The sequence below is a fragment of the Salvelinus sp. IW2-2015 genome, linkage group LG25 (genome assembly GCF_002910315.2).
Source record: "Salvelinus sp. IW2-2015 linkage group LG25, ASM291031v2, whole genome shotgun sequence".
Lineage (NCBI taxonomy): Eukaryota > Metazoa > Chordata > Actinopteri > Salmoniformes > Salmonidae > Salvelinus > Salvelinus sp. IW2-2015.
Window position 1 is genome coordinate 4,645,941 of NC_036865.1, and position 105,169 is coordinate 4,751,109.

Here is a 105,169-nt window from a genome sequence, read left to right on the forward strand (position 1 = left end):
TGTCACTTGTTAAATCCACTTCAATCAGAGTAGATGAAGGGGAGGGGACAGGTTAAAGAAGGATATTTAAGCCTTGAGACATGGATTGTGTATGTGTGTCATTCAGAGGGTGAATGGTCAAGACACAAAATGTAAGTTCCATTGAATGAGGTATGGTAGTAGGTGCCATGCACACCGGTTTGTGTCAAGAACTGCAACGCTGCTGTTTTTTTTACACTCAACAATTTCCTGTATCAAGAATGGTCCACCACCCAAAGTATACTCAGCCAATTTGACACAGCTGTGGGAAGCATTGGAGTCAACATGGGTCAGCATCCCTGTGAAACGCTTTGGACACCTTGTAGAGCCCATGCCCCCGACTGTTCTGATGGCAAAAGGAGGTGGGGGGTTCAAAAAGCTGGCCCTAATTTTCTTTGTATTCCTGAAAGTTACTAGTTGGTGGATCTTATTTGGAACAGTCCTAGAAAAGAACCGTCCACCAATAGGAGCGCCAGGCAAGGTTAATAAAGTGAACCTGGGCCAGAGATAACGGAGAAAGTAGGAGATAGGAATCCCATTAGACAATGAATGAATGACCGTATAATCCACCCAGTAGATTTGACTAATCGCGTTGGTGTCATGCTGCGTCACGCTGTTGCTAAATTAATCTTCGCGCTATCTCTTGAAGTCACTAAACCGGACTATTTTCCTCGAAAGTACGTTATGTCACGATTCCAAAGCTCTACGATATTACAGACAACACAGCAGTTAACTTACATCTCAGAAAATATGTGTAACGTTATACTTGTTGTTCACGAAATTCATGCGAATGTTGGGTTTTTGATTTAGCGCCCAGTTCACTCACTGAATGAGTTTCCTTGCCCCAAAGTAGCCCAAAATGCACCGCGCGGCCCATTGACGATGCATGGGCAACGTACATCGTGACCGTAATACGATTTTAATTGAGTTTCCCATCTCAGTTGAAGTATATCTACATGGGCCAGTTCAAGAACGGTGTGATTATGGTGACCCAAATGGAGATTGTATATGGTGTGTGAAATGGTCACACCCATATTGATCCACACCTCGCCACACCCACCAAACCTGAGAAACCTTATCTCAAAAGCTTTTGAACAACGGTTCGCACCGTTTTTGGAAACGTGTCGTTCAGTACCATAGTTTATATGTCCAGTAAATACAATTCACCACGCAACGTAGCAAACGTTGAATCGAACTGAACAAACCTCCTGTGGAAGTAAATATCGGATGACGACTAAGGTCACGTGTGATTGTTTCTGCAGGAAATTGACAGTGTCGGTCTTCAAAATGGAAATGATTAGCCAGCGACATTTTCACACATTGAAGAAGTTTCTCACCTGATTTACACTATGCCTACTTTTTGAACTACGATATCAAATAACCAAAACAAACGTTAGCTAACTTGCTAGGGCAACGTGCTGTCAGCAACGCTAGCTAGCTAACACAACGTTACGTTAGCTAGCTAGCCAGCCAGCAACATTTCTCTGCTAGCTAGCCGGTTTGGACCACAGTTATATTTACAGGTTTTGACATACACGGTCAAAATGGAGCTGTTTCAAGCCAAAGACCATTACATTCTCCAGAGTGCCGATCATGCTCTATGGTGTAGCCGAATAGATGGGACCATGAATGTCAGACCTGGTAAGCAAAATACGTTTGTCAATTATATATATATATTTTATTTTGATAGCTAACGTACATCATCTAACGTTAGCTATCTCTTGGACAGCAGAGCCATTGTAATTATATAATTTAAGTTACAATGTCAAGCCCATGGCATGAGAATTTCATCTTGGCTTGTTGTCTTTGTTATCCAAGTTAACACTGCTATACACGTTTACAATGACAGCTCTGTAGGAAGCTGTGGATCGGACAGCGCACCGTACTTAAATTCCAGTGTGTTTCATTCCATTTTTTTTATTGTAGTGTAATTGTCTAGCTATCTAGACAATTCTCTTAACTGTCAAGCTATTACATCTTTATTATTGCCCTACTTTAATGAGGAGTGCTGCCCCGTTGACCTGATATTCGGAATAACCAGACACAGTGACGCTGATGTTGTGCAGAGCTAAGACGCTCGAGGGCGACAGTAAAAATGATTTAGCAGCAGGGGTTCCATTCAAATCAAATCTAGCCATGATTCGGAAAGAAGATTATAATGTCAATGTTCCGTATGCTTTGTTTTTTAAAATGTCTTTAAATAGTGAAGTATTGAACAAAACAGCTGTTAGGGTTCATAATTCTTCCCTCCATCCATTCTTCGTTTCACATAAGATTTATTTAACAGATTCCTGTGGCTACATGGTTAACCATTCATTTCCTGAAATACCACTTAAGCTTCAGGTCCAGTGGTTCCTTATTTCCTTATGCTGGATTCCACARAATCAGACTAGTTAGCTGCTCACTGCTACACACTAAACTACCTTGCTGGACTTGATCTGCTCCAGGCTGGCCTGCACCCCAGGGTCTTGTCAAAACACCTCTTCTCTGTGCCGAGTTAAGCCGGGAAAATTCGGAGCAAAGCCTACAGCTGAGCCTGTGAAGCTTGCCTTTCTGTAGTAACAAAAAGGCAGTTGGGAGAGGGAGTAGCCATTGTGTATTGATGTGAATGAGTACCCTGTGGGCTGGCTGAGGTCACATGGGTGTGTAGCCAGCCTGAACAGGTTTGGGTTGCACCGCTCTTCCATTATTTAATTGGAAAAGAGTTTATACTCCTCATTGGACCTGTTGACACGAGCACTGCCAGGAATTTCCACAATACACTTCTGAACATCTATGGTTGAGTTTTGCCCTAATGTACTGTAGCGTGTCTGTATCATGGACAAACAGAGAGAGGTATGTAGGGGCAGCCCATATTTTCCACCGCCCTACCCGGCCTCCAATGCTGAGGCCGGTACACAGAGTTCTTTGGCTCCATGGAACAGGAAGAGTTATTGTCTAAGCTGCCTAGATGTTCTTCACTCTCCACCCTCTTTGTCGCCCATTCATGACTTAACTCGTCAAGGGTGTGTCAAGCAGTTGAAGTTTAGTGTTCTGTTATAAACGGTTTTAATCAGCAGCATCAGTCAGTTTTTTTGTAGGCTAGCTGTGATGTAGTCATGCCTCAGTGCATCATGTTACTACACTATTTTTTTTAAAGAATGGAAACTCACACTAGCTAGGTTTCCATCCGAGGCCTGTGATCCTCTATGACCTGGTTTTCATACCTCTGTTTCGGAGGTAAAGAAATTGTCATGTATTCTGCCAGTGTATTCTCTACATCATTTGTACTATTCTACCCAATTGATAACACGTGTCTTTTTGAGCTCTGAGAAGAATCTCTTGATGCATTAAATACTTCTGAACTTGGCTGCAGTAGTAGCTAGCTACTGAGTGCATACCGGTGATGCTCCATGATTCCTAACAGTACAAACAGAAACCCTCAGTCCAAGCCTAGCATGGAAGGTGCAGGAAATTGTTCACAGCCATGTGTGGAATGTAAATATTATTAGGCCGCAATCCATCAACTATCTTCAAACAGCTTCATTGCTCTTAGTGTGTAGAGCTATTTATTTTAGAAAATGTTTTTACTTTGTGTCCACTCCACAAGTCTTTATTTTCTCTGATTGTCTCTTCTCTTTATTATTTCAGCAACAGACCTGCTGTTAGCTTGGAACCCAACGTGTTTAGGCCTGGTTGAGGGTCTCGTCGGGAAAATACAACTTCATACAGGTAAGTGAAATGGTGTGGGCCTTGTGCTACGAGTACCAACATTTGACACAACTGGATCATTTGAGATGTGATTTGACATGTACGCATGCTTTTAAATGTTACGCTGTGTGGCCCCTTGCGCAATGTGGCCACAACTGTACCTTTATTCTCTGAAACCATGCCTTCTGTTCTTATTAGCTTGTGCTATTTATTTTATAGCTTTCAAACCTCATCAGCGGTCCTCATATATACGACACAAATCACCCCCTAACAAGCCCTAGAATGTAGCCCTAGGCTAGTCCTGGGGCTTGGCTACAGGCAAGTATGAGTAATGTTTGTGCGGTAGATGCTTTTGGGGCGACTCATCATGAGAACACCCAGGATTACTGGATCCTTCTATTGCCTTAATGAGGTTTTGGATTAATTGTAGGAAGAGCCTCAGTCCTCAGAAATGCCAAGTATTTTCTTATGTTGTTTATGCAGTCTTTATTTATGCTCACAAAGGTGTGCTAAATGGTTTGAGGAAAAGGACTGAGACATAACTGTGAAAGATGAGTCGGTAAACAAGTTCTTGAAGATTATCTTAAATAAATGTCAGTTTGACTTGATCATGTTTAAAGCAGTCGGTGTTGGAAGTTCTTTTTTCCCCTCACCTTTATTTAACCAGGTAGGCCAGTTGAGAACAAGTTCTCATTTACAACTGCGACCTGGCCAAGATAATGCATAAAAAGGCAAAGCAAATGTATTCGAAAGCCTACATAATACATAGGTTTTTAGAAGAGAACAGCATGCAAATACTTCTGATTTTAACGAATCGTGCATTTTCATGGGTGAAATTTCAGTTCGCTTAGCCAGCTGCTGCGTTTCACCACCACATGAGACCACAGACTGAGAGACTGTGGGAGAGAGAAAACCAGCCGATGTAGTCACACCTATCGGAATGTGTGGAATTCTGTGCCTGTGATGACATATCCTTTACCCCTTTCTGTTGGCAGATCTTCCTCTGGGTCTCATACTGATCCGTCAGAAAGTGCTGGTTGGCCAGATGCCAGGTGACCACAAAGTCTACAAGATCACCAAGATAGCTGTCATTCCTCTGTCTGAGGAAGAGCCTCTGGATCTGGAGCTGGAGGTGAGAGACTGTGATGAGGCCTGTTTAATCTGGGAGCTTTATGGATTTCTGAGCACTCAAGTAATGTTGGGCCTTTTTAAGCAGTTTACACACGCAGCAGTTACATTACAATAGCACATCAGTGGCTACTTTAGTCTCCTTTTTAAATCTAGGCTACAGTCATGAGATGTAATGAAAACCATCGCCGTCATCTAGGCTAGCTTTAGTTGTTTTACATTTTATGATTGCATTTCAATGTTTCCAGTAAAATATCTCGATTGCCCTGTTTTGATTGATACCTTGAGTTACTACCAATGAATCACTTTTTAAGATGGATATCACAATAGTGTTATTTTGATCTCGGAGGAATCAGGATTTTGCTTAGATGCCAGTCTTACAGGTGAGCCAGGATGATGATGATACATATACGGATACAGATGATGAGGAAGTAAGTGAAACATTTCCAGATAACGGGATGTGTTGGATAATCGTTTCTCTGGTATGTTTTTAGAACATAGCCCTACATACTGTCCATACCACAGAATGGTTATTCCATCCCGTCTAGGATAGGAATTCAGTAGCCCTGTGAAGTTGTGTTGAGAGAGAGTTTTATGAACCACTAGTTTTGGATGTTGTTGACTGTTTGTTTTTTTGGTAGCTTTGAATTGATTTAATTAGCTAGAAAAGTCATTGAGAGACCCAATTAACCCACCATACCTATTAGCTGTCATTCAACCTATTAGACTTGTCCACAAGTATATTCCCGATTGTCTATCATTCCTTCTACATACATTTACATATATTTGGAATACTTTCATCATGCACTCAATTATATGGAAGATTAATATCAGAATGCTTTGGTATGCTCAATTAGCCTAATCTGAACTGAATGAATGGTAATGCCTTCAAATGGGTTAAAAGTGAGTGTATTTCCCAGAGTTCATATTTAAATTCCTGTCACGTATCGTTACAGCGGAAGATGACGCTGGTATCTTAACAATGTACAATTTCATAGAAAGTGGGATAGAAAGTCTGTGTTTTTCTTTCAGCTTTGTAAGAAGCATCACTTTGGGATCGACAAACCAGAGAAGCTTGCACAGTCTCCAGATGAGTCGAAGTTCCTGATGAAAACTCTGAGTCAGATCAAGTCCAATGTTGGGGCTCCCACGAAGAAAAAGGTAAAATAATGTATAGTACTGTGCTCAGATATCCCATGTGTTAACATCTTCCATACCTGTTGTACATTTTGGAATTGGTACATTTGCTGTTTTTACACTAGTCAATTTTTTTGTCAATTGGACAGTATACAATTATTATTATTTTTTTCATTTACATTTTTTCCTTTCCATTTCTATTTTTGTTTTTACAATTTAATACCATCCCTGTCCATGCCCACCACCCAGTATTCCCCTGCCTTTCAGGTCAAGGAAAACAAAGAAAAGGAGCGTCTCGAGAGGCGGCTGCTCGATGAGCTGTACAAGATATTCATGGACTCAGATTCCTTCTACTACAGCATGACCTATGACCTCACCAACACTGTGCAGCGGCAGGGAGACACAGAAAAGTCAAACTTGCCCCTATGGAACCAGGTTAGGGATATTACTATACTTTGAGGACACATTTACTAAAATGCTGCATTAAATTGGGTCGCCAGTTTGAGATGCCTGGTTTAAGTACAGTAGTATTTTACCACATATATTTTCAGTAGTTTAACTGGGCTTCGACAAGTCAAATTAAGTAATTATGCTCGACTGATAATAGTTATTTTCCTCTTCAAGGTGGATGACAGATTCTTCTGGAACAAACACATGGTCCAGGAGCTCATTGATCTGCAGGTCGGATGAATTTCAAGACTGTTTTTGACAGGAATGGATTGACTAGATATTAATTTGTCAATGTTCAGGTATAAGAGTGCTGATGGTCATAGTGCACTAGTTTGGCAGCGTTACTTCTGCAGAACCCTATTTGAACAATAGGGAAATGTTTTGGCAAGGAAACGCTTAGTGGCAGCTATTTTTGGAGTGATTGAAATCTATGTTAAATATATACTGAACTACTGAATTCCCTCTTTATACATCTACATTTGGCATCACTGTAGAGTTTGTAACTTTTTTTGTTTTGCAGGTTCCAGAGGTAGACTTCTGGGTGACACCCATCATCCAGGGCTTTGTGCAGGTGGAGGAGCTGGTGGTGAACTACAACGAGAGCCCAGATGAGGAGAAGAACAGCCCCGACACGCCGCTCCAGGAGCTCACCTGCGTGGACGACATCCACCCGCGCTTCACCGTGGCCCTCATCTCCCGCCGCAGTCGCCACCGTGCAGGTACAGTACAGAGGTCGAAGGTCATGGCCAAATTGCTAGGTTCTAATTGCAACACTTTGATAAGCAAATTTTTACATTTTTCTTAAATAGAACTTTAATAACTTGATGAACAATAAACAATATTTTCTCTTCAACTTACTTCAAATGTCAGAAAACAACATTACATTCTCACATAACTTAGCCAGTTAAGCTCATTGGAGGGGGGAATGAATGATCCTAGTTTTCTCCCCCCCCCCAAAGGGATGCGGTACAAACGCAGAGGGGTGGACACAGACGGCCACGTGGCTAACTTTGTGGAGACCGAGCAGCTGATCCACGTGCACAACCACTCGCTGTCCTTTGTGCAGAGCCGCGGCTCGGTGCCCGTCTTCTGGAGCCAAGCAGGCTACCGCTACAACCCCAGGCCCCGGCTGGAGAAAGGTCAGCGGGATATTTCCAATCCAAAAGAAGGCCTGGGGAATAATGGGTGTGTTCGTTTTAAGCACGCCCTGTCCCCCTGTGTGGGTGGAGTTTTCTTTTTTAGAGCTAATGGAATGGTCTTAAATGTGCTAACTCCGCCCATCCAGGACACTGGGCAAGCTAAAACGAAAGCACGTGACCCCCGTCATTGTATACTTTCCCCATTTTTATAATCATCACTACTTGAGTTTGTGCAATTTCCAGATTACTTTTTTTTTTTAGATTGTCTGTATGACAGGGATTGTTTTCCTTACTTCCTTTCCTTGTTTTCCTGATTTGTCAGGAGAGAAGGAGACCATTCCTTACTTTGCTGCGCACTTTGACGAACAGCTCAACCTTTACAAGAAGCAGGTGAGAAGCATATGCCAGATAACATTGGCATTACTTTCATTCTTTAGAGTCTAAGACGTTGGGGGAGGAGGGGGGTGCTAAACTGACATATGGAATTGTTTTAAGATGGTTATACTTTGTATCGTTTAGCTATTTGATTTTGAGTTTTAGAACCCCTTTAAGTATAAAAAAAAAATCATAAACAAGGTTTTGAAGTGTCAGATATTTACCCTCTTTTTTTGGGTAGGCACAAAATGGCCTTCATACTTCCATTTATTTTGTTTTTTAAACCGTACCGGTTACCTTCAGACGAGTCCCGTGATACTTGTCGGGGTGAGAGTCTCCCCTTTCCATAGAGGGATCATAATAGTTTGTAGGTCAAACCATTCGGACGTTTATATGAGAAGACCAATTTTCGGGATGTCTCATGGTCTGACAAACACCGCTCTCTAGCTCTGCCACCTTTCACCGCAGATGCGGAAGTGCGACACTGGCGGATGCGGTGGATTGAAAAAAACGATATTTAGCTTCAACTAACGGATTTGGATGGGGATTTTTTGTTGTTATGTCACTTAGGTTGGTGCATCAATCGACTCTAGGGGGTTAATATCAATACCAAAGTTAGAGTTTTCATTGAACTTAGACGTATCTAAATCAAGTCTTATCGTTACAGTAAAGTTGATGGAATTTTACAACTGTTTTCCCTTGTTTTGACAGGTCATCATTAACTTAGTGGATCAAAGTGGGCGGGAGAAGATTATTGGCGACGCATATCTCAAACAAGTCCTTCTATACAACAATCCTAACCTGACATATGTCTCTTTTGACTTCCATGAGCACTGGTAAGAAAATTGCTGCACAGAAACAATCTTGACGGCACAGATCATTTAATCGAATAAGTCAATCTAAATGAGGAAAGAATAACTTAAACTACAATTCTTGTTATTTATTATGGTATGCACTTCCCCTGTATATATTTAATTGGTCTTCTTCTGTCTCATCAGTCGAGGTATGAAGTTTGAAAACGTGCAAACGCTGACAGATGCCATCTCCGACATTATTGCAGACATGAGATGGGGGTGGTAAGTGTGTGAGTGTATGTCATCCCAAACCCCAACAGACAATTTTTTAATGCAAGTAAAAATCCTCAACTAATCAGTAATTGATAGCGCATGTGGCTCCATATCCCCATGCAATGCATCAGTGTATGCTCCTCTGTCAGGGTCGACCAGGCAGGAGTCATCTGCCACCAGGAGGGCATTTTCCGGGTGAACTGCATGGACTGTCTGGACAGGACCAATGTAGTCCAGGCTTCCATCGCTCGTGCTGTAATGGAGGCACAGGTGAGAAATCTCCCCACTTTGAACACACGTCGACTTAAAGCTGAGGATGTCATAGCATTGCATTTCCCAGTGCTCTAATACAGATTTGAACTAAAGTCTCTGGGTTAGACACATGGTATACATATCAGATGAAATATTAAGGTGAAAGACCAAATGTAAAAAATAAAAAATAAACTATACTTTTGAGTGGAAGTGCAGTGCTCTGGCAACCTGTCCATGGTGACTGATGGTTAACTGTATGTCTCTGCGTCCCTCAGCTGAAGAAACTGGGTGTGATGCCCCCTGAGCAGCCTCTGCCCCTCAAGTGCTATAGGATCTACCAGGTCATGTGGGCCAACAACGGCGACACCATAAGTAGACAGTACGCCGGCACGGCCGCCCTCAAGGTAACATAATTTGCATGTGTGTTTAAGGTAATATTAGGTTTGCGTCTCATAACAGTATACTGTCTTGGTTCTCCACAGAAGGCCTTCGCTGCCTGGGTAAATGTATCGAGTAATAAAACATATTTGCCCAGTCTTGTTTAACTACCAATTATATGAGGCCTCTGCAATTTGCATGGAGAAATGTACACTACCGTTCAAAAGTTTGGGGTCACATAGAAATGTTCTTGTTTTTGAAATATATATATTTTTAATTGTCTATTAAAATAACATAAAATTGATCAGAAATACAGTGTAGACATTGTTCATGTTGTAAATGACTATTGTAGCTGGAAACAGCAGATTTTTAAATAGGCGTACGGAGGCCCATTATCAGCAACCATCACTCTCTGTGTTCCAAAGACACGTTGTGTTAACTAATCCAAGTTTATCATTTTAAAAGGCTAATTTATCATTAGAAAACCGTTTTGCAATTATGTTAGCACAGCTGAAAACTTGTTCTGATTTAAAGAAGCAATAAAACTGGCCTTTAGACTAGTTGAGTATCTGGAGCATCAGTATTTGTGGGTTCGATTACAGGCTCAAAATGGCCTTTCTTCTGAAACTCGTCAGTCTATTCTTGTTCTGAGAAATGAAGGCGTGAAATTGCCAAGAAACTGAAGATCTCGTACAACGCTGTGTACTACTCCCTTCACAGAACAGCGCAAAACTGTCTCTAACCAGAATAGAAAGAGGAGTGGGAGGCCCTGGTGCACAACTGAGCACGCTGAGCACACTGAGTACACGGCATTGTACGAGCTCTGTACGAGCTTTGTTTACAGACAGATCATTTAACTTATAATTCACTGTATCACAATTCCAGTGGGTCAGAAGTTTAGATACACTAAGTTGATTGTGCCTTTAAACAGCTAGGAAAATTCCAGAAAATTGTCATGGCTTTAGAAGCTTCTGATGGGCTAATTAACATAATTTGGGTCAATTGGAGGTGTACCTGTGGATATATTTCAAGGCCTACCTTCAAACTCAGTGCCTCTTTGCTTGACATCATGGGAACATCAAAAGAAATCAGCCAAGACCTCAGAAAAACTATTGTAGACCTCCACAAGTCTGGTTCATCCTTGGGAGCAATTTCCAAACACCTGAAGGTACCACGTTCATCTGTACAAACAATAGTATGCAAGTATAAACACCGTGGGACCACGCAGCCATCATACCGCTCAGGAAGGAGACGCATTCTGTCTCCTAGAGATGAACGTACTTTGGTGCGAAAAGTGCAAATCAATCCCAGAACAACAGCAAAGGACCTTATGAAGATGCTGGAGGAAACGGGTACAAAAGTATCTATATCCACAGTAAAACGAGTCCTATATCGACATAACCTGGAAGGCCGGTCAGCAAGGAAGAAGCCACTGCTCCAAAACCGCCATAAAAAAGCCAGACTACGGTTTTCAACTGCACATGGGGACAAAGATGGTACTTTTTGGAGAAATGTCCTCTAGTCTGATGAAACAAAAATAGAACTGTTTGGCCATAATGACCATCGTTATGTTTGGAGGAAAAAGGGAGAGGCTTGCAAGCCGAAGAACAACATCCCAACCGTGAAGCACAGGGGTGGCAGCATCATGTTGTGGGGGTGCTTTGCTGCAGGAGGGACTGATGCACTTCACAAAATAGATGGCATCATGAGGGAGGAAAATGATGTGGATATATTGAAGCAACATCTCAAGACATCAGTCAGGAAGTTCAAGCTTGGTCGCAAATGGGTTAACCAAATGGACAATGACCCCAAGCATACTTCCAAAGTTGTGGCAAATGGCTTAAAGACAACAAAGTCAAGGTATTGGAGTGGCCATCACAAAGCCCTGACCTACCCACAAATTTTCTATGGGATTGAGAACTGAAAAAGCGTGTGCGAGCAAGGAGGCCTACAAACCTGACTCAGTTGCACCCGCTCTGTCAGGAGGAATGGGCCAGAATTCACCCAACTTATTGTGGGAAGCTTGTGGAAGGCTACCCGAAACGTTAAAACAATTTGAAGGCAATGCTTCCAAATATTAATTAAGTGTATGTAAACTTCTGACCCACTGGGACTGTGATGAAAGAAATAAAAGCTGAAATGAATCATTCTCTCTACTATTATTCTGACATTTTCACATTCTTAAAATAAAGTGGTGATCCTAACTGACCTAAGACAGGGAATTTTTATTAGGTTTAAATGTCAGGAATTGTGAAACTGAGTTAAAATGTGTTTGGCTAAGGTGAATGTAAACTTCCGACTTCAACTGTAGACCCAGAACTTAATCAAGCATCTGTTCTGTTTGTTTTAGAGACTCATTTCTCTATTTGGAAAAGTGCCCATCACACAATTTGTTTGATTTTAAATGTAACCTTTTATTCTTTGAAGATAATTTGGGCTACGTACTTCATTTTTCTGTTTTAATAAAATACATAATTTGAAGAACAAAAGTAATTGTGTCAATTCATATCTTACAGTAAAATACTTTAATTTCAAGAGAAGACAAGTTAAAGGTATGATGTTCTCTTACTTAGAAAATAGTCCTGATCATATAGGCCTAGACTATATCCCCCCAAAAATAAACAAATTCATACATTTTCTGGAATTGAATTGTAAACACAATATAAACAACATTTTCACCCAAAAAAGTATTTAACCTTTATTTAACTAGGCAGGTCAGTTAAGAACAAATTCTTATTTACAATGACGGCCAAACCCGGACAACGCTGGGCCAATTGTGCGCCGCCCTATGGTACTCCCAATCACGGCCGGATGTGATTCCGCCTGGATTCGACCCAGGGACTGTAGTGACTCCTCTTACACTGAGATGCAGTGCCTTAGACCACTGCGCCACTCGAGAGCCCAATAAAGTGTTCAATAATTTAACTGTGTATTTCGGATGGAATCAAGGCATTAGGATGTACCCAAAGCCACCAAAATATGGCTTGTTCGGCCATAAAAATCATAGCCGGGGGATCCTGGCTGGCTTGTTTTTCTATTTGGCTGGTTGCTCCATATACTTGTGGAAAACACTGCTGATAAAGGCTGTTCTTAAAGGAGTAAACCGTTTTTTTTAAAGGCAGTCGCATGAAAGGCTAGTTGTACTGGTTTAACTTAAAAGCCTAATGCAGTCAATTTGGTTTTACCTGTGTTTTGTATCATATTGTACAACAGCTGATGAAACTAAGACTGTAAAAGTGTGACTTTTCGATCAGTATTATTTTCTTGATAGTTGCTGGTTGAATAAATAAATAACATCTACATGGGACTTTCTAATTAGCCCGTTTGATTGGGCGGAATGTCTCTGCTTGCGTGGGGACATCAACCAGGCAGGGAATTGGTTAATAGACCAATAGTAAAGAGTTCCAAACCTCTCTGCCAATAACTGCTCTTTTTTTTGTTTGGCCTTTCCCACTCAGACCACTCCCAGACAGTCCTAACAATTCTTGCTTGAGAAAATAATGTTTTTGCAACAAAAAAAACATTTTCGCCCATTTATGGAAAACTAGTACAAATATTGATACCTAGAAATGGTTTTATATTGATATAAATATGGCTGCACTGGGCTTTAAGACAATTGTTGTGCAGACTGAAAAGCGGAAAAATTAACTATGTTTACTCGACACAGCCCTAAGCCAGGAAGAGTATAAAAGGGATCAGACGGTGACTCTGTAATATCTTTCTTGTTTTTTAACATACTCTGTCTGTAATCCATTATGAAGGGAGACTTCACCAGAACGGGGGAGAGAAAACTGGCCGGGGTGATGAAAGATGGTGTGAACTCAGCCAACCGTTACTATCTGAACCGCTTCAGGGACGCATACAGACAAGCAGTCATTGGTAAGGAAATACCTGTAATACTTTACTTTAAAGCCTGCGGTTATAATGCGTTGGGATTCGTTCTAAGACATGAATATGTATGAGCCCCTTATGTCTTTTTAGCATCTCATAATGATTCTGACTAAATATCAATAGCCAGTTAAATCAGTAAAAAATATAAAACATGGACAGACATAACATATTATGATCCTTATTATAAGACATTATAGGTTCATATATGATTATAACAAGTTAAAATGCATTATACCGGCAGGCTGTAAGTACAGTAAAGTGTTATCAAAATGGATTCCACCCTCGGTCTCAAAACAATGACTCAGTCCTAATCAGTTTAGTCTCCGAAGTGTGACTCAACCGTCCTCGTTCTTCAACCTCCTCTCTCTCCAGATCTGATGATGGGGCATCCTGTGACGGAGGACCTATACTCCATCTTCAGTAAGGAGAAGGAGCATGAGGAGAAGGAGCAGGAGAGCCAGAGAGTAACCCAGGAGCAGGTCAGCCTCCTGCTGCAGACCTACATGCAGCTGCTGCTGCCCGACGATGAGAAGTTCCATGGGGGCTGGGCCCTTATCGACTGTGACATGAGGTTAGTGGTGGAACCGTCTACAAATCAAAACTCTAACCTTTAACACTGAAATCCTTTCGAAGAGTTTGCTCTCATAGTTTGTTCTCCCAACACTTTGTTAGCTAGCTCAATTCAGTTCAACTTTATTTATCCCCTCAGGGGTAATTAAGACACCCTTCAAAATCAACACCTTGAAAGTGTTTATTCCTCAATAAATTGTTAATGTGGAAAGCAAATGTTTCTCCTCATCAGCCTTATAGATGCAACCAGCAAGGATGTGGATGTTCTCCTGCTGCTATCCAACAGTGCATATTACGTTGCCTAGTAAGTGCCTGGATTTATTACAGAACAGTAGTAAAGAGTCAATTACATGTATTTTAGCTGTTCCTTATATAATTCTGTTTATTTGCTTTTGTTTTTACAGTTATGATGAGGAAGCTGACAAAGTCAATCAGTACCAACGCCTCAACTTGGAGGGTTTGGAAAAGATTGAAATAGGTGAATGTTTCTAGAGGAATATAACTCCACCAAGTGAAAATTCCAAAATGTAGACCGGGACCGAGTCCTTCACAGCTTCATGATTTATTTTAGACTGTAAAGCTACTAAGCACACACTATAGACATGGTTTTCATTATTGTACACAAATTCTGAATGATGCAACTACTTTTTCATTTTTTTCATTTTTTTTTTACTACAAACATCTTAGTTACTCATGAATAAAGCTCACAACATGTCCTATGTGTTCTTTTGTAGGCCCAGAACCCACTCTGTTTGGGAAGCCCAAATTCTGCTGTATGCGTCTACACTATAATAATGGGGAGACAAGTGGTTATTTTCACACACTAAGGGCCCTCACAAGGAATCCTGAGGACGATGGTAAAGGTATGGGAAGATTACTTATTTTGTTAAACTGTCAGCATAAAACTAGTCGACCGTGAATAAAACCTGGTAGATTGGAAGCACACTGCCCGTATATCTCAAAAATAACCTGAAATCCTTGACCTGACAGCCTTTGTGGGAATTATTCATTTTTATTTCAGACACGTTGCAGTGCATAGCAGAGATGCTTCGCCTAACTAAGCAAGCCATGGGACTTGACCTGCAGGTGGTTGAAAAGAAACTGGAGAGGTGAGTTGGAATACATTATCACTCTCTCTAGATCTTCAGAATATTCTTCTCTTGCAGTTCAGTATGTCTATACTATCCTTTTTACGCAGGCTTTCCAAAAATAAATCTCATTGACATGGATGTGCATGATAACAAGCCCTGGCTAAAATACTACGACAGTATATTTTTTATTTAACATTTATTTAAATAAAATTATTTTTTAGGCAGGGCTTCTGTTTATCATGCATGTCAATTAGATTATGATATATATATATTTTTAAACCATTTGTTTCAGGAGGCACAGTAAACCTCACGAGGACATCATGGGCATCCAGGGCAGACACCCAGACCAGGTCCTGGGCAGCTCTGGTCTGGCTCAGGGCAAGAGCTTCCTCCTCAACAAGTTCTCCTCCCTCAACCAGAGGGTGAAGAAGTCCAACGTCAACATGGGCTCCTTCAAGGGGAGGCTGGGCAACACCTTCTCCACCAAGCCGGACGTGAAGGTGAACTTTCTGAAACCCACCATGGGGGTCACCCTCTGGAAGTCTGATAGCAGCTTGGAGAAGTCAGACTCGGCCAACATCGGCCCGGCTCGGAAGGACCTCTGTGACAACCACTCGGAGATGTCATCAGACTCGGACTCCTACAACTCGGACGAACAACTGCGCTCCAGCTCCTTGGAGAATGTGGACTACGTGCTGCCCAGCTGCGGCATCGTGGCGTCGGCTCCACGACTAGGCAGTCGAGGCAGCGTGGAGCTCAACATCCGGGTCACTGGCTGCGACAGTAACAGTAAGCAGGAGGCTCCGGCTCTAGCCAGTCCTGAAGACCAGTCCCCCGGGGTTACCTCGGAGGCTGAGGAGGCCATCCTGATAGACTTTGGAACTCCCATTGACGCCTATTGCCACCAATTCATCCAAGACGCGCAGACCAAACCTGTGGAGGTGTTTGGGGAGCAGGTGGTTTGTAGCCTCCCCACACAGAACCCAGAAGTCCCTCCACATGCTAAAGGCCCCCTGGCCCCAGACAAACACCCAGGTTCAGATCAGCAGGAGGAGGAGCTGCAGCTCCCTCCCAGACCGTCCCAGCTAGATGTTGCCTCCGGCCCCAATCTCCTGACCGTCCAGAAGCCCATCTCTGCAGCTTCCGGCAGCTCCCAGAGGAGCCTGGGCTCTCACATGGAGGGCAGCCTGGGCCCCTCACCCGCCGACAGCAACGGCAGTCGCGTGGTCTCCCCCTTTGCCAAGATCAAGAGCTCCATGGTGCAGGTGGCCAGCCTGACCCAAGCTGGACTCACCCAAGGCATCAACTTTGCTGTGGCAAAGGTGCAGAAGAGCCCAGAGCCAGAAATGGCCACTCTCAACGAGACCCAAGAGAACGAGCTGAAGGCAATGTTTACACAGTGCCAGACCAGGATCATACAGATCTAGCACTTCCCCAAGTTGTAGCCTCTAAGCAGGTTTTTGTACAGTTTCTATGTGACTTCCAGTACAGTAGCATAAGCTGACTCAGCTAAGAACCCCACTCTTCAATTTCCTCTATAGTTGACATGACCATGTTTACAGCCAGTGTTGTGTAGTGTGTATATAATACTCCAGCTCTATATGACAGCGTCCTTAATCCCGTTGCATTTCCTTTCAATAGATTTTCCATATATATTTGCATGTCGGGCTATTGGTAATAACTAAGGCAGGTAATATCCAGTGCATGTTGAGAGACAAGCTCTGAATATATCACTTTGGTGATCCCATATGTGCAGTGCACCAATTGGTATTTGTGATATAGGCCTAGTTTATAGCTCTGTTACCAAAAGAAGTACAAGTTTTTGACCAAATTTCCCAAATTTCAAAGGGCAGCTCAATGTTAGATAGTCCCCTAATAAGAAAACAAACTCCTAGTAGAATCAGTGTTGCCGAGTTTTTCCCTACCTATATTGGAAATGTACCAAGGTAGGACTTAATCAAGGTACAAGAGCTCCGGTAAGAGTATACTGTTTTGATATGTAAATATTGTACTGTATGTACAGTGCCTATCATACATATTTATCCCTCTTGGATTTCTTCACATTTTGTTACACAAGTGGGATTAAAATGGATTTAATTGTATTTTTTTTTTGTCAACGATCTACACAAAATACTTTGTCAAAAGATTTTCATTGAGATTAATGTAAAATATAACACTAATATATCTTGATTCGATAAGTACTCACCCTACAGCTGTGTCTTGGTTAAGTCTCTAAGAGCTTTTCACACCTGGATTGTGCAATATTTGTCAATTTTTTTATTATTTTCAAAAATCTTCAAATTTCGCTATAGTTTTTCAAGCAGATTGAAATCAAACTGTAACTTGGCCACTCAGGAACATTCATTGTCTTCTTGGTAAGCAACTCATGTAGATTTGGCCTTGTGTTGTGATTGTTCTGCTGAAAGGTGAAATTCCTCTCCCAGTGTCTGGTGTAAAGAAGACTGAACCAGGTTTTCCTCTAGGATTTCGCATGTGCTGAGCTCTATCCCGTTTATTTTTATCCTGGAAAAACTCCGTCTTTGCCGATGTCAAGCACACCCATACCATGATGCAGCCACCACCATGCTTGAAAATAAGGAGGCAGTTACAGTGATGTGTTGTTGGATTTGCCCCAAACATAAGGCTTTGCATTTAGGTCAAAAAGTGTATTCCTTTGCTGTGTGTTTTTTTGCAGTATTACTTTAGTGCCTTATTGCTTACAGGATGTATGTTTTGGAATATTTGTATTATTCTTTTCAGTCATTTAGGTCATTATTGTGAAGTCACTACAATGTTATTAATCCACCAGTTTTCTCACATCACAACAATTCTGAAGCTGTTTTAAAATCACCAATGGCCCCATGGTGACATCCCTGAGCAGTTTCCTTCCTGTCCTGCAGCTCAGTTCAGACGGATGACTGTATCTGTTATGTGTCTGGGTGGTTTAATGCATCAGTATTAACTTAACCATGCTTAAAGATATATTCAATGTCTGATTTGTTATTGTTACCCATGTACCAATCACTGACCTTCTTTATGGAGCTTTCAAAAAATCTCCCCGTTCTTTTGTAGTTGAATCTGTGCTTGAAATCCAATACTTGACTGACAGACCTTGTATGTACTGTATGGGGGACAGAGGAAGGGGTAGTCACAAAAAAATCATGACATCCCCTATTATTTCACCCAGTAAGTCCATGTAACTTATTGTGGTTTGTTAAGCGAAATGTTACTCCTGAACTKATTTAGGCTTGGCTAAACAAAGGGGGTGAATACTTATGCAACAGGTATATTTTAGTTATTACATTTGTATTAATTTGTTTAAAAAAAGTTAATTATTTATTTTCACTTTGACATTATGGAGTATTTTGTATAGGTCAGGGATGGGCATCTCTAGTCCTCGGGGGGCCGGAGTGCTGCCACACACTTTTGCCCCATCTCTAGCAAACAAAGCTAATTAAACTAGTTGCATTCCAAACTGAAGATCGTGATTAGTTGATTATTGGAGTCAGGGGTGTTAGCTGGGGGAAAAGTGTGACATCAATCAGGCCCCTGAGGACTGGAGTTTCCCCATCCCTGGTGTACAATCAATGACAAAAAGATCACAATTTAAATATTTTTCAATCCAACTTTGCAACGCAACAAAGTGTGAAGAAATCCAAGGAGGTGAATACTTATATATTTGTTCCCTGTGTAGAACCTTTCTATTGACCAACATATATTGATGGACATAGCACTATAGTAGCAGTCAAAAGTTTGAACACACCTGCTCATTAAAGGGTTTTTCTTTATTTTTTATTATTTTCTACATTGTAGAATAATAGTGAAGATGTCAAAACTATGGAATCATGTAGTAACCAAAAAAGTGTTAAACAAATGAAAATATATTTTAGATTCTTCAAAGTAGCTCTTTGCCTTGATGACAGCTTTGCACACTCTTCACATTCTCCCAACCAGCTTCACATGGAATGCTTTTCCAACAGTCTTGAAGGAGTTCCCACATATGCTGAGTACTTGTTGGCTGCTTTTCCTTCACTCTGTGGTCCAACTCATCCCAAACCATCTCAATTGGGTTGAGGTCAGGTGATTGTGGAGGCCAGGTCATCTGATGCAGCACTCCATCACACTCCTTCTTGATCAAATAGCCCTTAGACATCCTGGAGGTGTGTTGGGTCACTGTCCAGTTGAAAAAAACAAATGATAGTCCCACTAAGCGCAAACCAGATGGGATGCTGTGGTAACCATGCTCGTTAAGTGTGCCTTGAATTCTAAATAAGTCAGTGTCACCAGCAAACCAGGTGACTACCTCATGAAGCTGGTTGAGAGAATGCAAAGAGTGTGCAAAAGCTGTCAAAGGGTGCCTATTTGAAGAATCTCATAAAATGTATAGTATATATATTTTTTTGGTTACTGCATGATTCCATATGTGTTATTTCATAGTTTGTCTTCACTATTATTCTGCAATGTAGAAAATAGTAAAAATAAAGAGAAACCCTTGAATGAGTAGGTGTGTCCAAGCTTTTGACTGGTACTGTATGTCTCTGTACAGTTTGGCTTTTGATCATATTGATGTTAGAGTAAGATGCACTGCTTCTGAACATTTCCTAAGGGTAATGAGCGTTTTTACTTGAGAATACCCAATATTCACTTTCAACTGACGAAATAATGTTGGTTTGATTCTGTAAGCATTAGTGGATAGAGAGGACTTAATAAAAATTGTACATAAATGATTAAACCTAATGTCTGAGGGTGCAGTAGGTTTATGAAACCCAAAGTCTGTCTCATGTTTGACACTGTACAGTAGCATATAGAATAATGCAACGTGGCCCGTCCAAACCTTATAAAAACACACTTTTCAAATGCTTTATGRACTCCTGAATCTAAAGCGTAGGCTTTAACAGGAAATTAAAGTGGGAGATTGTGTAGTGGGTATTTATGGCAAATCCACCTTTTTAGAGTTTAGTTTATTCCATCGTGTTGCATCATTTGTTTGATCTTGGTACTGTATATGAGATCCTTTTCAGGGTAACGCCATCTTTATCTTGGGATATTCCATCACCCGGCTTATATGCTTTTAAATGGTGTTGAATACTCAGGACATGAGCTTCGTGTGTGTGTGTGTGTGTGTTTGTGTGGCTCATGTTTGTGTAATAATCTTGCATTGCCAGTCCCGTGGGAGACTGAAGATTGTGTAACAATAGATGTGCAGAAAAACATCCCAGGCACCTGCTGCTGGTATTTTTGTGTGCCCTCTGTAGAAATAGAACTATAATATCTGTGATGTAAAACTTTTGGAGGGATACAAACTTACATACATTTTGAGTGCAATGGAATGGCATTTGACACAGGTACACCGCATAGGCCAGTTTCCTGGACCTAGATTAAGCCTAATACTGGACAAAAAAAGTGTTTATGAAGATGATCCATTTGACGTGCTTTTTTAGTCCGAGAAGGCCCTACAGCAACATTCCTTCTATGTAACGACTATGCCCTATATCTAATGATTATGTTATGTGTTTAGTGTATGCCATGTGGGGCGGCAGGTAGCCTAGCGGTTAGAGCGTTGGGCCAGTAACCGAAAGGTTGCTGGATCGAATCCCCGAGCTGACAAGGTAAAAAAAAATCTGTCGTTCTGCCCCTGAACAAGGCAGGACGACTGTTCTCCGGTAGGCCATCATTGTAAATAAGAATTTGTTCTTAACTGACTTGTTCTTAACTGACTGAAATAAATAAATGTGACTGTGTTAATAAGGCTTGTGAACCTCATAATATGGGGTGTTGCTGTGAACACATTATGTATGGAAGTAGTACAGAACAGTATCTGGACTCCTGTAACTCCCAGTCAAAGGGGGTGCTCCAGCAGGTCTTTCCTGTTGATCCTTTTCCCTGTGGCTTATGGGCCATATAAGATCATCTGGGAACCAGGCAGTGCAGCGCTACTCTCATTTGGTTCATGGTTAGAGTTAGCGCGACCCATTGGAATGTGTAATGAGAGCTACCCTCCTGTAGGTTTTTAGCTCCAACCCCAGTTGTAATTAACCTGATACAGCTCAACAGCTAATTATTAGTCAGGTGTGCTAGATTAGGGTTGGAGTGAACCTACAGGACGGTTGCTCTCTAGGAACAGGGTCGGAGAGCCCTGTTTTAAACACTGACGACACCCCCTAAAGCATGGTTCCCTAAATGGCGGCCCACGGGTGGTTTTATTTAGCCCCCCCCAAGTTTTCTGAGCCCCAAAAATATTTTTTTGCTTGTTTAATGTTCTGTGTTGGATATTAAAAAAAACACCAGGAAATGAGCTTCAAGTGATTTTAATTTGAGAAATCTGTTCCCAAGTATTTCCAAGAATTATAGAGAGACACGTGATCATAAACAAATGTAAGCAAGGTTTGAAATTATTACATTTTATTCCAATATTATATCTGTTTGGGCTTCTTGCGGTTAATTTGCAGTCTACAAATGATTTGTAATTATGTTCCGGCCCCCCGACCACCCGCTCAAGAAAACAAATCGGCCCAAGGCTGAATATAGTTGTTGATCCCTGRCCTAAAGGAATGAATACTTAGTAAGGACCAGAKCCTAACTCATTTCAACCTCTTTATTAAACTCCCCTGGGTGTGGTAGCTTCTACTAGGAATATCTTCTGTTCTTCCTCAGGCAGGAATATCCCAAGATAAATGGTCACTGTCTCCTTAGAACATTTGTGTTTCTGTACTAATCTGTCATTTCATCTGTTCTTCACAGCATTCAGTGGTGTAGCTTGCTCACCCGCTGTATCCCAGAGCTTGGGATGGTTTGTACATGTTTCTGTGTAACCTAATATAGTGAGACTGTTGTCTGTCCTGGGAATTGTGGGTGCTGACTCCTCAGTCACCAGACCTGCTGATATTGTCTTGCACTGCCAAAGCTTTAATATGATAGCTGCAATGCAATAGGAATATAATACGGCTTTAAGCAGGGCTAAGGGTTGAATTTGTGCTTTTATTGTATTTAGGAATGCATATACTGGACTGGAGCAACTCGGACCTACTGTAAAAATTAAGTTTCTTTAAAGTGTAAACATTCCTTTGAGATGGGGTTTTAGTGTTGGAATTGGGTATTTTTTGGCTAGTCTAGGGGTAAAGTTCAGGAGTTAGGTTAAAGGGTTAGCTAAAATGGTTAGGGTTAGCGGAAGGGTTAACTAACATGCAAAGTAGCAAGTAGTTGCTAATTAGCTACAATGTTAAAGTTGTCTGTGATGAGATTTGAGCTCGCAACTTTTGGGTTGCTAGATGTTGGCGTTATACGCCCACCCATCTACCCACCAACCTCCCTGTTTTTTGCCTTAAGTAACCATCTGTCTTATGTAACCATACCAAATGTAACATATCGTACTAAACTGAGAGTCTTGGATCTACGTACAGAATAGTGCTAAACTTCACTTACCAGTGTTTCCCAACCCTGGTCCTCGAGTACCCCCAACAGTAAAGTTTCGTTGTAGCCCTTGACCAACACCCCTCATTCAACTCATTGAGGGCTTGATGATTAGTTGACATGTTGAATCAGGTGTGCTTGTCCAGGGTTACAATAACAATGTGTACTGTTGGGGGTACTCGAGGACCAGGGTCGGGAAACACWGACTTATACCAGACATGCTCCAGTAAGGATCCTGCCTAGGTTTGCAACCCTAATCCTGCCCATAGAAAATGTAGTTACATTTGTGAGTGATGACGCAACACAATTGCACAGCATCTAAGTACATTTTCCTGCATTGTCCCATGTCTGTGGTTGTACTTCCATCTCTTTAAACTGACTTGTCGTGTTTTCATGTTGTACTCATTTATTGAATATTAAAATATCTTATTTATTCATATTTCTACTGTTGCAAGTCATTTTTCCTGTTTATGAAAAATATACTGTAGCTACACTGTCTTGAATAATTTCAGTAAATTGAAGGTATTAACTATTTTACATGTCCAACTGTTCTGAATCTGTTTCATGAGTTGAAGCGTGAAAATGTTCACCCAACTGTCATATTACAGTACCAGTCAAAAGTTTGGACACACCTACTCATTCAAGGGTTTTTCTTTGACTATTTTCTACATTGTAGTAACCAAAAAAGTGTTACACAAATAAAAAATATATTTGGGATTCTTCAAAGTAGCCACCTTTTTCCTTGATGATCGCTTTGCACACTCTTGGCATTTTCTCAACCAGCTTCACCTGGAATAATTTTCCAACAGTCTTGAAGGAGTTCCCACATATGCTGAGCACTTGTTGGCTGCTTTTCCTTCACTCTCATCCCAAACCATCTCAATTGGGTTGAGGCCAGGTGATTGTAAAGGCCAGGTCATCTGATGCAGCACTCCATCACTCTCCTTGGTCAAATAGCTCTTACACGGCCTGGAGGTGTGTTGGGTCATTGTCCTGTTGAAAAACAAATGATAGTCCCACTAAGCGCAAACCAGATGGGATGCTGTGGTAACCATGCTCGTTAAGTGTGCCTTGAATTCTAAATAAGTCAGTGTCACCAGCAAAGCACCCCCACACCACCTCCTCCATGCTTCAGGGTGGGAACCACACATGCGGAGATCATCCGTTCACCTACACTGCGTCTCACAGACACAGCGGTTAGAACCAAAAGACAGATTTCTAACGGTCTAATGTCTATTGCTTGTATCTCTTGGCCCAAACAAGTCTCTTATTGGTGTCCTTTAGTAGTGGTGGTTTCTTGGCGGCAATTTGACCATGAAGTCCCGATTTACAGTCTCTTCTGAACAGTTGATGTTGAGGTGAGTCCGTTAACATTTATTTGGGCTGCAATTTCTGTAGCTGGTAACTCTAATGAACTTATCCTCTGCATCAGAGGTAACTATGGGTTTTCCTTTCCTGTGGCGGTCCTCATGAGACAGTTTAATCATAGCACTTGGTTTTTGCGACTGCACTTGAAACGTTCAAAGTTCTTAATTTTCCGCATTCCAGGTGACTACCTCATGAAGCTGGTTGAGAGAATGACAAGTGTGCAAAGCTGTTAAGACAAAGGGTGTCTCCTTTGAAGAATCTCAAATATTTCGATTTTTTTGGTTACATAATTCCATGTGTGTTGTGTTGATGTCTTCACTATTATTCTACAATGTAGAAAATAGTTTTAAAAAGAAAAACCCTTAAGTACAGTAGGTGTGTCCAAACTTTTGACTGGTATTGTATATATGCATTTGGGTCCGAATCCAGAGCGTCCCTTAAAATAATTAGCCGAAAATAACAAATGGCAAGCTATCCATATTTTAATGAGTCCAAACAATCATTCACAAACTCATCCCATAAAGCAAGAATTACATTTTGGGGAAGGTCATTCAGCAAATCATGATCATTGTATTGACTCCTGAGAACTTTCAGGCACAAGATGGGGAGAATAAAATATGGTCTCAAAATGCCCTATTTACATATACTTTCAGTACCAGATCCAACATGTTCATCTAAAAACTACAACATTTGGTCTAGAGTAAGGGGAGAAAAGTCAACATTGGCGTAGCATATTCTGCATTAGTTCAAATTTACCTGGATTGAATCCCAAACGTAAACAGTACTTCAATGGAGTTCAAGGCAGTAACATACAAAGCACTGAAAACATCCCACAGTACAATTAGTCGTGGATTTTTTTTTGCCAGGATTTAAAATGTTCTTATCAAGAAATTGCAAATATGACAACTGATAAAAAGCTTAACCTGATCTCCCAACACTGAAGCAAAAAAATCTAAATACAAACCCAGTGCTATGCAAAAAGAACAAAAACTTTTGTACATAAGTTTTATTAAGTTGAACTTTTCAACAACAAAAAAATTGCTTTTCTGGTATCAAAATGAAAAATGTTTGTTCCACATAACATATTTTTTTATTTCCACACCGGATGGGTGTTTGTGATTAAGGCTCGTTACCATTGAGACTCTTCTGTTGTTCGGTCCTGCTCCTGCGAAGCATGTCTATGTGCTTGGCTCTCATCCATCCATCCCGGGAAAGGGTGGTCTGTCCCAAACTTAAGGAGAGCAACCTGGGGACAAACGTWATGCCGACTTAGCTACAGAAAACAATTGCTTAACTTGAGCATGTTATGCTGAATTAAGACGCCAGGACAAGTATGGCTGAATAACTTCCACGTACCTTGCGACAACAAGCATCCTATGCAGGTCCTCTGCGGTGACGCTCTGGGGGTCATCTTTGCGCATGTCAACAAAGTCATCCTCAACTGCCTGTGGAAAACAGTAACAAGGCAAGTGAATAAGATTGAACAAAAATAAGAAACAAATAGGCTCATTTCTGAAGAAAATAGAGGGAGTGGTCAGAGTAACCACAGGTCTTGGAAACCTGATATCTTACCACGACATTAAACAAAACACCTCGACTGAGCTTTAACTATTCAATGTTGCTCTCAGCACAGAAGCTGGGTTCATAACAAAAGGTTAGGAAATCAGAAAAAAAAATCTAAAGTAGCATTCACCTTGGTGACCTCATCAGAGATGCTGTAGTCGAGGGTACGGGCCAGACTCAGGTACACGCGGAACTTGTTAATCTGTGACGTGAACTGTGCCATGTGGATGGTAGTGAGATACTCCTCCATGTTGGGTGGGGTCACCTGGGGCTGTAGGGGCACCTGGCAGTCCGACTGTGGAATGGGAGCAGAGATTCTATGATAAACACATCCGGGGGGGGGGGGGGTTATTTCCTGTAACAGCAGGAGAAAGATTCAGACCATCCAGTCAATGGGAGTGTGGCAAATATGTTGACGAGGTATTTGCAGGAAGTCCCCATGTCGAGGGCTTGATTTCAAACCTCTGGTGCTGGTAAGCACTGGTTCACTTAAACAGAGTTGGTGTGTATATAAAACTTCAGCAGCTCATTTCACATTCACAACACGTACTCATCATCGACAGGAAGATGAACTTGTGACCATCTGCTCCCACAGTTGCTTATGACACATTCACCCTGCCCGTCACTGTGGCATGGCCTGATAAGACGGCCCTATCCTGACGCCTCTGACCAGGATTGTCCCGGTGGCACAGCTGCAGCCATAGCAACTCCATTCGACCAACACACAGAAATAGCACACGGCGCATTCCTTTGGCCGTTTGCAACACAGCGAGGCCAAGTTCTAAAGCCAGACCCACGGCGCTGCTAGGGGGCTGGGGTGACCAATGGGCAGCGAGAGGGGGCAGCATGATGGCGCTGGTTGGAAACAAACCCATGGCATTGGACACGTGTCAGTCTCCTGACATCCTGGTTGAAACCTAACCCCTGCACGCACGCACGCCGACACACACACACACACACACGGGCCCCTCTTACGCCCTCTGGTGTGTGGGTCTTGCCTCCTCAGACCTTTTTTTTGTTGTACTCACCGGCAGCAGCGATCGGCCCTCTGATGTGACGAGCACGTTAATATTGCAGGGGAATTCCATCTGGTGGTAGTTGAAGTCATAATCAACCTTCTGCCAAGAGATCAGGTTCCCCAGGGCAGTGATGTTCCGCACACCTACGGCACACACGGATATCTATGGACATCTCGCCACGGCACATAGCTTATTCAACGGATTACATGACCATTGCACTACCGCAATTGGTAAACCAAATGAATTCATTAATATACCCCACGGACTTCGCACACAAAAGCTAGGAGGCACTCCGATACCTGCTGCGCGCTCGTCTTAAAATGTGTTCCCAGTCGCCATAGTTCTTTCGCGCTGCCCAGGAACAACCTCTTGTCCCTACCACCTATCCCCACTTGTGGAGATCTGAGAGGATACAGCAGGTACAAGCAATGTGGGAAATTCCACCTAGCCTATCAGAGGGCAAGGTGGAGCAATCGCCACATTATGAACACCTATCAAATCCTCTCAGATCTACACAAGTGTCCGAGCTTAAAAGTTGTTTCCGGGCAGGGCCTCAGTTTCTTGCCCTAGTGGCTCAGGGCCAAAGCCCTAGTTGCTGCCCAATGCGGCCCATAGTTCACAGTGCCCCGTCCTCTTACCTGAGCTGTCCAGTTGACCCTGCTCCAGCTGCGTCTCATCAAGGAAGAGGGAGGTGTTCCTGGCCAGCTGCAAGGCTCCACTCACCAGCCGGTTGGCCACGTAGTCCTTCTTAGGCACCAGACGTATGCTGTTCATTGTGTGGAGGCTCATACTGAGACGGTATGACTACCGGGGAGAAGAAAAACAGTAACCAAAGTTACTTTAACGTACATTGATAAACTGTCGGTTCAAGTCTTGTAATGTATGTTGTGTGACACATTCTATTTGTGCAATGTACACTACATGACCAACGTCGCACATCTCATTCCAAAATCACAGGGATTAATATGGAGTTGGTCTCCTCTTTGCTGCTATAACAGCCTCCACTCTTCTGGGGAGGCTTTCCACTAAATGTTGGAACATTGCTGCGGGGACTTGCATCCATTCAGCCACAAGAGCATTAGTGAGGTCGGGCACTGATGTTGAGCGATTAGGCCTGGCTCGCAGTCGACGGTCCAATTCATCCCAAAGGTGTCTGATGGAGTTGAGGTCTGGGCGGTGGTGCAGGCCAGTCAAGGTTTTCCACACCTATCTCAACAAACCACTTCTGTATGGACCTCGCTTTGTACATGGGGGCATTGTCATGCTGAAACAGTAAAGGGCCTTCACCAAACTGTTGCCAGAAAGTTGGAAGCACAGAATCGTCTAGAATGTCATTGTACGCCGTAGCGTTAAGACCTCTCTTCACTGGAACTAATGGGCCTTGCCCGAACAATGAAAAACAGCCCCAGACCATTATTCCTCATCCACCAAACTTTACAGTTGGCAWTATGCATTGGAACAGGTAGCGTTCTCCTGGCATCCTCCAAACCCAGATTCGTCCATCGGACTGCCAGACGGTGAAGCGAGATTTATCACTCCAGAGAACGCGTTTCTACCGCTCCAGAGTCCAATGGCGGCAAGCTTTACACCCCTCCAGCCGATGCATGGCATTGCGCATGGTGATCTTAGGCTTGTGTGCGGCTGCTCGGCCATGGAAACCCATTTCATGAAGCTCCCAATGAACAGTTTATGCCAGTTTTATTGCTTCTTTAAATCAGGACAACAGTTTTCAGCTGTGCTAACATAATGCTGATAATGGGCCTCTGTACACCTATGTAGATATATATATATATATATATATGTTTTTTATGGTATATTTTTATCTGCCGTTTCCAGCTACAATAGGCATTTACAGCATTAACAATGTCTACACTTTATTTCTGATCAATTTGATGTTATTTTAAAATGGACAAAGGACATTTCTACGTGACCCCAATCTTTTGAACGGTAGTGTATGTTTGCAAGCACATTTCTCTATGGGATATGTACACATTCAAACTGTCAAACTCCAAAGCCACTCCCCTCAGATTTGGAACAACCCTCACGCCCATGGATCCCTAATTGTCATCCGAGAGATCTACAAAGTATGCCTTCTTTCAGTATTGCCAGACTCTAATCTAATACTTACCTTACGTGGAAGGATCAATTAATTTATTCATGGCAATGAAGAAACTCTACTGTCATACTTCTGGCTGGAGTTGCATGTCAGTGTTCGATTCAATTTTCAATCTCAAATATTAGTGGCGCTCAATTCAGAATCTCAAACAACAGTCAAACCAGTCGATTTAATATGGGCCACGATAAAGAATATTAACTCACACAAGGCACCAGCTGTTGGATGATCTGATAGAGTCGCTCTGTGTAGGAGTTGAGCGGGCAGCCACTCAGATTCAGGGTGAATTTACCCAAAGGCAGGACATCCCGTCTGGTATACCTGTGATGACAGAGACCCACACAATCACTATCGGGAACCACCTTGGAGCTTGTTACAATAAAGAGTAGCGGTGGTACTTAATATGGCACTACAGATAGAGAAAGAAAATATACATCATATATCTCTTGGCGAGGTTTCCCGGACCCAGATTAAACCTAGTCCTGGATTAAAAATCATTCTCAAATGGAGAACGTCCATGAAATGTTTTAAGCCGGGACTAAGCTCACGCTGGGTTTTGGGGAAAACCATCTCTTTGTGTATGGAGTGCACACGCACACGTTAGAGATGAGGTGCAGTAAGAGGTACTCGGCAGCCAGTCCGTCTCCCAGAAGAACGTGAGTGAGGTAAGCGAGCAGATCTGCCCTCACAGATGCCATCTCAACCAGGAAAGAGGATACAACTGAGAAGGTGACACACACAATTTTAAAACAGACACTCCACATAACAGTTAAGGAACCCTATAATTTGATTTGAGAAAAAAAAGCATACAAAAATCAGGTCCAAACTCAGATTTTTCCGCATAAATCATTCATTGATGTCAGTGGGAGAATTGCACCACCCTCAGTGAATACAAGTAAATGTATATTGTGATGTGTCCTAGTCTTACAGGCGCTTTGGTCCTCTGTGGGAGCAGAGGGCAGAAGAGGGTTGTTGTGTTGCAGGGGGCGGGCGTACAGCATGTGGAGACGGGGCACCAGTGAAGCAGGGGGGTCATGAGCTCTCTGTTCCTCTGGAGTCTCCATACTCTCGGCGGGGTTTAGCAGCAACGACGAGGGGTCTCTGTGTGGATACACAATGCGGTGAGCAATACGGACGCACAAAACGCAACTAGAACGAAACAGACCTCATTTAAAAAACAAACTCAAGCGCCTTACTTTTCGTCGCCCAGCACAGTCAGGACTGGGTTGACGGAGAGAATCCCGTAGATCTCCAGTGTGTCGTTCAGTTTGAAGCTGTCCAACCCCTCGTAGACCTGTCGACAGAGCAGCTGGTGAGTCAGAGTCAATGGGATCTTTGGGATCACTTGACTATTCTGACACACAAATAGGGCTAGTCCCCTGAAACAGCTTGGTTACAGAACTTAGGCAAAATATAATATAAAATCAACCACTGGACAGGCCGGGCCTGAAAATCACCCAGGAAGACTTTGTTTGTTTTACCTTCACTAGACAGGCTGGCCCCCTCTCCCCCGGCAGGGGGAAGTTGAGGTCCAGATGGGAGGAACAGTCTGAGGGGGCAGTTGTCCGGCTGGAGGGGGCTTCGGTCTCCTGCCGCTTGGAGTCCCCGTTGCCATGGGGCTCTGTAAATAGAAGAGAGAACGGTTGGTACAGTGGTTTCTCAATGAAAAAGTTGAGAGTTTATGCCGCGACACTGTGGCAGATAGTGGTAAATTGCGTCATTCCATCATTGCGCCACACTACCACAAGGGGGAGTTAAGAACACCGATTATGCTTCTGGTTTTTCTCCCTCGAAAAACACAGAAAGAAATCTAAGATCACAAACTGGCTTTATTTACCACATTATGGAAATACCGATAGCCCCTCTTGATGAAGGGAGTTTCTGAAACATGGAGTCCTTCTTTGCTGATGTGAAGAAGAAACTGAAGGAGTCCTGCGAGGATACGGACGGAAAAAGGTTGCTCGTATTGTCAAGAGCTGAGCAATTTAATTTGTTTTATTTATTAAAACGTACTTGTTTATTTAGACAATTGAATGTATTTGTTTAAGCTTGGCATATTTAGTAGGCTATTTTGGGGCATAAAGCTATATTTGCCAGCATAAAGCTCAGTGACTCACTCATTTGTGGCTCTGGCTCAAAATAAGACATTCTTTCTGATGGTAATTTTGTTTTTGTTTTATTAGACTAAGTTAATCTGCTCAATTATTTGTGACATTATGGTTACAATGAAGAATGTAAACGAAAGAAATCAAATAAATCCTATGCATAATCAGATGTGTTGGGAGCTGTAATTTTCCTTTATTTTTTTTTTACATTACAAAAACACACAAACGACAACATCACACCCGCTCAGCTCCACATGCTCACACCCCCATCTTCAGCACGACTCTCCACCACATGGCCTCAAACGGCACCATGTCGTTTCTCTCCGTTGCCCACGCACTTTCAACATTTAGATAATAAAGCATTTGGCCTTTCCGTCGTGTTAATGGAATATTGGTTGATTTCCAGTTAAGTATACATTTTTTTCTTCTTCAAGATGATTGACAAGTAAAGTATCCTCCAAACCCATCGGGTAATCTCACTGCATGCACCTTCATATACCACGTCTTGAAGTATGCTGACGGACAGATTAAAAAGTACATTTCCATTGTAATACTTCCGACAGCCAACTTTCTAACTCCGCCCATAACTTTTAGACTTCATAACATTGCAAGGCGGCATGGATTATTTTAACCTAAGGAAAAATGAACCCGGTAATCTAATTTAATTTACTGCCGACCTAAGACCGATGGGTTTAACCTTCTGAATGAATGATTATACTCAAGAAAAAAGCTGACTTTCCGTGTTATGGGATTTTTATGAATAATGATTAAATTATGTATACATTTAACGTAGAACTATAACTACCCTGTCATTGTATGATTTTATGAAATTTATTAGAATCATACATCTATAAATCTGATGTGTGTAGTTTTAGTCAGAATTAGGACAAGGACTTTTTGTTCCTTTTTAGTATGTAAGCAGGGTGCAATTGTGAGACAATGTATGAGGAGGAGAGGAGCTATCGACAGACAAGCTCTACTACTGTGTTCCTTACAGGACATTCTGTCCTCACCCAGGAAGGGGAGAGACCTTGGGCTTGTAGTAGATTGTATAACAGGTGGCAGACAATGTATGACAGGAACACTTGTGAACTATATTGTCATTGTTTCTGAGAGGGACATTTATGACAAAATGTGAGGTATATAGACCAATGTACAGGAAATGATAGGCAGAACGTTCCCGTAAATAAACATTTGACTATTGTAGACTGGGTCTGTGTCTGTTTTTATTTCTATCAGTATCCTACAAATCCTGATATAGCAGACTGAGTCATTTAATTGGTTAAAGAACATGAGAACTTAATTCTCCTAACAATCCGTTACCCAACAAAATAACAAATTGATTTAGCCTAAATGCTTACGTGATTATAATTCCTCTTTTCCTGCATTAATTCATTTGTCTGCATGTCTATTCAACATTTGGCTGAACAGAAACAACACCTCGATATATCTTTTCTTCCACAATGCGGCACATTGACAATTCAAAATCGCTTTGAAAAGAGCCTTCTAATATAGCTAAAGCTACTAAAACAAAACTTTCATCACTCTGATTTCATCAAATCGCTGTGCAGGAAAAGGATGTCATTCAACGTGCCTGGTCGCAGGCTGGCTTCTCTCTAACACCACAAATCTATCTGTAGGTGACGCTTCATCCTTTGGAGCCACATAGTTATCTAGTGAAGAGTAGGCTGTTTGGCAGAGGCAAGTGTGGCCTCTGACGCAACTGCGGAAATCAACGAGATTCATAAGTATTTTTTCACAGAAGCTGGCCTTATTTTATCTGCAGTTTTAAGCTGGGAACTGTCCCACTCCATGGTGAATAGCACCCTCCCCACGAGAACCCATTCATATTTAAATTTAAAAAAAATCTGAATCCACATGTCAAGTGTAATTGTGCCATTGTATTTACCCAAGTTTCCTCTCAACTCTGGGACCACCCACCAGCTGTTTTTTTTTTGCCCGATTCAGGACTCTAGCGCAAGAGGAGAGAGAGACTATTGGACAGAAAAATTCCCACCTCCATTAATTTACAAAGGGTTAGTCTAATAGCTCGGCTAGGTGTGAAAAATCCCCCAATTTGTGCTACAGTTTAGGATACATATTACCGACTGACCTATTTTAAAGTGCAGCCAAACGGCCAAAAAGGGCAAACTTGAAATGAATTCAAGGCTGAAGTCCTCTAAAGTTTTACATTTCTAACACAATATCACAGACCTGATTTTCCCGAACAAAAAAATGCATCAACCCCTAAAAATAATTCAAACAAAATGAGCTGTAGTGAGAGAGAGACTGGGAATGCTAAAGATTATCAGAAATAATGTGTCTTTAACCCTTCTTTATAGTACAACTTATTTTGAACGAAAGCCACAAATGAGTGACTTACTCAGTCCTACGCGGAAAAATAAGTCCACGGTTCTGAAACAACCTTCAATGTGCCATTGAATTGGAGCCTTTCCCTATATGTTACTTTGTGCACAATAGCAAATTGAGGAGAGAGTAAACACCAACCTAATTAGGTCTACAAATCAATAGCCTAACTTAAATGCGCCTGGCTTTATAAATCATCCATATCTACAGGAATAAGACAGATCCTGCTTCCGTTGCCTGTTTGAGTTTAATAGCCTACTGATTCCGTGAGCACCAAGCCTCACGCAACTTCAAAATGTTGGACAAAGCAATTTCTCAAGTCCGGCTGTTTTTAAAATCATTGCTATGCTGTAATAAAGGCAGAAAATAATATGGAAGCAGCTCTCGCTCCTCTACCTCCTTGTTCTTTATCTCCTTATTGTTATTACAATTATGATCATTAATATAATAAGTAATGTCTTCACGCATTTTATAACCACCTGCTGTAGACCTAAGAGCGCATCCTGTTTAGCCTCAATAGCATAACTTGCTATGCGTGACGCATCTCCAGTCATAAGAGTTCCACCTAGTCGACAGATATTTAGAGACCTCATATACTGTCCTAACAGTTAAGAGTTACCAGTAGGTGTTGATTATAAGAAAAAAGGTAGTGAATCAGTGGTTCCTGCGCCACAGACAGACAATTGCTTTGGAGTTGGTGAACATTTTTTATATGATCAACACCATAAATAATCTCGACCTATACGCAACAGTATCTCTTGTGCTTTTGACTAGGATTTTACACGAGGCCTAATTCACACGATATGCCCGAAAATACTAATAACCACTAGGCTAATAAATAATCACATTTTCTTTTCAAATATTTAATTAACTTATGTTACTTCAAGTTATTCATTTAGAGCGCACAGAAAAGCGATTTAGAGTTGAACGGGACTGTCGAGTGTGTTGATATTAACGGTAATATTATCAAAGTTCCTCTTTCAACCGGCATACCGCTGTATGATACAGTGCATTGCCAATCACATCACTCAAAAATATCAGAATTGTGGACCTCCCGAGTGCTGCAGTGGTCTAAGTAACATAAGCTACGTCACTACAGATCCTGGTTCGATCCCAGGCTGTGTCGCAGACGGCAGCGACCGGGAGACCCATTTGGCGGCGCACAATTGACCCAGCCTCATCCGGGTTAGGGGAGAATTGGTTAAATAAGGTTATGAATACCAACATATCAGGCAATAATTAAGAGCATGCAGCTGAGTTCACAGCTGGCGATGCCTCAACTGCAGAACAGGTGTTACGTTACAGCCTTATTTTAAAATGTATTAATCTACACACAATACCACGAGGACAAAGAACAAACATTTTTGTAAATTTATGAAAAATATAAAAACAGAAATTTCACATTTACATAAGTATTCAGACCCTTTACTGAGTACTTTGTTGAAGCATCTTTGGCAGCGATTACAGCCTAAATTCTTCTTAGGTATGACACTACAAGCTTGGCACACCTGGATTTAGGGTGTTTCTCCCATTATTCTCTGCAGATCCTCTCAAGCTCTGTCAGGTTGGATGGGGAGCGTCGCTGCACAGCTATTTTCAGGTCTCGCCAGAAATGTTCGATCGGGTTCAAGTCCAGGCTCTGGCTGGGCCACTCAAGGAAATTCAGACACTTTCCCGAAGCCACTCCTGCGTTGTCTTGGCTGTGTGCTTAGGGTCGTTTTTCTTTTGGGAAGGTGAACCTTCACCCCAGTCTGAGGTCCTGAGCAGGTTTTCATCAAGGATCTCTCTGTACTTTATACCGTTCATCTATGCCTTGATCCTGACTAGTCTTTCAGTCGCTGCTGCTGAGAAACATCCCCACAGCATGATGCTGCCACCACCATGCTTCACCATAGGGATGGTGCCAGGTTTCCTCCAGATGCGACGCTTAGCATTCAGGCCAAAGAGTTCAATCTTGGTTTCATCAGACCAGAGAATCTTGTTTCTCATGGTCAGAGTCCTTTAGGTGCCTTTTGGCAAACTCCAAGCGGGCTGTCATGTGCCTTTTACTGAAGAGTGGCTTCCGTCTGGCCACTCTACCATAAAGGAATGGATGGAGTGCTGCAGAGATGGTTGTACTTCTTAAAGGTTCTCCCACCTCCACAGAGAAACTCTGGAGCTCTGTCAGAGTGACCATTGGGTTCTTGTTCACCTCCCTGACCAAGGCCCTTCTCCCCCAATTGCTCAGTTTGGCTGGGCGGCCAGATCTAGGAAGAGTTTTGACGGTTCCAAACTTCCTCCATTTAAGAATGATAGAGGCCCACGTGTTCTTGGGGACCTTCAATGCTGCAATCCTGTCTCGGAGCTCTACGGACAACTCCTTCGACATCATGGCTTGGTTTTTGCTCTGACATGCACTGTCAACTGCAATCAAGTTGTAGAAACAGCTCAAGGATGATCATTGGAAACAGGATGCACCTGAGCTCAATTTTGAGTCTCATAGCAAAGGGCCTGAATACTTATGTAAATAAGGTTTGTTATATTTTTTTATATATAAATTTGCAAAAATTTCTATAAACACGCTTTCGCTTTGTCATTATGGGGTATTGTGTGAAACTCCCCAAATACAGGTGTGCCAAGCTTGTAGCGTCACACCCAAGAAGACTCGAGGCTGTAATAGCTGCCAAAGGTGCTTCAACAAAGTACTAAGTAAAGGGTTTGAATAGTTTTATAAATTTGCAAAAACGTCTAAAAACACGTTTTTGCTTTGCCAATATGGGGTATTGTGTGTAGATTGATTTAATCATCCATTTTAGAACAAGGCTGTAACAAAATGTGGAAAAAGTCTAGGGGTCTGAATACTTTCCGAATGCACTGTGGAAAGTATTCAGACCCCTTGAATTTTCCCACATTCTGTTAGGTTGCGCGCTCCGTTGCATCAGTCGGTCTTCACTTGTAGCCTGCGAGAAGCTGCGATGCCTGCGAGAAGGACCCGATCACGTGATGGGCATTGGCTAATAAGAATTGAGATATCTGGCGATTGGCAGCACAGAAGGAAATGTATTACTGGAAAAAAGTCAGACCATTTGGAACACAACAAATACAACAATACTACAGGCAAGATTAACAACAGTCGTATGCATTCGTGACGGCAATTTCTTCAGCCAACATGCAGTTCATTTGTTGTTTAATTATTCAAGGCTCCCTTTGTTACTTATAACTAAAATGCTTGAATGAAATGATCAGACCAAAAGATGACAACAGTTCACCAGACAAGACGAACGTCTGACATTCTAATCAATATCACAGACCAGATTTGCCCCGACGAAAATTAATCGAAGCCCAACCAACAAAACGACCTTATAATAGGTCATGACGTATATACTGTGTATCCAATGGAAAGCATACAGTATTTGTTCATCAACATATGTGTTTTTGTTAGGATAAAAATACTAGATGGAGCAGACGTGCTCAAAGATGCCCTCTGGTGTTTCAAATGAGCATTAATGGCAAGCACTGTGACTCACCGAAGCATAACACAGCATACTATACTGCGGTATGATGCAACTTTWAAAATGAGGAACCACTGTAGTACTGCTAAAACTGAGTCTTCAACCTGGCTGAACCAGCCAGGGTCATGTTCACTAGGCATGAAACTAAAGAGAAAAAAACAGTCCAAACCGGGGAGGTACTATCTGAATGCATGTCGTTTAAAAAGAAAAGGTTTTGCTACAGTGTGCCCTAACGAACATGACTCAAACATGCATCCAAGTAAAGCAGTCCTTAAGGGGTGTGTACCCACCCGTGTGCGGTTCTCTCTGCTTCTGGGGTTGTGTGTCCATGTCGTCATCGTCCTCTTCGTAACTGCGCTTCTGTCTGCTTGGGACATAGGAGGTGGATGGGACAACTCTTGCCTGACTAGAACAGCCGTAGCTGTGTGGCAGAGTTAAGAACAACTTCATAGCTTGAGACAGGCATTTAGGCAAACCACTGCACCTACACAAAGTGTGAGCAAAAATCTGACTCATTTCAACAAACAACAAAATATGGATAATCACAGAGCGTACTGCATAATCATATTCATAGACTCAAAGCCAAATTTGGACCAAAAAGTCAGAGGAGGATAAACCCCTCTTTTGACAGACAGCCAAATTAAAATGCTTTGTTGAATATACAGTGTATTATTTGGAAAGTAATCAGACCCCTTGACTTTTACCACATTTTGTTAGGTAGTCTTTTTCTAAAATTGATTAAATTGTTCCCCCCCGCTCAATCAATCTACACACAATACCCCATAATGACAAAACAAAAACAGGGTGTGTGAAATTTTGCAAATGTATTAAAAATAAAAAACTGAAATATCACATTTACTTAAGTATTCAGACCCTTTACTCAGTACTTTGTTGAAGGACCTTTGGCAGCGATTACAGCCTTGAGTCTTCTTGGGTATGACGCTACAGGCTTGGCACACCTGTATTTGGGGAGTTTCTCCYATTATTCTCCGCAGATCCTCTCTAGCTCTGTCAGGTGTGATGGGGAGCGTCGCTGCACAGCTATTTTCAGGTCTCTCCAGAGATGTTTGATCGGGTTCAAGTCCAGGCTCTGGTGGGGCCACTCAAGGAGATTCAGACACTTTTCCCAAAGCCACTCATAAGTTGTCTGTTGTCTTAGCTGTGTGCTTTGGGTCATTGTCCTGTTGGAAGGTGAACCTTCACCCCAGTCTGAGGTCCTGAGCGATCTGGAGCAGGTTTTCATCAAGGATCTCTCTGTACTTTGCTCTGTTCATCTTTCCCTCGATCCGGACTAGTCTCCCAGTCCCTGCTGCTGAAAAACATCCCCACAGCATGATGCTGCCACCACCATGCTTCACCGTAGGTATGGTGCCAGGTTTCTTAGACGTGACGCTTGCCATTCAGGCCAAAGAGCTCAATCTTGGGTTTATCAGACCAGAGAATCTTGTTTTTCATGGTCTGAGAGTACTTCAAGTGCCTTTTGGCAAACTCCAAGCAGACTGTCATGTTCCTTTAACTGAGGAGTGGCTTCRGTCWGGCCACTCTACCATAAAGGCCTGATTGGTGAAATGCTGCAGAAATGGTTGTCCTTCTGTAAGGTTCTCCCATCTCCACAGAGGAACTCTGGAGCTCTATCAGAGTGACCATCATGTTCTTGGTCTTCACCCTGAACAAGTCCCTTCTCTCCTGATTGCTCAGGAGGCCAGCTCTTGGAAGAGTTTTGGTGTCTCCAAAATTCTTCCATTTAAGAATGATGGAGGCCACTGTGTTCTTGGGGATCTTCAATGCTGCAGATTTTTGTTTTGTACCCTTCTTCAGATCTGTGCATCAACACAATCCTGTCTTGGAGCTCTACGGATAATTCATCCGACCTCATGGCTTGGTTTTTGCTCTGACATGCACCATCAACTGTGGGACCTTATATAGACAGGTGTGTGCCTTTCAAATCAAGTCATATCAATTGAATTTACCACAGGTGGATTCCAATCAAGTTGAAGAAACATCTCAAGAATGATCAATGGAAACAGGATGCGCCTGAGCTCAATTTTGAGTCTCATAGCAAAGGGTCTGAATACTTATGTAAATCAGATATTTCTGTTTCTTATTTTTTTAAATAAATTAGCAAAAATTTCTAAAAACCTGTTTTTGCTTTGTCATTATGGGGTATTGTGTGTAGATTGCTGGGGATTTTTTTAACGTTTTAATCCATTTTAGAATAATGCTGTAACGTAACAAAATGTGGTAAAAGTCAAGGGGTCTGAATACTTTCCAAAGGCACTGTAGATCACAGCAGAAAGAAAGGATATCTCTTTAGCCCAAGGGCTCTCTCCTGGAATAGGGACACAATAGAAGGTCTGTCTCTCTGCAGTCACAGTGTTTCTGGAGTTCAAATCCACCTGAAGAACACAGGTAATCAAGAGCAGTCATGTGAATTTGAATCTTAAAACACTACCACTCCTGGGTTTAAACTAAATCTACATTGTCGACACCACTTGCTTACTCTGTGTCAAAATGACCTGCKCTGACTTCAATGCAAAGCTCTAATACATTAGCTACGCATCTTTCAAACTAAGGCTGCTGCTGAACTTAGACAATGTTAGAGAGGAGATGAGCTTACCCCACATTCTGTGACATCTTTGTACTTCCCACATCTCAACACCTGAGAAATGTCAGACAGACAACAACTAATGACTGGAGGAAGAGAACAAGATTGGAAAAGCTTTTTCCTACTTACCATATACTTCCACCAATTACAGTAAATTGACTGCACTTTCAACAAGTACATAGACTATGAACTATCTACAAAACTAAAACTGATTGTTTTCACAGGGCTAGTTGAAATGCACCTTGAACATCCTATAATTTCTCAGAGTCTCATTAGCAGATTCCCATGCAGGCAAATGTCTACAGATAACACWGACAGCAGGTGTCTGTGTAATATAGTGCATTCTGCAGCTACTGAAGCAAAGGAATGGAAGAGTTTAAGGTCTTACATTGGTCTTGGTTGAGGGGTCCACAGTCTCATACACTCCCATGTAGAACTCTGGATCAAACATGTCTTGGACCAAACAACGGAATTTCACAAGGCTGTTGGGCTTCAAGTAGTGCAAGGGCACATCGTTTAGCGAAGGTACCTGAAATGAAAACAAACACACTTAGAAAATATGTACAAAGAAAGGGTGTGCTGGATTCTATATTAATTTAAGTGTTTAGTGTGCTGCTAGTTCACAGTGACCAATGTTAGTCAAATGAGAATAAATAGCATTCTTCAGAGGCATTTTAAATGTCCATACCCAGCTATGAGATTCCTTTTCCTTCAGCTGCCCTTTGAAGTATTCCAAAACTTTTGCTTCCCATTCTGGGTTAGAGTTGCTCTGGGCTGCAGGACAACAGAAGCGACAGACAAACCACATCCGCATTATGCATGCTGATCAGCAGAAAGTCACAGCACCATAAACGGGAGACGTAAACATGTGTATTGACCAATCATAAGAAACAACTAACTATTATAATACATAATAGAAATTCAACTAAATATGAATGACCTCCGAAAACATACACCACACTTAAAGCAGTTCCATTTAACATTTGTAAATTATTCCAGTCTCATCAGTTTGTTAATCTGGAAATCAGCTATTTTCAAACTCGTAACTAGCTAGCTAACTGTGGCTAGCGCCGGCTAGCTAGCTAGGTAGCTAAGTTCCTGAGCCAGCATGGTCTCGCTAGCAACAACTCTTCCACGGCATTTGTCTTCTTACCAAACATCGCTTCGACAACGCCCAATGGCTTGTTTATCCAATCGTGAGACGAAGGCATTATTTACCAGTAAATGTTTTGGAAGGCCGATAAAATAAACTACAGAAAATATGAATAATTATTCCTCAATAACTTTCTCCCTTTCTCTCTCTCCTGCACTGCACAGCTCAGTCCGCGTTCACTCTGGCGGGAAAATTGCGTCACTAGAAATTAGAACGCAACGCCCTGGTAGTCGCTGCATCTTTTTAGGGAAATTTTCGACAATATCTGTAATATTATTGCATTTTAAATAATAGCTATGTTACTAATGTTGACCGTCGACTAGAGAAGAAAGTAAATCAGAAACTTTGTGTAAACGTTGTATTGTTTAATTGCAGTAGCTCAGCCACAGCAGTAGATGGCAGCACTGAATCTTACTCATTTAATTTCGTAACCGGTTCATCAAGACTGCAAAGAACTTGCGGAGACTCATTGAGCTGATTACAATCAGCACCTACTCAACAAGGAATACTTGACCTTATGACTTGTATTACAGATCAGTGAATTTATCCTAACGCCATCACTGAGAACCACGTCTGAGATCCGGTTTGTGAAGTTATGCTGCTCTGGCTGTAAAATAAGCTTGGCTACGTGTAATTTGGAGTGACAATGGCTGATAGGAAAACCAATAATGTGCCAAATTCCAGCGCAAATTTACTGTTTTCTGCGGCACCGGAGTTCAATTTCAACCTACCTTTCATACCTGTCAGTCAGGCCAGTGGTCCGGCGGTGTTATCAGGAGGTAAGATAATGGCGAGGGCCACAGCAGGGCACCTATGACAAACATGACAGCTAGCTATCTAACGACGTTAGCTAGCTGCTAGCTAGTTAGCTGCCAACCATCCCATTATACATTTGAATAATTATAAATCCCTGCAATTTAATAGATATCAGGATGTTTCTGTGGGAGTTTAGTAAATAAATAGAATAATGTTTGATACAYCAGTGTCAGGTCAACAAAACTCATATCAACATAACCCTTGTTTCATCTGATTTGTCTTTAGTAAGTAAGAGTTGAGGTTCTCAAACGGGTGGATTAACATTGGATTCTTGACATTGCTCACAGTTAGACTGTTGACAAGTTCAAATATACTGCAGTAACTCAGTTGCTCAATATTTCTGTTCATTTGTCCTAGATGATTCCGCAGATGTCGGAGAAGAAGACAGCTTTCTTGGCCAGACCTCTGGAAATGCCCCAGCACCGTCCACATTCAGCTACTTCTCCAGTCCCGTGAACAGCAGTGACCCATTTGCCTCCATTGGACATCAGCCGGCATGTCCACCCCCAGCATCACTATCAGTAGCCCCCGTGACATCTGGACCAACCTCTGTCCCCATTGTTGCCAGCATGGCCCCAACACCCCCTGTCCCACTAACCAACCCTAATGTGCCACAGCCATTTGGTGGTGTTGTTTACCAGAACCCCATGGGAAGGTACACTCCTCCCCCTAACACAGTGACCCCGCCCCCTCCACAAGCCCCCGATCAGAGTTATAATCCGTACCGTCACACACCCCTCAGCAGCAGAGCCAAACCCTATATGCCAGCTCCAGAGGTCCAGTCACTATCCAGCACAACGGTGCAGCAAAATCCCTACACTATGGGCTCTCAAGCGCCAACATTCCAATCGGCACCCTCCACATACACAAAGGTAAACAACAACTCCACTCTGTTTTTTGCTTAGTGAATGGTGTTAACCTAGTGAGTAGTGAATAGTGTGAACCTCTTATTTTAAGATGAATTAAACTACTGGCAATCAGGCTAATATAAATGTTTCTAAATGTTTTATAGGAGAATTTTGCTTTTTTTACAACCAAATCAACATTTTGTATGGATTGTTGTAGATGGCTCCAGACACTTTGTTTGCGATTTGACTTGTTTTTGAGAAATCTTGCCCCAACCAGCGATTTGCTTCCTCATCCTCGTTGTGCAGTACGGGGGCTCTGAAAAAACATGAACACATGCTCCAAAAACACCCAAATACATCCTTTTAGAAACTGAAAAGCTCTCAGTAAAGTGATGCAGGTCTTTAGATGTTCTGCACATGAAATTGTTTTATTCCGAACTTTATGCGCAACGTAATATTCCATTTTGTTGCGAAGTGAATCGCTGGTTGGGGTAAGTTTCTCAAAAATGAATGAAATTGCAAAGAAAGTGTCTGGACTCTTCTATAACATGCCATTTACATCAAAAATAGAGATTTGGTTGTAAAAAAAAAGAAGGTAACTTTTCCTTTAACTCTCTCTTCAGCCCCCTCCCACACAGATTCAGGGGCCCCCTATGACCCATCACTCCACCACTGCTGGAGCACTGGTTCCAGCCAATCAAATGATGCAATATAACGTGTATGAGGCTGTCCAGCCTCACTGGTTCTTCTGCAAACAAGTGGAGTCCAAGAGCGTCTGGCTTCCCTTTAGTATCCTGGACTCCATTCAACTGGAGGAGATCTACAATTCAGGTGAGATGAATGATGTGATTTCTCCTATTTAAAAAAATATATCAGAGCCATTTTATATTCTAGGTATCCAATTTGACTTTGCATAGCTCTCTTCTTTATGTAGGCCTAGATATTTGTAAAACATGTTTGTTTAAACAGAGCAATTTTGAAATATGTGGTGTGTTCATTAGGCACCGAACGTTGCAAAATGTTTTGAAACATTATTCGTTGTGCGCCCTAGTAAACTCCACCCTAATTTATGCACACTCACAGATACATAATCATCTCACAAAAGTTATGTCTAGCCTATCTTTTTGTTGTGATTCTTTTCCTATCGCAATGCATTTTCTTGTACGTAAAGCAAATATCTGAGAAACAGACCATATCGAATCTAATACGATTACATTTTTTCATTCTCCTCCAGTGCAACCAGACCCTGAGAATGTGATTGTGTGCACAGAAGGAGGGCGCTATGACGTGCAGCTCTATGACCGCATACGTACAGCTGTATTCTGGGAGGAGGAACCTACAGAGGTGCGGCGCTGCACCTGGTTCTACAAGGGAGACACAGACAGCCGCTTCATCCCCTACTCAGAGGAGTTCAGCGAGAAGCTAGAGGTTGGTCCCATCAATGTAAAAAAGAACAGGATCAGGGTCGTGTTCATTAGGGCACGCAATTAAAGAAAATGTTCGATTTCCATTGCAAAATGTTTTACCCTATTTTACTACAGTGTGCCCTAATGAACAAGACCCACGGTTCACTGTTACCCAGATTAGAATACAGCTGCACAATGGGGTGTGTTGGGTTTTAGCCCTGAGAGTGGACTGAGAGTTTAATATTATGTCTGACCATTGTTTGATTGGCTGTCTTCTCCATGTAGGGAGAATATAAGAAAGCTGTGTCAACCAACCAATGGCACCGTCGACTGGAGTTCCCATCAGGGGAAACCATTGTCATGCACAATCCAAAGGTATGTTTGTATGACTTAATTTTACAATGGATAATTACCAGGTGTTTACTAAAACATGAAATAGTAATAACTTGTTTGTTTCTTRGAAATTCATTKAAACAAGCACCAGGTAGTTACCAATCGTGAACACCATATCGTGGTTTTGAGTGGACTTTGTTGTTTTGCCGACCCAGACGCGAGTGTATTTCTAGTTTGTGAAGAGGTTCTTTTTGTCTTTCTACAGGTGATAGTGCAATTCCAGCCGTCCGCCATGCCGGACGAGTGGGGTACAACCCAGGATGGACAGACCAGACCCAGGGTGGTCAAGAGGGGCATTGATGATGACCATGATGAAGTTCCCGATGGGGAGCTCCCTCAGGTGGATCACCTGGTGTTCATGGTGCATGGCATCGGTCCAGTCTGTGACCTGAGGTTTAGGAGCATGGTGGAGTGTGGTATGTGTGATCTTTCGCTCCACGTGGCTCATTAAGTCGCCATTATTGCCCAGCTCTATATTCATATCATATTATGGATGTGTTTGTTTATGCCATGAACGGTATAGGTTGTGGTATGTTCTGCCCGTCATGGTGTTTCTTACTATGCCCAGCAAATGCCCTTAAAGTGTATTGAATGTAACTGTTGAGTATCCATTTACTGCTCCATACTAACCCAGATAGAGTATTAGAAATGTGTGTTGCTTGTGTTCACAGTGGATGACTTCCGGAGTGTTTCCCTGAAGCTGCTGCAGAGTCATTTTAAGAAGGCGCAGGACGAGCGTGTCATCAGTCGAGTGGAGTTCCTTCCTGTTCAGTGGCACACGGCCCTGCATGGGGACGCCACAGGYGTGGACAGGTGAGGAGATGAAAAAAAGGCTCCGACTTTTGTTTCCACTTCCACGGCCCGGCTCCGACTCCGGTGTCTCTGACTTGAGAGCCAAGGCCAGGCCACTGGTACTTTTCTGCTTGCGTTAACATAATGGCTAACTGTGAACATGGGTTAACAACTTCCACGCTTAACCTCTCACATTCTGCTCGCCCCAAGTCTTTAGTGTCACACTCCTGATGGAAAAGCAATTCCCGAAAAATAACACTAGAGCTTATATAAACATACAGTGCATTTGGAAAGTATTCAGATCCCTTGACTTGTTCTACATTTTGTTACTTTACAGCCTTATTCCAAAAATGGATTAAATAGTTCACTTTGTCATTTTGGGGTATTGTGTGTGGATTTCTGAGGATATTTATTCAATTTTAGAATAAGGATGTAACGTAACAAAATATTGAAAAAGGGGAAGGAGTCTGAATACTTTCCGAATGTACTGTGAACATTGGCGACACTGGTGTGGGGTAAGTCTCGGGTGGAAGTGAACCATAATGGAATTTTAAGGACGTTCATACACTTGGGAATACGTCCTGTTCTTTGGGATAGGGAAATTTATATTGTAACACACAAAATCTGTGCTGACGTGAGCGGCAAGCTTTTACAAATGAAACCACCCAATGGCTGTGTCTGAGAACATTACTAGCTGTCAAATCCTTGCTAATGCGTCCGCCCGTGGGAGGGACCTCAGATCCTGTCCTCCAATGCGCTTCGAGAGGAATTGAGGAAACAAGGGTGGAGAAAGCAAGGATTTGAGCGCTTGTAAATCAGACACAGCCAATTTCTCCCACTTTGACTCAATCCATTTCCTACTGTTGTTTTAGGAGGATAAAGAAGATCACCCTGCCCAGCACGGGTCGTCTGCGTCACTTCACTAACGAGACCCTCTTAGACGTGCTGTTCTACAACAGTCCTACCTACTGCCAGACCATCATGGACACAGTTGCCCTGGAGATTAACAGGATCTATGCCCTGTTCATGCAGCGGAATCCAGACTTTACAGGAGGCGTCTCAGTATCCGGACACAGCTTAGGTACAAACAGCCAGACAGCAAGGGCCACTTTTCTGGACCTAGATGAAATCTTAGTGTGGCTTAAAAATCTCTATTGAAAGTGCTTTTTAGTCCAGGACTAGGCTTAATCTGGGTCCAGGAAACCAGCCCCAAGTGTTCATACTTTTAGCTAAGTCATGTGAGAAAGATTTGGACAAACCTGGCTCTCTGTGTGTTTGCAGGTTCCCTCATACTTTTCGACTTGCTGTCAAACCAGAAGAATGTCTCACCTTTGCAAACCATGTCACCTGCAAATGGGAGCCACCCTGCAGGCAACAAACAGGTAATGGGTCCATAGCTATCCAAACATTGTTCATTTCATTATTTCGGTGACGCCAGAGAGTGTAACAATAGGAGGCCCCTCCCTCTTCTCCTTAAAGCAGGTGGCTCACCCCGCTGCTGCTACCCCACCTGCTGCTGTAGGGGAGGAGCCTAAGGAGGAAGGGGAGGAGTTTGCCGATCTTTCTGCATCCCTGGAACATCTGGGCCTGTCTGAGTACCAGAGCACTTTAGAACAGGAGAAGATTGACCTTGAATCTTTTGTAAGAACCCTCTCTGCTTGTCATGAACCCATATACMGTAGTTATTGATATTTACTTTCAATTCTTATGACCTATGTTCCCATTAAGCTGCTTCACAGAAGAAATATCAGCGAGCACAGAGAAGCASGAGATTGAACTTCAGGGGAAAGGAAAGGAGGAGTTGTACAACAGTCAGTTGTACAACTGAATGCATTCCTCATTTAATCCAACCCCTCTGAATCAGAAAGGTGCAGGGGGCTGCCTTAAATCGACATCAACGTCTTCGGCGCCTTGCTCAGGGCCAGAACGACAGATTTTTACCTTGTCAGCTCGGGGATTCGATCCAGCAACCTTTCGGTTTCTGGCCCAACGCTCTAACCACTAGGCTACTACCCAACTTTTCTAGAGTTTTCCCCGTTAGTTGACACTATCAACGTTTCCCTTTACTGTGGGAATTGTGATCGAATCAACACAATATTAGCCATTTTCAATGCAACATACCGAAACAAAACAAACGATGCTAGACTTAGTATGCGAAACTAACTATGCAAGAGATTGTAGGCAGAACGCATCGGAGTAGGATTATATTGCATTGARAGGCACAACTCAGGCCCGTACTCTACACAGACCGGTGCGCAATAACCAATCAGAGCTGCAGTAGGGCTATATGCAAATAGACCATTGCCACATATGGATCTGTGCCATTCACTTTGAACTGGACTGTGTATACAGCATGAGCGGTCGTGAGTTAGTTGCACTTGTTTTTAGAGCAAAGCGAGAGCTACGTGTAGCGACGTGCACATTTGTTCATATCCTTTCCTAGTTAGTGAGTTATTAGCCCAGTTATAGATCAATTGTAGTCAGCAATTGGGGAGTGATTGCTTCCTACAAGAGCACAAAACGTGTACATCTTTGAAATGCAGGTCAGGTAAAGAGCTTTTTTTTTTGTCTTAAAAGGGCAGTGTTGTATTTTGAGACGGGCATGAATAAGCTAAGTAGCCAATAGGCAGAGGGTAGCATAATTTGCCTGATTCTCTGTAATAGTGGTATGGGAGTAATGATGCATTTTATTTTATAAAGTGGTTTCTTACATCAAACAACACAACAGCATTTTCAGTCACCTCCTTGTCTGAAGGACAAGTGGATAAACAGGTTAATGTCAAGCTCTGCATGGTTTTTTTTTCAAGTCTCATGGAATGTAGGCTTACATTGAACACCACACATTGGCTGCTACTGTAGGCTGAATGATAGAACAGCTATTTCCATGTTAAAATGTTATGAAATGCATTTTCTCCATAGTTTATGGTAGGCCACTCTGGTAGGCCTACATTATGATCAAGTAGCCACAGTAGCCTACTTGACCACTGTTAAAACTAACTTAAAGCGGGTGCAGCCTCCGTGTTCACAGTAAACGCACGCCAGAATTTTCACAACTTTCAAGTTTGCACTCAGCAGGCCTGAAATTTGCTTAGTGATGGAAAAATGAGAGGGAACATTGCTTATGACACTATTAAAGAGACATTACACTCCAAAATAAACATCTTAAAACATCTGACAAACCTCAAAAGTCAAGGTGAGTCCACATGCCACAGCATTGGTTGTGCAGATCCAGCTTAATGCCTAAATTATTCATATCTCAAATGAATGTAAAAGATAATTTTACGGTGCTCATCTTTAACATTTATTTTGTATTGTGGCTATAAGGGTATAGCTATATGGATCTACAAAACAAATGTCCTTGGGTAAAAAAAAACACACATTTGAGGCCTGAAAATAACTGACTTTTGAGTGAAATTTACCAGAAACGGAAAGTAAATGATTCAATTGTATTACAATGCCTCTCTAGGCCATTTCCTAGAATTGGTGATTACAATCTATGGTCCAAATCCCACTGTGAAATTACGTCTGACTGATTAATTTCCTCTCTTCTATATTTTGTTAGCTTATGTGCACAGTTGAGGACCTGAAAGAGATGGGCATTCCATTGGGGCCAAGGAAGAAAATTGCTAAATTTGTCAAAGAAAGAGCAATTAAGCAGGTGAGCATTTAATCGTCTTTGTCTTTCAGACACCAGTGTTGTGTTCAACAGGAAGAAAATGTTTTGAAATGGGCCGGTACTACCTGAACTTAGAATACAACATTTGATCTATTCCAAAATGTTTCACTACAGTGTGCTGTACTGAACACAACCCAGTGATGGCTAAAACTGTGTCAACTGAACATAATCTTCTGTGTTCGTGTGCCTTCTATCTTCGGACTCTTTTCGTCAGGCAGCACAAGATAAGAAGGCACCAAAGTGAAGGTGGCCAGTCAAGAGGTCGTCCCCGCCCAATTAAGTGAGTCCCTCCAGGCCCGGACCACGAATTCCTGTGGCGGACTTACTCGTCCGTCCAGTGGATTACAACTACTTCAAAGTTGGCACTGAAGGGGTAAACCTCTGCCAGGATTCAATCAATCATCGTAACCCGCGTAACTCTTCGTTGCTTTTGTTAGGCGGTGTCGAAGGTGTAACTGCGTCAGACGGTCAAATCCTCAAGCGCTCCTGGTGTTACGTCGCAGACGTTGCAGTTGGATGCACCGAGTCGCAGCCGTGTTACGGCCGTTTGAAGACTGGACTGTTGTTTTCTAGTGACAATTAATTTGGATACATCCATAACAAGTGAGCTAATGAGCGCGATTTCACCTGGCATAGAAAATGTGCTCACTCGTCAGGACACTGTTGTTCAGAGGAGCTACCAACAGCACCGCTAACACAATCACTTCAACTGAGAGCTGGAAAGACTGCAAACTAGCTGCACTTCTTTTCACCGTTTTCAATTGGCATCTTTGTATACTGTATATCCATAAAATGATGCCAGCTGAGTCATGATTCACTGGCTGAGAAACTCGCCTGCCCCTCTGTCTCCTCCTGACACGTTCATTACTATGGGACAGCTGGAGATCCAAAGCAAATGTAGGAGAGACAGACAGCAAATTTATACAAAAATCCCCTTTGAAACTAAATGTACTCTCAAAGTAATGTGAGATAATGTTTAGATGCTTTTTATAAGTGGAGATCAAGTTACACATCCGACGCGCCTAAACAAAAGTAATGAAAAGCTATACATTTGTCAGCTAGCGCGGGTTTTCCGCTGATCTGATTGGATCCCGACCCCACAACATGACGTTAGTGTGAGTAGTGACGTTAGCCTACAGCCTTTCTGTAATGTCATGCATAAGCATACATTTTCATCGGGGCACATGTAAAAGCACTGTCTGGTGTTGGTGTTCTGCCCCATAGGTGTCGGTGGTGTACACACTCTGGACTTTGAACCGGTGAATTTCTTTGTGCCCTGGGATCTCCCATAGGGATGTTCCTCACAGTGCGAGGCGAGAAAATTGAGGAAAACACCAGCTACCCACCTGCAAGGGGTTCTTCAACATTTACCATCCGGTAGACAATCTTCCTCACATGTGTTCTACGGAGTATGGGTGTGCATGCAGATGAACATACTGAATGTGACAGGATTGCCACTGTCAGCTATAAAGCACATTGTGACAACTTTTTACGTAAAAAAGGACTTTAAATACATTTGATTGAACTGTGACATGGTTAATGCCAATGTGTTTAATTAAAGTGATCAGGTAGCAAATACATGATTTGATATGGAAGGGTGTAATAAATAATTTCCCAAATGTTAAAATACTGTTTGCTCAACTGTTTGTTTTAGCTGGACCCAGTTGCTTACAGGATTGAGCCATGATCCTGCCAGACCTGGACTTGAAACCTTTCTGATTCCACATCACAAAGGAGGAAGAGCGCATCTCGTATGATATAGATTCACCGCTGCTATTTTATCTTCAGATTTGTGTTCTATTATTACCATCGCCAGGTAAACCTACCATTGTCATACTGTCTCTTCCCATTTTGAAAATGACTAATCAGACCCTGGTCTCGAGGAAGTGAACAGTGTTTCCCCTATATTTATTTAGCAGCGGTGGCCACCACTGCAAAAACAATAATATTTTTTAATGAATATATTATACAGAGTGTACAAAACATTAAGAACCATTTCCTAATATTGGGTTGCACCCCCCAGTTTGCCTCAGAACAGCCTCAATTCGTTGGGAATGGACTCTACAAGATGTCGAAAACGTTCCACAGGGATGCTGGCCATGTTGACTCCAATGCGTTCCCACAGTTGTCAACTTGGCTGGATGTCCTTAGGGTGGTGGACCATTCTTGATACACACAGGAAACTGTGAGCTAGAAACACCCAGACGTGTCAGTTCTTGACACAAACCGGTGCGCCTGCACCTACTACCGTACCCTTGCACCACTGCTGGGGAAAAATCAGAGTGGAAACACTGGTTAATTACAGGACGAAATCAATACAATGATCAGATCTTGGCAGAGTGAAACCTCACCAACAGAAACACAAAGAGCAGTCTGGAAGACCAGGATTCCAAAGTGTAGTATGTTTAATTTATGTCAGTGAGGTTTACCAATCATGGTTGTTTTGTGTGTGTGGCAAGAGCTGAAGAGAGTCTCTCCCGCATGGGTTCAGACTGAAGACGGCTTCATCAGCTCCCTGAAGAGTGCCTGGCAGACCCTCAACGACTTGCCCGTGCTCACACCTCCATGCCCAGCTGCAGCCGAGCTCGCTATGGTGGCCAATCAGATCAAGGAGGAGGAGGAGAGCATGCACACAGTGAGGGTGAGTATAAAGATGATTTAAAAAGTCATGAATATTGCTCTTTCGGTTTATTTGGATAGGGCTTTAAAAACCAACTTTTTAAACGTCAAAACGTTGGTTAGTCCAGAACACAGGATAGTGGAGATCCTGAGCTGCTGAGAGAAGGAAGACCCAGGTGATTAATAGCATGCTGAACGGGGGAACCGCATCGACTACGTCCTACAGGAGAAGCCCATCGAGAAGCTTCAACGAGTACCTCTTGCCCTGCAGAGTCAGCCTGTGCTACTGGTATGAAAATCGCTCTGCTGCTTACTCTGGCTCTTTTTATATTAAGGTGGAAACAGAGATGTTGATCAACGTGCACTGTTGAATACATTTCATGGCTTGATCGGCCAATCATCTCATTCTGCCCTTGGTACTCCCATGAGGTCAACTTGTGTGTGGTTGTTAAAAGCTTGCTGTTTGATGAAAACGTTGTCATGTTATAACAGCTTTACCTCCCTTTTGTGTCTACTGCTGATTAGAGTTTGAAACCTGAGGCTTAAGACCTGCTCCAAGCTTGGATAACATTTGTTCTCTTCACAGCTGATCTATTTTGATTTGAGGTATTCTGTTTGAAAAATAATCCCGTGTGCAGACATTGATTTATTTGTCCCTTTTCTTTTCCCCAGGGAGTCTGAAGATACAGGCCTACTACTCCTGAAGAGATCTACAAGACCATGGGGATAAACCGAACAGATTTTACATTAATGCAACGATTGGTAACCTGGTGGAACACCTGATTGCTGCGTTCATTCGTTTCACTGCACGTAAGTGAAATAGAATGGTGAATGCAGTGATCAGGCCGGTTCCACCATGTTAATGGATGGTTGGAGTGAAAAAATAAACCTTTCTGAAACCTCATACCCCATCAGTTTGTCCATGTCAATGATTTTTTGATTTGATATTTGTATATGGTTCTTTGTTAGTATTCATTGATTCTCATAGTCTATTGTATGAGGATGAATATGCTTGTATATGCCTTTGTCTTAAATTAAGAAAAGAATCAAATATGGATTGATCCAAGGACCACTTTACTTGTTTGAAATCAATTTTATAGCCTAAATTATAAAAATGGTGAGGTTTGCTTAACTATATGAAATTAAACATTTACAAGAGAAATCACAGAAACTGCTAATTTAAGTATTTACCTCAAATGTATTTTATGTTTAACAATAGCCGTAAAAAAACCATTTACTTTCAACATTACTTGTGACTCTTATTTTCAGTCTTCGGTGCTTTTTATGTAGAATTTTTGTCGATTGTTGCACAGGTAAGACTGCCACATATCCTCTTAAGTCTGGGTAGAAAAAGACAGCATTTACTTTCTGCTTTACGAATTTTGTGTTCCTAGTTTGCTTAAATAGAGAAAATACAATACTTGTTTTTCAGTTGTGTCTAGGAAAAGATGAGCTCTGAGGCATTCAAGAACAAAGACTGGAAACCTATGTATACAGAGGGAGGAGCAATGTTTAATGAGAAAATAAGCATTTAACAAAAATTAACCTCGAAGGCAGTCATGACTCACGTTTGATACAAAAAGGTGGCACCTTGATCATAGTTTTCAACTGGTCATTCAATACCGTTTTCGTAATTCAACATTACACACCTTCTGTCATACTGAATGCAACCCTGTTACATAATCGCAAACATGTTTTGCTTGCTCTAACATAATACAACTTTGGACAAATCTAAATTACATCACATTTTTTCCACTTCAATGGTAGTTCCAAGTAATGTTTTATCAATAAGATAAATGGTACCTGCCGACATTCAGGGCTCTATCAAATCCGTACCCTAGGTCGAAAAAAATACAGATAATGAATAATTCATGTGGCAATTAGAAAATAAACACTTTCATTGGCCAGCACGGTTGCTGATTCTACAGGATAGCATTGAAAATGTTACATCAAGTAATAATGGCTGTAGATCTGAACATTTTAAATATATAGAATGCAATTAAAACATGTGTTGCTGGTAGTTATCTGAAATTCACTACGATTGTGTTATTTTTCCTTTGATGGCGAACTTTCTTTACTGCTAACACTGCTCGGTGCATTTAATTTTGGAACGCTTCTGCACGGAATTATTACGTTTAACCTTTATCACAGAAGTATTCGCGTGATTGAAGTAAAGGCAATTTTCCCATTGTAGCGGAGACTGCATTAAGGGTAAACACTTCATATGTCAGCATAAATCGGAAATTACCTTACATTTCTATCGCCTCAATTTGGGCGTTTATTTCAATTCTTATCGCGGAAGTGCAGCGTTACAACCTGATTGAAATTTAAAGGCAATGTTCCCGTGTTAGAGACTGCATTCGGCAAATACCTTTCCTGTAACGCTTCAGTGATACAGATTGAAGAGCCCCAAGTCTCATAAATATCAATGGCCTCAGGAGGGATAGTATCTTTAACCTCCTCTCCAGCTAATAGGCACATATTTAGACAAAGTATGACAATCCGTGGCTGAAAACCAATAAAACTATTTATACATTCCATTTAAGATCGACCACATCATTGAGTGGCTACAAGGTTCAACTTAATGAAAGGCAAGATTAATAATGTGATAATTCTTCAGTCACAATCCAGTCCGATCTGTACATGTTTGTACATTTCCCAAATAAATAAAATTAAAACCGATAGGATAAATCATTTTCGATGCTGATAAGTCAGAGGCAGTGTTTATTTCCCCTTTCAACAAAGCCTATTCAAACAAAGGTTCCTTTTTTAAATCACTGTACAACTTAAAATCAATCTTGGCAGAGTTATCATTGGGATACATTTTTTTTAAAGAAGAACACTGTCCATTGATTGCTCGATCTCACAGGCAAGAACATTGCCTTAATAACTTGATAGATAGGTCATGCAAATTTCCCAACTTCAAATATGTTCCATCAGTCTTTTTGTGTTGACGCAGGTGGTGTCATTCTCAGTCTTGTTTAAAGTTGACGCTTCACATTTACTAGCGTACATTCCCAAACGTGTCTTTAGCTAATCTGTGAAATGTAACAGGATTTTGTGCAAACAGGTCTTCTGTATAGTGCATTTTATTCATGTTAGTAACAGCATGTGTAACTCAGTTCTTGTATTTGTAAAAAAAAAAAAAAAAAAAGCTAAAAAAAAGCAAGGAGTTCTGATGCAAGAGAGTACCTAAAATGGCCGCCTAGCGAAAAGGCATAATTCAGTCTTCAGTGTTGCCCTGGGTCTTATAGGCCTGCTTGCGGAGGTGATTCTCAATCTCCTCACGGAACACCAGCATGCCCAGGTGGGAGTGGGACGCCTCATTCATGGCTTTGGACTGGATGCACATGCGATACTGTTCTGGAGTCAGCTCGTCCGCACACTGCTTCTCGTGCCACAGGTGGAAGAGGCCAGATACTGGCGTACGCGTCACGATCAGGTCGCTCCGCAGGTACTTCCTGTACAAGTGGACATCTTCCACACCCCAACCTTTCACTTCCAGGTCAAAACCTCCTAGAAAATATAATTGAGGGGTAGTAAGATCTCTTGCTTATAGAATTGTCACAGTAAAAATACATAGAAAGCACAACACCGTAGCAATACTTCACGGCTTACCTATATTAAGGAAGTCTGAGCGATACTGACATGTCATTCCAAAGCCAAAATCTCTCCAGAATCCAGCATCTTTCTTGTGAATCTATACGGACAGAACACTTGACATTGGCATGTTGACTAATGTAAACATTGAGTTACAATTAAATACACTACATATACACAAAAGTATGTGGACATCCCTTAAAATTCGTGGATTCGGCTATTTCTGCCACACCCGTTGCTAACAGGTGTATTAAAATCGAGCACACAGACATGCAATCTCCATAGACAAACATCGGAAGTAGAATGGCTTTACTGAAGAGCTCAGTGACTTTCAACGTGACACCGTCATAGGATGCCACCTTTCCAACAAGTCAGTTCCTAAAATTTCTGCCATGCTAGAGTTGCCCCCTCCCTGTAAGTGCTGCTATTGTGAAGTGGAAACATCGATGAGCAAAAACGGCTCAGCTGCGAAGTGGTAGGCCACACAAGCTAAGAGAACGGGGCCGCCAAGTGCTGAAGCACGTAAAAATAGTCTGCCCTCAGTTGCAACACTCACTACCGAGTTCCAACCGGTCTCTGGAAGCAACGTCAGCACTAGAACTGTTCGTTGGGAGCTTCATGAAATGAGTTTCCATGGCTCAGCAGCCACACACAAGCCTACGATCACCATGCGCATTGCAAAGTGTTGGCTGGAATGGTCTAAAGCGCACCGCCATTGGACTCGAGTAGCGGAAACGCATTTTCTGGAGTGATGAATCACGCTTCTCCATCTGGCAGTACGACAGATGAATCTGGGTTTGGTGGATGCCAGGAGAACAGTACCTGCCCGAATGCATAGTGTCAACTGTAAACTTTGGTGGAGGAGGAATAATGGTCTGGGGCTGTTTTTCATGGTTCGGGCTAGGCCCCTTAGTTCCAGTGAAGGGAAATCTTGACAATGACATGGTAACAGTTTGGGAAGGCCCTTTACTGTTTCAGCATGACAATGCCACCGTGCACAAAGTGAGGTCCACACAGACATGGTTTGTCGATCTGTGTGGAAGAACTTGACTGGCCTGCACAGAGCCCTGACCTCAACCCCATCGAACACCTTTGGGATGAATTGGAACACCAACTGCGAGTCAGGCCTAATCGCCCAACACAGTGCCCGACCTCACTAATGCTCATGGCTGAATGAAAGCAAGTCCCTGCAGCAATGTGGAAAGCCTTCCCAGAACAGTGGAGGCTGTTATAGCAACAAAGGGTGAGACCAACTCCATATTAATGCCCATGATTTTGGAATGAGATGTTCAACGAGCAGGTGTCCACATACTTTTGGTCATGTAGTGTATATTTTTTGGGGGCCATCCATTTTTACAGGTACTTACAAGTTGACTTTCAATGGGGGGAACCAGCTCCAGATTTCCATAGACTATGGCAGGATTATACAAACTGAAAACCACTGGATAAAATACTCTCTTGTCTACAAGAAGAAAACAAAATGGAGAGGTTGAAATACATTTTGGTACAAACTACATGCAAAATGCCAATAGTACACATTTAGAAGTACTCATGAAAACCCCCAAAGAATTTGAAGGTTGGAAACAGTAGGTATGTGCATCGTTCTCTTTCAAGACGATTCGATACGTAGTTGAAGTCGGAAGTTTACATACACCTTAGCCAAATACATTTAAACTCTGTTTTTCACAATTCCTGACATTTAATCCTAGTATAAATTCCATGTCTTAGGTCAGTTAGGATCACCACTTTATTTAAGAATGTGAAATGTCAGAATAATAGTAGAGAGTGATTTATTTCAGCTTTTATTTCTTTCATCACATTCCCAGTGGGTCAGAAGTTTACATACACTCAATTCGTTTTTGGTACATTGCCTTTAAATTGTTTAACTTGGGTCAAACGTTTTGGGTAGCCTTCCACAAGCTTCCCACAAGTTGGGTGAATTTTGACCCATTCCTCCTGACAGAGTCAGGMTTGTAGGCCTCCTTGCTCGCACACACTTTTTCAGTTCTGCCCACAAATTTTCTAGAGGATTGAGGTCAGGGCTTTATGATGGTCACTCCAATACCTTGTCTTTGTTGTCCTTAAGCCATTTTGCCACAACTTTGGAAGTATGCTTGGGGTCATTGTCCATTTGGTTAACCCATTTGTAACCAAGCTTCAACTTCCTGATTGATGTCTTGAGATGTTGCTTCAAGATATCCACATAATTTCCCCTCATGATGCCATCTATTTTGTGAAGTGCACCAGTTCCTCCTCCTGCAGCAAGCACCCCCACAACATGATGCTGCAACCCCCGTACTTCACAGTTGGGATGGTGTTCTTCGGCTTGCAAGCCTCCACCTTTTTCCTCCAAACATAACGATGGTCATTATGGCCAAACAGTTCTATTTTTGTTTCATCAGACCAGAGGACATTTCTCGCCAAAATACGATCTTTGTTCCCACGTGCAGTTGCAAACTGTAGTCTGGCATTTTATGGAGGTTTTGGAGCAGTGGCTTCTTCCTTGCTGGGCGGCCTTTCACGTTATGTCAATATAGGACTCGTTTTACTGTGGATATAGATACTTTTGTACCCGTTTCCTCCAGCATATTCACAAGGTCCTTTGCTGTTGTTCTGGGATTGATTTGCACTTTTCGCACCAAAGTACGTTCATCTCTAGGAGACAGAACATCACTTGAGTCAATCGGAGAGGTACATGTGGATGTATTTCAAGGCCTACCTTCAAACGCAGTGCCTCTGCTTGACATCATGGGGAAATCAAAAGAAATCAGCCAAGACCTCAGAAAAATAAATTGTAGACCTTCACAAGTCTGGTTCTTCCTTGGGAGCAATTTCCAAACACCTAAAGGTACCACGTTCATCTGTACAAACAATAGTACGCAAGTATAAACACCATGGGACCACGCAGCCGTCATACCGCTCAGGAAGGAGACGCTCCTTCAAATGATGTCAATTAGCCTATCAGAAGCTTCTAAAGCCATAACATAATTTTCTGGAATTTTACAAGCTGTTTAAAGGCACAGTCAACTTAGTGTATGTAAACCTCTGACCCACTGGAATTGTAATATAGTGAATTAAGTGAAATAATCTGTCTGTAAACAATTGTTGGAAAAGTGACTTGTGTCATGCACAAAGTAGATGTCCTAATCGACTTGCCAAAACTATAGTTTGTTAACAAGAAATGTGTGGAGTGGTTGAAAATGAGTTTTAATGACTCCAACCTAAGTGTATGTAAACTTCTGACTTCAACTGTATCTACAGTGCATTCGGAAAGTATTCAGATCCCTTCCCCTTTTCCACATTTTGTTACGTTACAGCCTTATTCTAAAATGTATTAAAATATATTTTGTCCTCATCAATCTACACACAATACCTCAATGACAAAGCGAAAAACATTATTTTTTTAATGTTTAGCAAATTTATAAATTTAAATAAAACGTCTGCAGCATTGAAGGACTGCAAGAACACAGTGGCCTCCATTCTTAAATGGAAGAAGTTTGGAACCACCAAGACTCTACCAGAGCTGGCCGCCCGGCCAAACTGAGCAATCGGGGGAGAAGGGCCTTGGTCAGGGAGGTGACCAAGAACCCGCTGGTCACTCTGACAGAGCTCCAGAGTTCCTCTGTGGAGATGGGAGAACCTTCCAGAAGCACAACCATCTCTGCAGCACTCCACCAATCAGGCCTTTATGGTAGAGTGGCCAGACGGAAGCCACTCCTAAGTAAAAGGCACAAACCCAGCCCGCTTGGAGTTTGCCAAAAGGCACCTGAAGGACTGTCAGACCATGACAAACAAGATTCTCTGCTCTGATGAAACCAAGATTGAACTCTTTGGCCTGAATGCCAAGCGTCACACCTGGAGGAAACCTTGCACCATACCTACTATGAAGCATGGAGGTGGCAGCAGGGGATGTTTTTCAGCGACAGGGACTGGGAGACTTTTCAGAATAGGGGGAAAGATGAAAGGAGCAAATACAGAGATCCTTGATGAAAACCTGCTACAGAGCACTCAGGACCTCAGACTGGAAGGTTCACCTTCCAACACAGCTATGACCCTAAGCACACAGCCAAGCCAATGCAGGAGTAGCTTCGGGACAAGTCTCTGAATGTCCTTGAGTGGCCCAGCCAGAGCCCGGACTTGAACATCTCTGGAGAGACCTGAAAATAGCTGTGCAGCGATGCTCCCCATCACACCTGCTTGAGAGGATCTGCAGAGAAGAATGGGAGAAACTCCCCAGGTGTGCCAAGCTTGTAGCGTCATACCCAAGAGGACTCGAGGCTGTAATCGCTGCCAAAGGTGCTTCAACAAAGTACAGAGTAAAGGGTCTGAATACTTTATTTTATAAATTTGCAAAAATGTCAACTATTTTTTGCTTTGTCATTATGGGGCATTTTGGGTAGATTGATGATTGAAAAAACAACAATTTAATAAATTTTTGAATAAGGTTGTAACTTATCAAAATGTGGAGAAAGTCAATGGGTCTGAATAATTTGAATGCACTGTAGATACATGGGCTCCGATACAGGAACAATACGTTTTAGTTTGAAACGATTCAGTGCATTTTGATTTGATTCGAGAAAGAAACGATTCAGTTCGATACGATTCCACGCACTACCATTTGTTGCATGAACACATTCATTTTCCATTCTAAGTTCAAATTTGCTGCCGATGGAGATCATGACCTGGGCCTCTGAGCTGGATCTGTCTGAGCTGACTTCTGTGTGTCTGTGCGCATGTGTGTGTGTAAATGATATATGTGTATGTACTATATAGGCACCTGACCTGAGCCATAAGGGAGACACGGCATCTACCACCCCACTTCCATTATCAGATTGGGGGGAAATGTAGCATATGTTTTTTTGGTTCTGAAATCACCATCACTCACTAATTAACTTGTCATTTTTGCAGATTACGTTTTTGAGCTAGTAATGTATCAATATTTATCGTTTACAAATTAGCTATGACACAGGCAATGAATATATAGCAAAACTTTGGATTTCACCCCCATCTTAAAATTGAATGGTTTTGACCGTTTGGAAGTTTAAGTGAGCTTCTTTTCTCTACCCAATTTGGCCATGCAGTGCGCCTCGCAAAGTGATTGCTGTCCTCGTTATGAAATGATCAACTTTACCCTATATATATCTAAAAATGACCATACACACACACAAACAAACACGCTGATGGTGAACCTGAACAATCCAAATAAAATATATTGCTAAGGCCCGTTCAACAGGTGAGAGTTGTCTCCAGTAGTTTACTTTAATTCCAGTAAAAACACATTTTCAACAATGCATAGATAACAATAACCTATCAAATTACAGAGGTTGTCACGCAACTAACAAACCCTAATGTCGCGCAAGTCATTTTAGCATTTGAACACTGAAGGTGCCATACAGATCAGGAACAGGCCACCTACCTCACGCTGGTCAGCACACGAAGCTGGGCACAGTGCACAGTTTGACTAGGCTGCTGATATTCCCCTGAGGTGGTTCGGCACGCAAAATGACTTGACTGTCAACACAATTACATGCTTAGTTCGACACTGAAGGAGAGGGCGCATCAGTTGTCACAAAAGATGAGGTATTTTCAGAAGGTGGAAAGCAATATGAGCAACAAAACGACGATTCGTACCGTTTCAATCGATTTTCTGAACGATGTTTGCAAAGTTTGGATCGGTTTAGGGTCCGCGGCCGACGCAGTCATATCGCAAACACTTGAATCGGAGACCGATGCGTATCGGTGAATCGTTGCATCCCTCGGAAACAGGAATGTGTAGGCTACAATGTTTTGATAGAAGGCACCTACTTGGAGCGGTGTGAAGGAGGCAGGTGTTGAGATAGTCCAGTGTGAAGTAGATATCCACATCACAGAAGAACATCAATACGTCACCCTTCTTCCAGGCGCGGGCTCCGATGTCCAGACCCCTGCCCCTGGAAAACTCCTCGTCCACTGGGATGAGGGTGTAGTTGGAAAAACTCTCCTCCCTACAAACCAACAATGTAATTTCAGTTGTCTGTTGTTTGAGCACGAAACGTCTAGAAACATATAGACAAGTGACAAGATGTCCAGCAGTAAAATCCTKTCAAAAGCACATCATAAATCCTTTCATCCATATTAAAAGAAAACAAACCTGGACATTCTTTCCAAATAAGACTTCACCTCTCGTAAGCCCTCTTGTCCAAAGTAGACCACCGTAAGATGCACTCCCCTATCATGTTTTATGCAAACTTCCCTGCGATCACAAAAAAACAACAACAAAAAAATCACACAATCTTTACAAATAGTAGGCATAGGCTGCATATTGCCATTTTCACATGACTCACCATCACTGACCTGAAGTTGTGTAGGAACTGTGAGAATGCCTCTGTTCTGCCCGCCAGTGGCACAATGATATTGATGACGACTCCGGATGTTTCTACGGACGTGCTCCTGACTTTCATTAAAGGACCGAATGGACGGAAAAGAGTAACGTGGCGGAAAATGTCGGAGTCCTCTTTTGCAAAGAAGAGCTCGTAGAGCGTGCCTTTGTCCCGTTCTGTTCTGTACAGCCCTGCCCACATAAGGGTAAACATCACAGTTTTGTCAAACACAGGGAACAAATATTGTTKAACTTTAAAAGGCAAGATTACATCATTTTTTGCATCCATGAAACAAGCAGATAGTGATCTGTATTAGGGGTTCCCATGCTGGCCCTCAGCCACTCCAGATATTTGGCAGCACTAGCACATGCAATCGGTCAACTTATCATCAGGATCAGGTTGAGAACCACTGTTATACATTACCCCAGTATAACTCTCTTACCCTCAGTAAAGTGGCTCTCAGTGTACATCTGCCTCTGCATGGGCACATCATCCTCCTGGCCATCCTCCTCGTCTGGGTTGTTTATGACGTCCAGGGCCGCCTCAATGACCTCCACCAGCTCGTCCCTGCGGTCCTTCCGCACAGGCTTCTCCTCTGGGTGCCTGGTCAACCCCATTTCCAGCTGATACACCTTACCGGAGTTGAAGCTCTCGAAGGGGACCAGGGCGTACTCGCTGGGCAGCCGTGCCCCCGTGTTCACCTCGGCTTTGTCGATCTGGGAGTGGAGGAACTCGAGGAGATCCCCAGGCACCTGGTCCTTGGTCTCAGCCAGTCCCTGGACCCCGAGGCCTTCCTTCCTGTCCTGCAGGACCTTGAGCTTCTCACTCATCTGCTGGAGCTCCTGCTTGAGCTGGGCGATCTGCCGCTTGAGGCTGGCGGCACGGCTGAGGTGGTGCTCCTCCTGCTCTTGCAGCAGGGCCTGGTAGTACTCCTTCCCATAGGACTCCCCTCCCAAGCCAGGCAGGACCAGGCTGACGTCAGCTGGGGGAGTGCACTCCAGCAAGTAAGCAAAAAGGAAMAGGACCAGCAGCAGGACGAGCCCCAGGAACAGCCAGCGCATCCGTCCCTGCAGCGGAAAGCTTCGCCTGGGCATCACGCTCGCATCCGGTACTATGGGCGACGACTCCGCATTCCCTTTCACGTCAGGTAAATCTACCTCAAGCTGGACTGAATTAGGTCCAATGCATATTCTAGGAATGTTAAAAAGTCCCCTCTAATGAACAAGTTAGATTAACAACAAGGTGGACGTTTGTTCCGAGCGCTGCTATAAAAAGCGACTTTGTTCATTCATGTCACARTATTCAGATAAAGTCAGGAACACCTCTGGTGCATCTTGTTTGATGAACGCAATGTGACTGTTATCTTGCAGGTGTTACATTGTGAGTGGAATCAATCTGGATTTCTTCCATCAGTGTATACATTATTTAGAACCTTGTAGATGAAAAAGCATTCATTCAGCAATCATTGTTCATTCASATGGTGTCAACAAATTATGCAAGAAAGGAAATGCTGGTGCAATAAACATACTGTTGACCTAGCAATGACTTAAAGAGGAACTTGAATTTCATGTGTTACGTACAGTACCAGTRAAAAGTTTGGACACCTACTCATTCAAGGGTTTTTCTTTGTATTTACTATTTTCTACATTGTAGAAAAATAGTGACGACATCAAAACTATGAAATAACACATAAGAAATCATATAGTAACCAAAAGAGTGTTAAACAAATCAAAATCTATTTTATATTTGAGGTTCTTCAAAGTAGCCACCATTGCCTTGATGACTGCTATGCACACTCTTGGCATTCTCTCAACCAGCTTCATGAGGAATGCTTTTCCAACAGTTTTGAAGGAGTTCCCACATATGCTGAGCACTTGTTGGCTGCTTTTCCTTCACTCTGCGGTCCAACTCATCCCAAACCATCTCAATTGGGTTGAGGTCAGGTGATTGTAGAGGCCAGGTCATCTGATGCAGCACTCCATCACTCTCCTTCATCAAATAGTTCTTACACACCCTTGAGGTGTGGTTTGGGTCATTGTCCTGTTGAAAAACAAATCATAGTCTAAATAATCATGAATTCTAAATAAATCACAYACAGTGTCACCAGCAAAGCACCCTCACACCTCCTCCATGCTTCACGGTGGGAACCACACATGTGGAGATCATCCGTTCACCTACTCTGCATRTCACAAAGACACAGCGGTTGGAACCAAAAACCTCATCATACCAAAGGGAAGATTTCCACCAGTCTAATGTCCATTGCTCGTGTTTCTTGACCCAAGCAAGTCTCTTCTTCTCATTGGTGTCTTWTAGTAGTGGTTTCTTTGCAGCAACTTGACCATGAAGGCCTGATTCACACAGTCTCCTCTGAACAGATGATGTTGAGATGTTGAGACTCTGTMAGGCATTTATTTGGGCTGCAATCTGAGGCTGGTAAGTCTAATGAGCTTATCCTCTGAAGCACAGGTAACACTGCGTCTTCCTTTCCTGTTGCGGTCCTCATGAGWGKTAGTTTCATCATAGCGCTTGATGGTTTTTGTGACTGRACTTAAAGAAACTTTCAAAGTTTTTGAAATMTTCCGTATTGACTGACCTTCTTGTCTTAAAGTAACGATGGACKGTCYTTTCTCTTTGCTTATTTCAGTTGTTCTTTCCATAATATGGACTTGGTCTTTTACCAAATAGGGCTATCTTCTGAATACCACCCCTAACTTGTCACAACACAACTGATTGGCTCAAACGCATTAAGGTAGAGCATGGCGCTTGCAACGCCAGGGTTGTGGGTTCATTCCCCACGGGGGGACCAGGATGAATATGTATGAACTTTCCAATTTGTAAGTCGCTCTGGATAAGAGCGTCTGCTAAATGACGTTAAATGTAAATGTAAGGAACGAAATTCCACAGATTCACTTTTAACAAGGCACACCTGTTAATTGAAATGCATTCCATGTGACTACCTCATGAAGCTGGTTGAGAGAATGTCAAGAGTGTGCAAAGCTGTCATCAAGGCAGCTTTCACCTGAACCACTTTCCCTCAAAGTGATTTTTATTCAAGGCTCGATCTGAGGGCTGTCCAGCGWTGCCTGTCTGCTTACGGAACTACTACATCTAGGAAGGTAGCTAACGTTAGCCAACAAGCTATACAACGACAACAACATTAGCCGAACTAATGAGCTTGTGGCTGGGTAACTAATGTAGCAACCAAGCTACAAAGGGAACCAGAGTTGGCTAACGTTAGRTGGAAAACTAGCTAACACCTAACGTTAGATACGTGTAAACAACCGCTTGCTATGAGCCGGTTGGAACMATTGTGTAGCTAGCTAGCTATCTGTATATCGAGAAATATTTGCTTCGAACAGAAACTTTATATTTTTGCAAATACTTACCAAGATATTCAGCTCTCCGTGTAAAGACTAAAAAGCAGTAGCATCAAAAATAATTATTCTAAACAACGCCACGGAGCAAAGTGGACTGATCGAGAGAAAAAAAGTGTACTTCCGCAAAAGAGTTTCTGTAGCTTCTTCTTAGGTGGGGTTTATCGGCGGTTGACATCCAACGTTATGGTGCATTACCGCCACCTACTGTACTGGAGTGTGGGCCATAGACAGGGATACATTAAATCGTACCTGCCAGTCCCGTGCTCTAATAAACAATTATACACGAGAAATGATTTCCGGGCAGGCCCGAGACGGAAATGGAAGGAAAACTCGCCTCCCGCGGACCTGGATCACCTTTCACTCCCTCCTCTCTACATTCTCCTCTTCTGTCTCTGCTGCTAAAGCAATCTACCACTCTAAATTCCAAGCATGCTGTCTCTAACCCTTAGGAAGCTCTTGCCACCTTCTCCTCCCCCTTCCCTCTCTGCTGATGACTTCGTCAACCATTTGTAAGAAGTCGAGCGACATTCCGATCCTCGTTTTTGCAAGTCATAACGACACCGTCATGAAGCGAGTCGGCTCACATGCCCTACCCTAGTGCTTTGACCTCTTTCCCCCTCTCCAATGAAATCTCGCGTTTGTGAACGGCCGCATCCGCCCAACCTGCCCGCTTGACCTATCCCCTTTACATAAACTAGTCTCTTCTTCCCAGACATTTTCCGGAGACCTTCTCCCTTACCTAACCTTCGCTCATCAACTCATCCTGGACCGCTGCTACGTCCCTCCGTCTTCAAGAGACGAGAAGTTGCACCCCTTCTGAAAAAAACCTACACCGATCCCCCGATGTGCCACGGAGGCGCTCCGCACTGCTAAAGCTAACCTCTCTCTCCTCTGCTCTCATCCTCTAGACCTAGAGCTGCCTTTGATACTGTGAACCACACAGTTCTCCCCACCCTCTCCTCGAGCTGGCGCAGTCTCCGCGCGCCACGCTTGGATTGCGCCTACTGACAGGTCGCTCCTACAGTGGCGTGCGAGAATCTGTCTCCGCACCACACGTGCTCTCACCACTGTGTCCCCCAGGGCTCTGTTCTAGGCCTTCTCCTATTCTCGCTATACACCAAGTCACTTGCTCTGTCATACCTCAACATGGTCTCTCCTATCATTGCTTGGCAGGACACACATTAACTTCTCCTTCCCCCCTCTGATAACCAGGTGTGAATCGCATCTCGCATGTCTGGCAGACATATCAGTGTGGATGACGGATCACCACCTCAAGCTGAACCTGGCAAGACGGAGCTGCCTTCTCCGGAGAGGGACTGCCGTTCCATGATCTCGCCATCAACGGTTGACAACTCCATTGTGTCCCCTCCCAGAGTGCTAAGAACCTTGGCGTGATCCTGGACAACACCCTGTCGTTCTCAACTAACATCAAGGCGGTGACCCGTTCCTGTGGTTCATGCCTACAAATTCGCAGAGTACGACCCTGCCTCACGCAGGAGCGGCGCAGGTCCTAATCAGGCACTTGTCATCTCCGCGGGATTACTGCAACTGCCGTCATTGTTGCTTTGGGCTCCCTGCTGTGCCATTAAAACCCCTACAGACAAATCACGATACGCAGAACGCGCAGCCGTCTGGTGTTCAACTTTCCCCAATGTTCCTCACCTCAACCCAGACAAGTTTTGGAAGCCCCGCGCCTTGGCCGCCACTCACTGCTCTCCACCAACGCTTTCCAAGTTAAGCTCGCGATTCCGCGTACAGACGAAGTGAATCCGCCATAGGGGGTGCTTGCTAACGAGCTGGAGGGTCTGGAACGGCTTCCGTACCTTTCAGGCTCTTGATCAGAGACCTACAGCCCGCAAAACCACGGACAAGGGCACTGCCTTCATCCACCTCTGCCTGCCGCCCTCCCTAAACCAGTCTGAGAAGATACAGTTCCCATCCATGCTCAACTGAAAGGTCAACAGTTCCAAACTGGTTTCGTGCTACTGGCACCATCCAATGTGGACAAAACGATCCCACCACGAGCCCAGGATCAGCGGAGCGTTCAAAGTCAACCACCTTCGGGAGGCACCAACTGGAAAACCTCACCAAGTCTTTAAGAATATCCTAGGGATATATGGATAAAGTAATACTCTAACCACCCCCACCCCCCCATTAAAAAGAGGTTAAAGATGACCTATATGTAAGTGGTTGTTCCAAACTGGATATCATAAAAGGTGAATGCAGCCACACACCGTGTGGAAGTCGCTCTCGAGTAAGAGCGTCTGCTAGGAAGGAGCGTTAAATGTAAATGTAAATGTAAGGAGTGTTATTTGAGAACTATACTAATGAAAAGTTCTACTCCCGAATATATACTTAAGACTAATTTTCACGGTATCCACTTCTCCCTCATAACTAAATCCTCAGCCTCCTCATTCCTCCTGATACCTGCCCCACACTGCAGCAATAAATTGCTACTGCAACCTTCCACTCGATCCTGTTTCCTGAATAATCAACCGTTCCTCAGTTTGTCTTATTCCTGAACCTCAACTTTACGGATTTATCAGCTGCGTTCCCAACCAACATCGTAATCTGGCAAAAATACCTCCCCTCTATTCCCTCCTCGCCCTCTCCCACCTTCACGCGAAGCAGAAATAATGACCTGAGCGCCTCTAAGTCCTCTCTAGTTACAACTGCTGGCTGGCCATCACTGGCGTCCATATCAGGGCCTTTTGCCTCTGCTCTTGCTCACGTGAAAACTCAACACGCACAATCCCCACATACGAAGTGCCTCTCGTTTAGCCAGTACATCAACATCCCCACTACTAAGTGCTTGTTTAGCCAGTACATCAACATCCCCACTACTAAGTGCTTGTTTAGCCAGTACATCAACTGCCTCGTTCCCCTCCACCAACACATGGGCTGGGACCCAAATAAATCTTATCTGTATACACATCTGTCTAATCCTGCCAMGGGTTTGTAGCACCTCATAAAGCAGGTCTTGTCTGCTACGTGACCTAAAGGACTGGAGACTCYTTAACARTGCACATGAATCAGAGCAAATAYCTACTWCTGTCTGGCTTGACTTCCTCCACCKACTGCAAGGCCAACAGTATGGCCATCAGCTCCGCCATATATACAGCCAGATGATCTGTAAGACGTATCCTGACTRRCACCRCACATTCCTGCACTACAAATGCTGACCCAGTYCGTCCTGTCSTTGGATCTTTTGATCCATCTGTGTAAATGGCCACAAAATCCTGATACACAGTATCCAGACTTCTCTTAAACACCCTCCCTATCTTTCTATAGTCTCTTCCTCACTTCTAGATCAACTACTGGAGGTGGGATTTACAGGAATAGCTACTATTGGACTAAACTCCCGTCCATACAGTCCCATCTCATTCGCCTGAGTCTTACCCACCCACCCAAAGCTTGCATTCTGTCTTCGCTCATGTTCCCAGCATGCCTGTAAAATCCCTTTTGCAGGATGAGACACCCCATGTCCCTGTAGGTTGACCCAATAATTAATTGCCAGCTGCTGTCTCCTAATCTGCAATGGCATATCCCAGCATCTCCAACTGTAGCGCAGCCACTGGAGAGGTCCGAAACACCCCACTACATATTCTGAGCCCTTGCCCCTGTATGACATTTAGCCTTTCCAATGACATTCGGGCTGCCGAACCACACGCTATACTGCTGTAGTCTATTATAGATCGGATCAATGCAACATACATGGTCCTCAATGAGGAACGCCCAGCCTCCCACTCCTTCCCCGTCAGACAGCGCATCACATTTAGCACCTTCTGACACTTTCCCACCACTCTCTCAATGTGTTCTGCCCCGGTCAGTCTAGTATCAAAATATACCCCAAGGAACCTGAAGGACCCCACTCTCTCAATGTGTTCTGCCCAGGTCAGTCTAGTGTCAAAYTATACCCCAAGSAACCTGAAGGKCCRCACCKTCTCCAAGTTTCTCCCATATAACCTCAAGCATACRTCATCTCCCACCTTCCTCCTGGTAGAGAACTCTGTCTGAGTTTTCTCTYCAGAGAACCMGAATCCCACATTAATGCCCAACACTCTAKCTCYTCAATTTCTTCCTGTACCTTCCTGACTATYTATGGCACATTTCTTCCCCTCTTCCATAAMGCCCCATCATRTGCAAATATCYACCTCRCAARATCTGGCTGTACCTGAGAGTAAACATCACTGATCATGATTGAGAACAACAGAGGACTAATCACGCTCCCCTGTGGTGTACCATTATCCACCAGGTAGCTGCCTGATAGTGACTTTCCCATCCTCACCTGGATAGACCTTCCAAACAGGAAATCCTTTATTCAGTTGTACATTCTTCCTCCCACTCCCATAATATCAAGCTTGATTAATKATCTCTCCTTCCACATCATATCATACGCCTTCTCCTCGTCAAAAAAGACAGCTATAACAGTCTCCTTGTTCACCTGAGCCTTCCTGACCTCTGCTTATAAGCAGAGCACTGGGTCCATAGTTCCTCTTCCCTTCCTGAACCCACTCTGATGTGGCGATACTAGCCCCCTGCTCTTTAGGAAGTGCGTTACCCTCTCCGTAATCATACGTTCCATAATCTTACATACATGTGATGTTAAAGCTATTGGCTGATAGCTTGTTGGCCTCGTTGGGTCCTTCCCTGGCTTCTGGATTGGTACCACTTACTGTCTCCTTCCTGTTGCCTGGTAGTTTCCCCTCCTCCCACCCTCTGTTGTACAACATCAATACCTCATCCAGTGCTTCATCACTAAGATGGTCCAACATAACATAGCACACCTCATCTTTCCCAGGTGAAGTCAACCCAGCCTTACCTATTGCCCTTTTCACCTCTGCCATGACAAATGGTGCATTTAACACATAATTTACATCCTCCCTCTTATCCAGCAATCCAGGATGCTCCTCTCTCGTTCTCTCTCTCCCCCTCTGCCCCTCCTCTGACAAATTTGCCCGAGCTATGCACTTCGACAAACGATTTGGCCATCATCTCTGCTTTCTCCTCATCTGTTACTGCCACATCCTTCCCACTCGTCAACACTGGATAATCCCACTCCCMTCTGACCCCACTCATCCTCTTAATCATCCTGCACACTTCTCCCACAGGTTTTGCCCTTCCAATGGTGTCACAGAACCGACGCCAYCATGACCTCTTTGCCTGACGGATAGTTCTCCTCACCAGGGCCTGGGCTTGCTTATATTGAATCAGATGTTGGAAGTTATGCGTCCTGGTCAGTACTTCAAAATAAAAGTTTATATATCTTTGCAGAGAGCAATAGGTGAAATCTTCGACATAGGCTACAAAAAAGAACAACATTTCATAGAAATCTAAATGAAAGGTTGATTAAAAGTGTAATAAAAGTGCATTAGATGGTGCCTTATTTCCCATTCCCATCCATGTCACTTTTAMCTAAAAATAAATCTGACAAACTCAGATTTTGGGGTGCTAACTTTTATTTTGAAAATAAAATGTGGAAAAGTATTTTTCACTCAATTGGCACATGATGAAGATCATAAGGTCTGAAACAATTGTGTTCTTGTTTATACAGTTTATAAGCAAAATAATCTCTTGGAGTATTTAAAGTGTGCCTTCATCTACTCCAACAAATATAGATGTTACATGAACGGATGCTATAACCTCTAGTACTGGGCAGCAAGTTCAGTATTTCAGGTCATGTTATTCTATAGACAATGGCTAAATGACTAAATAACAAGCCAATATCCTTTATTAAATGCTTGTCATTCTGACAGGGCAAATCAAGGAATTCAATATGGCACATAAACCATTTTCCATCCCCTAAAATAATTGTATATTCTGCAGTRTCATGATAATACAGTATTGCTGAGCACACGTTCTGTCTAATAATTCCTTTGCCTCATAACRATGATTTAGGTCTTCGGAAGTTGACATGGAAAGTTAATGTTTATGTTAGACTAGAACTTCCCTTCCTGCCCTCCTCCAATGAAAACTAAAACCACATCAAACCAATCTTAAAGAGTAACAGACTCACACAAAATATTTTGTATTAAATAATAAGGTAATCTAATTCTACCAAGCATGTCTTACCGGAAAGAAAGTCATGTTTTCTGACTGCTTCAGATAAATAAGGTTTTATTCACAATGTAAGCTTCCATTATTTTTTACATTATTACATCTGATGAAAGAAAGAGAGAAGAGGGAGCCTAGCATATAAATAGATCGCACATATTTGAACTTTTATTGATTGCAACATAATCACATAATGATAAAATAACAATTGATGACACTCATTTGTTTTCAAAATCCGAGCTAATTGTTGCACAAAGATTGCCATTACGAGGAATCAAATGGTGAGCTGCAGCTTTGACACCGAACATGCCCACATTCTATTAAAGAGGAAAGACAAAAGTGGCTTTTACATTTCAAATATGAAGTAGAAACTTTACAGTTTTTCTGAATGAACTCAGTGTCCACTCTTTGTCCATCTTAACCTCACGGGTCTACAATATAGGACAGGTAATGGTAAAGAAGTCCCCTTTCATTTCTGGTCTGGAAACAACATCTTCACAGTCGTACACTACTAATTGGAGGCTATCGTAGAAGCGGCACAGGCACTTGAAAGACATTAACATTGACATACAACCTGGTACACGGTCATGCAATGATACTTGGCCAACATGACTTTGAGGTAATGATTAACATACCGAAGAGCTGCTTGAAACACGGTCTATGCAATTCCAGCCATTTTTCAGCAAATGCACTTTTGAAATCCCCCTGTTTTAACTTGGAATACCCGTGCAACAGAAATAAATGGGCACCAACTTTAGATTGTATATGTACAGTTTTATATAAATATACACATCTACCCAATTAGGAATCTTTATTTTCTACAATGTTTTTTTGCTTTTAACTATCAAGCTTGTCCACAATTTTTGCGGGTGAAGGCAAAGCCATCCAGTTTGCATAAACACTATCATTGGCATATCTTGTAAAGACTGGGTTAGTGGCATCAAGTCTGTTGAGCAGTACCGGGCTCTTCTCAGGCCAGTTCGGGTATGACATGCCTAAAAARGAGAACATATCATTTTTCMGCACTGAGTAAAGGAAAAGTAGAGTGCAGACAGTAAGGCTCCCTCAAATTTTGGACAGAATACATTTCTCAGAAGTGAATTATAGACGATTGTTTGACATAGGAACACGAGAAGGCTATACATTTAGAATCCTATGCAGAAATCACTTCACAGACAATAACGGTGTCCATAGTTCCTGTATAGTTTAACCGAGAAATATATACTGGATTGATTAAATAAGATTCAAAGAAAAATAACAACAATTATCGTTACATTATTGGTAATGTATGTCATGATCTCTAAATGTTATCCTTGGCTCATGCACCATTGATAACTGTTGTCCATATAAAGCAGATGCAAGAATTGCATCATTGTAACAGGACACCACGGTCACCAAGTCACTGTTTGTTCATGGTAACTAAGTCACTGGCAGCCATCTTATTGCTAAATACTTTTATGAACTATCAACTGGAAGTGRTTAGGATCTATGGGATTTGTTTGGGAATTTCTTATGAAAATACTTTTACAAAGTATTGTTTATCAATGTTAGCCAAAAGTTTATTTCAAAAGACTTACTGTACGCTTACATTATGCTTAATAGGTAGCCTATATACACACAAACAATTCAGATAACTTAAGACAGTCTGGAATCCAAAGGTAATAGATAATGATTGATTCAGCAAGGCCTTGTTTCAAATGTTAAACTGTATTTGAACAGTATTTTCRAAATTAATAGAAAATTGGGGGTGTTGGAATGTGTTTTGAAAATGTTTATGTCYTCCAAAATGTACGTTTCCTAATATAATATCAATACGTAGGATTGAATGTGGATTACAATATGTCATATGAGGGAATTATGGAAATGTTCACTATTTACAGATGTGTCAATTTGGTCAGGTTGAATGTACACCAGAAGCAGGTCCAAATAGTGATCATCAGACACAAGATTCTCCTTTTCCACTGACTCTCATTTCCTAAGAAATGGGAGACTTTTTTTTATGAAGTATGCCTAGATCACAGTCACACACTACAGGAAGCCAATCACAGSATGTCAAAAAACAGAGCTTATGTGTCCTGTCTCTAAAATCGAGTAAATGCATGGGAAATTCTACCATAGAGCTTGTTTTCAATCCATGTGGAGGGAATGGTTCGAGGGAGAGGGGCATTATTGCTGTCCACTAGGGGCGTGTCCTCTTCGGAGAGGGCGTCGTCGTACAGTAGGGTGTCGGCTGGCGTAGACGCTGCCAGGTCCAGGTAATCCTGATAACAGGAGAGGAACACCTGATTAGGCTAATCACTAACGACAGGAAGGTGGAGCATACTTCCAATACAGTCATAATACAGTCATATCCTACCATGCAGTTATGACCTAACTTATTAACCTCCCATATGGTTATGCTTGTAGCTAACTGGCATAAGACATCCAATGACAAACATTTGATAGGAAACCGAATATATTAGAGCAATACATTTCCTACTTTTGTGTGAGATAAAAAGTATTCAAAGTACTCTGTTTCAAATCCTAAACATATGAATCACATTTTTGCACTCTATTTGGCATCCTAAAAATTGCACTATATTTGGCCTCTTTACCTCAACACAAGACTAACTGCCATCTACTGTAATTATATATATAACGTTTTGCAAATGTTGCCCAGGGCCATATTTTGGGGATGGTCACCTGACATTGGTTATACTTATTGCTGGACATGAGACTGGCCATTTGCGYTTTACTCCATTTATGACATCGCGTACTGTAACTACCAGTGAACAGTGTAACGACCACATTAGACAGAGAAWYAGTGTTGGTTGTTTTGCTTGATCCTACCCGGTTTTTCACCATCATCTTCTCCAGTTCTTTGCTGATGTCTATGAATATGGGCCTTTTGTTTGACTCCTGTTTCCAGCATCGAAGCATCAGATTATACCTGCAGAAACACATTCATACAACACMTAATGGTCAGAAGCAACAAAACGTAACACACGATTCACCGTGAAAATAAACAAATGGGATGGTTCACCTACAATTTACAATAGATCATTAGAATGAATAAGTGTGGGTTTGCTGCTGGTTTGTCATGTCATGGATGTCATTACCATCACAGTGTAATAGAGTAACAGTGAGTTTTACTGTGGTTACAATGATGCTGAGGTAAAGTAAAGTGGCAAACGTACATTTCCTCAGTACAGTTCTCTGGTTTCTCCATCCTGTAGCCAGTCTTGAGGAGGTTAAATAGGCGTTCAGGGGCGATGCCTGGGTACGGGTTTCCACCCAGTGTCACAATCTCCCACAACAGCACACCAAAGGACCAGCTGGCAGGAGACAGAGGACACCGRATTAATAGCACCACAGCCTAATGCATGGATGAAACAGTGACTCTGTTTGCTGTATAGCTTATCCGAGGCGGTAGGTAGCCTAACGGTTAAGGGCATTGGGCCAGTAACTGAAAGGTAGCTGGTTCGAGTCACTGAGCTGGCAAGGTGGATAAATCTTCCACTCTGCCGTTGAGCAAGGCAGTTAACCCAAACAACTGCTCCCTGGGTGCCAATGATGTTAATTAAGGCAGCCCCCAGCACCTCTCTGATTCAGAGGGTTTGGGTTAAATGTGGAAGACACATTTCGGTCGAATGCATTCAGTTGTGCAATTTAGTATGTTTTTTTGATCATGCAAACATTGTTGGTTATGGATATGTATCACAGGTGTTTTAAGTTGTTTGCGCAAGGTACTCACACGTCACTTTGTGTTGTGTAAATGTGATCAAACAAGGATTCTATTGCCATCCATTTCACTGGGATTCGACCCTGAAAAAAGAGGCCAAAAAAAATAAGAGAATGGACATTGTGATCTCAGTTCTGTGAAAGAAATCCTTATTACAATCGATAACAAACTAAGTGACAATTTCAGAAAACAATACAATTTAGTCATTTTTAAAAGTACTTGGGTATMTGACATTTGGGTTCCCTACCTTGCTCCTCTTCACATATGAGTCTTCCTCATACACGTCCCGGGACAAACCAAAGTCTGAAATCTTCATCTTACGGCCCTCCGCAACWAGGACATTTCTTGCAGCGAGGTCCCTGTGAACAAGCTATTGGAGGACAAAAGTCAATTCAAGCTCCTTTCTTTACACAATACGGAGTCACATTGATATCGAGCTAGGTTTAGCATGGAATTCATACATACAGTGGGTTCCAAAAATGTTGGTATGCTTGATGAATTGACCCCCCCAAAAATACTGAGCAATTTATATGCTCCAAAAAATGTGAAATGTATATTACTTTATACTAATGCAATTGATTAGAGAAAAGGATTTTGTTTAACAAGTAATATTTATTTGATCTTTAGCATGTTTTGGCATTAGAGTTAGGAGAACAATAACCAGAACTTTACCCAGAACAAAGAACAAACCCAAAACAGGATGATCCGAATGCCGGAACCAAGATAATAATGGCTGTATAAATGAAAATGCACAATGTAATCATGTACAGTACCAGTCAAAAGTTTGGACACACCTACTCATTCAAGGGTCTTTCTTTWTTTAAACTATTTTCTACATTGTATTTTCAGATTTCGTTATCAACAAACGCGGCGAAAAGTACAGTAAATGTGAAATGCACATAAAATCAGTGTAATGTTTGGATTTAGTCTTATGTTAGGTGAACTGCTGTGTCCTCAACTTTGGTCTAATCATTTCTCCATAATCTCCCAACTGTTCCCTTTCAATTGCTACTATGCTTATGCATTTCATAGAAACATTCAAATGTAGCCCTATCCATATAAACCTATTCCTACTAGTGTAAAGGGTTAATGACCTAATGAGACTCTTAAGGGAACGTTCTCTAAAGTTGTGTGAACATTTGTTGTTAGCTGGGAAGATTCTTATCAATAAAATCAAACAAAATGTAATATTTGGTCCCATATTCCTAGCGCGCATTGACTACATCAAGCAGTTTGTGTTAGTTGTGTTGGATTATTTTGCGTCCAATAGAAATGAATGGTAAATCATGTATTGTGTCATTTTGGAGTCACTTTAATTGTATATAAGAATGAAATGTTTCGAAACACTTCTACATAAATGTGGATGCTACCATGATTACAGATAATCCTAAATGAATCGTGAATAATGATGAGTGAGAAAGTTACAGAGGCACAATGATCATACCTCCAAGACATGCTAATCTCCCTTGAAATTGTTAATGGTGAGAGGGGTATAATTTTGTTTGATTTTATAGATCAGAATCTTTAGGGGTGCCAATAATTTTGACACCTATAATTTTGAGATAAACAATTTTTACTTGTAAAACAAAATCTTTCTCTAAACAATTGTATTAGTATAAATATTTACGTTTTTAGAGCATACAATATAGTTTAGTATTTGTATTATTTACTTTATACAGTCTTTTTGGCTCATACAGTATTTATCAAGGGTGCCAATCATTTTGGAGGTGACTGTATAATAAAGGCAAATCCTTACTTCCACTTCAGTCAAATTTTCACTGAGTCATGCATTGAAGTCAATGGGAGACTGAGTGAAATTTGACTTAAGATTTGCCACATGGTGAATATTTTGAAAGTGGTAATTGCTAGACAGGCACCTTCATTTCAGCCAGGTACTGCATGCCCCTGGAGATCTGCCAGGTGAAGGAGATCAGGTCGCCCATGGTGAGTGCCCTCTCATCTGGATTCTCCAGGTAGCTCGAGTTGCGGTTGGCATCGTTGCCTGACATGTAGCTGGGTCCCACCTTTCGGCTCTCACGCAGGAAGTTGCGCAGTGACCCATATTTGGCATATTCTACAATCAGATACATTGGACCTACATGGAAAGACACAACACTTCAGAACACACACTTAGGCTTACAGTATCTGTCAGGATTGAATGAAATATGCATCACATATACCAGGTACAACACCGGAAGGTTAAGCATTGCAAGGACATCCTGTTTTCATTAATATGATCAAGTGGGTCCACAATTTATTATACCGCAATCTCATGATGACTTTGAACATCATTTGATCAGACAGGGGGCACTGCTACCATAAAGGACAAGCTCTGAAGACAAGATTCTCATGTATCACACATCTCCATTGTTGAAGGGACAGTCAATCAACAACATTGATACCCTCAAATGTTGCTCGGAGTGGATCGGTATGAAGCCTTACCATCCTGGCTGCAGGCTCCATACATCTTGATGACGTGTGGATGGTTGACTTGCTTCAGTAAGGTGAATTCTGACAGGAGGTCCCGCAGTTCACTATGTGAGGCGTGGTCTGTTGCAAAAATAAAAGAGAGATTCATGAAATGCTTTCATAAAATACATCACCTTATAGGCCTGCCCACTAGGCAGGATTAGGTGGCCGCCTAGGGGGACATACCGACGAGGGCGGTATTTAATAAACTTGCGGCATTTAATAATCTTGGGTAGCTTATATTCAGAGCTTGAGTAGCCAAAGTGATCTGTTTTAGGTCTTAGTCAGGAATCAGGACTGACAAACTGTACCATATGGATGGGCAAGGGCGCAACTTTCACTGGGGATGGGAGGGGACATGTCCCCCCCACATTCTGAAATTGCATTTATGTCCCCCCCAGTTTTATCATTGGAATGTGATACAAAACGAGGCGACGGTGTGCTTTAGGACCATGCGTACACCTCCGAGCGGTTGGGTAGGCTGTTTGGAGTATTTCTCATACCGGATAAAAAAAATATAAATAATAATCATGTCTCCCCCACTTCTAAAACCAAAGTTGCACCTCTGTGGATGGGCATTCATGAAAATGAATTGCGAGCTGACACTGTATACTACAGGCTACTATTCTACCTTGCGAGGATACGAGGGGGCATTTTATTTTGTCTCGCCTAGGGTGGCAGAACTGCCTGCACCTTATATCTATCATGGGCTGGCCAAAAGTCACATCATAAAAATCTGCTTCCACTGTATATTCAGTATACAGACACCTAGGGACTCACTCACTGCATGAGTCTTACAATAACTGTTCCTATTTTCTGCCCTTTGTCCGGGTTAGTCTTACCTTTAAGCATTTTCACAGCTACTGTGGTGTAACCAGCCTTTCCTTTCAGCCGGAATGCAGTCGCCTTGACAACCTTCCCAAACTCCCCTTCTCCTAACGTTTTGCCCAGCACCAGGTTTTTGCGTGGAAATTCCCATTTGGGATCCTCCTGTTAAAACAATTAAGCAACACATTTAAAAAAAAAAAACGACTCTATTAATACAACATATATTTGCAGGTCTCATGATCATTCAAAAGGCAATTTAGTATAGCAAGGTTTGCAAAATTGCAGAAACTTCCCAAACATTTTCAGGAAAGGCCTTACAGGTATTTTGAAGGTGTCAATGGCTACTTGGTTCTCCATGGAGTCCAACGAGCCGCGGCGCATGTTGTTAGCGGAGTAGCTGATTGGGTAGGATTGTGCGGGCCGCCGGAAGGTCATCTCAGCCGAGGTGATGGGCGGCTTGGGGGAGTTCTTGTGGTAACGATGGATGAAGTAGGAGGACAGGAGGATGGAGACGATGAAGGAGAGCAGCACGGCGGTGGCAATGATGGTCTTGCAGACCTCGTCACACATGGCCTCTGCATCAGACAGGGCAGAAGGAGTCAGTGGTCAACACGATGGAAACCATCCTTTGACAACAAAGGGCAAAGTGTAATTTCACCTTTGATTGACATACAGTATCATATCCTGAAACATCTCCATTTGGAATATTGTTTCGTTACCTATGTGTGTGTGGGGGGGGGGGGGGGGGGGGGTATATGGGTCAGTACACGTAGAACAAAGAGGATTTGAAATGAAACAACTCACCCTCTACATCATCCTTCTCACAGAAGCATTTTTCAGAGTAGCAGTAGCAGGTTCCATGGCCGGCTCTAATGCCAGACATGATGCCCTTCTCATGACCACCTATAACGGGTTCAACTGAGAGACACAAACACATGTAAATCTATTGAATTCAACAATTTAAAAAAATCCTCTTGAAATACCGTCAAAAAATAAAGAACGTCAATAAGGTAGCCAAATATAAATGGCCGTAAAAGATTTAGGACATTTCTCACGTGTACAATCCTGAGGACAAATTGATGCGTCTTTGCTTTCAACTGCATCACAAAAGCCATCAGGGCACGTGCGGAGGTCAGGGGAGCAGGTGGAATAACTTTCTGATATTCCTGAAAGATAAAGGAAAAATATAATAGCATCATTTCCTGTTTCCATTAAATACCCCTATATCTGGCATATACGGCTTGCACTGAAGAAGAATTTGTCTGTAACCGAGAATAGGACCTTCCAGCTGGATTACCTGGTCAATGACAGGTAATCTGGTCAATGACAGGTAATCTGGTCAATGACAGGTAATCTGGTCAATGACAGGTAATCTGGTCAATGACAGTGTGGGTACCTTTTGCAGAGCCCTGTCTCCATTGGCACCTCCCTGTGGTTGCCCCCAGGCCTCTGATGTTCTCACAATCCCCACGCTGTCTTCCCTTTGCACAGGAGAGGAACCGCTGGTCCTCTAGGCCCTGCTTATCAACTACACAACACAAACACAAACTTTATGAAGACAAAACGCATGTTCACGGTATGCCTCGCTATTATGCGATTGTCAAGCAAGATCACAAGAGTCTTGGACACGGACAAAGCTATGGATAGAGTCTTGGACACGGACAAAGCTATGGATAGAGTCTTGGACACGGACAAAGCTATGGATAGAGTCTTGGAACGGACAAAGCTATGGATAGAGTCTTGGACACGGACAAGCTATGGATAGAGTCTTGGACACGGACAAAGCTATGGATAGAGTCTTGGACACGGACAAAGCTATGGATAGAGTCTTGGACACGGACAAAGCTATGGATAGAGTCTTGGACATGGATAGAGTTAACATAATTTGACAGGTCTCTACTACACTAGTACTAAGGTCTCTAACAATGAGGCCTTGAAAAATAACTGAACTGATGACTTCCAAATATGAATGCCATACACCCCATTCATTGGTAATCACTGTGGCCAAATCAGCATCAGTCTGGGGTATTGCTGGGGATGAACTTATTATCTCAGGAGAGTACTTACTATCGCTATCGAGCACAATGAGGATCTGAGTGCTAGCCTGCAGCAGATTCTGTTGCTCTTGAGCAATAACCAAATACTGCAGGTCCTGGCACTCTGGCCTGCGAAGCGCCTCTGTGTCGTTCACATATAGCACCCCCACCATGTCCTTGAGGCTCTGTGCAATGCTAATCGCAGCGTAGCATGACTGTATGTCGTCGGACACATTCTCTGTCTTCTCTGCTACTGCTAGCCGGTATGTGACATTGATGCCCTGGAACTTCAGGCTGTTGTCCACACAAATCCTACCGACCTGAAAAGAGAAGGAACATAAATCATACAGGGAAAATGCTACAGTTCTAATCAGATTGACACATGATCTTACATTTAGCCTACTGGGGGAAAAATAGGTCCACGATGAGCTAACCTCTGAAATATCAACCAAGTAACCTCACAGACTTCTTTAATGGCATTTCATCGCATTACTCTTGAACAGCGGAATACTATTATCTTACAAGAGTTGTCTGCTTCATAAGCATTTCATAAGTAGTATCCCTCTTCTCAAGCAAAGAGGGCTGTATGTGAACTCGATAGGTACCTGGGAGTAGACATTAGCTCTACGTGTTAGGGCGAAGAGGTACGTCACATTGGTGAAGTGGATGGGGACAGGTAAGATGGTGATATTGTAGTGCAGCATCACAGTTCCCTCCGGACGGGGGTATGTAGTGTCATTGACCAGGTAATCCAGCTGGAAGGTCCTATTCTCGGTTACAGACAAATTCTTCTTCAGTGCAAGCCCTACATGCCACACAAAGGGAAGAGGGGGGGGGCTGTTTATTTAATGAACCGATCAAAAGATTTAGTAGAAGTTTGTCACATTAACAGGCTGGATTCCCGGACACATATTAAGTGTAGTCCTGGACTGAAAAGCGACAAGCCTTACTCTGTGTCTGGGAAACCAGTCTTTCGAGTGGTCGTGGAACTCATCTGGACTACTCACGGAACTCATGAACAGTGCCTCGGACGTTGCCAAAAATGGCCTTCTCTTCTTTGAAAGAGTACTCTATGGCGAACATTTCATCTATCCATGAGTCATTGGTCATCACATTTCCGACAAATCTGTTCTGACTCTGGGATTTGGGATACCTGGGTGTTGTGTCTCTATCATAGACAACCAAGTTGCCAAAATAACTTCCCTGAGAAACACACAACAAGAACAAGAGTGGTATCAATGATACATGTATAGCAATGAACTGATATACAGTATTGGTAGTAAAGTAAAGTCACCTGCTTGCGATCAAATTCCAGCACCACGTCCTCTGTGCCTGTTCCACTGACATAAGGTGCATTGTCGTCCTCGTCGTAGACGATGATATGCAGTGTAACAAAAAAGGTGTCTATCATCGTGTCAGTCTGCACTGTGCAGATCAGCATGGGACTGTATGTCTCCCTCTCCTCGCGGTCCAATGGGGCAGTCACTACCAACTCAGTGGTGTTGTCAGTCACAGCGAATGGGGCTGGAACATCTAGAGCCGAACGGAACATGAAGAGGAGATGCGAACATGTCATGTTAGTCTCATGATGCCAGACTTTGTAGTTTCACATTCACCCAGCTACTGGAACTGTCACGCCCTGACCATAGAGAGCCTTTGTTTTTCTATGGTATAGTAGGTCAYGGCGTGACTGGGGGGTTTTCTAGTTATTATTTTCTATGTGGGGTTCTAGTTTAGTTTTTCTTTGTTGGTGCTTGGTATGATTCCCAATTAGAGGCAGCTGGCTATCGTTGTCTCTAATTGGGGATCATATTATAGTAGCATTTTTTCCACCTGTGTTTTATGGGATATTGTTTTGAGTAAGTGCACATAGTATCTCTGTAGCCATGGTCGTTTATTGTTTAAAGAAAATATAAAAAAGAGATTGAAGTTAATGTCATGCTTTCTATAAGAGTGGGAACGTGGGGCAGACATTGTTAATGTTGTAAATGACTATTGTGGCTGGAAACGGCTGATTTTGAATGGAATACCTACGTAGGTGTACAGAGGCCCATAATCAGCAACCATCCCTCCTGTGTTCCAATGGCATGTTGTGTTAGCTAATCCAAGTTTATAATTTTAAAAGGCTAATTGATATTAGAAAACCCTTTTGCAATTATGTTAGCACAGCTGAAAACTGTTCTGATTAAAGAAGCAATAAAACTGTCTTTCAGACTTGTTGAGGATCTGGAGCATCAGCATTTGTGGGTTCGATTACAGGCTCAAAATGGCTAGAAACAAATAACTTTATTCTGAAACTTTTCAGCCTATTCTTGTTCTGAGAAATGAAGGCTATTCCATGCGAGAAATTGATAGCTGGGCATTTGTCCGTAGTCATGGTAGCATCCACATTGATGTAAAAGTGTTTAGAAGCATATTCTAGTCTTATTTACAATAAATGTGACTTCGGAATGACACAATACATTATTTACCATTCATTTCTATTGGACACAAATAATCTGAAACACAGCCAAAACTAACAGCAAATGCATCCAACAAGTTTGTGGAGTAACAAGCTTGATGTAATCATTGCATGCTAAGAATATGGGACCAAATACTAAACTTTTGACTACTTTTTAACACACATATAAGTGATTTTGTCCCAATACTTTCTTCTCCTAAAATGGGGGGACTATATACACAAAAGTGCTGTAATTTCTAAATGGTTCACCCGATATAATGGAAATATCCTCAAATTAAAGCGGACAGTATGCACTTTAACCTCTTAGTCATTGTATKATTTCAAATCCAAAGTGCAGGAGTACAGAGCCAAAATTGCAAAAAATGTGTCACAGTCCCAATACTTTTTTGTTTTCTTTACATGATACAATATCAGTACTTGTTGCATTTACAACTTGTCTACGTCCTATCATCAACTGATTTCAGCTAGTGTATAGTTGTAGATCGACTTCATTGTTTGAATGGAATGTTGGCATATTGGCAGTTAATTAGAAACAGTTATGGAATCATTCTTCTAAAACTGGCTGGTTAGCTAGCTGACAAACATACAGTGCTGATAAATACTTCAAATTCATTATTTTACACAATATCTTATCACAGCACTGTCAAAACATGGTTGACCAACTCCCTGAACAAAATGGCTGCCCTTTAGACCATCATAAGAAGGTTCATGTCCATTCTAGTATTCTAGTTCCTAATTCTATGGAGGCAACCTCCAGGGGGGGGGGCTGCGGGGGTGTGTGGTATGCCAGTGTAGAGACCTGCAAAGTGTTTGATGTTCCTCACAGACTGCTTTAATGCACAGAGACAGTGTGGGTGAAGGCGAGTGTAGCAAGCCTCACCGGATTCTACACTGTAGGAGATGGTGTAGTTGGGGCAGACGTTAAGCCTGGTGAGCTGTCTGAGCTGGCGGAGGGCCCCGGGGAACCTGTTCTCCTTAATGTGGGAGCTCAGGTCTTTGTCGGGGAAGCACAGTTTCTTCAGCTCTGGTCTGGTCTGGCCACACGGTGGCGCCGTGTCATTGATGAAGGTCAGGCTGACTTGTACGGTGGGGTGGCTGAGGCCACAGAGGAACTTCTTCAATGGTCTGGTCGCAGCAATGACACTCAGCGGCAGCTTCCAAAACTTGTCTGATCAGCAAGAGAACCAAAAGAGTAACACAGTGCCCCATTTAAATCTTCCCCAGTGCATTTATTTCTTGATGACTGGGCACTTTCTGGGCTTCTATGCAATTACATTACTATCCTGGGCTCCGGTTTCCCAAAAGCATCTTGATGCTAAGTTCATCGTTAGAACCAATGGTCAGAACCAGATTCTGGAAGCAGATCCCTGAACATGATGTATCACCTTGAAGCTCAACGTTATTAGTACGCACAAAGCGTGAAAGCTGAGAAAACTTGAATAAATTCCCCTCACACATTTTACAATGTAAAATATAACTGTATATTGGAAATATATTGGAGTGTTGTGTTCAATGGACAATTGAAAATTGCTATATCAAAGTAAATGGATTGAACGGTCAACTTCATAACATATTCCATAAACAATGGGAAAACAATACGTGTGCACAACCTTCCGTCTCTATTAAACTCACATGCAGAGTCAAAGTCGCTCCACTCCAGGGTCTTATTCATGGAGAGTATCCCTGTGGTCTCGTCCAGGTGGAACCACGGGGCATAGGTTGGAGGCCTCAGGTAGCACAGGTAGAAGTGGGGCCGTTGAGAGTTGCTCTCCACCATGGCGTGGACCTGGAGCACGGGTGTCCCTGCAGACTGCCCGACGTACACAGTCTCCTTGTACTGATTCTGGGGGAAGTAGAGCCCAACTGACCCTGCAAAAAATAGAAAGAAAGGCCTTGTGTTAGGAACGGAGGTAGTTAGAGGTTAGGCGCACAGGTAGACAGCACACTTCCACATCCCATCTCTAGGGGGCAGCAGCAACTGGGGCAGGTGCTGAGAGTGCCAGTAAGGCTTGACAAGGTCTTTCTGCGTTTGTTTGAATACCTTTTTGTGATGGCTTTACTTATTGTTTTTGTCACCGACAACTGAACATTTATTAACTGCTTGGGCTGGACAACTACAGAGTCAGGACAGAGCTCATCCGGGACCCTGGTGAGTACACTTTCTTCCTAGGCACATGCATGTTAGCTTTCTCCTACTTTCACGTTAAACGCAGACATGTTATAGAGTCGAGATCAGCTAGACAGGCCAAGAACCCCTAGACATAGCGAGAGTAGACTCTTTTTCACGGTTGGCTAGCTGCTTTCGTAACACATGGAATCCCCAAACCACCCGATACTATTTACATACCTGGGAATGTAGTCTGAATAACCACAATGCACTCTGAAATATCAAGACACAGTCTTTGACATTCCCAGGACTGTAGCAAGTAACTGAGACGCTGTTCGATTGAAGAGAGAAAAAAAGTAAGCACTGTTGCCAAAAACAGACAGGGAGATTCGTTGCCAAATGCAGCCAAGATCTTTAACTTAACAGTTTTGTTTTTTTCAGGATCATGTTTCATTTTAGTTGGGTTGAATTATAGGTACCACGATCCCTGATGTCATATGCTCATTGTAATATGCTACTGCTAATATACATGTCACCTCTAAAATGATTGGCACCCTTGGTAATGATAAGCAAAAAAGACTGTATAAAATAAATTATTTAAATACTGAGCTATAATGTATGCTCCAAAAGAAATGTATACTAATACAATTGCTCAAAGAAAGAGATTTTATTTAACAAGTAATACAAACTATTATCAAAAAGATAGGTGTCAAAATTGGGGCAGAGAGAAACATTTGCTGCTCATCGTATGCTACTCGTTACATTTTGCCATGAGGATGAGAGAAAATGTTGCAGTTTTAAAGCTAATTTCCTGCTATTCTACACATTTTGCCATGAAGTCGAGAGAAAACTTAACAGCTTTAAAGCTAATTTCCTGCAATTCTACTAATTTTGCCATTGCTTATGGCATGTTCATATACTATCTGGAGGGCCCCCAACCCCCCCAAAAATAGGAAAATACGTATGTGTACTTTTGTGTGATAATTTTTTGGGGGGTTGGGGGCTCCAGGGCACTTGACCTGCATGCTTGTTTGGTAACCCGGCCATGAAAATGAGGTAACACGCATATAAAATCCATTTGTCATCCATCCATCACTAACGTAAAGAAACAAATGGTTGTTGACCTTCATAAATCAGGCAATGGTTAAAAATGTATGCCACTTACCAATATTAGGGCAATATCTCAAAAGTTTAAAACCACTGAAACAGTGATACACTTGTGTGGTAGAGGACGCAAGTGTATCTTGTCCCAGTGAGGAAGAAGGTTTGTGAGGCAAAGAAAAATCCAAGGGCCACAGTTAGAGAATTGGTGGCATCTTGGGTTCACAAAGTCTCCAAATCTACAATTAGATGCCAACCTCCATGCCAATAGGCTCTTTGGGAGATTTCCCAGAAAAAAAGCTTTTATTGTCAGCAACTAACAAATGTAAATGCCTGGAGTTTGCTAAATGGCATTGGCACTTGAATTGGAACCGGGTGCTATGGTCAGATGAGATGGAAAATAGAGGTCTTTGGCCATGCAAACCAGCAGTGGGATTGGCATCAAAAGAAGGATGCATATGCAGAAATAACCTTGTAACTACTTTAGAATATGCTGGTGGATCTATGATGTTCTGGGGCTGTTTTGCTACTGCTGGTCCTCGGGCCCTTGCTATGTTCAACGTCATCATGAACTCCACCAAGTACCAGGACATTTTAACCAAAAACCTGGTTGCCTCTGCCATGAGGATGAAACTTGAAAAGTGGATCTTCCAGCAAAACAATGACCCCAAGCACACAACAAAATCCACAAAGAAATGGTAAATTGACCACAAAATTTACATTTCGCAATGGCAATGTCTCCGGACTTGAACCCCATTGACAGCCTGGCCGCAAAATCCACATGTAACATAGTAAACGTTCATTTTTGCCCCTCCAATTTGTATTATATATTATGTTTTGTTTTGGTTGCATAGGACAGTAGGTTACTTAAGACAAAAACAAAAGTAGGGAGATTGGTCAGGGAGGATAGTTGGGCGTATAACACGAGCATCTAGCAACCCAAAGTTTGCGTGTTTGAATCACATAACAGACAACTTTAGTATTTTAGCTAATTTGCAACTATTAAGTTTCAACTTGACTTGAAAGTTGCTATTAGCTAAAATGCTAAAGCTTTCTTTATACTTACCTTTTTACATTATTTTCCTCGAAAGAACAACTAGTGGATTTTGAGTACGTCTCCCCTATTTAAAGAGTTAGTCCTCCTGCTCTTCAGTCTGAGAGAGACATTCTGAGTGCAGGTTCATGTCTCCCTTCCTCTGTATATAAAAAACGGTTTATAACAGACAAAAGTGTCTTTTGAAAACTGCTTCATATATTCCGAAGTCGTTAGCGAATGTGACTATGTATATATTTATGTTGCCGTTAATGTATATAAAGCCTATTTCGGCAAGTTAACCAAGTGTTTGATGGCTTAGCTAGCCATGTCAATGACGAGCTAATGATGACTGTCAGCCAGCGCACTGTAATGTAACGCTAGCCATTGCTAGCAAGTGACTTATTTGTAATCCAAGAATTCTTTTTTATTCTTTTTTATTTTATTTTATTTTTTAAAATTTTATCCCCTTTTCTCCCCAATTTTCGTGGTATCCAATCGCTAGTAATTACTATCTTGTCTCATCGCTACAACTCCCGTACGGGCTCGGGAGAAACGAAGGTCGAAAGCCACGCGACTTTCTTACCATCTTAAAAGGTTTTTATGAAAAGGGTTGTACTTGTACTCTACTTGTACTCTTGTGCTCTTAAATAAAGGTTAAAAAAAAATCTAAATGAAATACTCTGTATATATGGATTGATGTCACTTCACATTGCTATTGCTTCTATCTAAAATATATAATGTGTTCTATCCAACCACTGAACGTGTGGCTGTGACCATCCTGTCAATGCCTGTCAGTAGGGGGTCCTTCACGCTCTGGGCATGACTGACTCAAATGAACGAAATTAGTCGAAAGATTCATTCGAGTCGAAAATATCAGAAAAGACATGAACTTCCCATCACCATTAGCCACAACAAATTTGAATTCGTAATGTATATATACATATTAGCAATTCATAGCATATAATACGAATTGGAGGACGTAACATATCATGCGAAATGGATGATGGACATCCACAAATGAATGCACATCATGTGAAACGTAACATATCATACTAAATGGAGCGGATTAAAATGTACGTTTACTGTGTTACGTCGACCCCTGAGTCCAGGTTGCCATTGAAAACATGTGGTTTGAATTGAAGAGGGCAGTCCATAAACGCAGACCCCGAAGGATATCAAGGATCTGGAAAGATTCTGTATGGAGGAATGGTCTAAGATTCCTCCCAATGTGTTCTCCAATCTCATAAAACATTATCGAAAAACGCTCTGTGCCGTTATCCTCACAATGTTAGGGTGCACAAAGTATTGAAATCAGGGGTGCCAATCATTTTGATACGTATCTTTTTGCGACAACGTATTACTCCTTAAGCAAAATATCTTTCTCTGAGCAATTGTATTAGTATAAAATAATATTTTTGTAACAAAAACATTTGCAGACAATATATCTCAGTATTTGTATTATTTATTTTATACTGTCTTTTTTGTCATCTATAAAAATGAAGAGAGTCGCACAATCTATATATTAACTCCCAGTAATTTATTGGGTAAATCACTGTCTTTTTTCCTCATCTTTATCAAGTGTGCCAATCATTTTAGAGGTGACTGTACCATGGGACACATATCCACTGAATGTAGCTTGTATGCCTACAATGTCAGTGAATTTCACAATCCTATTACACTTTTTTTACTGCCTAACTTGAGGGTGTGCCAGCACATACAGCATCATCAACTATCAGAAATCTCTTCCCTGATAGGCCTATTTCAATTATGCCACCATACGTGTCAAATGATGAGACTACACTATATGATGAGACTGTATCTGTACAATATATACGTTTTATTGGCATATATTTTATTCTTATGTCAACGGAAATTGAAAAGAGGGGCTCAAATGACACGTAAGCAGTAATGAGTTTCTCACATGGTCCATAAGGATGTGGTTTCCGTTCCTCCTTGGTTTCACCTTGGGAAGTATAAATGCAGGGGATAACATGATACCGGGAAGAAATTAATCATTACCTGCTGGCCGGGGACGGGGGGACGGGGGGGGTTGTGGCTAATCTATAAAGTGCAATAGCAGGCTAATGTATGCATGTTTTACAGGAAAATTGAGATGTGAGTGTTAGACCAGTAATTATATCCCTTGTTGTATTCCTGTCCAACGTCGGTGGGGACGGCCATTTAGGGAACACACTAATGTCATTAGCAGACAGCGAAACTAGATTTCCTATTTCTGTTGGTGCAGTTGAGGCCTTGGCTCTGGTTTCAGACATTGATTTAATTTCGCTGTGCTTGGATGACAGGGGGTCGAAATTGGTGGAAAAAAATGTGTCCAGTCTTCCTGAAGGATGGAAATTCAGTCAGCCAAGCTATGACCCTCTTTATTAAAAGCTTTTAAGATGAAAAACAAACAGAAGTACCAGTGGTCCACTTGTCTGAAAAATCTTGGCCAAATTCTGTCCAAAAGCATTTTCCCTCCATAAAATTCTGCTATTGGGCTAGATTCTTTGGTTTCTCTCCACATCTCAAAGTTAAGTGAGGAACATTAATCAACACCAAGATCTATTCAAATAAAAGTCATTCAAAACACTTGATCTGCTTGAAAAAAAAACGGAAAGGTATAAACCACAACGTTTGGACACAAATTTGAACATGGATTAAGAAAGTGAAGAGGTGCCAGATTTTGTAAAGCAACATAACCATAAAGTATATCAAGCGCTAAGAAAAAAGCTCCACCAATCAGAGTATTCACATGGACAGCATAGCAAGAAATGTGACAACGTATTCTTACAGCATCCAGCGTCCAAATCCAAGCAGCATCCAATGACCATCAGAGGGAGACATTTCCCTCTTTTTCAGATCCAACAACTAAAACAGTCACCCTGCCCCGAAATCCAAGGCAACAGGGGAACATGATAACTGTGTCGCAGTGGAGGCTGGAACGGCTCATAATAATAGCTGGAACGGAGCAAATGGAATGGCATCAAACACCTGGAAACCATGTGTGTTGATGTATTTGATACCATTCCACTGACTCCGCTCCAGTCATTACCACGAGCCCGTTCTCATCAATTAAGGCTCGACCGACCTCCTGTGCTGTGTAGATAACACTCCAAAACAAAGCGAGTCCTCTTAAAATTCTAATCTTAAATGCTTGAGCGATGTTTACAAAAAGGAACAACATTATTGTGTATCAGGGACAATAGACAAACTATAAGAGCTGATTGTGCATAAAATAATATCTGAAATAAGTATTGAGTTGCTTGATCCTTACCTCCTAAATCAGAGGCATAAGAAACAGAGGTACACTCAGAGAAGATGTGAAGGGAGGCATATGTGGACTGACAAGAATCAACGGTCAAACAACAAACAGGTGAAATTAGAATTCACTAGTGAGTGGCTGACTGTGGCTTGAGGTTGGCCATGGTGGGTGAACCATATGCTGGCGACTCAATTGGTTTATATCAGTTAAAATTCAATTTATTTCCAGGACGGAAGCCAACAGAAAAGCAAGCAGTTTATATCAAAGCTAATTAATTGAATGCATCAAGCCCGCTTGGGAGCAAATAGGTTTCTTTGTTCAGTGATACCGTTAAAGGTTTAACACTGGAGTGACTCAGGACTGTGATGATTGAAAACCTGAGAAATTCAATGTTAGAGACAGTCACTTCAGCAGATGCGCTCACTGCTTTGACCTCTCACAAACCACGGCAAGGACTATGACCGCAAACACGTGATGCAATCTGAACATATTGATTTCACCTCAAAGGCATAGCCAGGATTTACGATGGGAAGGTACGACTTTTAGAAACCAACACTCCGATCTAATTACCCCCGAAACTGGTGGGTGCCAGACATTTGCGTTGAATGGGGTGAGTTACCCCGTGTAATGCAAAGAACTAAACACCTTATAAAATGTACACCATGAACACAAAGCATTACGTATCAACATTATTATCCATTAGAAAACCCTCCGATTTAAAAAAAAAATGCAATTTTCATCAATTGATATATCGTTCCTTGAGGGGTTTTTAAAGAACACTACGCTGCCGCTATCGTTATGGTGACATGTCACTTTTTCTTTACATTGACTTAATAAACATTACATGCTATAGGTATGAATGAATTGGTTTTTCTTGTCTCCTCCTTTAACCGAAGCCTAGATAAAAAACAATAATCTGTCGCAGGACATAAACAAACAACTTGAAACATGTCTGCGTACTCAGACCGCCGGTGACAGATAAGAAGGATGTTTAGGATTGGACCAGTTTGACAAACAGACAGCCTGGGGACGTCCTCTGACTCTCAGCTGGCCAGGACAAAGACAGAAACTCAATTAGCTCACGACGCACATCACCGGAGAGATTTACCATCTATGAGCTCATGTGCTACACTAGAGAAAGAGCCTGAGCCCCAGCAATTCTCTGCTTACTAATCTGTCTGAGGAGTGATAGACACAGACCCGGGTTCAAATAGTATTTTGAGCATTTGCTTGAGCCTGCCTGGAGTGCCAGATTGGAGGGGTTTGCAGTTTTGAGACTATTCTATTGGTTCCATAGTGCCAGGCAAAGTCATTGAAGCACAGCTAAAGTATTTGAAAGATTTCAAAAACGATTTGAATCCGGGTCTGAAAAGACGTGGGTCTAGTAGTGGTCTTGTGTCTGGGCATTGAGTTGTGTGACTGTGACAAGAGCAAAGCCCATGCCCTTCCTACCAAGGTCAACATTCATTCAATGCATCTGTCCCCCAGTAATGACCCATCGGAAAAGTCAAGTATATGGCAGCAGGCCAATCAATAGCAATACTAATCAACATGTTCATGCTCATTGTTTGAACTGATGAGCCAGAGAAAAACATGCACAGTTATTTCCAAGCACGTAAAGTAGGGCTCATTCACTTATACTACTATGTATTTTTGTCCAAACAAAAACTACAGCTGTGGAATCTGAAAGTCTGTTATAGAGTCATATGGGTCATAATCATCACGCACACGATCTGCTTGTGTATAACCCCTTATTCCACGCAGCGTAGGTATAGAAAACAACATGTGAGAATATAAATCAATCTAAATCTGAAAGCTGTCACGATCACTCTGTTTCCAAAAATTAAACAGTAATGACAATAATTACTAAAGACTCTATACAAGATCCAATTAACTAAAAGGCTGCAAATCAAGCAATAACTCAATTGATGAAAGTTATTATTGATTAAAATGTTCTTAGTTTGCATTGGCAATATACAGAATTGCTACATGATACTGTCGTGTCCAGATTTTTGTCTGCATTATTAATCAAATCAAATCCAATTGTATTTGTCACATGCTGAATACAACAGGTGTAGACTTTACCGTGAAATGCTTACTTACAAGCCCTTTCCCAACAATGCAGAGTTAAAAAGTAAGACAATTTTGCTAAATAAAAAGGAAATAGTAACACAATAACATAACAATAACGAGGCTATATACAAGGAGTACCGGTACCGAGTCAATGTGCAGGGGTACGAGGCAGTTGAGGTAATTAAGGTAGTATGTACATGTAGGTAGGGTTAAAAGTGACTAGGCAATCAGGATAGTTAATAAACAGAGTAGCAGCAGCGTATGTCAAGATTGTGAACGAGTTTGAAAGTGTGGCATTAATGTGGCATCAATATGCATGTTTGTGTGTGTTTTGTGTGTGAGCAGATGTAGTGTGTGTGTAAGATTGAGTGTGTGGGTAGAGTCCAGTGAGTGTGCATAGAATCCGCGCAAGAGAATCAGTGCAACAAGAACAAAGGGGGTCAATTCAAATTGTCCGAGTAGCCATTTGATTAACTGTTCAGTAGTCTAATGGCTTGGGGGTAGAAGCTGTTCAGGAGCCTTTTGGTTCCAGACTTGCCGTACTGTTGCAGCGAGAACAGTCTATGACTTGGGTGGCTGAAGTCTTTGACAATTTTTAGGCCCTTCCTCTAATACCACCTGGTATATAGGTCCTGGATGGCAGGGAGCTTGGCCCCAGTGATGTACTGGGCTGTACGCACTACCCTCTGTAGCGCCTTACGATCGGATGCCAAGCAGTTGCCATACCAAGCGGTGATGCAGCCAGTCAAGATGCTTGCAATGCTGCAGCTGTAGAACTTTTTGAGGATCTGAGGGTCCATTCTAAATATTTTCAGCTTCCTAAGGGGGAAGAGGCATTGGCGTGCCCTCTTTACGACTGTGTTGGTGTGTTTGGATCATGACAGGTCCTTAGTGATGTGGACACCGAGGAACTTGAAACTCTTAACCTGTTTCACTACAACCCTGTCGATGTGAATTGAGGCATACTCACACCTCTGTTTCCTGTAGTCCACAATCAAATCCAATCAAATTGTATTTGTCACATACACGTGTTTAGCAGATGTTATTGCGGGTGTAGCGAAATGCTTGTGTTTTTAGCTCCAACAGTGCAGTAATATCTAACAAGTAATATCTAACAATACACACAATCTAAAGTAAAGGAATGGAATTAAGAATATATAAATATTTGGACGAGCAATGTCAGAGCGGCATAGACTAAGATACAGTAGAATAGGATAGAATACAGTATATACATATGAGATGAGTAATACAAAATATGTAATCATTATTAAAGTGTCCAGTTTTTTCAAGTCTATAGGGAAGCAGCGTCTAATGTGCTAGTYATGGTTATTTATCAGTCTGATGGCCTTGAGATAGAAGCTGTTTTTCAGTCTCTCGGTCCCAGCTTTGATGCATCTGTACTGACCTCGCCTTCTGCATGGTAGCGGGGGTGAACAGGCAGTGGCTCGGGTGGTTGTTGTCCTTGATGATCTTTTTGGCCTTCCTGTGACATCGGGGGCTGTAGGTGTCCTGGAGGATCATCTCATTTGTCTTGCTGACGTTAAGGGAGAAGTTGTCCTGGCACCACACTGCTCTGTCTCTGACCTCCCTATAGGCCGTCTCATCTTCGTTGGTGATCAGGCCTACCACTGTAGTGTCGTCTGCAAACTTAATGATGGTGTTGGAGTCATGTGCTGCCACGCAGTCGTGGATGAACAGGGGGTACAGGAGGGGACTAAGCATGCACCCCTGAGGGTGTTGAGGGTCAGTGTGGCGGATGTGTTGTTGCCTACCCTCACCACCCGGGGAGCGGCCCGTCAGGAAGTCCAGGATCCAGTTGCAGAGGGAGGTGTTCAGTTACAGAGTCCTTAGCTTAGTGATGAGCTTGGACCATTCATCAAAAAGCACTAACAAGCTTAATCTCGCTATCTAGCAACATACTAGTGATAAGGATAGGCCAACCTCAAACTGATGTTTTCGGTTCCATGAATGTTTGGCATTTGAGTTACTGCATAGTGGATTGAGACGCAATGTCTTGTGTCCACGGGGCTAATTTAATTAATGAACATTCGTCATGCTATTGTGTTGTGGAACTGCTTTCTGTGGCTTTTTTTTATGTGATAGCGTTGCAATTGAATTCAACATTTTGTTAGTCAGAGTAAGGGGATGTTTTTCTTTTTAACAATTTCCTTGCTTGACGCACATAGATGAACCACAGGTAGACTAATGTAGTAACATAATAATCAATTACCCTCATAACGTAATCCAATTAGCCTCGGAGATTACAAGAACCGAATGCCATGTCCCATGTTAATCAGTCAACAATAAATCTAATATAACATCTCCTTAGGGGTTAGCTAACCTAGCTGCGACTACAAATTCAGTTGACGAATCCCTCTGGGAATGACTGGGACATTAGAAAGTGAACAGAGGACAGGTCATGCAGCAGCAGATCTATTTTCATGTCTTCCTCAACATCAGGCCAATGGCAGTTCCAAACATATACTGTTATGTTATTATACTGTTATTATTTGACGTGTTCTTATATGTCAAAGTAACCTGTAGGTTTCTTCCTTCTGAGTTTTTCCTAGCCAATTTGCCTCTGCTTACTCTTTGCGGCCTCGAACTGGTTACTGCATAAGCACTTTGTGACAACAGCTGATGTAAAATAGGGCTTTATAAATACATTTCAGTGATAGATTATCTGTATTGTAGCCAACGCATAGGCATTGTCTGTGTTCAACACCATAAGCAATAACTGCTCTGCTTCCTCCTGGGATTTTCTCTTCATTTACCACTTCTCAAGTTTCATGCTTGCTCGGTCACAGCAACAGCACTTCCTGGTCACTGATTTTGACAACTAGGCTATAAAATACCCGTTAATATGTTATATTAAGGGGTGTGTTCTATTTGAAAAGACTTGCCTTGCATGTTCAATCAAATTGGCATGCTATCCATGTCATCTACGTGATCATAATGCCCCTATACATAAAGAGAGGGTCCCTAAATTCATCCAACAAATCAAAAATCTTATTAGTCCAAAGGGTCAAAATGCCACTGCCAAAGCAATCCCAACGCGGAGCCATTCCTACATCTATCGCTACCCTGCCTCGTCAAAGAGAAAGGGAGAAAGAGGCTTAAAAAGAGCTCAGCTTATTCTTTGTATTCTTCGTTGTTGTAAATGATCGGTCAAACACAGCACGCATCGCCGACCGCTGGGAAATTATTTGTCAAGACCCATGTGAGAAAAAAAAGAGCACTAAATGCCCCGAGGACACAATTTCAATCAATGTCTCCTTGTCCTTCCACCGAAGCAAATTAGAATGTGCCCGTGCAATGGGTTGGAAATGTGACCCTTGACTGACTGAAGGATCAGGGACAGTGCCAGAGCAGGGGAAGGTTGTTGCAGCAACCATGCAGTAGAGGAACCTAGCAATAGACATACATACATACTGTAGACATTGGGCTTGGTCTCTCATGCTGTATATGGCAATAAACCAATTAAGTGTAATACAATGAGTACCTCAGTCTTTGAGAGAGAAGCACATTTATATAATTCTGGTGTTTTTGAGTATACGATTTTGTGCCTAGGTTTACCTATAACAGTACACGTACATAATATGAATACAGTAAATATGACATTATCCAATCTAAATACACTGGTAAAACTGGAGTCCATATAAAAATAATGAATGTTTCAAAGCAATTCCTATAGCTAAGCAAAACATGTCGCTAGAACGTCAAATGTAGGTGATACATTGTATGTTACCACAATATGCTGATACTCTGAGGGCAGTGTGTCAACTCCTACACATGCGATCTACTGCCCATGGGAAAAGTCCTCATAGACACAAGAGTAGAGCACAGCTGAGCTTTCATCTCCAAAACATTGCAGTGACATTGAAGTAACACTTGTTGATGTGGGGAACTGACATTCAACATTCTGGCTTGGTTTTGCTCCTATAGTGCACGTTCTATAGCGTACATTTTCACCGCAGAAAAATTCCCATAAACCAAGCTATGACTGGAATAAAAAGAAAGAAATGGGGTAGCACTCTAACAAATACGTTTTTTGCATCATGTTTTTTTATTTTATTCCAATTATACTAAAAGAAAACGCACTGACAGCAAGAGTAGAAAATGTAGAAGATTTAGAATGTATCCATAAGCAACCCAGGACACAAGCTTAACTAAATCATATAATGTAATAAAGGCCTAAATCAAATAGTGTCATGTATCAAATTAGATTTATTGGTCTGGTCCCTCTCAAAAGCAATGGATGCTGATGAAAATGATTGTGCTAATGCAAGGAGGAGAACCAGGTAAACCGTCCGCTAACAGAACTTCCTGTGGGAGGTGTAGGGAGCCAATCACGAGGGATTACCACTTGGGATAGCGTTTCAAGCGTTAGAGGTCCTCCCAGGGCTACAAATAGGGTAATAAGGTCAAAACAGAAGATCTACAGATCAATGTTTTTATACCTAAAACATCCATGCCTCTTTACTTATGGGATGCACCATGTTCCTACTTCCTACAGGTGACTGATTGATGTTTTGTCAGTGGTAGCCTTTTCCCCCGAAAAGGGTCAACTGAGGTGCCTCACCTCACCTGAACCTCGAACATTGACCGTGCAACCCTTTGGTCATAACAGTAGGCTACCCTCAGCTCCCTGATGGTGATTTCACACATTTGTTTCCACCAGAAAATTGTTGTCAAATTATGGAAAGGATTGGGGAAATTCTCCAGATGACTTTACATTTATGGGTTTTCATGAAAGATGAGGGCCTAACGTCCTAACATTTTGCTCATCTTAGTAACCTGAACTTTTGAAACACTTAAAATTATATATTTCCCAAAGTATAGGGGCGGTTTGCTCAGGAAATACAGTACATTTTTCATTGAGGACAATAACACATTAATAGCCCCTCAGAGATAGATAGGAGGGGTCGAGGGTAGCTGAAGGATGGGACTAAAAGCAAACAAAAGATAACTAATGTAAAATATACTGTGTCCGTAAAATATATATAGTATGTATAAACTGGAAGTAGAAGCCTAAGTGTTGTTGTCCATTGATGTACTCTAAATAGGTGAGTGGTGGTATGGTTAGGGGAAAATAATAAAGGGAAAAAAATATATATATATATTTTTTAAACACATTAGTATGCTAAGTGTACACAGGTAGCTAAGTGTACACGTGAGAGAACACAGTGATCCTAGCAAACATTTAGTCAGTCGATCTGAATCATATATTACATGACCACAAATGTGTCAGAGCTGGACTACGTGATAAATCAAAAAGTGTTGATCTTAAAGCCACCTGTGTAGTCACCGCTTTCATGACGTGTATGGAAATATACACAGATATCAGATTTTGGAGAGTTTGAATAGAAATACAATTTTAGCATTCATAAAACCATGTAACGTTATGCTAAAATAATACTGATTTCCAGCAGGCATTTTCCATGCTCTTCTCGATCTGTACACCTCCTGTGCATGTACGTGCACAAACTCTCCAACCAGCCACCATTTCAAAACACTGATGGCCATTACAGGAGCATTGAGCGCCAATTTCCTTTCTTTGATTACCTAAGCAGGAACCATGTATACTGAACAAAAATATAAACACAGCATGTAAAGTGTTGGTCCCATGTTTAATGAGCTGAAATAAAAGATCCCAGAATTTTACCATACATACAAAAAGCATATTTCTCTCAAATTACGTGCACAAATTTGTTTACATCCATGTTAGTGAACATTTCTCCTTTGCCAAGATAATCCATCCACATGACAGGTGTGGCTAATAAACTGAATAAACAGCATGATCATTACACAGGTGCACTTTGTGCTGGGGAAAATAAAAGGCCACTCTAAAATGTGCAGTTTTGTCACACAACACAATTTCCCAAGTTTTGAGGGAGCGTACGATTGGCATGCTGTTGCCAAAGAATTCAATGTTTATTTATCTACCATAAGCCGCCTCCAACGTCATTTTAGAGAATTTGGCAGTATGTCCAACCGACCTTACAACCGTGTAACCACACCAGCCCAGGACCTCCACATCCATCTTCTTCACCTGCGGGATCTTCAGAGACCACCCACACGGGCAGCTGATGAAACTGAGGAGTATTTCTGTCTTTAATGAAGCCCTATTGAGGGGAAAAACTCATTCCGAAGTGGTTGGGCCTATGCCCGCCCATCCCACCCATGGCTGCGCCCCTTCCCAGTCATGTGAAATCCATAGATTAGGGCCTAATGAATATACTTTAATTGACTGATTACCTTATATGAACTGTAACTCAGTAAAATAATTTAAATTGTTGCATGTTGCATTTATTGTTTTGTTCAGTATACCAGTTAATGATAACTTGGGGCGGCCATATTGTCCAAGGTATCATTACAATAATTAGAACATGACTGTTAAATGTTCAAATATCCAACTCTACAAAGGCTCTTGATTTAAAGCAGAATCCCTGTATAGATAAATCATATAAATATATGAATTTTCAATGAAAAGCTATTGTAATTGCTGTGGCTTTAATGTGGTTGAAGTTTGCTTTTTAAAAAATATAATCAGAAATAGTTAGTGTCTGCATTTGGCAAATAACTTTTTACCTGTATGAGATTCCATCTAACTTACAGGTTGGATATCATTAGTAGGTACACTTCACTAAATTAATAATTACAGGCAAACTCAATCAAAAGACATTGTTTTTCCATCAAAACACATGTTGTAGTTCCATCTCTCCACTGTTTTCCAAGTAACAGTCATGTCCTCTTGTGGATGGCCCTCATCTAACCTTATTGTTGTCACCATTAGTGGCCAATCCTATCCATTGACCTACTATCATAAAAATAAAAATACATTTACTGCCCGGTCTTTAGTTATGCGTTATAGGACGCATTTGCTATTAGAACGGTGGGTTGGTTCAGTTGTTATACTGCCTGTACTTTCTCATCAGAAAACAAACATGCTGTGTTTGCCCAGAGACTGGTGCACCTGCCGCACACCTGCCCTCAGACCGTCACGGGGCGCGTGGCTTTTGTTCCGACAAAACGAGCAGGTGTAGAATCCATCCAATGCTCACGTCTAGTCTGCCCGATGCTGTATTCAACACCTATGCAATTAGGACTAGGGCCTGCAAAAATAACGAACTATTGACTCTCGAAATCTAGTTTAGGCCTACTCAATTTGATAAACAACACGTCATTTCATAGGCCTAAGAAACGTGGGGACATTGGTTCAAAACAGTGTAGTGTTTCAATCTGCACATTTTTACGACACTGTAATAGCCATATAGGCCACTTATAGTTGCTCCAGCTCCTCAAGATCATTTGGGTGTGATTTATTGCGAGTTTAGCTTACAGATATCCCCTGTGGACTGACGACAATATAAAGGCAGAGTGGTACATTCTGTAGAGCATTACTAAATGCCGACTGCTGCCACCGAGAAAAATAACCAAAGAACATTTACACAACTATGACAATTGAAGTATTTAATTAATCATTTTTAACCAACTCTCCCATGGGTGATTACGTAACACATTCATTCTACACTCTCTAAAGTGAATGAAATAAGTCTAGCTATATAGGCTGATGTTTTTTTTCCTCCCTCAATTCAAAGTAGCCTTACTATAATTACACTTTTAAAGAGAAATGCTAAACGGACTTTTATATGAACAGTTTATATGTGCTCTAAATTATGATAAATATAGGAGTTATTCTATCAATACTTATACARAATGGTCTATATTTGAACAACCTTTCTGCTTTAGAGCTCTGGCCACACACTGCGATTTATAAACTCTTGAGCCATGAGTTAGACTATAAATATAGTCTGGTTGGGGGGAGAGTGTTAGTACAGTTGGGCAGTGGGATTGTGAATGGGATTATAATATTATGGTATATAGCTGTATGCATTTTACTCACGGGGGCCATGTGCCATGCCATGCATATCACGATCTGAAAAGACAATGTATTTATACTATATGCCAGCAGCATGTCTGTTGTCTTATAACATGTTACTGTTATAAATACTCTCTGAATTCCATTCAAATCCCCAAACGAATCAAATGGCATACGAGTTTTAGTCCATTTTAGACTATAAATATGCTATTGAATTTGTCGTGAATGTTAAGTCATAGGACTTCACGTCTTAGTAATGTGTTAGGAACTAACATACTATATTTGCTTGCATAAGAAGCAAGATATTTGGAATTGAGATTTGACATTTTGTGAACATTTATTCGAATTGACATTAGTCACATAAATCTCTGTATATCATCTTGCCTATGAACTCAAAAAGATGCCCTGAGAATTGATGCTGACGAGAGGACAAACAATGATTGGCTACACCCCAACTAGAACATGTTTGTTTAAGTCATTATAACTAAGCTAAGTTAAAACGTTCAGCCTCAAACAAGCTTTACGCACGTTTATGCACGGCCATTCATAAATCACACAGCGACAATAACGTTTCGTTTGACTACATATATTTCCATCTGATTTCATCTGAAATTAAATAAAGTCCACCTATTCTGTAAAGTGAAACTAATTTGAATAATAACAAAGGTAAACTACATGCTTGCTACATGCAAACTAGGCTATGTTGTTCATTCAGATAATGCACGCTTATTTAGATAGATTTAAACTTCATTCCCAGAAAACCATGAGATGCGATAGAGGCTAATTGAGGCTGACCCTTACCTTCACACAACAGCAGGAGGACCAAAACGATGTTTCCCACAGAGAAACCACACGTTTGCCCCATAATCGCCAATCATAAGTGAAAGTTGAAGGATGAATAATCAAAAATCACGCGTAGAGACCACTGGTATAAAAAAAACGGTAGAGAACCTATGGATAAAAACGTAAGCAAGAGTAATGTATTAGTTTTCCCGCACACAGCTCCTCTGGGCAAACAATGAAGTACATTGACGGAGTGCCTGTCCCATTGGGCTGGTCTCTGCAGCTTTTGCTGCTTGACCGTCTGTAGCGAGCAGTGCAGGGGGATGGTTTAAATCAAGCTAATATTCAGCGATGTATTTTCCAGTCCAGCCGGAGCAGCACACTGTACGCGATAGCATCTCCCCACACAAAAAACATAATATATCACAGAATGTCAAATCATTATTAACACCCCCCCACTCATTTTCCTATTAGTGCTAATGAAAAACGTCTCAAAAGTGCTGTGCTTTTACTTCTCACCTCATGCCTCCTATTTGTGAAGTTTATTTTCAAATATGCTTATGTCATATGTCTAGGATTATTGGACATTATTAGACCTTACTTTTAGGTGACTTAATGGTAGAATACAGGTCTTGATAGGTCTATGGCCAAGACTAACCGGTTACCCCCCCACATTGACTCTGTACCGGTACCTCCTGTATTATTATTTTACTGCTGCTCTTTAAATTGTAGTCATTTTTTTGTATTTAAAAAAAAAACGTATCTATTTTTTTTACTTAACACTTATTTTTCTTAAATCTGCCTTGTTGGTTAAGGGCTTGTAAGTAAGCATTTCACTGTAAGGTCTACTACACATGTTGTATTCGGTGCATGTGACAAATACATTTTGATTTGATTTGATAACCGAGCTGATCACAGGCCCCTAAAAGACCTTGAAACTCAGACTGAATAGATCTCAAACCATCTGTTTGTCAGTGGTATGATAGATTGATAACAAGTCAGCTCTGTGAGTGTGCACACTTACTGAACTTCTGCCAATGCATGGGGGGCAAGGTTAAGCTAGATGCCGTACCAGGGCACCTAAWCCCCCATTGATGTATCCATTCCACTGGGGGCTCTGATACAGAAGACTCACATTGTTTCAAGGATATTTCATATGAGGTATGCTATGCCATGTATAACTTGTGAAGAGGTGACAGGTCATCATGACTGCCTCATTTGATGATGACGATCGTTATTTACATTATAGTCAGTTAGCAGACGCTCTTAACCAGAACAAATTACAGAAGTGAGTGCATACGTTCTCATACTTTTTTTTGTACTGGTACCCAGTGGGAATCGAACCCCTAACATGAAGTAGGCTAATATACAAAGTTAAACGGAAAACTGGCTGGCTGCTGTTAACAAGTCTCCAAGCCTGTGAGTGGGAGCTGTGCTCTGTCTAAGCTGTTCTCTGTGTAGCTCCGACCCTGGCAAAGGCTTATAATGAGAGCCGGCCCTGGTTACCCTCAGTCTGGGGAGTGTTTTCTGATGTTGAAGAGTTTGTGTCTCGTCTGGGAGTACTCTCAGGCTGGCTGATTGTCTTGGTTTCTGTGGAGTGATGGATTACTCTTCCCCCCCAGGGCAGCCTACCAGCCAATCACACAACAATCACTTCAATCATAAAACCTAGTGGTCAAACAAGGAAATGCTTCCAATTGTTTTTTTCCACCATTCATTTCCCAATAGGGGATTTTAGAAACACTTCAAATAAGGGCTGTGTTTTGTGTAGGCTTACCCTGGCGTGACGTTTTGATAACCGTGTGAATCTCTCTAGGACAAGGTGACTTTTATCAATATCTTTGCCTGTATTTCACCCCCCAAAAACAAATGCTAATTAGCTGCTAATGTGGCCATCATAAAGAAATAGAAATGCCATGATGGACGAGACTGCTAAATCGAGGCAAAGGTAAGAATCTCTGGATTAAATATCTAATGTTAGGTAAATTTAGTAACGAATGAATTGGCAATATTTCTTTAAATTGACAATTCTGTGAACTGTCTTGTGCAAGTTTTGAATTGCAAGTTTTAAATACCTGTTGGCAAAAGTGTCAGAGAGGATGTGCAGGAGTTTGCAGGGATTTGTAGTCTTGCATGATGTCTACTTTGAAGCTTATTAGCATTTTCGAATCTGAGGGTAAATAGAGCCGAATTATATTGATAAAAGTCACCTTGTCCGAGAGAGATTTACACGGTTATCAAAACGTCGCGCCACTGTACGTCGCGCCACTGTAAAATAAACACAGCCCTTAACTTAAGTGTTTCTAAAATTCCCAATGGGAAACATTTATGGTGGAATAACGATTGGAACCATTTCCTTGTTTGACCGCTAGGTTTTATGGGTATTATGACACCTCCACTGTGGGGCTATACGTATGTGCAGCCAAACACCAGAGAGAGAGAAAGGCATAGAGGCAAATACACAGAGAGAGAAACACACATGTCCGCCTGCATACACACACACACACACACACACACACACACACACACACACACACACACACACTAGCAGAAGTGATTTCAGCAGGATTTTCAAAAAGGCACTGCAACATGTTCAATATCACAGTCATTTAAATCACATCATTTGTGTATTGTTAGACACATTATGCGATGTGGTCCTAGATAATTGTGGTTGTGCAAGTGCTTTCAAATGGAAGGAGACACTGACACGTGGTCCCCTTGACAGTGCATGCATCCAGCAATGCCTTGGGGCTCAGTATAATGTTGAAAATACATATTGTGGAGAGCCAGGTTATACCTTAGAATAGGGACCATATACCAGCTAACACCATATATCAGACCAGCCTCAATAGCCTGGTATTACACTGAGTGTACAAAGCATTCTTTCCGTGACATAGACTAACCAGGTGAATCCATGTGAAGGCTATGATCCCTTCCTGATGTCACTTGTTGAATCCACTTCAATCAGTGTAAATGAAAGGGGAGGAGAAAGGTTAAAGAAGGATTTTTAAGCCTTGGGACAATTGAGTATGTGTGCCATTGAGGCAAGACGGAAGATTGGTAGTATGTACCAGGCACACCGGTTTGTGTCAAGAACTGCAATGCTGCTGGGGTTTTCACTCTTATCAGTTTCCCGTGCATATCAGGAATGGTACACCATCCAAAGGACATCCAGCCAWCTTGACACAACTGTGGGAATCATTGGATTCGACATGGGCCAGCCACCCTGTGGAATGCTTTCGACACCTTGTAGAGTCCATGCTCCGGCGAATTGAGGCTTTTCTGAGGGCAAACGGGGGAGGGGGGAGTGCAACTCAATATTAGGAAGGTGTTCTTAATGTTTTGTACACTCAGTGTATATTAATTGGCTACACATTATATGAATGTCTAATAATTCATTTATGAAACATTAACATGACTTTAGAACTATAATTACTAGAAAAGGTAATATTACTATCGATGCAGAATGCTGTGTTAGCCATGCTGGTTAAGTGTGCCTTGAATTCTAAATAAATCACAGTTTCACCAGCAAAGCAGCCCCACAACATCACACCTCCTACTCCATGCTTCACGGTGGGAACCACACATGCCGAGATCATCTGTTCACCCACATCGCGTCTCACAAAGACACGGGGGTTGGAACCAAAAATCTAAAATTTGGACTCATCAGACCAAAGGACATATTTCCATCAGTCTAATGTCCATTGCTAAAGTTTCTTGGCCCAAGCAAGTCTCTTCTTATTATTGGTGTACTTCAGCAGTGGTTTCTTTGCAGCAATTCAACCGTTTGGCTACCAAGTGGTGCAGCGGTCTAAGGCACTGCATCTCACAGTGCAAGAGGAGTCACTGCAGTTCCGGGTTTGAATCCAGGTTGAATCACATCCAGCTGTGATTGGGAGTCCCAAAGGGCAGCGTACTGTTGGCCGGGGTAGGCCGTCATTGTAAATAAGAATTTGTTCTTAACTGATTTGCCTAGTTAAATAAAGGTTAAATCATTTTTTTAAATGAAGGCCTGATTCACGCAGTCTCCTCTGAACAGTTGATGTTGAGATGTGTCTGTTACATGAACTCTGTGAAGTATTTATTTGGGCTGCAATCTGAGTTGCAGTTAACTCTAATGAACTTATCCTCTGCAGCACAGGTAACTTTGTGGCAGTCCTCATGAGAGGCGGTTTTTGCGGCTGCACTTATAGAAACTTTCAACGTTTTTGAAATGTTCCGTATTGACTGACCGTCATGTCTTAAAGTAATGATGGACTGTCGTTTCTCTTTGCTTATTTGAGCTGTACTTTTACCAAATAGGGCTATCTTCTGTACAACCCCCCCCCCCCCACCTTGTCACAACACAACTGATTTGCTCAAACACATTGAGAAGGAAAGAAATTCCACAAATTAACTCTTAACAAGGTATTCCTGTTAATTGAAACACATTCCAGGTGACTACCTCATGAAGCTGGTTGAGTGAATGCCAATAGTGTGCAAAGCTGTCATCAAGGCAAAGGGTGGCTACTTTGAAGAATCTCAAATATAAAATATATTTGAGATTCTTCAATATTTGTTTAACACTTTTTTGGTTACTACATGATTCCATATGTGTTATTTCATAGTTTTGATGTTTTGTCTATTATTCTGCAATGTAGAAAATAGTACAAATAAAGAAAAAATGTGAAATGAGTAGGTGTGTCCAAACTTTTGACTGGTACTGCATGGTCAATGTGAATTCATATTGTGAGAAGAAAATGCATCAGCGATCTCATGGCATGTGGAACCACAACATTATCAGAGGTTTTACTTTCTGGAGAGTTAGTATGCAGGTCGACATCTATTTTCATGACTCTTGCCCTGGCGGCAGCTCTGCAGGGTAGTTCCTTGCTGGCACAGCCACAAAGTCATAAATCAAAAGTCAATCGGAGCCACGCTGCAAACCCTAATCCCTAACCTTAAATGAAGACCAACATGCTAATTTTTGCTTTCATGAAATTTATGACAGCGGAAAGTTCTGTCTCCAGGGCAAGATTCATGACAATAAACGTCAACCTACAGTTAGCATGGCATCAGGTTAGATTCATAGACAGGCATGTGCCTTTGGA

At 42.1% G+C, this 105,169-nt stretch overlaps 5 protein-coding genes across 8 annotated transcripts; 2 read left to right on the forward strand and 3 right to left on the reverse strand.

Moving 5' to 3' along the window:
* The first annotated feature begins 943 nt into the window (after positions 1-943).
* On the forward strand, positions 944-23,035 carry inpp5f (inositol polyphosphate-5-phosphatase F). Its single transcript, XM_023970418.2, has 20 exons — positions 944-1,659; positions 3,649-3,729; positions 4,704-4,840; positions 5,869-5,997; positions 6,241-6,408; positions 6,598-6,654; positions 6,944-7,142; positions 7,383-7,562; positions 7,885-7,952; positions 8,649-8,773; positions 8,936-9,013; positions 9,154-9,274; positions 9,532-9,660; positions 13,396-13,513; positions 13,898-14,096; positions 14,328-14,399; positions 14,500-14,573; positions 14,830-14,958; positions 15,117-15,204; positions 15,479-23,035. The coding sequence occupies exons 1-20, from the start codon at positions 1,563-1,565 to the stop codon at positions 16,611-16,613; spliced, it is 3,384 nt and encodes a 1,127-aa protein (XP_023826186.1). The 5' UTR covers positions 944-1,562; the 3' UTR covers positions 16,614-23,035.
* Positions 23,036-24,428: 1,393 nt separating this feature from the next.
* mcmbp (minichromosome maintenance complex binding protein) lies at positions 24,429-40,616 on the reverse strand. Its single transcript, XM_070434864.1, has 16 exons — positions 40,381-40,616; positions 39,916-40,001; positions 39,616-39,756; positions 39,240-39,281; positions 38,928-39,018; positions 36,913-37,044; positions 30,141-30,280; positions 29,856-29,953; positions 29,588-29,760; positions 29,257-29,380; positions 28,866-28,980; positions 27,185-27,350; positions 26,556-26,689; positions 25,658-25,822; positions 25,321-25,409; positions 24,429-25,210 (listed from the first exon to the last, which is right to left on the reverse strand). The coding sequence occupies exons 1-16, from the start codon at positions 40,436-40,438 to the stop codon at positions 25,084-25,086; spliced, it is 1,881 nt and encodes a 626-aa protein (XP_070290965.1). The 5' UTR covers positions 40,439-40,616; the 3' UTR covers positions 24,429-25,083.
* A 188-nt stretch (positions 40,617-40,804) lies between these two features.
* On the forward strand, positions 40,805-48,603 carry sec23ip (SEC23 interacting protein). 2 transcript variants are annotated; one of them, XM_070434863.1, is made up of 12 exons: positions 40,805-41,159; positions 41,554-42,068; positions 42,668-42,875; positions 43,279-43,472; positions 43,736-43,825; positions 44,049-44,259; positions 44,515-44,656; positions 45,508-45,716; positions 45,917-46,017; positions 46,115-46,276; positions 48,198-48,293; positions 48,526-48,603. In XM_070434863.1, exons 1-12 carry the CDS (start codon positions 41,027-41,029, stop codon positions 48,553-48,555), a joined length of 2,091 nt encoding a protein of 696 aa, XP_070290964.1. In that variant the 5' UTR covers positions 40,805-41,026; the 3' UTR covers positions 48,556-48,603. The 2 variants fall into 2 exon arrangements, with proteins under 2 accessions (XP_070290964.1, XP_023990347.1); XM_024134579.2 differs by having other exon boundaries at positions 46,118-46,276.
* Positions 48,604-53,621: 5,018 nt separating this feature from the next.
* Positions 53,622-64,395, reverse strand: csgalnact2 (chondroitin sulfate N-acetylgalactosaminyltransferase 2). Of its 3 annotated transcripts, XM_070434866.1 has the most exons (9): positions 64,276-64,395; positions 62,498-62,929; positions 61,332-62,321; positions 60,864-61,080; positions 60,661-60,762; positions 60,336-60,514; positions 55,898-55,992; positions 54,549-54,630; positions 53,622-54,446 (listed from the first exon to the last, which is right to left on the reverse strand). In XM_070434866.1, exons 3-9 carry the CDS (start codon positions 61,981-61,983, stop codon positions 54,154-54,156), a joined length of 1,620 nt encoding a protein of 539 aa, XP_070290967.1. In that variant the 5' UTR covers positions 61,984-62,321; positions 62,498-62,929; positions 64,276-64,395; the 3' UTR covers positions 53,622-54,153. The 3 variants fall into 3 exon arrangements, with proteins under 3 accessions (XP_070290967.1, XP_023826002.1, XP_070290966.1); XM_023970234.3 differs by lacking the exon at positions 62,498-62,929; XM_070434865.1 differs by having other exon boundaries at positions 61,332-62,929.
* Positions 64,396-69,979: 5,584 nt separating this feature from the next.
* On the reverse strand, positions 69,980-100,385 carry ret (ret proto-oncogene receptor tyrosine kinase). Its single transcript, XM_023970486.1, has 20 exons — positions 100,098-100,385; positions 83,468-83,704; positions 82,716-83,003; positions 80,669-80,907; positions 80,382-80,577; positions 79,980-80,179; positions 79,406-79,694; positions 78,735-78,866; positions 78,394-78,504; positions 78,143-78,256; positions 77,657-77,913; positions 77,353-77,500; positions 76,484-76,591; positions 75,919-76,136; positions 74,289-74,411; positions 74,054-74,124; positions 73,497-73,634; positions 73,150-73,249; positions 72,434-72,581; positions 69,980-71,315 (listed from the first exon to the last, which is right to left on the reverse strand). Exons 1-20 carry the CDS (start codon positions 100,159-100,161, stop codon positions 71,158-71,160), a joined length of 3,339 nt encoding a protein of 1,112 aa, XP_023826254.1. The 5' UTR covers positions 100,162-100,385; the 3' UTR covers positions 69,980-71,157.
* Positions 100,386-105,169: the final 4,784 nt, after the last annotated feature.

Bases quoted from the DNA above. Each gene is read 5' to 3' on its own strand.
- inpp5f (XM_023970418.2), top strand. From the start codon at position 1,563: ATGGAGCTGTTTCAAGCCAAAGACCATTACATTCTCCAGAGTGCCGAT. The intron at 1,660-3,648 runs GTAAGCAAAATA...TTATTATTTCAG, and splicing joins GACCATGAATGTCAGACCTG to CAACAGACCTGCTGTTAGCT. The intron at 7,953-8,648 runs GTGAGAAGCATA...TTGTTTTGACAG, and splicing joins TCAACCTTTACAAGAAGCAG to GTCATCATTAACTTAGTGGA.
- mcmbp (XM_070434864.1), bottom strand. From the start codon at position 40,438: ATGCCTTCGTCTCACGATTGGATAAACAAGCCATTGGGCGTTGTCGAA. The intron at 30,281-36,912 runs GTGGGTACACAC...TTCTATTTACAG, and splicing joins GCAGAGAGAACCGCACACGG to AGCCCCATGGCAACGGGGAC. The intron at 29,954-30,140 runs GTAAAACAAACA...CTCTGTCGACAG, and splicing joins GGCCAGCCTGTCTAGTGAAG to GTCTACGAGGGGTTGGACAG.